Source organism: Gorilla gorilla, chromosome 2, assembly GCF_029281585.2.
Source record: "Gorilla gorilla gorilla isolate KB3781 chromosome 2, NHGRI_mGorGor1-v2.1_pri, whole genome shotgun sequence".
Classification (NCBI taxonomy): Eukaryota; Metazoa; Chordata; class Mammalia; order Primates; family Hominidae; genus Gorilla; species Gorilla gorilla.
The window spans coordinates 21,563,184-21,683,480 of NC_086017.1; the positions used below are offsets into that span (position 1 = coordinate 21,563,184).

The 120,297-nt window shown below is 44.2% G+C and overlaps 1 protein-coding gene across 3 annotated transcripts; it reads right to left on the reverse strand.

The window, feature by feature from the left end:
• Positions 1-516: 516 nt before the first annotated feature.
• Positions 517-111,164, reverse strand: TAMM41 (TAM41 mitochondrial translocator assembly and maintenance homolog). Of its 3 annotated transcripts, none has more exons than XM_055381010.2 (8): positions 110,751-111,160; positions 108,295-108,477; positions 103,497-103,589; positions 93,977-94,127; positions 81,022-81,167; positions 73,404-73,569; positions 71,727-71,789; positions 517-1,379 (listed from the first exon to the last, which is right to left on the reverse strand). In XM_055381010.2, exons 1-8 carry the CDS (start codon positions 110,883-110,885, stop codon positions 1,279-1,281), a joined length of 1,038 nt encoding a protein of 345 aa, XP_055236985.1. In that variant the 5' UTR covers positions 110,886-111,160; the 3' UTR covers positions 517-1,278. The 3 variants fall into 3 exon arrangements, with proteins under 3 accessions (XP_055236985.1, XP_018879164.1, XP_018879163.4); XM_019023619.3 differs by lacking the exon at positions 517-1,379 and adding an exon at positions 53,895-54,034 and having other exon boundaries at positions 110,751-111,164; XM_019023618.4 differs by lacking the exon at positions 517-1,379 and having other exon boundaries at positions 59,671-71,789; positions 110,751-111,163.
• Between the last annotated feature and the right edge of the window lie 9,133 nt (positions 111,165-120,297).

Genomic DNA, 120,297 nt, shown 5'->3' on the forward strand with positions numbered 1-120,297 from the left:
AAAAATTTTAAAATTCTTTTAAAAAGTACATATGGGCTGAGGCAGGCAGATCACTTGAGCTCAGGAGTTTGAGACCAGCCTGGGCAACATGACAAAACCCCATCCCTACAAAAAATACAAAAATTAGCCAGGTGTGGTGGCGGGCACCTATAGTCCCAGCTACTTGGGGGTGCTGAGGCGGGAGGATCACTTGAGCTTGGGAGGTGGAGACTGCAGTGAGCTGTGTTCATGTCACTGCACTCCAGCCTGGGTAACAAAGTGATACCTTATTTCAAAAAGGAAACAAAAAAGAAAGTAAATATGTAGTGAATCAGGTGCCCTAGAGAATAATGGAGAAAGTGCCTGGGAAGTCAAGGGTAGGATTAGTAGAAACAGAAAGACTTCTATAATAAGGCAACATTTGAGCAGGAAGGTGAAGGAAGTTGAGGGAGCACGTGTATATAATGAGGGAAGAATGTGATGTGCCAGGTGAGGGCGCAGCAGGTGCACAGGCCCAGAGGTAGGAGAGTACCCAGCATGTTTCCAAACCACGCAGGGGCCCAGCGTGGCTGCAGTGGGGTTGGAATGAGAGATTCAAATGGGGTTAGGGGTTGAGATCAGAGAGGCAGGGGGTGAATAGATCATGCAGTAGCCAAAGCAAAGGGGTTTTCTCCAACACCTTCATGTAACTGGAGAAGGGAGAAAAACAAACCTATTTCCTCGTGCAGAAATCTCTCCAAAGAGAGCAATGTACAATATCAGGAACTTCCTGTGTAGTTTCCAATGAAACACTTTCAAAGTGGAGGATTTGCAGCCCAAATAAGAAAGGGTAACCATCTCATAATGTGGAGTACAGAATACACAATCTCTCCTCGTGCAGCAGTTTTCTTCACAGTTAATTGCAGCCACATGTGCCCATGGAAAGGAAGCATTTTTAGCAAGTACTATCAGAGACCTGGGCAGGCGCTTCCCATCCCTCATGCTCAGAGCAAAACCAATCATGTGATTAGCTCAGGAGGATGGGAATGTAACAGTGCTATAATGATAAATACTCTGTTTTCTGAATTTCAATTCCAAAATCTGAGCAAGATGCCTTTTATTAGCTTGTTTTGATAAATGTCAGAAGCAGCAGGTTTAAATCAAGGAAGACACAGTTTCTCATGGTTTCTGTTAGGTTACCTTGGGCAGTTCCTCCTGATAGGCCCACTGTAGTGAGGGTCATGAAACAAAAATACCAAGGATGGCGTCTGGGTCTTTTATCGCTGCTCTTGATCACAGCGGGCCTCAGTGCACCCTGCTTCAGCAATTACCACAAACGCGTGGGCAGGACTTCAGAGTGGCTGCTCGCCAGTTTATCTCATTTAATGCTGGCATCCCTGGAACTGGTCCCATTTTCTGTTCTATACAAGAGGGTATAGAGTGAATATTGGTGTGGGTTTGGCTCCCAAGCGTCTGGCCACTCTTCCTATTTAGGGGAAATTCTTCTGTAGACTTGGTCTACAGAAGCCAAAGGGAGCTGGATAATCCCTCCCTGGGGCTAAGACACAGGCTCAGCCAACTGGATGCACCTGCCCAGGACCAGAACTCTTCAGGGGATGATTCGAAGGCTTGGTGGTGGCAACATCAAGAGTCCAGGAATGGCAGTGCCCAGGCGCAGTGCAGGGAGAGTCAGGAGTCCGTCTGCACCAGATGGCTCCCGGGGCAGCCCTGGCCACCTTCTCTAGCTCCTGACCACTTTCTCAGGCTGATTCTCCAGCCTTCCCATCTGTTCTTCAGCCACCCAACACCCAGCCAGTGGGCTCCGTTTCTGCTTACCTTAACCAGAGACCACTCCTGTTGTCTATAACCCAGAACCCTGGCTTAATCTTAAGTAATTTCCAGACACCCACCCCCACCTGCCCCCCGCATTAAAGAACAGAAATTCCTGTTGGCTTACATTATTATTATTATTATTATTATTATTATTATTATCATCATCATTATTATTTTGAGACAGAGTTTCACTCTTCTTGCCCAGGCTGGAGTGCAATGGCACGATCTCGGCTCACTGCATCCTCCGCCTCCCAGGTTCAAGCGATTCTCCTTCCTCAGCCTCCAGAGTAGCTGGGATTACAGGCACCCACCACCACGCCCAGCTAATTTTGTATTTTTAGTAGAGATGGGGTTTCTCCATGTTGGTCAGGTTGGTCTCGAACTCCTGACCTCAGGTGATCCGCCCGCCTCGGCCTCCCAAAGTGCTGGGATTACAGGTGTGAGCCACCATGCCCAGCCAGCTTACATTATTTTTGTTATCATGTAACTCAAATATGTATATCATCAAACTAAATATAAACTCCTTAGAGGCTTGTAGCTTTTAAGCAGCTATAAAACACAAACACATTTGCAGGCAAAACACAAGCAATACACAAGCAAAGTTGAAATTAACAATATTAACTTGACATGACAGATGATGCGATTTTGTGAAACTAAATAGCTGTTCCAAATGGAGATATGGAGCTGACTGGTCGCTGGGCTCCTGTGGTTTTCTTATTGCCATGGGCCATTTGACAACGTAACTCTTCCACTTTTCTTCTCCATTCAAACCACTGTGCACACTTCATTCACACCACACGTTACTCACAAATGAAAACTGCTGCTGCTCTTATGTCATTTAGCTAGGACAATTAAAATTGTTCCAGGTGGCCCCAATGCCACTGTAAACACAAAGGCAAAAGCAGAGCTTGAAATTAGATGAAAAGGTCGTTCAGATGAGCCACGACTTGAACATGTCCATTTTTAAAAGAACATCAAAAATATTAACTTTTTAAACATCTCATAGAAAACCATAAATTCCTAAGAGTACATTTGTAAACTCCAGTTTCAGAAATCATGAGAAAGTAATTAGGAGCATAAGCCATGGAGTTAAAAAAAGAAAATCCTGGTTTTGAATCCCAACTCAACCCCTTTGCTCGTCTTAGAACCTTGAACAAGTTATTGAGTATCTCTGAGCCTTAATTTTCTTACCTGTGAAATGGAACAATAATACCCATCTTTTAGGAAAGTTGTATTAAACAAGATGATGTGTGTAACTGGTCAATACGTGGTGCTAGTTATTGTTCCCGATGTCCTATTCAACTTTCAAATTGGCTAATGTTTTTGCCTGGTTCATACAGCCAGCTGGCCACAGAGACAGCGCTGGAACCAGAGCTCTAAGCCCTGGCCCTTAGGAGTACCCACCGACCTTTTAGGGCTGTGCTCAGAGGGAGTTGCTGTATCCGAGGGGTTTATACTCTGTAGAGAATCACTCCATTCCTGGGTAATTCTGTGGATGATCCTCCCCAAAAAATGAATCCCACTTTCCCCCTACTTGACAACTTCTGTCCATCCCCTATTCCTCATACCTGTGGTTCTCACAGTGGGGTTTCCTGACCAGCAGGAGACATGGCAGAAACGCAAATGCAGATTCTCAGGCCTCGTCCCACACATACTCAGTGGGTGGTGGCACCCAGCAGCCTGTGTTTCGGCAAGCCCCCGCTTGACCCTGACACAGGCTGAAGTTTGAGAATTACTGCATTCTAGGACCAAGTCCAAGTTCTTAGCACAGCATCCAATGCTGCCTGTTCTGGGCCCAGCCCACCTTTTGGCCCCTTCACCCATCACTCCTGAAAGCACCTTCCACTCCAGCGACATTAGACTCTACTCTCTCATGTCTCCAACATGACAAGCCCTTTTGTGCCTCTATGCTTTGGTGTATGCAGGGCAGTTCCCTCTACTGGGCATTTCTTCAAAAGGTCTCCTTCTCTTTGAACCCTTCCCTGATTGCTTAAGGCTGAATCTGTGGCTCTCCAACTTTTCTGTCACCTTCTATTACTACCACAGTTACCAGGCCGTACTGTCACCAGAGTTACATTCTTGCCTCCTCCCCTAGATGATAAGGTCCTTGTGTTTGCAGCAGCTAGTGACCAATCCATATCCACTCTCCCCTTGCCCTAATCAGAGAATCTGGATTTCCCAGCTCCCTTGCAGACAAGAGTAGTCAAATGACTAAGTTCTGGGCAATGAGATGTGAGCAGAAGCTGATGGCTCCAGCTCCCAGGGGCTGGCTCTTCCCTCCTGCCTCCTTACAGTGAGTGGACATGCCGTGGCCATCTTGCAACCATGCAGTGAACTTAAGGATAGAAGATGCGTTAAGGGCTGGGTGCGGTGGCTCACTCCTATAATCCCAGCTACTCGGGTGGCCGAGGAGGGAGAATTGCTTGGACCCGGGAGGTGGAGGTTGCAGTGAGCCAAGACAACACCACTGCACTACTGCACTCCAGCCTGGGCAACAGAACAAGACTCCATCTCAAAAAAAAAAAAAAAAGAGACATGTTAAGGATGGAGCAAAAAGATGAGTGAGGATACTGGATATTCAGGATGTTGTATGCTCACTGCACCAACTCTGGACCTTTATCCCCAGACTACAGGTTCCCACAGACTCAAACAAATTCCTTTCTTATTGGAGCCATTGTTTTTTTCCCCCAGCTTCTAACAATGCAGTCTCAGGGGCAAGACTGTGTTTTATTCACTGCAGAATCCAGTGCCTGGCACAGAGCCTGACTCACAGCAGATGCTTCACGCATGTTTTTGGAAGGAAGGAAAGAATGAACCCTTCCTTATTATTTCTGCCACAAGAGGAATCAGAGCTCATGTATTGGGCCTAAAATTACTTTCTTGGAGACTCTGGAAAACCACATAAGGCAAAAAACAAAACAAAACACCCCAGATCTTTTACATTTTATTTTAAACTAAAATGTCATAGTTTTAACTTAAACCAGAATAATATTATCCCACCATTGGACAGAAAATAGGTGTTAAGTGAAGACGCGTGTCATTACTGCTGCAAATCCCTCAATAGTTGCTCACAGCCCTTAAAATAAAGTCCCAAATCCCTAGTGTTTTCTGGCTTCTCACTGCTTTTTCTTTCTTTTTTTAAGTGGATATAATTGCAGATTCATAGGTGGTTATAACAGATGATACAGACGGGTCCCATGTATCCTCTGTACCATTTGCCCCAGTGGAAACATCTTGCACAACTCTGGTACAACATCACAAGCAGGATATTGCCATTGACATAATCCACCGATCTTGGTTTTCCCCAGTTTTACTTGAATTCATGTATGTGTATATGCATATTTGTGCATGTGTGTGTCCTAGTCCTTTTATGCTGCTATGACAAAATACCTTAGACTGGTAATTTCTTTTTCTTCTTCTTCTTTTTTGAGATGGAGTTTTGTTCTTGTTGCCCAGGCTAGAGTGCAATGGTGTGATCTTGGCTCACCGCAACCTCCGCCTCCTGGGTTCAAGCCTCCCGACTAGCTGGGATTAGGGGCGCCCACCACTGCGCCTGGCAAATTTTTGTATTTTTAGTAGAGACGGGGTTGCACCATGTTGGCCAGGCTGGTCTCGAACTCCTGACCTCAGGTGATCTGCCCGCCTTGGCCTTCCAAAGTGCTGGGATTACAGGCGTGAGCCACTGTGCCCAGCCTGACTGGTAATTTCTAAGGAACAGAAATTCATTTCTTACCGTTCTGGAGGCTGAAGTCAAATATCAGGGCTCCAGGCTGGGCGTGGTGGCTCACGCCTGTAATCCCAGCACTTTGGGAGGCTGAGGTGGATGGATCATGAGGTCAGGAGTTCGAGACCAACCTGGCCAACATGGTGAAACCCCGTCTCTACTAAAAATACAAAAATTAGCCAGGCGTGGTGGCACATGCCTATAATCTCAGCTACTCGGGAGGCTGAGGCAGGAGAATAGCTTGAACCTGGGAGGCAGAGGTTGCAGTGAGCCGAGATCACACCATTGCACTCCAGCCTGGGACAGAGCGAGACTCCGTCTCAAAAAAAAAAAAAAAAAAACAAAAAACCAGGGCTCTGGCACCGGTGTCTGGTGTGGGCTAGTTTCCAAGATGGTGCCCTGTTGCTCCGTCCCCACACAGCAGAAGGTGGAAGGACAAGAGAGCTGAATTCACTCCTTTAAGCACGACCACAAGGGCACTGAATCCCATTCGTGAAAGTGGACTCCTCATGACTCAGTCACCTCCTAAAGTCCCCACCTCTTAATACCATCACCTTGGGGACTAAGTTATCCCCTTATCCTCAGAGGATACATCCCAAGACCCCCAGAGGATGCCTGAAACCGTGGCGATCAGAACACATTTCTCTTCATGTCTTCCACCCACTAACTAAGCACTTATCATTCACTGTGGCCATAACTTTTGCGGTTTGAAGTGCAACAGCAAAACCAGCACAAATTTCTTTTTCCTTGTCCCCAATTTCATGGGGAGAAAATTTGTTTTTACCATAGATCTTGGCAACTTCAGCATATGATTTTTTTGTTCTTTCTTTCTTATGTTGGGAACTTTCACCTTGTCACTTAAGTGGCTTCTCTTTGGACTATCCCAATTGCCAGCATCACTACTCTGGTGCTTAAGGTCGTTATTAAGTAAAATAAGGGTTACTTGAACACAAGCACTGAGATACCTGACAGTCAATCTGATAACCCAGATGGCTACTAGATGACTAACGGGCAGGGAGCGTCTGCAGCATGGATATGCTGGACAAAGAGACTATTCACGTCCTGAGCAGAATGGCACAAAATTCCATCATGCTGCTCACAACAGCAATTGGTTTAAAGGGTATGGGATTTTCCATTTAACACTGACCTTGGCAAATAAATAAGGGGGTCTACCCATATGAATTTTAGAGGAACACACACATTTAGACCATAAGAGTGCATGTGTGTATTTAGTTCATGTGAGTAGGCCCATATGTCCAATTCCACAGTCAAGACTCAGAATGTTTCCATCACCACAAAAATCCCTTGGGGTGTTCCTTTGTAACCCCACTCCCCTCCCCTCCCACTGTGCCCTCTCTCCTCATCCCAGACCCCTGACGACCACCAATCTGTTTTCCATTCCTAAATCGTTGCCATTTCAAAATGTTATATGAGTGGAATCATACAGTATGCAACCTTATAGGACTGGCTTCTTTAGCTTGGCCTAATCCCAGTTGTTACAGGCATCAGTAGGCCTTTCCTTTTATCGCGGAGGAATCCTCCATGGGATGGAAGGACCACAGTTTGTTTAACCACTCACGTGCTCACAGACACCGGCACCATTTCCACTTGCTGGCTGCTGCAAATCAAGCTGCTATGAACATTTGCGTATAAGCTTCTATGTGAACATGCCCATTGCTTGCTTTTTTTTTTTTTTTTCCTGAGACAGGGTCTTGCCCTGTTATGCTGGAGGGCAGAGGCATGATCATAGTTCACTGCAGCCTTTAACTCCTGGACTGAAGCAATCATCCTACCTCAGCCTCCTGAATAGCGGGGACTACAGGTGTGCACCACCACACCTGGCTAATTAAAACAATTTTTTTTTTTTTGGTAGAGACAGGGGTCTCGCCATGTTGTCCAGGCTGGTCTCGAACTCCAGGACTCAAATGATCTTCCTGCCTTGGCCTCCCAAAGTGCTGGGATTGCAGGCATGAGTCACTGTGCTCAGCGACCCAGTGCTTTTTGAACCCCTTCCTATGACTGGGGAGCTCTCTCCCTTATAAATGCTGCCTACTAAAGACTAAAGCCAGAAAAACTCGTTTTCCCAACTTCCCTTACATCTGGGGAGTGTAGGCCCCCCCAACCAGACACAGCCACGCAAGATTTTACGCAGAAGTGAGCAGTGTGAGGAAGCAGGCACTCCAAAGAATCCATCTGAAGACAAGGATGAGAGCAGAGGCCACCAAAAACTTTTGGAGATCAGCAATAATGGAGGTTTGCGTGTCCATGTCGCTGAAGCCAGTGAGCTTCGGGGTCTATACCAGCAGAGTGGTGGCAGTGGAGTCTTTGCTGAAAGTCCTGTGGGGTGGTTTGGGCATTGTTTCTGGTCCCATGGTCCTCCAAACCCCATTCTCTGGCCCTTTCAGAGATGTAAACTACCTAATAATCTTTTTTTTTTTTTAAGAGGAAGTCTCGCTCTGTTGCCCAGGCTGGAGTGCAGTCGCACAATCTTAGCTCACTACAACCTCTGCCTCCAGGGTTCAAATGATTCTTGTGCCTCAGCCTCCCAATTAGCTGGGATTATAGGCACCCACCACCATGCCGGGTCAATTTTTGTATTTTTAGCAGAGACGGTGTTTCACCATGTTGGCCAGGCTGGTCTCGAACTCCTGACATCAAGTGATCCACCCGCCTCGACCTCTCAAAGTACTGGGATTACAGGTGTGAGCCACCCTGCCTGGCCCCTAATAATCTTCTGTAAATTTATTTTCTGCCTATATAAGCTGGAGTGGATTCTGTTGTTCACAACTGAGAGCTCTAACCAGCCTCCCTCCATCGCCTCACTTCTGGCCACTCTTACCCTCAGTGCTCCCACTATACAGCACCACTTTCAGTTTCCCGGAGGTACCTTAGGGCATCAGGTGCTTCCCGTGGCACAGTGGAGCCTCTTCACTTACCTGCCTCCCTCATGGAACTGCAGACCTAGTATCCCCAGCCTCTGTCACCCTTCCATTGCCCTCAGTATATGCTCAATCCATGCCCAAATGAACCAATCGCTCATCTTTATCACTGATGAGATAAGAACAAGCCAGTACAACCATAGCCAGTGCTATTATGGTTGCCTTCTCACTCTGCGCTACAGTCCCCTCATCTATAAATGGAGTAACACTTAAAATTTTTTATTTTTTATTTTTTGAGATGGAGTTTTTGCTCTATTGCCCAGGTTGGAGTGCAATGGTGCGATCTCGGCTCACTGCAACCTCCCCCTCCTGGGTTCAAGCGATTCTCCTGCTTCAGCCTCTCAAATAACTGGGATTATAGGTGCCCGCCACCATGCCCAGCTAATTTTTGTATTTTTAGTAGAGATGGGATTTCCCCATGTTGGCCAAGCTGGTCTCGAACTCCTGATCTCAGGTGATCCACCCATCTCGGCCTCCCAAAGAGCTAGGATTACGGGCATGAGCCACCATGCCCGGCCAAGAATAACACTTCCAAGAGAAGCACGGTTTAAAAGTTAGTGGCAGCCGGGCACAGTGGCTCACACCTGTAATCCCTGCACTTTGTGGGGGCCAAGGCTGGTGGATCACAGGATATCAGGACTTTGAGACCAGCCTGGCCAACATGGTGAAACCCCATTTCTACTAAAAAAAGAAAAATTAGCCAGGCATGGTGGCACGCACCTGTAACCGCAGCTACTCAGGAGGTTAAGGTATGAGATTCACTTGAACCCAGGAGGTGGAGGTTGCAGTGAGCTGAGATCCTGCCACTGCACTCCAGGCTAGGCGACAGAGCAAGACTTTGTCTCAGAAAGAAAAGAAAAGAAACAGAAATAAAAGGGAAACAGAAAATAGGTTGGGCATGGTGGCTCACGCCTGTAATCCCAACACTTCAGGAGGCCAAGGCAAGAGGATTCCTTGAGCCCAGAAGTTCAAGACCAGACTGAGCAACACTGCAAGACCTCATCTCTACAGGTAATTTTTTTTTTTGAGATGGAGTCTTGCTCTGTTGCCCAGGCTGGAGTATAGTGGTGCGATCTCGACTCACTGCAACCTCCACCTCCCAGGTTCAAGCGATTCTCCCGCCTCAGCCGCCTGAGTACCTGGGATTACAGGTGCCCACCACCACGCTCGGTTAATTTTGTATTTTTAGTAGAGACGGGGTTGCACCATGTTGGCCAGTCTGGTCTCCAACTCCTGAACTCAGGTGATCTGCCCGCCTCAGCCTGCCAAAGTGCTGGGATTACAGGCATGAGCCACCACACCCGGCCTACAAATAATTTTTTAAAATTAGCCAGGTGTGATGGTGCACACCTGTAGTCCCAGCTGGGGGAGGCTGAGGCTAGAGGATCACTTGAGCACAGGAGGTCTAGGGTGCAGTGAGCCGTGATCATGCCACTGCACTCCAACTTGGACAACAGAGTGAGACCCTGTCTCAAAAAATAAATCAATAAAAGGGGAACTCAAAGAGATATTAGTATATCCATGCTCATAGAAGCATTATTCACAATAGCCAAAAGGTGGAAGCAAAGCAAATGCGCATTGATAAATGAATGGATAAAAAAACTGATCTATGCATACCACGGAATATTATTCTATCTTAAAAAGGAAGTGAATTCTGACACATGCTACAACATGGATGAATTTTGAGGACATTATGCTAAGTGAAATAAACTAGTCACAAAAAAACCAAATATGGTATATTTCCACATCTATGAGGTACCTAGAGTAGTCAAATTCATAGAGACAGAAAGTAGAATAGCGGTTGCCAGGAGCTGTGGGAAGAGGAAATGGGAAGTTATCATTTAATGGGTACAGAGTTTCAGATGTGCAAGATGAAGAAAGATCTGTGGATACATGGTGGTGATACGGGCATAGCTGTGTGAATGTATTTAACGCCACTGAACTGTACACTGAAAAATGATCAAGATGCTAAATTTGAAGTTATACCTATTTTATCAGAATTTTTTAAACATTAGTGGTAAACTACACTTCATATTCACTGAAATGGCTAAAAGTAAAAAAGCCTGACAATACCAAGTGTTGACAAAGATCTGAAGAAACTGGAACTCTCATATACCGTTTGGCACTTTTTATAAACATTTAAAAATTTAGGCCGGGCGTGGTGGCTCACACCTGTAATCCCAGCACTTCGGGAGGCCAAGGCAGGTGGATCACGAGGTCAGGAGATCGAGACCATCCCGGCTAACACAGTGAAACCCCGTCTCTACTAAAAATACAAAAAAGTTAGTCGGGAGTGGTGGCGGGCGCCTGTAGTCCCAGCTACGCTGAAGGCTGAGGCAGGAGAATGGCGTGAACCCAGGAGGCGGAGCCGAGATCACACCACTGCACTCCAGCCTGGGCGACAGAGTGAGACTCTCTCTCAAAAAAAAAAAAAAAAAAAAAAAAAAAAGAATTTAAACATGCACTTACCATATGACGCCAGAAGTGTACAGTGAGCTGTTTACCCAAGAGAAATGTAATGTTACTAGAAGACTTGTGCACAAATGTCAGAGCGGCTTTACCAATAAGAGCCAGAAGCTGAAAATAAGTTAAATGTCCATCAACAGAGGGACATCAAGAGATAAACAAATTGGGGAATATTCCTACGATGAAATACTACTGAGCAATAAAAGAACTACTGATACACACAACATGGGGGAATCTCAGAAACACTATGCTGGGGAAAAAAAAACATATATCAGAGGCTATATATTCTAGGATTGCTCTTTATTTATTTATTTATTTTTAAGGCAGAGTCTCTCTCTATTGCCCATGTTGGAGTGCAGTGGTACAATCACAGCTCACTGCAGCCTCAAATGATCCTCCTGCCTCAGCCTCCCGAGTAGCTGGGACTACAGGTGCACACCACCATGCCCAGCTAATTTTTTGTATTTTTTGTAGAGACAGGGTCTCAGTATGTTGCCTAGGCTCCTCTCGAACCCCTGGGCTCAAGTGATCCTCCTGCCTCGACCTCCCAATGCACTGGGATTACAGGCATGAGCCACTGTGCCAGGCCCATGCTGTATGATTCCATCTATATCTAGAAATTCTAGAAAAGACAAATCTAATCTGTGGTGATAGATATTAGATCAGTGGTTACCTGGAATAGGGCTTAGGAGAGAAAGACTACAAAGACGTGTGGTAGAACTTTATTTATTTATAAGACGGAGCCTCCCTCTGTCGCCCAGGCTGGAGTGCGGTGGTGTAATCTCTGCTCACTGTAGCCTCTGCCTCTCAGGTCCCAGCAATTCTCCTGCCTCAGCCTCCCGAGTAGCTGGGACTACAGGCGCACGCCACCATGCCTGGCTAATTTTTGTATTTTTAGTAGAGACGGGGTTTCGCCATGTTGGCCAGCTGGTCTCCAACTCCTGAACTCAGATGGTCCACCCGCCTTGGCCTCCCAAAGTGCTGGGATTACAGGCATGAGCCACCATGCCCGGCCAGTGTGATGGAACTTTCTAGACTGGTAGAAATAATTTATATGTTGATTGGTGGTTACATAGGTATATGTGATTGTCAAAAGTCTTTGAACTGCACACTTAAAATATATCTAAATTATACTTCAAAGATGGGGCACGGTGACTCACACCTGTAATCCCAGAACTTCAGGAGGCCGAGGTGGGATGATCGCTTGAGCCCAGGAGTTCAAGACCCCTGGGCAATATAGCGAGACTCCATCCCTACAAAAAATTCCAAAAAACTAGCTGGGTATGGTGGTGTGCGCCTGTAGTCCCAGCTACTCAGGAGGCTGTGGGAGGACTGCCTGAGCCCAGGAGGTTGAGGCTGCAGTGTGCTATTATTGTGCCACTGTACTCCAGCCTAGGTGACAGAATGAGACCCTGTCTCAAAAAAATTAAAAAATAAAAAATAAGTTATACTTCAATAAAGTTGAAAAAATATTAGTGGGATGCAGATGAGAAGAGTCTATTCAAGTCTATTCAATATTTACTATTTATTTATTTATTTTTTGAGACAGGGTCTTGCTCTATCCCCTAGGCTGGGGTGCAGTGGTTCAATCTCAGCTCACTGCAACCTCTGCCTCCTGGCCTCAAGAGATCCTCCCACCTCAGCCTCCCGAGTAGCTGGGACTACAGGCGCACACCACTATGCCTGGCTAATTTTTGTATTTTTTGTAGAGATAAGGTTTCTCTATGTTGTCCAGGCTGGTCTCAAACTCCTGGACTCAAGCAATCCACCTGCCTTAGCCTCCCAAAGTGTTGGGATTACAGGCGGGAGCCACCACGCCCAGCCTCTATTCAGTATTTATGAATCAAACACGAGTATCTCCCTCTTCAGCCTCAAAGTAATTCACATGTCTCATATTAATGTTATTAATATTTTCTATACTCTTTTATTTATTTATTTATTTATTTTTTGAGATGGAGTCTCACTCTATCACCCAGGCTGGGGTGCAGTGGCGTGATCTCGGCTCACTGCAACCTCTGCCTCCCAGGTTCAAACAATTCTCATGCTTCAGCCTCCGAGTAGCTGGAACTACAGGCGGCTGCCACCACGTCTGGCTTTTTTTTTTTTTTTTTTTTTGTATTTTTAGTACAGTGCAGTGGTGTAATCCCTCCTACCTCACCCTCCCAAGTAGCTGGGACCACAGGCATACACCACCACGGCTGGCTCTTTTATTTTTAGTAGAGAGGGGGGGTTTCACCACGTTGCCCAGGCTGGTCTCAAATTCCTGACTTCAAGTGATCTGCCCCCCTCAGCCTCCCAAAGTGCTGGAATTACAGGCGTGAGCCACTGCACCTGGCCTGTTTTTTGTACTCTTAAATGCAGCAGTGAAATAACAGAGAAAGAAAAGGAACAGAAACTGACATTTTTGAGAGCTTTACTTTCTGTAGGCGCTATCAGAGGGGTCATGTGGATGGTGTGGTGGAGAATGTGAGATTTGTATCTGTGACAATGAGAGCCTGGAGGTCCCAGGGGGTCCTGCTTGGAACTTTCCCATGTGCTATCATTTAACCCTCAACACCCTAGGAAGTAGTTGGTTTTTTTTTTTTTTTTTTTTTGAGATGGAATCTCACTCTGTCACCCAGGCTGGAGTGCAGTGGTGCCATCTTGGCTCACTGCAACCTCTGCCTCCTGGGTTCAAGTGATTCTCCTGCCTCAGCCTCTCAAATAGCTGGGATTACAGGCATGCACCACCATGCCTGGCTAATTTTTGTATTTTTAGTAGAGATGGGGTTTTGCTATGTTGGCCAGGCTGGTCTCGAACTCCTGACCTCAAGTGATCTGCCCACCTTGGCCTACCAAAGTGCTGGGATTACAGGCATGAGCCACTGCGCCCTGCTAGAAATGGATTTTTATTGCACTCATGTTTACAGTTGAGCAAAGAGGCTCGGATTTGTTAAATTACTTCCTTGTCACATAGCCAGTAAGTGATGGAACCAGGACTTGAACCTGAAGGTGTCTCTAGAGTCCATAATCTTTTGACTACAAAACTGGACACTGGAATCTTGTATTCATAATCCTTGGGTCCTGGCCACCAAAGCCTGTTTCCTGTGCTTTACAGTGATCAGGGTCCCCAGGAGAGCCCCCGAATTCTGTGCAACGCCAACCTACATGAGTAAGACATGGGGAAGCCAGTCCATTGTTTAGTACTAGAGTTGCTCAGTCTCTGTTGACTGACCTTTCTTTCTGTTCTCTTTCTTTCCTTATTTATTTAGTTGTGTTCAACACAAATCAATTCCATACCATGAAGTTACCATGAATCAGAGCATAAATACACAAACACAACGTGCAATGAGAAACAGATGCAGGACACCCAGATATGAAGCGGAAGGGAGGGCTCATTCACACCCACAGTGCCTGGAGATCCGCTGGGTCTGCTTGTTCGCATGTTGGCTTCTAGGGATGGCAGAGCTGGCTTTGGTTAATGAGACCCACTGTGGCCATTTGGATACCGGAAATCTCTGCATGCATGTGTACTCATGTGAACCAAAGGCTTCATGGAGTGTCTATTTCTTTTTCTTTCTTTTTTTTTTTTTTTTTTGACGGAGTCTTGTTCTGTTGCCCAGGCTGGAGTGCAGTGGCACGATCTGGGCTCACTGCAAGCTCTGCCTCTCGGTTCATGCTATTCTCCTGCCTCAGCCTCCCGAGTAGCTGGGACTACAGGCGCCTGCCACCACGCCCGGCTAATTTTTTGTATTTTTAGTAGAGATGGGGTTTCACTGTGTTAGCCAGGATGGTCTCGATCTCCTGACCTCGTGATCCGCCTGCCTCGGCCTCCCCAAGTGCTGGGATTACAGGTGTGAGCCACTGCGCCCGGTCGGGAGTGTCTATTTCTAAGAAGGTTTCTCTGGACTGGGGCCACTGTGAGATTAACTTTACAGAATTGAGCCTACTTTAGGCTCAAGACTAACCCTCTACAGTAACCCTCAGGTTCTAACCATTGAGGGACAGGGCCTTACTCTGTTGCCAAGGCTGAAGTGCAATGGTGTGATCATGGCTCACTGACTGTAGCCTCGAACTCCTGGGCTTAAGGGATCCTCCTGCCTAAGCTTCTTGAGTAGCAGGGACTACAGGCGCATACCACCATGTGCGGCTAATTTTTACATTTTTTTTGTGGAGATAGGGCCTCACTATGTTGCCCAGGATGGTCTTGAATTCCTGGGCTCAAGCAATTCTCCTGCCTCAGCCTCCCCAAACTCTGGGATTACAGGTGTGAGCCACTGCGCCCAGCTTCCTCTGAAATATTGACTGCTACTGACAGATCTGGAGAATACTGACATCATTCTGGTGGCTGAAGTCTTGTGGCTTGGATTCACATCCTAGCTCAATAAAATCTGTATGAGAGCCTGGGTATCCACAAGCTAAAGTCCAGTCTATCCTCAACTCACCAGGTGCACAGGCTGACAACAGTTTTATTGGTCAGGACTCTTTTTCATTCATAAGGAGAATTTATTGATGCATGGAACTGGCGTGTTCAGAGGGAACCTGCTCTAGATGGGGCTCGCTCCTGTCCCCAGGCCTCCATCCCTCTCTCCTTCTCTCTCCCTTCTGGAGGGCTTTATCTGGCAGTGCCAGGCTGGATAATGTCTAGCCTGGACAATATGCCATCGTCCAGGGAGCACAATGTCAACCACAGGTCCAGGGTGCACACTCTCATCCCACAATGCCCGGAGGAAGAGGAAGAGTCCTTTCCAGAAGCTTACAGATGATACTTTTTTTTTTTTTTTTTTTTGACACAGAGTCTCACTCTATTGCCCAGGCTGGAGCGCAGTGGCGTGATCTCAAATCACTGCAACCTCCGCCTCCCGGGTTCAAGCAATTCTCCTGCCTCAGCCTCCTGAGTAGCTGGGATTACAGGCATGTGCCACCACACCTGGCTAATTTTTGTATTTTCAGTAGAGATCGGGTTTCACCATGTTGGCCAGTCTGCTCTCGAACTCCCGACCTCAAGTGATCTGCCCGCCTCGGCCTCCCAAAGAGCTGGGATTACAGGCATGAACCACCGCGCCTGGCCAAGACTTTTCCTTATGAGCCCAAGCAGCATCTTCTTGGACATCCTTAGCTCTGATTTGGCCCCACGAATAGCACTGAGCCAAATGCCTTGGGAGGTAACCCTGATGTTGTGTCCAGTCAGAGCCTGCCGTGCTGGGGCCAGGCCTACCGAACCTCATGGTTGAGAATGATAGAGAATGAATCTCTCTGAGGACAACCAGGGCACTGTTGGCAGAAGACGGGGCCAACCCTGGAGGGCCACCAGCGTATTTCCTCCAGAGCTGCATCCTCCTTACCTTGAACTGACTGGCTTACCCCCGAAGTGTGTCAAGTCTGGACATTGCTCAGGCCTTAGATTGTGAAACTCCCTGCTGCATTTGCCACTGCTGATCCTTCTTGAAATTCTCTACTTTAATGGTTCTTGACCCTGTCTGTCTTCTGACTACGTTAATGTGGAGAATTTTGCACTTATCGATAGCCAGGGGGTTCAGATATGATGGGTATGAGACTGGGGTAGGGTTCAGGTGTCTGTTTGCTTACAGAGAGTCCTGGGTGACTTTGATGCAAGTAGCTCCAACTAGGAACCACTAGGCTTCAGTGGCATCACCCTCTCCTGGTCCACTGTGCAGGTATTTACTGAGTATGTGAGGGACACTCAGGCAGGTGCTGAGCATCAGAGATGAACAAAACAAGGTCATTGTGTGTCCAGAGTTTGTTCCTTCCGGTGGGTGTGTGGTCTCGCAGACTTCAAGAATGAAGCTGCAGACCTTCGCGGTGAGTGTTACAGCTCTTAAAGGTGGTGTGTCCGGAGTTTCTTCCTTCCAGTAGGTTCGTGGTCTTGCTGACTTCAAGAATGAAGCCATGGACCTCCGCGGTGAGTGTTACAGCTCTCAAAGGTGACACGGGCCCAAAGAGTGAGCAGCAGCAAGATTTATTGTGAAGAGCGAAAGAACAAAGCTTCCACAGCATGGAAGGGGACTTGAGTGGGTTGCTGCTGCTGGTGGGGGGTGGCCAGCTTTTATTCCTTTATTTGTCCCTGCCCACATCCTGCTGGTTGGTCCATTTTACAGAATGCTGATTGGTCCATTTTACAAACCTCTAGCTAGCCACTGAGCACTGATTGGTGCGTTTTACAATCCTAGCTACAGAGTGCTGATTAGGGCATTTTACAATCCTCTTGTAAGACAGAAAAGTTCTCCAAGTCCCCACTCGACCCAGGAAGTCCAGCTGGCTTCACCTCTCAATTGTTCTTACAAATCTTTTTTTTTTTTTTGAGACAGGGTCTTGCTCTCTACCACCCAGGCTTCAGTGCAGCTGTGCAATCATAGCTCACTGCAGCCTCCAATTGCTGGGCTCAAGCGATCCTCCTGCCTGACCCTTCAGAGTAACTGGGACTACAGGTGCTATAGGCGCATGCCACCATGGCTGGTTAATTTTTATTTTTTAATTTTTTGTAGAGATAGGGTCTTGCTATGTTGCCAGGCTGGTCTTGAACTCCTGGGCTCTAGCGATCATCCTGCCTTAGCCTCCCAAACTGCTGAAATTGTAGGTGTTAGCCACCACGCCTGGCCCATATGAAGCTTATATCACAGTGGGGGATGTTGAGAGAGACAACTAAATAAGTACATGTCCGAAGGGGTTCAGATAGTGCTGTGAACTATCAGGATGAAGCTGATAGGAGGAATGAAGAAAGTCAATCAGGATGAAGTGATGGGGGAATGGAGAGCTGTCTTAGATAGGATGCTCAGCACTGGCTGCCCTGGCCAGCGCAGTGGCTCATACCTGCAATCCCAGCACTTTGGGAGTCAGAGGCGGGAGGATCACTTGAGCCCAGGAGTTCAAGACCAGCCTGGGCAACATGGTGAGACCCCCATCTCTACTAAAAATACAAAAAAAGAAAAAATAGTGGGGCATAGTGGTGTGGCCTTGTAGTCCCAGCTACTTGGGAGGCTGAGGTGGGAAGATCATTTGAGCCTGGGAGGCAAAGGATGCAGTGAGCCAAGAATGCACCACTGCACCCCAGCCTGAGTGACATAGCAAGACTGTATCCAAAAAATATAGGCCAGGCGCAGTGGCTCACGCCTGTAATCTCAGCACTTTGGGAGGCCGAGGCATGTGGATCACAAGGTCAGGAGATTGAGACCATCCTGGCTAACATGGTGAAACCCTATCTCTACTAAAAATAAAAATTAAAAAAAAAAAAAAAGTGGGCGTGGTGGCGGGCGCCTGTAGTCCCAGCTACTCGGGAGGCTGAGACAGGAGAATGGCATGGAGACAGGAGGCAGAGCTTGCAGTGAGCTGAGGTTGCGCCACTGCACTCCAGCCTGGGCGACAGAGCAAGACTCCGTCTCAAAAAAAAAATAAAATAAACTGGCTGTCTTGGGAGGTGATGAACTCCAGGAGGAGCAGACCTAAAACAGGAGTGTGCTTGGTGCACCCCAATAAAGAAGGAGGTTGTATGTCTGACGTGAAGAAGGAAGGGCAAGGGGCGAGGAGGCCGATGACAAGATAAAGGGGGCACGGCCAGATCCCACTGAGTGCTTCAGGATGCAGCAAGGAGACCAGATTCATTCTCAGTGCAAGGGGCGGCCTCGTGTTCTCCTCACATCCTTGTCCATCTCTGTTTTTTGCCAGCTGCTGTTTCTCACCTGCTCCTAAGTGCTGCTGTTCTCCCAGTTCCTCTCATTCTACCTGCAGGAATCTTGGTTACTTTCACATGGTAACCGAGACCCCCTGCTCCTCGGCTATGGACTCAGGTATCAAACACTGGCAGGACCCTCTGTCTGTATGTATATCCTGTGGGTTCCTCAAAACTTGCGCAAAGCCACCCAGCATCATCTGTCAATCTCCTCCACTCCCTGTGTCTCCAGCTCAGCTACCAACATGACCCACTACCCAGGCATCTAATCTAGAAACCCAAGTGTCACTATGACTTCCCCCACTCCTCACCAACTACTGCCAATGCATTACCAATTCTTTTTTTAAATTTTTTCTTCTTATTATTTTTTTAGTCAGGGTCTCGCTCTATAACCCAGGCTGGAGTGCAGTGGTGCAATCATGGCTTACTGCAGCCTTGACCTCCTGGATTAAAGTGATTCTCCCACCTCAGCCTCGGAGTAGCTGGTGCAGGCCATCATGTCTGGCTGATTTTTAAAAAAATTTTTTGTAGAGAAGGGGTCTCTTTATGTTGCCCAGGTTGGTTTTGAACTCCTGGGCTTAAGTGATCCTCCTGCCTTGAATTCCCAAAAATGCTGGGATTACAAACATGAGCCACTACATCCAACCACCAACTCTTTTTAACCTCTGCAACATTTCTCAGATCTCTCTTTTTTTTTTTTTTTTTTTTTTTGAGACAGAGTCTTGCTCTGTCACCCACACTGGAGCACAGTGGCATGATCTTCTGCCTCCCTGGCTCAAGTGATTCTCCTGCCTCAGCCTGCCGAGTAAGTGGGATCACAGGCATGAGCCACCATGCCCGACTAATTTTCTGTATTTTTAGTAGAGACAGGGTTTCACCATGTTGGCCAGGCTGGTCTCGAACTCCTGACCTCAGGTGATCCACCCTCCTCGGCCTCCCAAAGTGCTGGGATTACAGGCGTGAGTCACTGCACCTGGCCTCAGATCTCTCTTTTCCTCACTGTCCTTCCTTCTAGGATTCTGAACTGATGACCACAGCTCTTCCCTAGGGAGCTGCAGCAACCCCTAATCAGAGCCCCTGCCCTCAAATACAGGCCTCCCTCCTCCCCTCATCCTGCTCTTCCTGACTTTGGCAGACACCAAAGCCTGGATAACAAAGGGTGGACTCAGGGTAGAAGCAGAGAGGAGACTCGGCCTAACACACACAGGCTTTCTGCATCCAAGGCCACTATCTGGGCTTTGAGAAAAGTCTGTGACGTCTAGATGTCTCTCCCAGCCCCGCAGGCACTGGCATGGGGCCCTCTCACAAAGGACCCAGGAAGAAACTAAGAAGAGTCGGCTTGTGGGGAAGGAATGTGGAAGGACTGAAGGGATTGAGGAAGGCCTGTTGCAGGAGAGAAAGAAGAGGTGATCAAGGCCAGAGGCTTTGTTTCTGAGGGACCGTGGGAGGATGGTACGGGGCTCCAAGCACTGGAGTCAGAGAACACATTCCTGTTACGGAGCTGGGGAAAGGAATTCACACGAGGAGAACTGCTGCCGAGCACTCTGAACATTCTGTGTACTGTCGGGCGGGGATGTCCAGCTTGAACCGAAAAAGAAGGGCATTTCACGTGCCCTTGGTCGTGACCCACATGCACCGGATGGCCAGCACTAAGGCTGCCTGGCAACGTGTCCCTCCCTCCAAGCTCACAGTGCCACAAAGGCCCTATCAGGCTCTGCTCTCCTCCCACACACCTCTCCAGCCTCACCCTCTCACCACTCCCAGAACCGGCTCTTACACTCCTTAGGGTCCCCACATGCCATGCTGTTCTCACTGTCTGCAATGATTTCACCCCATGAAGCACTTCCTCCCTGAGCTTTCTCCTGCCTGCTGTCTGTTCGTCCCGACTGATGTTAGCATGGACGAGTATATATATATAATGGGGGGCAAAACATGTTTGGGCATCACACAGTCTTGGATTAGAATTCCAGCTTTCCTCTACACTCCCTGGATTAGAATTCCAGCTTTCCTCTGCACTCCCTGGATTCGAATTCCAGCTTTCCTCTGCACTCCCTTTAAGACCTTAGCAATCACTGTGTCCATCTTATCGTGAGTGAAATGGAGTTTCTTCCAGGACTATTTGTGGCTCAAATGACTTATATAAAGTGCTCTGCACATAGTAGGTGCTCAATAAATGTTAGCGCTCCTTCTCTGCCCTTGAGGCACTCGATTAATGCTTTTCAATTCTAGAGTCACTGAACAGCTACCATTTATTTGTTGGAAGCTACCAAGTGTCTGGTGGCACTGTCTTTTCTCCTTTTCCATGACCACTCTTACTTATCCTGAGCATGATTCTCTTTTCTCATGCATTGGAACTGATGTGCTGGCCATGCAGAGGAATAGGCAGGACCTATCATTTACTGGGGGTCCACTCTGTGCCTGACCTTCACGAGGTATTTTCCAGATAGTCTCTCAGTTAATATTCACAATGACTCTTTGAGGTTTGTTGTATTAATCACTATCTTTTATATGAGCAAATTGAGACTCTGGGAAGTTAAATAACCTTGCTGAGATTAAACAGCCAGGACTGATAGAGCCAAGATAGAAATCCGGTCTTCTGGGGCCAGGTGTGGTGGCTCATGCCTGTAATCTCAGCACTTTGGGAGGCCGAGGCAGGCAGATCACATGAGGTAGGGAGTTCGAGACCAGCCTGACCAACATGGAGAAATCCCGTCTCTACTAAACATACAAAATTAGCTGGGCGTGGTGGCACATGCCTGTAATCCCAGTTACCTGGGAGGCTGAGGCAGGAGAATTGCTTGAACCTGGGAGGCAGAGGTTGCGGTGAGCTGAGATTGCACCACTGCACTCCAGCCTGGGCAACAAGAGCGAAATTCCGTCTCAAAAAAAAAAAAAGAAAAAAGAAATCCAGTCTTCCAGATTCCAAAGCCCATGTTCTTTCAAATGGACTCCATTTCCTGTCACAAAGGATACTATATACTAGTAACAGTAATAAAAATAGTTAACACTTAGTGATTACATATGGACTGGGAACTATTCTAGCTGAGTACTTGTGTTAATTTAATTAACCTTTGCAAACATCCCATGCCATCGTTCCTATTATTATCCCATTGTACAGATAACTGAGGCACAGAGGGGTTAAACAACCTGCCCAGGTCACTGAGCTGAATCTGTGTGCATAGAAATTACAGTCTTCATTCTATTTTCTTCTTTCAAGCAGCACGGTAAGATCCATGTTCACATGAGAGAGAACAAGTGGAAACATTTTACACACTGTAAAGTGCTTGAGAGATGTTCACTGTTATGTTGAAAGTTGAGTGAGGGGAAATTCTGAGTGGACTCAGAGTTTGAAAACCAGGGAACAAGAGCACTGTTCTGCTGGAACTCTGAGAGTCCAGGGGCGGCCGTCTCCCCAGGAAAGCAGGGTAGAGTCCAAGAATCATGCAGCGGTCAGAGGAACTCAGAGACTGACATTTGTCACCTGTCCCTGGAGAGCTGCAGAACCATAAGCCTTACAAAGATGATTAGCAGCCCACGAGACCACAGACAGCTCTTCCAACCAGCAAACAGAGTTGGCACTCTTGCACAATCCCCTGGGAGTGCGTCACCATGATGTCACCTTGTTTATTCCTCGCGTGGATATTAGGCCCCAATGGGCCTGATGAACTGCCGGCCACAGACAGCAAAATGACAACGCTTTGTAACTTATCCTGGTGCTTTAATCTTTGCTCTGATTCTGCGATTTAGAAGCAATTCTGTGTCACTTCCCCTCAATCACTGGCCATGTCACCATAGCAGTGTAGGGTGACAATCATTCATACAGAAAACATGTAGGCGCTGAGAGCCTCTTTCTAATCCTGCTCCCTGAGCAGCTGCTCAGGAGGCGTTGGTGAATGAGAACAGCAGGGTCCTCGTTGTTTAGGAACTGAGTCCAGCAGGGTAGGGGGACACTGCAGAAACCAAGTTGTACTGGGAGTTTTTATAAAGGAGAGTTACAGAGAGCCATGGAAGTGTAAGTCTGGGGCCCCCATTCAGTCTTGGGAGGGCAGAGGATGCTTCCCAGAGGAACTGATGTCTAAGCTGAGCCAGCAGGTTAAGTAGGAGTCAGTCGGGTGAAAGAAGGAAAGAACAGCACAAGCGGTGGCAGCAGACGGCAAAGCCCCAGGAATGGAGACGATCCCAGTTGTCTGGAGGCTAGAGAGCCCACATCTCAAGGTGAGCGGGAGCTGCTAGGACACAATGCTGGAGGCCGAAGTGAGCTGTTAAGAGTTCTGGGACATTTTGTTTTTGAAGGGCAATGGAGACATTCCAGGATTTTAAGTTGGGAGCAACATGATCCGATCTGTGGGGTTTTTATTTTGTTTTGTTTTGTTTTTTTGAGACGGAGTCTTGCTCTGTTGCCCAGGTGCAGTGGCATGATCTTGGCTCACTGCAATTTCCGCCTCCCCAGTTCAAGCGATTCTCCTGCCTCAGCCTCCTGAGTAGCTGGGATTACAGGCATGTGCCACCATGCCCGGCTAATTTTTGTATTTTTAGTAGAGACAGGGTTTCACCATGTTGGTCAGGCTGTCTCAAATTCCTGATCTCAGGTGATCCACCCACCTTGGCCTCCCAAAGTGCTGGGATTACAGGCGTGAGCCACTGCACCCAGCCAGATCTGTGTATTTTTAGTTTTTAATTCTGTTTTTGTTTTTGAGATGGAATCTTGCTGTGTTGCCCAGGCTAGAGTGCAGTGGTACTATCTCAGCTCACTGCAACCCCCGCCTCCCAGGTTCAAGTGATTCTCCCGCCTCAGCCTCCTGAGTAACTGGGATTACAGCCATGCACCACCACGCCCGGCTAATTTTTGTATTTTTAGTAGAGATGGAGTTTCGCCATGCTGGCCAGGCTGGTCTTGAACTCCTGACCTCGTGATCCACCTGCCTTGGCCTCCCAAAGTGCTGGGATTATAGGCGTGAGCCACCTTGCCCAGCCTGAGAAATATAATTTACCATTATATTCTTTACTCTCCCCCAAATCCCATTAATTATTGCTCTTAAATAAAGAGCATTATATTCTTTAATCTCCCCAAGTCCCATTAATTATTTAAGAGCAATAATTTTTAAGAGCAATAATTAATGGGATTTGGGGGAGAGTAAAGAATATAATGGTAAAATATCAATTATTTTTCATCTTTGTCATTAAAAAAAAATTTGTCAGAGACCCACCTGCATGTGCTCGGCACTACTCAGCCCCACTCCGTACTGCTCACGTGGAGGGAGTGACCGCCATCTAAGAGCTTAGGGGGTGATCAACGGCACATCCATTCTTTCAGGAAACACCTAGATGCTCAATAGCAAGCATCTCTCATGTGCCAGGCACTGCACGAGGCCCTGTAAACGAGATGCCAACTCTGCTTGGAAGTGGTACGGTGGAAAGGGCATTGGGCCAGGCAGACATGGGCTCAAGCTCCTACCCCAGCACCTCCTGAGAGAACTCCTTCAACCTTTTAGGACCCTGATGTCCTCACGTGTAACACTGGAATAAAGACACCTGGCTTCCACAGCCCACGTATGGATGAATGGGAATGCACACGGAAAGCAATTGCTCAATACATACGAATTCCTCCCACCCTACCCCAGTTCCTCCACCTTCCAGGTTTTAGCATCTAGATGAAAACCAAATTCTATAAATCAGGTTTAAGAAAACATTCCTGGCTGGGCATGGTGGCTCACGCCTGTAATTCTAGCACTTTGGGAGGCTGAGGTGGGCAAACCACTTGAGGTCAGGAGTCCGAGACTAGCCTGGCCAACATGGTGAAACTCCATCTCTACTAAAAATATGAAAATTAGCTGGGCGTGGTGGCACGTGCCTGTAATCCCAGCTATTTGGGAGGCTGAGGCAGGAGAATCGCTTGAACCCAGGAGGCAGAGGTTGCAGTGAGCCGAGATCGCGCCATTGCACTCCAGCCTGGGGGACAAGAATGAAACTCCATCTCAAAAAAAAAAAAAAAAAAAGAAAAAGAAGAAGAAAACATTCCTGAGTAGAAAACCCACACAAAGTAGACAGACCTAATAATAATATTTCCAAAACACATCTATTGTCATCATTCTGGATGGGCAAGTAGCCGCCCTCTCAGGAAGCTTTTTTTCATTAAGGAAATATATTAGCTTACCTGTCAAACTTGTTTTCTTCCCTGTAATGCAAGCAATTGCCTATGCTTCCCAAAGCCTGGAGGCCAATCTACTGCCACTGCTGACATTGACCCAGCGGCCAGTTAGACTAATATTCAGGACTTGCCAAGGTGCTCTCTCCCTGGAGGCCTCCTAAAATCCTTAAAGCACTAACTCAACATTTCCTCTTGAGCTCTCTTCAAGCCGAATCAGTTGCTTCATTTTCACTTCTTCATAAACTTAGTTGTTAATACTTTTATTTTTCATTTTTAGCATTTGCTTGTTTTTCTAATTTCTTCCAATTTTAATTTTCTAATGTCTTGATCTTTTATAAAAGAAATGGATGATGATGCTATTCCTTCTTCTATCCCTTAGAGGACTGTAAGTACAATTTTTTGTTTTGTTTTGTTTTGTTTTTTTGAGATAGGGTCTTGCTCTGTTGCCCAGGCTGGAGTGCAGTGGTGCAATCTTGGCTCACTGCAACCTCCACCTCCTGGGCTTAAGCGATTCTCATGCCTCAGCCTCCTGAGAAGCTGGGACTATAGGGGCCCGCCACCATGCCTGGCTAGTTTTTGTATTTTTAGTAGGGATGGGGTTTCACCATGTTGGCCAGGCTGGTCTCGAACTCCTGGCCTCAAATGATCCACCCGCTTTGGCCTCCCAAAGTGCTGGGGTTACAGGTGTGAACTACCACGCTTGACCAAGTCATCTTAAAATCATCTTCAGGGCCAGGCGTGGTGGCTCACATCTGTAATCCCAGCACTTTGGGAGGCCGAGGTGGGCAGATCATGAGGTCAGGAGATCGAGACCATCCTGGCTAACACGGTGAAACCCCGTCTCTACTAAAAAAATACAAAAAATTAGCCGGGCATGGTGGCAGGCACCTGTAGTCCCAGCTACTCAGGAGGCTGAGGCAGGAGAATGGCGTGAACCTGGGAGGCAGAGCTTGCAGTGAGCCGAGATCGGGCCACTGCACTCCAGCTTGGGTGACAGAGCGAGACTCTGTCTCAAAAAAAAAAAAAAAAAACCATCTTCAGGTTGTTGTTTTATTTTCATTATATCTGGAATGAATTCATCTCTTCTTGATTGCTGATTTTGTTTGGTTCTGTATCTTATTATCATTGATTTTCCTAATAGACTTTGGGATTTTGGTTTGCTCAGTCTTCTTGAGGGCACTTTTCCCCTCTTGATCACCCCAGTTTCTCTGCTGCACTCCATCTTTCCTGTCTAGCAGTTTCTAGTTGCCTCTATCCAGCCCCTGTGGCTCCTAGTCCAGAATTGAGTCTCTGTTGGTGCCTGGGCTCTCCACTCATAGAGGGGAAATGCAGTTCCAGGGCCCAGGTCACTGCAAAGACTGGCCCAAGTCTTGGTTTCTCTGTCTCCTGAGAAACATAAGTTTATAAGCCATAGTTCCAAATAGCTGCCAACTGCAGATTTCTTAGCTTCCTTTCACAGATGCAAGGTATCTGTGCACGTGCATGTGCGTATTTGAATAAAGAGACCCTTCCCCTTCCAGGTGCGGTGGCTTACACCTGTAATCCCAGCACTTTGGGAGGCCAAGGCGGGTGGATCACCCGAGGTCAGGAGTTCAAGACCAGCCTGACCAAAATGGTGAAATCCTGTCTCTACTAAAAATACAAAAATTAGCCATGTGTGGTGGCGAGCACCTGTAATCCCAGCTGCTTGGGAGGCTGAGGCAGGGGAATCACTTGAACCCAGAAGGTGGAGGTTGCAGTGAGCCGAGATCACGCCATCGCACTCCAGCCTGGGCAACAGAGCAAGACTCTGTCTCAAAAAAAAAAAAAAGAAAAAAGAGACCCTTCCCCAGGCCCCAATTAGAAGCCGGAGGTCTGAGTTGTTCTTGCACTTTGCTTGGTGCCCTTGCCATGCCTGTCACTGAGTAAAAACCCAATTCCTGCTTCTCCACCCAGAGCCCTGCAGGCCCATTTGTCACTCATGTATCTTTGTTACTACTCCGCAGAGATATGTATTACATGTTTCAGTATAGTGGGTTTTTTTCTGTCTCTTTTTATCATTTATCTGTCTTTTCATATATTTGGAAAAGGGAAACCCTCAAAGCACAATCTTAAGAAATTATCTTGACCTGAGCTCCCACACTGCCTGCACAGACCTTTGCTAGTGCACTTATTACATGGAATTATAACTGTCTATGTTGCTGACGCCACCAGTTCCCCAAAGCCATGGGTCAAGTGGCAGAGCCAGGATTTGAACCTCAGTCTACTGACACCAAGTCCTCTTACCTAGAACGCCGATGGATGAATACAACCATTTACATCTTCCCATCCTTAGTGCCTTGCACAAGCTCTGGCATAAAATATGTGCTCAGTTATTATTTGTTGAGTAACTTAAACTTAGACTCCCACTACTGTCTTCCAGATTTATCATAATTCTCTTGTCCTTTTATTCCCCCTAAATCTAGCACAGTATCCCTCTATTTAGACATGCAAGGTAAGTGAACTCCTGACTCTCCCTATCCTGGCCTTCCTGTGCCCATAACAAACATCATGGCCAAAGAACTCTCTCTCTCATGGGTCTGACCCTTTCTGTACAACCTTTTAAGTAATTGATTGTGAGGCTGGGTACGTTGGCTCACTCCTGTAATCCCAGCACTTTGGGAGGCCAAGGCAGGTGGATCACCTGAGGTCAGGAGTTTGAGACCAGCCTGGCCAACATGGTGAAAACCCGTCTCTTCTAAAAATACAAAAAATTATCTGGGCAGTGGCGGATGCCTGGGGATGCAGGGGAATCACTTGAACCCGGAAGGCAGAGGTTGCAGTAAGCCAAGATGGCACCACTGCACTCTAGCTGGGGCAACAAGAGTGAAACTCCGTCTCAAAAAAAATAAATAAATAAAAGAAATTGATTTTGATAGTCATTTGCCCTCCCAGTGTAGACACAGATTTCTCTTTTGCCAATTGGAAATCCTAAAGCCATCCTCCACCTTTTTTTTTTTTTTTTTGAGACAGCGTCTACCTGTCACCCATGCTGGAGTGCAGTGGCCTGATCATGGCTCACTGCAGCCTTGACCCCTTGGGCTCAAGTGATCCTCTTGCTTCAGCCTACTGTGTGGCTGGTACTACAGGCATGTGCCACCATGCCCAGTTGATTTTTAAAAATTTATTTGTAGAGACGAGGTCTTACTATTTTGCCCAGGCTGGTCTTGAACTTCTGGGCTCAAGTGATCCTCCCACCTTGGCCTCCCAAAGTGCTGGGATTACAGGTGTGAGCCACCACACCCAGTCCCTTAAAGCTTTTGAAAGAAAAAAGATCGGAAAATTGATAAATTAAGCTCATGCAGTGGTCTGAAGGAGTGATCTGGAATTTTACTTCTCTCTTTAATTTTGGCCTAAAATGTGAAAAACAAACACATCTCGACATAATGCAATTCTGTGATCCTGGGTTATCTATAAGCAGCCTCCAACTAAGAAAATCACAGTAATTTCCCATAATATTACTTTATATTTCAATAACACTCATCTCAATTTCATACCAAACCAATTACGTGGTGTTATCGTTCATGTTTTAACACAAGATGAAACCGAAGCAGAGAGGTTAAGTGTCCTGGCGAAAGTCACACGATGGATAAAGGGCGGAGCCTGTACCCAAACCCAGATCTTTCTTTCCATTTCTAAGCCTTCTGTTGCCTAATACATCACTGCTATACACTAATTTTCAAGTGCCAGAAACATGAAGGTGACCTTCACAGTCATTTTTGTTTCAATATTATCTTTGAATAATATATAAAGCATTCGCAGGTCACTGACTTTTATTTATTACGTGTCTCTCTGTCTTTTTGTTTTGTTCCTTTTTTGGTTGTTGTTGAGACAGGGTCTAACTCTGTCGCCCAGGTTGGGGTGAAGTGGCATGATCTCAGCTCACTGAAGGCTCTATCTCCCAGGCTCAAGCGATCCTCCCACCTCAGCCTCCCGAGTAGCTTGGACTACAGGTGCACGCCACCATGCCCGGCTAATTTTTTTTAGAGACAGGGTCTCACTATGTTGCCTAGGCTGGTTTTGAAGTCCTGGGCTCAAGTGATCCTCCTGCTTCAGCCTCCCAAAGTGCTGGGATTACAGGTGTGAGCCATGGCGCCCAGAACTGTTCTATTCAATTTTATAGGTGCAATGCTGTGTGTGCCTGGGGTCAGGGACTGCTTTGCGTTCCCAGTGGCTTGTGAAGAGCCAGACCCTGACACATGTTTGCAGAGCTCCCAGACGTTTATCCCGAAGGCCACACAACCTGAAGGCCCAGGTTAACCAGCAAGGTCCCAATGTCACATAATCTTACTCTTTTTTTTTTTGAGATGGAGTCTTGCTCTGTCTCCCAGGCTGGAGTTCAGTGGCGCGATCTCGGCTCACTGCAAGCTCCACCTCCCAGGTTCGCGCCATTCTCCTGCCTCAGCCTCCTGAGCAGCTGGGACTACAGGTGCCCGCCACCACGCCTGGCTAATTTTTTGTATTTTTTAGTAGAGACGGGGTTTCACCGTGTTAGCCAGGATGGTCTCGATCTCCTGACCTTGTGATCCGCCTGCCTTGGCCTCCCAAAGTGCTGGGATTACAGGCTTGAGCCACCGCGCCTGGCCCATCTTACTCTTTTTCAATAAAGACAGCTAGGTAAATGTATAACCAAATTTGATGTAAGTTATAAACAAACCTTTTCATATATAAAATACCACAAGTCACACATATTTTTACAATTGTTTTTGAAACTCAGTTTTCCTGCTTTAGCCAGAAAAATAGTCATTATCAGATCATGATTTGTATAAAATGCTTTGTGACTCAGTCAACCACCAGCTGACCTCACGATACAAACCTTAGTTGGCCTCACCTTTCCTGTGGTTTTCCCACACTGTTTTTATAGCTTTCATTTAAAATAATATTCAGTTGAGCCTCCAATGAAACCAAGCCTTTGTTCTCTTCCTCCTGTTTTTCCTCCAAAAGAACTGACAATATAAGCCTTTTCTCTGGCTCTGGTTGAGTACAAACCCATGATCAAGTGGACCCAGGGACTTGCTGGGTTCCAGGCTCCTACTACCACCACCCTGACAGTCAACCACAAATACCCGTCACCGCCATCCTCGGTACTTCATCATCACAATCGCCACCACTAGCTGAGCTCTTACTATGAGGCAGGTACTTACTGAGCTTTCACATGAATCAGGAATTCATGTAACTTTAATTGCCACAACAACACTATGGAGTAAATACTACGATGTTCTTTTACTATATAATGAAATTGAGACTCAAATAAGTTAAGAAAACTTCTCCAAAGCCACAGAGCTACAAGCGGTAAAGACAGGATTCAACACCAGGTCATTTCCAGTTTCGAATCCTCAGAATACCCCATATTAAATATGCAGTCTGTACATATAACACACACATACAGACATATGAGACTTGAGTTGCAGCTATTTGATATAAGACCATATTTTAGAGACATTTAAACATTTGTTAATGATGTTATTATGGTTATCTTTTCATCTTCTGGAGTCAATTTTTTTTTTTTTTTTTTGAGATGGAGTCTCATTCTGTCGCCCAGGCTGGAGTGCAGTGGTGTGATCTCAGCTCACTGCAAGCTCTGCCTCCCAGGTTCAAGTGATTCTCCTGCTTCAGTCTCCCGAGTAGCTGGGATTACAGATGTGTACCACCACACCCGGCTAATTTTTCTATTTTTAGTACAGACTGGGTTTCGCCATGTTAGCCAGGCTGGTCTCGAACCCCTGGCCTCATGTGATCCACCCACCTCAGCCTTTAAAGTGCTGGGATTACAGGCGTGAGCAACCACACCCGGCCTGGAGTCAATAAAGATTTTTGCTCCATCCAAAACTTTGGTCAGCTCTTGAGAGACTCATAGAGTCCACAGGGTAGGCCTAGGATTCCTGACAAATAAAACAATGCCATCAAATAGCAACATCATTTAAAGAATACAGACATGCTACTGCTGGGAAATTCTTTTTTTGTTGTTGGTTTTTTTTGAGACAGGGTCTAACTATGTCACACAGGCTGGAGTGCAGAGTGAGGACCACGGCTCACTACAGCCTCAACCTCCCAGGCTCAGGTGATCCTCCCACCTCAGACTCCCAGGTAGCTGGGGCTACAGGCGTGCACCACCATGCTCGGTGAATTTTCTGTATTTTTTTGTAGAGACGGGGGTCTTGCTATGTTGCCCAGGCTGGTCTTGAACTTCTGGATTCAATCAATCAGCCCATCTTGGCCTCCCAAAGTGCTGGGAATACAGGTGTGAGCCACCGTGCCTAGCTGGGAAATTCTTATTTTGGAAGGAGAAGTACAGAAAAGAGGTAAAGTATGTTTTTATTTTTATTTATTTATTTTATTTTATTATTTTTTCAGGCCAGATGTTTATATTTTTATTTTTGAGACAGAGTTTCACTCTGTCACTCAGGCTGGAGTGTTGTGGGTACAAATGGCTCACTGCAGCCTTGACCTCCTGGGCTCAAGCAATTCTCCTGCCTCAGCCACCTCAGTGCCTGGGATTATAGGCGTGTGCCACCACACCTGGCCACTTTTTGAATTTTTAGTAGAGGTGGGGTTTCACCATGTTGGTCAGGCTGGCCTCGAACTCCTGACCTCGTGATCCGCCCGCCTCGGCCTCCCAAAGTGCTGGGATTACAGACGTGAGCCACCGCGCCTGGCCATCTGTCCTTTTGATTATAGATTTTGATTATAGATCAAAATGGGTGCAAATCAAAGCCACAGTAAGACACTACTTCACACCTGTGGGGGTGAATAGGTGTGAAGTGGCATCTTACTGTGGCTTTTATTTGCACTGCCCTGAAGGCTAATGATGTTGAACATCTTTTTATGTGCTTATTCGCCATTTGCATATCTTCTTTGGATGTAGGTGGAGAACTTTTTTGTTTTTTTTTTGAGATGGGGTTTCATTCTGTAGCCTGGCTGGAGTGTAGTGGCACGACCCCAGGTCACTGCAACCTCTGCCTCCAGGGCTCAAGCAATCCTCTCACCTCTGTCTCCTGAGTAGCTGGGACTACATGCATGTGCCAGCATACTAGGCTAATTTTAAAAATTATCTGTAGAGATGGGGTCTCCCTATGTTGCCCAGGCTGGTCTCGAACTCCTGGGTTCAAGTAATCCTCCTGCCTTAGCCTCCCAAAGTGTTTGGATTACAGGCGTGAGCAACTGCACCCAGCCAAATCCTTTTTAAAGTCTTGAATGTTCTTGATGACAAAGTGAATGTGATAAGGTATTTCCCACAATTTTATGTTAGAATAGAAGAAAAACATATGTTTTATGCAATTACATACTCACTCATTCATCTTCCAAGTACCTATGCTATTCCAGACACCAGGAAATTTAGAGAAGAAGGAGAAACCAGTTAGTTGATTATCAGAAATGGCATAGACAAGATGTTATAGTCCTCCTGGCACTTTTGTAACAGTCTGCTTCTGACTTATCCAAATGGTTCAGCTCCATTCCTGGCAGGGCAGAAAAGGCAATGAGACAAGGTTCCTGATTTCCAGTAGCTCACTATCTAGTGGGAGAGAGAAACACATAAATATGTCATTGCAGTCACAGATGGTTATCTACCCACAGAGCTTAGGAGCACAGTGGAGGAAGCAGGTAATTCTGCTAGGCACCTAGGAGGGGTGCAGGAGGAGGTGACATTTGAATTTGGTCTTAAGAGATATTCAGACATTTGACAGATGGTGAAAGGAGAAGGACATTCTAGCCATCAGGCACGGCCTGGTCAAGGGCATGGCTGAGGATGTGAGAGCCGAGGGTGAGCAGAGACAGAGGGTGGAGGGGAGGAGTGGAAGGGAGTGGACCACGTCATGAAGAGCCTCACTAAGGAGCATCCATCTACAGACAGTCTCACTCTGCGCCCAGGCTGGAGTGCTGTGGTGTGATCTTGGCTCACTGCAACCTCTACCTGCCGGGTTCAAGCGATTCTCCTGCGTCAGCCTCCTGAGTAGCTGGGATTACAGGTGTGTGCCACCACGCACAGCTAATTTTTGTATTTTTAGTAAAGATGGGGTTTCACCATGTTGGCCAGACTTGTCTTGAACTCCTAACCTCAAGTGATCCGTCTGCCTTGGCCTCCCAAGAGATTTTTTTTTTTTTTGTAAGCAGAAGAGTGGTGTGGTTCGATCTGAGGTTTAAGAGATCACTCACAGGCAGCCAGGTGGATGGATTAAGGGGTCAGCAGGCCAAAGGGTAAATATTTGTGGCCTTGTGGACCACACAGTCTTTGTCACAACTTCTCAACTCTGCTGCTGTAGTGTGAAAGCAGCCATAAGACAATACATTTAAGTATTTCATTTAAGTATTTCATTTAAGAAAGAACGCGGCTATGTTCTAATGCACATGTATTTACAAAGCCAGGAGGTATGGATCTGTCCTGAGGACCATCATTTACCAACTCCTATATTAGACTAAGGTGGGAATGAAGGCAAGGAGGCCACTGACTATGTGGAAGTTCTCTCATGAATGGAGAAAATCAGAATGGGGTGAGGGAAGTGCAACCAAGGCAGAGGGTATCTTTCAGCCTCAAGAGGAGTCAGGTCCTCTACCTCGGCTGTGCTGGAAAGTGTGACTACATGCCTCAGGGCCCAGCTCGCACTTCCTACAAAGCAGGCAGAGCACCTAGTTATGCAAAGAGCATCATTCACGCCCACTGCAGCCACCTGGGAGGTGTGGAGCTTCTACCTGTGACAAGCCTGCCAAGGAACTCACAGGCCCAGGCAAGGAGAAGCCTAGAAAACAAGGTAGAAAGTCTTGGAAAAGCCTCATTTGGTCTGTGATATAAGAAAACTTGATTCCAGTTAATTGAAGTAAAGAAGAATTGGTTCAATCTCATAGAATCCACAGGGGAGATGTGTGATTGGTCCCGCACTCTAAGAGCTGGAGAGTGAGAAGCAGGTGCCTCTTCTGGCCTCTGTGGGGCTGCACAGACTCTTTCTCCATCTCTCCTGCAAAATTGGCATCCATGTGTGGACTGCTCATCAGTCAGTGTGGGGTGGAGACACAGAGAAAGTTCAGGAGTACATAAGTGGCCCCATAAAAACACGCACCCTACCACTACCCTGGAGGGCAGCTGACCGGGAGTGTCTGGTCCAGCCTCTCTAACAACTCCTGCACCTCTCTGTCCAAGCCCCTTCCCCTTGCTGGGCAAAATAAAGTGGGCAGGTTCGATCACTGGTTCTCAAATTGGATTTCTCCCAAAGTAGTAATGAGGTCGACTTGTAAGCATTTTTGGCTTTCAAAAAGCCATTTAAAATGCTCTGCTTGCTGATGAAAGCTGTGGTTTCTTTGCTCTCAGCTACGATTCTGTCAACTCAGGGTAGTAACACTGCTGAGCGCGTGCTGATCCGAAGCTCTGATTGGCTGCTGGTGACATAATAGGAAGGTCAGGAACGATTGGCTGGCAGCTGAGACCGGCTGAGCCACATACCAGGAAGGTGTGTTGGGCGTGAACAGAGCACGCTTAGAGCAGGAACAGAAGTACAAGCGACAGCCTACCAACATCCTTCAAGCATGGGGGCAGGGAAGGCATGTGTTAAATAACAGAGTCTTCAAGATAGTGAAAACTATGCATCATTTCTAGGGTCCTCTTTTGTGTAGCTCCTGTCTCCCCCTAGTCCCAGGTGTCTCTCCCCAGAGGGCTGGAGGGCCAGGCCAGGTTCACAGACAAGTGGGTACATGTACCCCCTTCGCTCCCAGCTCCCTCCTCTCTGCCCAGACCTGCTCTCCGCAGGCCTGAGGCGGGCAGCTGGTCCACCCTTCTCCCCTGCAGCTCTCTCTAGGCTTAGGACCCAGGTCCCTCCCTGCTCTAGGTGGTCTCGATGTCAGCATCTCAAGCTGCGGCCTCAGGCAGCAACAGGCACGCCCTTTATGAATTATCTGAGCAGAGCACAGCCACAGTGGGAGGAATAAAAATAACAAGAAACACAAAAGGTGCCTCCTTGAACAGGAAGAGTCACTAGGGATGGGGGACTGGCTCACCTGGTGAGTCACCCTGCGTTCCCTCTTCTTGGCTGGCTATCAAAAGAGAAGAGAACACAGGCAATAACCTGTGGCCTCCAGGGACGGGGTTGGGCGTTTTAGAAAGGCCCTGGGTTTGCAGAAGAGAACAGCACGCATGGTGGGGAGGCTGCTGGAGGTTGGGATTCTACGTCTGGCTCATGGCAAACCTGATGGATGACTTTGGGCTCTTTTCAGTGTCTCTGTTGCCTCATTTGTTTGTTTTTGTTTTTGAGACGGATTATTTATTTATTTGAGTCGGAGTTTTGCTTTTTGTCGCCCAGGCTGGAGTACAGCGGCCAGATTTGTTTTTGAGATGGATTATTTATTTTTGAGACAGAGTTTAGCTCTTTGCTGCCCAGGCTGGAGTGCAGTGGTGTGATCTCTGCTCACTGCAACCTCCGCCTCCCAGGTTCAAGCGATTCTCCTGTCTCAGCCTCCCAAGTAGCTGGGATTACAGGCGCCCGCCACCACGCTCGGCTAATTTTTGTATTTTTAGTAGAGATGGGGTTTCACCATGTTTGCCAGGCTGGTATCAAACTCCTGACCTCAGGTGATCAACCCACCTCGGCCTCCCAAAGTGTTGGGATTACAGGCGTGAGCCACCACGCCCGGCCTGTTTGTTTATTTTTAATTTAAAAAAGTTTATATATTTAAGGGGTACAGGTTCATTTTTCTTACATGTGTATATTGTGTAGTGGTGTACCCATCATCACCCAAATAGTGAACACTGTACCCAACAGGTGATTTTCCAACCCTCACCCCCTCCCACTTTTTATAGTCTCCAGTGTCTGGTTTTTTTTTCTTTCTTTTTTTTTTGAGACGGAGTCTCTGTCTGTTGCCTAGACTGGAGTGCAGTTGTGCAATCTCAGCTCACTGTAAACTCCACCTCCCAGGTTCATGCCATTCTCCTGTCTCAGCCTCCGGACTAGCTGGGACTATAGGCGCCTGCCACCACAGCTGGCTAATTTTTTTTTTTTTTTTTTTTGTAGTTTTAGTAGAGACGGGCTTTCACCATGTTAGCCAGGATGGTCTTGATCTCCTGACCTCGTGATCCGCCCTCCTTGGCCTCCCAAAGTGCTGGGATTACAGGTGTGAGCCACCGTGCCCAGCCCAGTGTCTGTTTTTCTACTCTCTATGTTCATGTGTACCTATTGTTTAGCTGTCACAAGTGACAACAAGCGGTATCTAGCTGTTTCTGAGTTATTTCACTTAGGATAATGGCCTCCAGTTCCATGTTGCTGCAAAAGACGTGATTTCATTCTTTTTTTTAATGGCTGAGTATATCCATGGTGTGTGTATGTATCACATCTTCTTTATCTGATCCTTGGTTGATGGACAGTATATCTGTGCGATTGTGAACAGTGCTGTCATAAACACGAGTGCACGCATCTTTTCCCTTTGGGTAGATACCCAGTAAAGGGACTGGAGTCTAATGGTAGTTCTATTTTTAGTTCTTTGAGAAATCCCCATAATGTTTTTCATAGAGTTGTCCTGTCCTTTATTAAGCCTCCTATTCAGGGCGAGGCACTGTGCCAGGGGCTTTACATACATTGATGCTAATCTGGAGAATCATCCTGCCAAGTAGGGTCTTTATGGTCTCCATCTTAAAGAACAGGAGGCGGTTCCGAGAGATTAAGTAACCTGCCTGCTGTCACACAGTATACTCTTGATTCAAACTCAGGTCTTTCTTTCTCTCTCTTTTTTTGGAATGGAGTCTAGCTCTGTTGCCCAGGTTGGAGTGCAGTGGTGCGATCACAGCTCACTGCAACCTTCGCCTCCCGGGTTCAAGCAATTCTCCTGCTTCATCCTCCCGAGTAGCTGGGATTACAGGCACACACCACCATGTCCAGCTAATTTTTATATTTTTAGTAGAGTTGGGGTTTCACCATATGGGACAGGCTGGTCTCAAACTCCTAACCTCAAGTGATTCACCTGCCTCAGCTTCCCAAAGTGCTGGGATTACAGGTGTGAGCCACCATCCCTGGCCAAACCCAGGTCTTTTTGATTCCAAAGCCCCCAAGTATTGTTTATTTTATTTTTGATTTGCTTAAAAAAAAAAAAGCTAGTTAATGACTAGCACTTTGTGAACTATTTTTCTCCCAACATTTTTAATTTTTTATAAAATTTAAAAAATAGAGGAGGGGTCTCGCTATTTTGGCCAGGTTGGTCTTGAACTCCTGGCCTCAAACAGTCCTCTTGCCTTGGCTTCCAAAAGTGCTAGGATTACAGGCGTGAGCCACCATGCCCAGCCCCACCCCGACATTTTCTTTGATGACTACCTTCAAGTACTAGCAGAACATCCAGACCTGTTGGCAAACAAGCAGTAATGGAGACACTTGGAAACTTGACCCCGAGTAGCTCAACAGCTTGTTTTCTCCATGAGCCAGTAGGCTTCTAGCTGTGATTTCATTAATTTATAACAGTATGCACATTTAATTAAGCAGAATGTTTCTTGCCCAACCTAGATGCTAAATCCATCAATGTGTTATGAGCTAAATTGTGGTTCATACAATGAGAAATAGAAAAGTCAGTGTTGGGGGCTGGGTGCGGTGGCTCATGCCTGTAATCCCAGCACTTTGGGAAGCTGAGGTGAGTGGATCACCTGAGGTCAGGAGTTCAAGACCAGCCTGGCCAACATGGCGAAACCTCGTCTCTACTAAAAATACAAAAATTAGCAGGGCATGGTGGTGCATGCCTGTAATCCCAGTTACTTGGGAGGCTGAGGCAGGAGAATCACTTGAACCAGGAAGGAGAGGTTGCAGTGAGCCAAGATCATGCCACTGCACTCCAGCCTGGGAGACAGAGCAAGACTCTATCTCAAAAAAAACAAAACCAAAACAAACAAACAAAAAAGAAAAGTCAGTGTTTCATCATCTTATGCAAAGGAAGCTATAATTTCCAGGTGTTCTGCCACCTACAACAGGTTTGAGCACTCTTGTTCTCTGACTCTATGAACGCACACTTTGTGCACAGGAAAACTTCCTGGATAAAACAGAGCCAGGGAGAGCTCTCTCACCACTGTAGAATGAAAGTTGCTTTCTTTGCTTCCTTGGGAATCAGAAAGGTGCTCTGCCCCTTTCTATGTGCACCTGGGAAGTTCTCCATCAAACCAAGCTGACAGGGAGGCTCTCCAGCCTGCCAATTAGAGCAGTGACTGAGTGCCAGAGGGACTGTTACCTAGATGGCCAGGCTAGCCCAAGATGGACAGAAGAGGGAGCACTTTCCGTAAAACAGCCGCATGTCACAGGCCCCAGCTGCCGCCTGCACTCCTCTGGCTCCCAAGACTGCCCAGGGCCCTACTGCTCTCCCTGGGAGGTTTGTCTTGGTCTGTTTGGGTTGCTATAACAAAATGCCATAGACTGCGTGGCTTATACACAACAGAAATGTATTTCTCAGTCTGGAGGCTGGGAAGTCTGAGATCAAGGCACTGGCAGATTCAGTGTCTAGTGAGGGCTTTCTGGTTCATAGATGGCCACTTCTCATTGCAACTTCACATAGAAGAAGGAAGAAAGGATCTCCCTGGGTCTTGCTGATAGTGTCCTAATCTGCCCTCATGACCTAATAAACTCCCAAATCCTCATCTTCTAATACCATCACATTGAAAGCATTTTTTTTTTTTTTTTTTTGAGACGGAGTCTCGCTTTGTTACCCAGGCTGGAGTGCAGTGGTGCGATCTCGGCTTACCGCAATCTCCGCCCCCCAAGTTCAAGTGATTCTCCTGCCCTCAGCCTCCTGAGTAGCTGGGATTACAGGCGGCTGCCACCGCGCCCGGCTAATTTTTGTATTTTTAGTAGAGATGGGGTTTCACCATCTTGGCCAGGCTGGTTTGAACTCCTGACCTCGTGATCCACCCCCTCAGCCTCCCAAAGTGCTGGGATTACAGGCATGAGCCACCGCGCCTGGCCTTTTTTAATATTAAGATGCATTATTTTTGTACAGGAATTTTTTTTGGTTGGGGGACACACAAAATTCAGACCATAGCAAGGTTCCAGCCATAAGCCAGAATACTTTCCCTATAACTATCACTGAAGGACCACTGGTCAGCCCCCACGTTTGCCAGGCTTTGGGGCCCTAGTCCCCTCTTCCTGTCACATTCCCCGCCACCACCCTGGTGATTTCCGAAACCCATGTGAACAACTTACCCCTCGACTGTCTTTCAGGACGGTGTTACAATTTCACCAAGGTGGCCAGCACCTAGCCATTCTGCAGTCACATCTCCATCTCCAACACTTGTGTGCAAATGGTTATAGATTTAGAGAGATGTGTGTGCTGAGTTTAAATAAAGTCACACCACTGCACTGGTGGAAGTAACTTAACTCAGATTCAGATACAATAATTATTTCCTGAGCTCCTGATGTGAGCTAGGTGTGACCATCTCTGTCGTCCGATTTGATCCTAAAGATAACCGTTTGCGCAGCATTATTCACAATAGCCAAGATATGGAAACAACCTAAGCATCTGCTGACAGACGAACAGATCGAGAAAACGTGGGGTGTGTTTATGTACATATACAGCCATGCACTGCATGACGATGTTTCAGTGATGGACCACAGACACAACAGTGGTCCCATAAGATTATAATACCGTATTCTTACTGAACTGTTTCTTTTTTAAGAGAAGTGTGTGTGTGAGATCAGAATTTCAGTGTCCCCATGAACTCAGTACATTCTACACTTGTCTTCCACCTGTTTGCAAATGTTTTTCTTTTGGTTGGTAATTTTTTTAGAAATAGATCTTTTATTTTTTAATGAATTTATTTATTTTTTTTTTGAGATGGAGTCTCGCTCTGTTGCCCAGGCTAGAGTGCAGTGGCCTGATCTTGGCTCACTGCAAGCTCCACCTCCCAGGTTCACGCCATTCTCCTGCCTCAGCCTCCCGAGTAGCTGGGACTACAGGCGCCCGCCACCACGCCTGGCTAATTTTTTGTATTTTTTTTTTAGTAGAGATGGGGTTTCACCGTGTTAGCCAGGATGGTCTTGATCTCCTGACCTCATGATCCGCCCACCTCAGCCTCCCAAAGTGTTGGGATTATAGGTGTGAGCCACCGTGCTCGGCCATTTAAAATTTTTTTTTTAGAGACAGGGTCTCACCATGTTGCTCAGGCTGGCCTTGAATTCATGAACTGAAGCAATCCTTCTGCTTCGGCCTCCAAAGTAGGTGGGACTACAGATGTGGACCACTGTGCCTGACTTACTGTACCTTTGCTATGTGTGGACATGTCTAGACACACAGTGCTCACCACTGTGTTACAACTGCCTCGGTATTCAGCACAGTAACCTGCTGTACAGGTTTGTGGCCTTGGAGCAGTAGGCCATCCCATGTAGCCTAGGTGTGCAGTGGTAGGTTAAGCCATCTAGGTTTCTGTAAGTGCACTCTATGACGCTCACGAGAAGAAAATTGCCTGACAACGCATTTCTCAGAGGGTATCCCTGTCATTAGGTGACACATGACTGCACAGACAGACCATCCAGGACTTAACGCTCTTTCGACTTTACAATGAATTTATGGGGACGTAGCCCCATTGTAAGTCATAGAGCCTGCAAACATTATTTCACCATAAAAAAGAAAGAAATCTTGCCATTTGCGACAACATGGATGAAACATTGGAGACATTATGCTTAGTAAAATAAACCAGATATGGAACGACAAAGACTGTGTGATCTCACTTCTGTGTGGAATCTGAAAGTATCAAACTCATAAACACAGTAGAATCGTAGTTCCCAGGGGTCAGGTGGAATGGGAAGATTTTGGTGAAAGGGTACAAACATTCCGTTCTGAGGATCTAATCTACAGCATGGTGACTACATTTAAAAATAATGTATTGTCTACTTGAAATTTGCTAAGAGAGTAGCTCCTAAGTGTTCTCACCACACAGACAAAAATGGTAACTATGTGAGGATATGGGTATGCTAATTAACTTGATTGTGGTGATCTTTTCACAATGTATACATACATCAAATCATGAGATTGTATACCTTAAATACATATAATGTTTTTGTCAATTATACTTCAATAAAGCCGGAAGAGGAAAAAAAGGTAACTATTTGAGCTTTTCTTCTTCAGTTAGAGCTAATCTAGCTAAAAAAGGGTTTGGGCATTTCTAAAAAGGAGTTGAGGTACTACTAAATGACGTCAGGATTAATGTTTTAACCAACCAAGAAGCAGCACTGAAAAACTTTCTAACAGCTTCGTTGAGATATAATTTACATACCATAGAATTCAGCCATTTAAAGTGTACAGTTCAGCAGGCCGGGTGCGGTGGCTCACACCTGTAATCCCAACACTTTGGGAGGCCTAGGCAGATGGATCATTTGCGATCCAGAGTTCGAGACCAACCTGGCCAACATGGTGAAACTCTGTCTCTACTAAAAATACAAAAATTAGCCGGGTGTGGCAGTGTGCACCTATAATCCCAGCTACTCGGGAGGCTGAGGCAGGAGAATCGCTTGAACCCCGGAGGCGGAGGCTGAAGTGAGCCAAGATCCTGCCACTGCACTCCAGCCTGGGTGAGGGAACGAGACTCCATCTCAGAAAAGAAAAAAAAGTGTAAATTCAGCGTTTTTATTTATAGAGTTGTACCGCCATCATACAGTTTTAGAACATTCCCATTAACCTAAAAAGAAAACTTCCCAATTCTTAGCTTCACTCCCAAGCCCCCCATTACCCACTTCCGGCCCTCAGCAGCCACGAATCTAAATCCTGTCTCGGTACATCTGGCTATCCTGGCATTTCATGTAAGTGAAATCGTATAGTATGTGGTCTTTTGTGTGAGGCTTCTTCCACTTGGCATCATGTCTTCGAGGCTCATCCGTGTCATAGTCTGCATCAGTATTTCACTCTTTTTTATTGTCGGTTAACAGTCCATTGTCCAGTTTTTGTGTGGACATATATTTTCATTTCTCTTGGGTATATATACCTGGGAGTAGAATTTCTCGGTCATATGAGAACTCTGTTTTTTTTTCCTTTTTAGAGACAGGGTCTCGTTCTGTCACCCAGGCTGGAGTGCAGTGGTGCGATCACAGCTCACTGCAACCTCCAACTCCTAGGCTTGTCAAGTGATCCTCCCGCTTCAGCCTCTCAAGTAGCTGGGGCTACAGGCGCACACACCAAACCCAGATAATTTTTACATTTTTTGTAGACACAGGGTCTTGCTATGTTGCCCAGTCTCAAACTCCTGGGCTCAAGCAATGGCCCACCTCTGTGTCCCAGGAACTCTATATTTAACCACTTGAGGAACTGACAGTTTCCTCAGCAACTGCCCCACTTCACATTCCCATTAGCAGCACATGAGGGCTCCACTGTCTTCACGTCTTTGTAAAATAACACTTCCTTTTTTTGTCCTTTTTTTTTCTCCTTTAATCTCTTTTTTCGAAAAAACCTCGGAAAATGACTGTGTCTTTCTTATTTAGCCTTCCTAGTGGGTGTGAGGTGGTATCTCACTGTGATTTGATTTGCATTTCCCTGATGATGAGTGATGCTGAGCATCTTTTCGTGTTTATTGGCCATTCGTGTATCTTTTTTGGAGAAGTGTGTGTTCAGATCCTTTGCCTATTTTTAATAAGGTTGTCTTTATATCCTAGTTATAAGTACCTTATCAGATACATGATTTACAAATATTTTTTCCCATTCTTTAGGTTAGCCTTTCACTTTTTTGAGGGCGTCTGCTATGCTACGGTTTGGATGTCTGTCCCCTCCAAAGCTAATATTGAAATTTGATGCCCAACATTGGAAATGGGGCCTAATAGGAGGGGTCTGGGTCATGGCGGCAGGTCCCTAATGAATAGATTAATGCCCTCCCTCAGTGGTGAGTTCTTACTCTGTTAGTTCCTGTGAGAGCAGGTTGTTAAAAAGAGCCTGGTACCCGCCTTTTCCAGCTCTCTCTCGGGCCATGTGACCTCTACACACTGGTTCCCCTTCCCCATCTGCCATGAGTGGGGGCAGCGTGAGGCCCTCACCAGATGCAGATGCCCAATCTTGAACTTTCCAGCCATCAGAATCATGAGCCAAATAAACCTTTACTCTTTACAAATTAAAGGGAGAGCAAAGAGAGGAGGAGGAAGGTGCCAGGCTCCTTTTAATTGCCAGGTAATGCAGGAACTAAGAGTGAGAACTCACTCCAGTGAGAATGGTAAAGCTTTTCATGAGAGCCAGCCCCATGACCAACACACCTCTTACCAGGCCCTACCTCCAACACCGAGGATCCAAGTTCAACATGAGATTTGGAGGGGACAAATGTCTGAACTATACGGTCACCATCCATCTCCTGTGACTTGACCCCTGCTCTCCGTGTTCTCCTCTGATTACCTCTCAGGTTTGTTTGTTCTCTTCATGCTGGTGTTTGTTGTTGGTGTGCTCTTGGGTCTCTTCTCTTTGTACTCCACAGACTTCCTGAGAGATCCTCATTCACTCCCATGGTGTCTTTAATCACTATCTATTAGCTGCCAATTCTCACATTTCCATTTCCAGCTCCAGACCTGGGGAGCCAACTGTTTACTCAACATCTTCCACAGACATTCCAAATGCAGCATGTTCAGACCCGAATTCATCACCATCCTCCTGCTATCCCCAAATGTGCCCCTCCTCCTGGATCCCCAGCTGAGGAAACAGGCATACCATTCTCCCATTTGTGCCAGCGGGAGCCTTGGCAAGCCCTTCTCCATAGTCAGTCATCAAGTTGTACTGAGTCCACTTCCTAGACATCACTTCAATCTGTCCCTTTTGGTCCATTCTCAGTGATCCTGCCCTGGACCACCATCATCTCTCAACTAGATGACTACAGTCTTCCTCTTTCTAGTCTATTCTCCATAGTGCAGCCACACTGATGTTTGTAAAATGCAAATCCACTTTTGACACTCTCTAGCTCAAAAATCCCTGGCTGGCTCTCCATTGCTCTGGGGATAACAATGAACAGACTAACAAGAATCGTAAGACCTTTCACGATCTGGCCTCAGTCATTTCTCCAGCCTCACTCCTGCACAGTATACGTCTGGCACTTTATTAATCTTGAACTAACTTTAGTTCCCTCAACACACTGTGTTCTCTTCATTTAGGGCTTTTGAATATCCATAGTCCTATGTCTGGAATACTCTTCCTTCTCCTCTGGCTAACCCCTACTTGTTCTTAAAGTAACAGGCTAGACATCACTTGCTGCTTCCCTCCAGATTGGGAGAACACCAAGTGACTGAAAGACAGTTTAGTCAAGAGGTTAAGAGGGAGGGCTTTGGAACTTGATGGCCCGGTTGGGGATCCAGGCTGTCCTGTTAGTTTTCTGTGCCTCTGTTTCCTCATGCATGTAATAGGGAATAATAAGAGTGCCTGTTACATAAGGCTGTGGTGAGGATTAAATGAATAAATATATAGAAAGTGCTTAGAAGAGTGCCTGGCACACTGTAATGGCTCAACCAGTTTCCTGTCACTTTGAGGTATCTCTATAGCACCCTATAGTTACCCCTATAATTAAGTACTTATCAGAGAAATCTAATTCACAATTTACTTTACTTTTCTGCATTGTAAGATCCTTAGAATTGGGACAACTCTCCAGGGCTCCAGCTCTTGGTATGCAGAGGGCATTTATGAAATTTTTGTTAAATACTTGACTAAATCAGTGAATGAATGAACTTCTGTTCACAGCATTGATCGCTTCTCACCTTGCATTATGAGAGTGGATTTTATCTTCTCTATTTAATTTACTGTAAGCTTACTGAGGCAGGACCACAGCACCGTCATCTTGGCATATCCCATCTCCTCCAACCAACACTGTCTGGGAACATTTTATTCCTGTAATTCAACTAATACCAGTTGAGCTAAAGCCTCCTCTCTGGGAATAGGCTTTAGACTTCTCCTGCTTTTCATCTGCCACATCCTGTCATCCTCTTCTATGTAACCCACTGCAACCTGGAATTTTAGGGACTTTCTTGTATCTGTAGCTCAGTTGTCACAGTAGGATAGTCATACAAGGAGCTGGGGACAATGAAATTCAAGTTAGTTAGGAGCTAAATTTAGGCAGATGTCCTGCAGTGTTTGGAAAGAATGATGGGCTCAGACGTTTTGTTCTTCCTGATCTCAGAAATGCTACTGAAGCTCTTAGCCCTGTTATAATTTACCCATATGTGGGGTGGGTAGAACAGCATGCTGAAGCAAAAGGGGAATTAAGTAAAAAGTAAGAGACCCAGTCAGGCACGGTGGCTCACACCTGTAATCCCAGCACTTTGGGCGGCCAAGGCTGGTGGATCACCTGAGGTCAGGAGTTCGAGAGCAGCCTGGCCAACATGGCAAAACCCCATCTCTACTAAAAATACAAAAATTAGCCAAGCATGGTGGTGCGCATCTGGAATCCCAGCTACTCAGGAGGCTGAGGCAGGAGAATTGCTTAAACCTGGGAGGTGGAGGTTGCAGTGAGCCAAGATCATACCACTACACTCCAGCCTGGGCGACAAAGTAGGACTCCATCTCAAAATAATAATAATAATAATAATAATAATAATAATACAAATAAGAGACCCAGGTTTTTGTCCCAGTCGTCAACAAATTGGTGTGACCTCGGAAGTCACAGCCTGCCTGGGTTGACTCATCCCACCGGTAAGGTGAAGGAGTTTAGATGGTTTTAAAGTTTCCTATTAATTCTGACATATCATGCACGTATCATCTCTTCCGATGCAGCTCATTCTAGGAAGGAATTTTCTATGGTCCCACTTCATCTCAGAAGGAACAGAGAAAAGAAAGCAATGACACCAGGTGTCTTTAGCTGCATGGCCAGTGATGGCTGAAAATAATCATGGGTTGGATCACCTGGATACACATGGAGAGAACAACCCACATCCTGCAGGCATGGCCCAAAGATGGGGTGTGATACTGGAAAGTGAATGCATTTTTGAGTCATACAGAACTGAATTCAAATCCCACTATGGGGCTAAATTAACCTCTGTAATCCTGTTTTCTTGGTTGTAAAATTTTTTTTAAAAAGTTGGGCTGCATGTGGTGGCTCACACCTGTAGTCCTAGCACTTTAAGAGGCCAAGGTGGATGGATCACTTGAGCCCAGCAGTTCAAGACCAGCCTAGGCAACATGGTGAAACCCCATCTCTACTAAAAACACAAAAAATTAGCCAGGGGTGGTGGTGCGTGCCCATAGTCTCAGTTACTTGGGAGGCTAAGGTGGTAGCATGGCCTGAGCCCAGGTAGTCAGGGCTGCAGTAAGCTGAGATTGTGTCACTGCACTCCGGCCTGGGTGACAGAATGAGACCCTGTCTCAAAAAAAAAAAGAAAAAAAAAAAGAAAAAAAAAAGTGGGAACGTATCTACGTTGTAGGAGTAGGATAAGGATTAAGTGAGGCTGTTTACATGTTATACCTTCTATAAATCATAGGCCTTCCATAAACCTTAGGTTTTCTCCATTTTTATACAGTCTACTAGTTCAAAGTACTTTCACAGATAATGGCCTGTGCCTGTGAAACTTTAGTTTACTCCTTTACTCCTCCCCACATGGTTGGAGTTTGGGGCATGGACTTTTCTGTGGGTTCAAGAAGCTCAGTGATTTTTTGGTGGGACAGAGTGCCTGAGTCGATGAGCATCTTCCCTTAGTTTAATGCAGCATCTGATGAGATTCAGTCCTGTGTGTCCTCTAGCTCACTGAGGGTGTTTTGGAGGGACAGGGCTCAGGTAGGACTTGGGGCTTGAAGACTCAATGCAATGGAGAGCCTCAAAGGAGTAAGGATCCATGATTCAGCTGGAGCTGCAGACCAGGCCTCTGGCCATGGAGACCCTCAGCAACCCCGAGGGTGCTGGAGAAGAGCTTCTCCTTTCTAAAGTCCTGCTTATGTGCCAGAGTATAAAAGAATCTCACTGAGCACATGGTTATTTTGACTCTCATTTAGTGGTCACTTGGGCTCTGATATTATTGCGCTTGTGGGCAGAGGCAGCTCATCAGTGCTGGGCTCTCTTGCATTTATGGTTTTGCCAAACCACTTTTTCTCCAGTCTCCCAGGGACTGATGATTTTGGAGCACAGTGAGGAAGCTCAACCATCAGCTCCAAACATCACCTGCCTCAACCATAATGCCCAACATCACCTGGCTAATCTGTGACAGAGCTGACCTGGGGGGTATGACTAGCCACCTTTGGTCACCAAATCCAAAGCTTTTTCCAGGATCACCTGGCTAATAAAGGGAAATGTTATGATTAGAAGCCAGGGCAAGCAACCTGGAGACAAGCTCTCTTTTAGGAATCAGACTTTTCATGAGATAGTTGTAAATTCTGAAACAATGTTTTAAGGAATTCTAGCCACAAATCAGGACGATGTCATTTGCCAGGCATTGTTTAGTCAACTGGTTATTTTATAAGTGAGTATAAGATTCATAACTCCAAGAGACAGTTATCAAATGGCAGTAATATCAACAATAACAGCTACCATTTACTGGGCACCTATTGTGTGCTTAGCTGTGGTATGGTATAGGGAAACACCTGCCCATGATGACTGAGCAGTGGTCAAGAGCACTGAGACCGGATTCAGACCATTCAAACGTGGGCCTGAATCCTGGTTCTACCACTTAACTAGCTGTGTGACTTTAGGCAAGGTACTTAATCTCTTTGAGCCTGTTTCCTGATTTGTAAAGTTAGAATAATAGTACTTGCCTTATTGGGTTGTGTAAGGACGAATGAGTTAATACAAGAAACATTACTCCAAATAGTAAGCACTATCAAATTCTCATTACTCAAAATGTAAGATGTGGAACCATGTTCAATAAAAGTTAAAGACTACAACAACCCGATACAGACAGGACCCATAGAGACAGCTCTTCAGTAGTGGAGATTTGGGCCCCAACCACGTAAGGAACTCTGCCCAAATGAAGTACAGGCTGAGGGCAATAGGAACACAGAATGAGTAAAGGGAGAAAGATGCCGTATCTACTGTGATATCATAACCTTTTTAAAAAAATGATGTGGTGGCTCATGCCTGTAATTCTGGCACTTTGGGAGGCCAAGGAGGGCAGATCACTTGAGTTCAGGAGTTTGAGACTAGCCTGGTCAACATGGTGAAACCCTGTCTCTACTAACAATACAAAAAATTAGCCAGGTGTGGTGGTGTGAGCCTGTAATCCCAGCTACTCAGGAGGCCGAGGTGGGAGAATCACTTGAACCTGGGAGGTGGAGGCTGCAGTGAGCCAAGATCGTGCCACTGCACTCCAGCCTGGGCAACAGAGCAAGACTCTGTCTCAAAAAACAAAAGAAACCAAAACCAAAACCAAAACAAAAAAGGTAGGCATATTTCCTTCCTTGCGTGGTAATGTGTATATACATACTCACGGACAGGCACACGGGGATTTTTAACCCCTTCCCTTCAACTATTTTCTATAAGGAGAGTGGCTGGTGGTTAATGTTATAGGCTAGTTTCTAAATTATACAATATCCAGTTGGGATTCTAATTAAAAGAGGCATTAACATCACCCACAGATGAATACAGTAACTGTAGGGACTTTGTTTACTCTTTCCTGCCAGAAAAGTGAGAACACTTCTTTTCTTTTCTTTTTTTTTTTTTTTTTTTTTTTGAGGAGGAGGAGTCTCGCTCTGTCCCCCAGGGTGGAGTGCAGCGGCACAATCGTGGCTCACTGCAACTTCCGCCTCCCGGGTTCAAGTGATTCTCCAGCCTCGGCCTCCCAAGTAGTTGGGACTACAGGTGCCCGCCACCACCCCTGGCTAATTTGAGAGCATTTTCTTTTGTACAAAGGATAGCTGCATCACGTTGGGTGGAAACAGGAAGCTGCTCCTGGTGTATGGAAATTTACATATGATTGAAGGGTGGATCTGGATGCTCAGTCACCACAGGCAGGTGTTTCTCTGGTGAGCTCAGCCATTCCTCTGTACACCACTCTCCACTGCTGGGTAGGAGCCTGCAAACTATGTTGCCCAGGTTTCTTACCAGCTGGCTTTCTATTAGGTTTTGCTGATTGGAGACCGTGGTGTCAGATCAGAAGATAGGAGGAAGAGGAGTTCCTGGGTTTGACTCCAACTGCAGCAGCAGTTACTGGTGGTTGTCAAGTGGCATCTGGTTTTTGTTTTTGTTTTGTTTTGAGATGGAGTCTTGCTCTGTCACCAGGCTGGAGTGCAGTGGAGCAATCTTGGCTCACTGCAACCTCCACCTCCTGGTTTCAAGTGATTCTCCTGCCTCAGCCTCCTGAGTAGATGGGACTACAGGCACCCCCTACCATGCCCAGCTAAGTTTTGTATTTTTAATAGAGATGGGGTTTCACCATGTTGGCCAGGATGGCCTTGATCTCTTGACCTTGTCATCCACCTACCTCGGCCTCCCAAAATGCTGGGATTACAGGTGTGAGCCACCATGCCCAGCCTGTTTTTTTCAGTCAGAGTCTCGCTCTCTTGCCCAGGCTGGCGTGCAGCGCCACGATCTCCGCTCACTGCAGCCTTGACCTCCCGGGGTTCAGGTGATTCTGCCATCTCTGCCTCCCAAGCAGCTGGGACCACAGGTGCGCACCACTGCTCCCAGCTAATTTTTTGTTTACTTTTTGTAGAGATGAGGTCTCACTATGTTGCCCAGGCGGGCCTCAAACTCCTGAGCTCAAGCAATCCACCCACCTTGGCCTCCCAAAGTGCTGGGATTACAGGTGTTAGCCACCATGCCTGGCCCAAGTGGCATCTGGGCAGTGGTGGTGACTCTGGCAGCTCTAGCAGTGGCAAGGGCATAAGTTTTCAGAGGACTCATACACAGTATCTAATGCTGTGTACAAGTTTTCTGAACTGCGTACAAGTCTTCTGAAAACTTAATGAATTTTTAATCTTTTTGAGAGACGGAGTCTCACTCTGGTGCCCAGGCTGGTGTGGGCTTGTAGGTTCCAATACAGGGCTGTTAGCAGCTTCCTGATGTGCAGCTTCTCTGCACGTCATCCGTTCTTCCTTCTCCAGGGTACCCCTTCTTTTTTGTTTGCCAGCCCTCCCAACATCTTTGTAACAAAATCCCTATATTAAGTTCCATTTATTTATTTATTTATTTAATTTTATTATTATTATTATTATTTTTTGAGATGGAATCTTGCTCTGTCACTTAGGCCGGAGTGCAGTGGCACGATCTTGGCTCATTGCAACCTCCACCTCCCAGGTTCAAGCAATTCTCCTGCCTCAGCCTCCTGAGTAGCTGGGATTACAGGCATGAGCCACCACGCCTGGCTAATTTTTGTATTTTTAGTAGAGATGGGGTTTCACCATGTTGGCCAGGCTGGTTTCGAACTCCTGACCTCGTGATCCACCTGCCTCAGCCTCCCAAAGTGCTGGGATTACAGGCGTGAGCCACTGCAGCCAGCCCCTTCTATTTATTATACTTAGGGTTGTTTTCATTTTTCTTGACTAGATTGTGCAGTGGCACAATCACAGCTCACTGCAGCCTCAACCTTCTAGGCTCAAGCAATCCTCCCACCTCAACCTCCTGAGTAACCGGGGCTACAGGTGTGTGCTACCACATTTTAAAGTTTTTGTAGAGATGCGGAAGTCTCACTATGTTGCCTGGGCTGGTCTTGAACTCCTGGGCTCAAGCGATTTTCCCACCTCAGCCTCCCAAAGTGCTGGGATTACACGTGTGAGCCACCACGCCTGGACAACTCAATGACTTTAAATGACAATGATCATTTTCTTATTCTCCCTCACACTTCCAAAAGCTGACTGGGCTTTGCTAGGCAGGTCCTGCTTGGGCTCTCTTGTTCTGTCATAGTCACAGTGGCTGGGGCTAGAGTTAAAGGCTTGCTCACTCGTCTGGCAACTGATGTTGGACGTCAGCCAGAACACCTCCACGTGGCCTCTCCCAGTGGCCTGGGTGCCCTCACAACATGGCGGCTGGGTTCCAAGCCAAGTGTCCTGAGAGAGAGCCGGAAGGAAGTTGTGTCACCTTTTAAGACCTAGCCTTGGAAGTCATAGAGCATCTCATCTGTTATATTCTACCTGTTAGAAGCAAGTCACTAAGGCCCGCCAATATTCAAGGAGGGAAAATGAATGCTACTGCTAGGAGGTGGGCCAAAGAATTTGTGAACATATTTTGAAACCGCTACAGGGAGCATCTCCAGCAACACAGCAGCAGGTGTGGACTTGTAAGTTCCAGTCCACGGATGTTAGCAGCGTCCTCATGTGCAGATTCTCTGCACGTCATCCCTTCTTCCTCCTCCAGGATACCCCTTCTTTTTTGTTTCCCAGCCTCCCAACATCTTTCTAACAAATTCCCTATATTAAATTCCTTCTATTTGATATACTTAGGGTTGTTTCCATTTTCTTGACTAGACTGACTAATATATGAGGGACTATCCCATGCCATCTAAACTCACCATCTGAACTGGATAGCAGAGATACTATCATGATGTGTCAAGAACCACGTTAGGTAATTTATGTTATGTCATTTAATTCTAACACCAAACCTGACAAATGGGTATAAGAATACCTACATCATAGATATAGAAACTGAGGTTCAGAAGGGTTCAGCAACTTGACCAAAGGACACAGCTGTAAAGAGTTGAGAACCAACTCTAGGTGTGACACCAAAATACATTTATTTCTTGAGCCTTCTGGAATGAGAAGAGCTACTTACTCCCGAAGAGTTCCACTTCCCTCAGAGAAAGTCTTACCTCTCCTCCTTATATGCCTTTTTGATGAATCACCTTAGATTGAGGAAAAGGAAGAATACATCTGGGGCAGTGGAACACAAAGACACAAGTATTCATCATTTGTGAAAACTGCAGGCTGTGTAAGAAAAGGCACTACACCGGAGTCTGGAAGCCAGGGTTCAAGCCCCAGCAATGTTACTCACATATGTTAGGACCCCAGGCAGTCACTTCCTCCCCAGAGGCCTCAGATTCCATAGCTGGAGAGTGACCCTGGTGTTCTGTGCTCCAATGAGTATCTAGTTGGTAAAGTATCTACTTTGGGAATATAAAAAGCCCTATCAGATACAGAGGACAGAAGTTAAAGTAAACTAAAGCCAGATTATAGTGGGTCTTGAATAGGCTGAGGAAAAATTCGTATCGCATAAGCAGTGGAGAATCCATTTTGTCGCCCAGGCTGGAATACAGCAGCTGGAATACAATCACAGATCACTGCAGCCTTGACCTCCTGGGCTCAAGTGGTCCTCCCTCCCGAGTGGCTGGGACCACAGGCATGTGCCACCACATCTAGCTAATTTGAAAAAAACTTTTTGTAGTGATGTGCTCTCGCTGTGTTGCCCAGGCTGCTCTTGAACTCCTGGGCTCAAGCAACTCTCCAGCCTCAGCCTTCCAAAGTGCTGGGATTCCAAGCATGAGCCACCATGCCCAGTCTATTTTGGGTTCTTAAGGAAAAAACTAACACAAATAAACAAAAAGGCTTATAGAAAAAAATAATAGGCCAAGCACAGTGGCTCACGCCTGTAATCCCAGCACTTTGGGAGGCCGAGGCGGGTGGATCAGCTGAGGTCAGGAGTTCAAGACCAGCCTGGCCAACATGATGAAACCCTGTTTCTACTAAAAATAGAAAAAATTAGCTGGGCGTGGTGGCAGCCACCTGTAATCCCAGCTACTCGGGAGGCTGAAGCAGCAGAATTGCTTGAACCCAGGAGGTGGAGGTTGCAGTGAGCCAAGATCATGCCACTGCACTCCAGCCTGGGCAACAAGAGCGAAATTCCATCTCGAAAAAAAAAAAAAAAAGAAAAAAGAAAAAAAGAAAAAGAAAATAATAAAAAATCCAATAATACAAAGGAACCACAGCAGCAACAACCATTTGCTCAATGCTAGGCACAAGGCGCTACCCTAGGTGTTCTACAGGGGTGAGTGCACAGACCAGCACAACTCGAAGAGGTCTGTAATGTCATTTCCATCTCACAGACGGTGAAACTATTCAGAGGCTCGATAACTTGCCCAAAATCACATATCTGGTCAGTAGTGGGGATGAGATGTAACTCAGTTTGGCTGAATCTGAAGTCTGCACTCTTCACTATGCTATGGGTTAGAATGAGCTGAACCCAATAGTAAACAAAAAATAAGTAGATAAGGAATTGTTCAAATGTAGAAGAGAGCCTATGGGTCTGCACTAGAATACTTGGCAATGGAAATACGGAGTGTGAGGTGGGACAAAGACGATTTGCAGGAAAAAAAGACAAGCTGAGGTTCAATCAAATAGATTCATATGGCTTGTTAGGTGGATGAGGTGGGAGGAGGTGGTTGCTTCCCAACAGCCCTTCCTCCTCAATTCCCATTTAAGTGTCTACTCCTCTGAAGCCTGTGAGCCTGAGGGGAGGGAAATTACCTCTTGGGCTGGGGCTGGTGGCTCAGGCCTGAGCCTATCAGCTTAGTTCCATCCTTTGTCCATTTACTGGCTCTGGGATGGGCATGGCACCCAATCAGCGTCCGTGAAACCAGACAGAGGCTTGCTAGGGCTGTTGGGAAGGTTTCTTGCTTTTCTAAGAGGCCATCTGAAAGGAGTCTTCTCTGTGGCTCCCAGTTGTGATTTGGAAGCACACAGCCCTTGAAGCTGCTGCCAGCAGTCTCATGACAGAGCAAAGCCAGCCTCAGCACGATGCTAACACTGCAGAGGGCAGAGAGATGGAGAGAAACTGGGGTACTTGATTCTGTCCTTTGTTGTTCAAGGCACTCTGCAGTGGGTTTCCTGTTGCCCGAACACGTCCTAACTGTTACAATAAGGCAGGCTCTGCAAGGTGTCTGTTCCAGGCTCCTAACCCAAAAGTCACTGCCATACATTTTAGTGGAGAACAAAGAAACACACAAAAAGCCTAGATCCAGGGAAATGTTGATGTGACACTTGCGAGCCCCTGCTGGAAAAAAAACAAGTGAACAGGATGGAGACTAGAGACATAACAAGCCAGGCAGAGAAAGTCAAGCTTCCACACCCTGTAAGTTTCCTGGGCTACGTGTTCACAGCATACAAGAAATTTGTCACGTCTGACTCTCACGTACGTACAGAATGCAGGACAGGCAAAGCTATTCTGCAGGACCCACATGACTTTGTATATGGAGAGGGTTCTTTTCTTCTGATGCTAAGCCCTCTAATATATTTGGGTCCCAACTGGGTAAATGTCTGATGCATAAATTTAAAAAACCAAGTATTATGCAAACCAGGGTATCTTTGAATTCAAGCAATGGGTCAAAGTAACAAACACTGTTCTGTCAAAAAGGATCAAACACTTTATTCATCTACACATAACATATATAAAAGCAAGCAAAATCAGGATGTTTTCCTCAGCCACCCTTTCCACATTTTGTGCAGTTTTAGTGAACTATAAATCACTGACTTCTTCAGGCCTAAAAGAGAAAAGATGAGAAAGTAAGAAGATGGAGCCTTGTTGAGTGGATGCTCAGAGTTTCAGTGACATTCTGAGCAGAGACTTGTCTTTGGAGGAGGGCAGTGAGGGGCTGACCCGTGGCTCTAGGAGACCAGGGAGCTGAAGGTGATTAAAGGTCACTGTGATCAATGTAGGGGGAAATGATTCTGATTTCGGCATTTTCCGATTTAGGGCTATGGATGCCAACGGTTCCTAAGTTATTGGGATAAGTGATCCTTTTGAGGTATGAACATATTGGCAGCCTCTGAATTTAGCTCTTTTAAAAAGGTAGGACAAGGATAAGACTCTGTATGCCACTGGGTCCCCGTTCTCTCAGGCCTAAATTCCAACCCCACCTCACTGTCTCTATGTCACTGTGAAAGGCACCTGTCTGACTATGACAAATGCTGTTCCCATCACTTTCTGCCTCGTTGACTTGGAATCCCTGTTTGGATTTCTTCTCTAGGAAGTGCTTCCCTGGACCCACAGGGTGGCCCCACAGCATCTGTGCTCGCTCAACACACTGTGCAGTACGTGTGGGCCGATTCACCCATGCCTCTGCCTGGACTGGGAGCTTCCTGAGGACAGGGACCTTGTCCTGTTCACCTAGGTGGCCCTGTCACCTAGTATAGGACCCAGAACACAGCAGGTGCTCTGTAAAAGCTTTTGAAATGACATGACAAATGTGCCTCATTCGGACAGCTGGCCCCCTAGCACCCCCATCTACTTAGTCATGAGTGTGTGATGAAACTGCAGAAAGGCTCTCCGGGGGCTTAGGGGAAAGAAGAAAAATAGAATAAAATAAATGGGTGTTATTTGTCAGATCTAAGAGTATCCTATTTGTGGATGCTATTATGGACTCAACTTCCTTTGTGTTGAGGGTGGGATCATTCAGTTTGTGCTTCAGGGTGTGGCCCAAAGATATGAACAGTCTTTTTCACTGTGAGATACAAACTGTGATCTGTGCTATGAGTGTGAAGTGCACACCCCTGGCAGTGCACTTTGGTGAGCATGCCGACAAGGTAACAGGTTTCGCTCTGGACGTGCCTAGCACTGGGGTTTGAGTGATGGCTTGAAAATATCTGGCCCTGTTACCTGTAAACTGCTTAGTCCACTTAGAGCCTTGGAAAAGACCACTGCAGACAGTAGCAGGGGAGCAGTAAAATCATTAATGAATACTTCTAGACACTCTGGCTTCGTTTGTCTACCAGCTGACTACTTGCAAACCAACATAACCTAGTCAACAAACTCAGAGTTCCTTTCCCTGCCTCCACCCCTTTTAATTTTCTCCCTGGAGCAACCACTCTGGTAAACCCCACCCACTTCAGCACTGAGACTAGAAGCTTATCATATAAGGTGGTTTTTAAAATTCCAGCCAGAACCAACCAAAAGACCAAGCCGAATACAGGTAGTTATACATGGAAAGGTTCATATAGCAACCCCAGGGCACTGAGTCACAGCTAGAGGAGGATGCATGGGCCATGATAATTCCCAGCTCAACTTCAAAAAGCAGTTCCTTGGAGCTTAAACATTTCAGGTAAATACATAAAGTAGAAGAGTGTCACCATGTAGCCATTTTTTTTTTTTTTTTTTTTTGCTGCTAGTGGACAGAAATCTCCCTTGACTAAAACATTCTCCCTTTCATGGTTCTGCCAGTGAGACATTTTCAGAAAGACTGCAGCAGGGAAATCTGTTAGAAAGAGCACTAGAATCGGAGTCAAGAGACCTGGACTCTAGTCCCAGGTGGGCCACAAACTAACGGTGGCCTTTCCCTGGGCCTCAATTTCCTTATCTGTAAAATGACTGGGTTGGAATAGATGAGGGGTTCTCTACCAAGGGGTCCACAGATTAAGTCTGAGTGTCTGTGAACTCCCTAACACTGCAGGAAAATCTACTGTGTGTGTGCATAGGTGCATTTCTGTGCAGGGCGTCTCGAGTTCTAGTCAGATTTTCACAGGGATCCGGGACTTGCAAAAGGCTAAGAACCAACAGATCAGAATGAAGAGTCTTTTCTGCCTTAATGTTATAATTTCAACAGAGGTGGAGAACTTAAATTTCATGATTTTGGAATAGGCAAAAATTTTCTAAACAGGACACAAAAAACTGCTAAACATATAGAAGACAAAATGGATAAATTGGACTACATGAAATTATGAACTTCTTCTTTTCACCAAAAGACACCATTAAGAGAGTGCAATGACATGGCTTACAGCCATAATCCCAACACTTAGGGAGGCCGAGGCGGGCAGACCATGAGGTCAGGAGATCAAGACCAACCTGGCCAACATGGTGAAACCCCGTCTCTACTAAAAATACAAAAAATTAGCCGGGCGTGGTGGCATGTGCCTGTAGTCCCAGCTACTTGGGAGGCTGGGACAGGGGAATCGCTTGAGCCCGGGAAGCGGAGGTTGCAGTGAGCCGAGATCACGCCACTGCACTCCAGCCTGGCCACAGAGCAAGGCTCCATCTCAAAAAAAAAAAAAAAAAAAAAAAAAAGAGAGTGAAATGACAAGCCACGGAGTGGGGGATTTTGACATCACATGTATCCAACAATGGAGTTGTGCCCCGACTACAGAGAGAATTCAGTAAGCAAAACAGACAACTCAGTAGGAAAATGAGCAGAAGACTAGAATAGACGCTTCACAAAAGAGCATATCCAAATAAACAAATGAAAAATGCTCAACTTCCTCAGTCATGAGGAAAATGTAAATTAAAAGATCAATATGGTACCACTAATCACCCACTAGAGTGCCTAAAATGAAAAAGACCTATACAGGTATTCAGGGAGGTGCTGCAACAGAAGCTCTGCTAGTGCAAGTATAAATATGGACAACTGTTTAGCAGTTTCTACTAAAGCTGAACAGTCACATGCTTTATCATCCAGGAATTCTACCCCTCAGTACATACCTGACAGGAATGCATACACCCCCCCACCAAAAGACAGCTACAAAAATATTCACAGCAGCACTACTTGTAATAGTCCCAAACGGGAACAACCCAAGTACCCATCAATAGCGGAATGGATAAATTGCGGTATATTCACACAGCAGAATACTGCACTGGGCAGAAATGAACCACTGCTACTCCCAACACGATGAATCTCCCTATGTTATAAATGAACAGGGAGAGACACAAAAGAGGACATGCTTATACATGGTTAAAAAATGGGTAAAACAGAACCGTGGCACTGGGAGTCAGGCTGGAGCTTACTCTCGGAGAAGCAATGCCTGTGACGGGCATGAGGGGTACTGGGGACTGGAATGACTGTATTTCTTCACCTGGGCACTAGGTCTATGAGGTGTTCCCTTAGTGAAAATTCATCAGATTTATGATTTTTGCACTTTTCTATCTATATGGAGATATTTCCTACTACCAGAAAATTTAGAATCTGTCATTTATTTGGTCACACATAGAACAAATATTTATTGAGCACCTGTATAAGCAAGACACTGAACTAGTTGCTAGGGATACTGGTATAGACAACAGCTATGGTCTCTGCCCTCACAGAGTCCACAATCCGTAGACTTCTACTTGGTCTACACTAAGCTTACTTTCTTCAATTTTTTTTTTTTTTTTCACTCTGTCGCCCAGGTTGGAGTGCAGTGGCATAATCAAAGCTCACTGGAGCCTCGACCTTCTGGGCTCAAGAGATCCTCTCTCCTCATCTTCCTGAGTAGCTGGGGCTACAGGTACTTGCCACCACGCCCGGCTAATTTTATTTTATTTTTGTAGAGACGGGGTCTTGCTTTGTTGCCCAGGCTGGTCTTGAACCTTTGGCCTCAAGCCATCCTCCCACCTTAGCCTCCCAAAGTGCTAGGATTACAGGTGTGAGCCACTGTGCCCAGACTACATTAAGCTTACTCTTTCTACAGGAAAGGGTGATGATTTAGGAATTCTGCTCACTCCTTCCCCAGCGGATAAAAATGCAACATCTCTTTAGATGCATCCCCTGTAGAGAGATCCTTATTTATCTAAAGCTAGTCATTATGAATTCTGGTTAGAATCTAAAGTCAGGATTTTGTTTTAGAAGCATGCAGAAAGCTATGTCACTATATGGCTCCTTAGGTTTCTCTTCTGATTTCCAGCTTGTTTCACATGACCTACAGCGAAGTTAATACACACGTAAGACTATGAACTCCCCGTGTGATCTTAAAACAGATGGGTCTACTGATAGACAAACTCTCCAGGAAACAATGTGAGGTAGAAATATGGCTAGGCTGTGAAAGATCTCTACCTTTCCATAATCTTACATTTCAGACCTTTGATAAAATTAGTATCCCCAAAACATCCTTCCAGTTCATTTCCAACCATAAGCAGATACACCTACAAAGAAAATCTCTTCTGAGGCAAAAGTACAACTTATTTTAAGAACTCACAGGCTTAAGTGATAATCAAATCAGCAACAGAGCACCAGTGTTCTTCTAATTTAAATATATAGATACCAACAAATGGAAGAAATGCTTCAGTTTTAAGAAATCAGAAGCAGAGGATAATGACTAATCCATTCTACTGTGTTCCCGGAAAAGGCTGGTAAGGATCAACTGAGGCATGCCTTTTAGGAGCAAGACTGAACCTGTCTTGTTAATTTAGTTTAGTTGAATCTTTTGAAGCTAGAGAGGTAAACAGGTATTTGTCCCCAGAGTTAATTCTGATTGGCCACAAAGTCAGGTGGGAAAAAATAAGATTTAAAAATTAAACTCATCATCCTCGCCCAACCTCCCCCTCTGCTCAGGGAATGAATGGCTCTACTGCTTCCCAGGCCAAAAACCTGGGAGTTAGTTCTGACTCCTCCTTCATGTCCCATATCCCTTTAGTCACCAAGACCCAGTCGTTCCCTTCTAAACACGGCGAATCTTTCCTGTCTGAACTGCAATGACCTGAGTTCAGGCTGCTGTAACTCCTCAGCTGACTGGCTGTAGCCATATCTATTTGGTCTCCCTCGCAATAGTTTTACTGCCCTTCCATTTGATCTCTATACTCTTAACTACAGTAGTCTTTCGGCAGTCCTATGGTGACTTCCCTCTGCCCTCAAAAGAAACCCTGAACTCCTTAACATGGCTTTTAAAGTCTTTGTTTGGCCCCTGCTTATCTCTCCATCTGATCACTAAACTCCCCCATTTCTCATCTACCTATTCCCACACCAGAGTACTCAGACAGTTCCCCTTCTCTCCACTCGCGTTAGAAACTTTATATTTTCTTAATCCAGTCTATTATTGTTGGACATTTGGGTTGGTTCCAAGTCTTTGCTATTGTGAATAATGCCGCAATAAACATACGTGTGCATGTGTCTTTATAGCAGCATGATCGCAAGAACAAAAAACCAAACACTGCATATTCTCACTCATAGGTGGGAATTGAACAATGAGATCACATGGACACAGGAAGGGGAATATCACACTCTGGGGAATGTTGTGGGGTTGGGGAAGGGGGGAGGGATAGCATTGGGAGATATACCTAATGCTAGATGACAAGTTGGTGGGTGCAGTGCACCAGAATGGCACATGTATACATATGTAACTAACCTGCACAATGTGCACATGTACCCTAAAACTTAAAGTATAATTAAAAAAAAATGTAAAAAAAAAAAAAAAAAAAAAAAAAAAAAAAAAAAGAAACTTTATAAAAGGCTGCTGCTCGAATATGCAGTTGCTTAGCTGGTCTTTTGTTGCCAGTTTGAGATGTGAGGTCATCTGCTGCTACCATGAAAGGAAGAGCAGGCAAATTTTAGGAGGCTAAATAGTCTTTTGGTACTCCTAAGCCAGCTGGCTTCAGTTGCTGATCTGATGAGAATGATGTTATTCTACTAGCAGCACAGTCTAAGGGAAATTAAAACGATTTGCTTAATAATCAACTCCCAGGCTAAAGGAAAAGGAAAACAGTGTTTGGTTTTGGAAGCAATTCTCTAATCACATTTGAACATGAGTGTATGTGACGGTCAGGGAATTTCAAGGGAACTAATAAAGACAAAGCATCAGTGAGACTGCATTGAGGACATACTGCCATGTTATCCAACAGTGTTTACTAGGAAGGGCAGTCCTCCCAGCTGTTTATAGATGCCTGGCTTCCATCTTTTGTAGGAGTAGAGTGAAATTTAGATCTGCATTCATCTAAATTTATAAAGCACCTCTGGATAACACCCTGGACGCTCTCATGTAAGCCTCAGAACACCTTGTGAGTTGGGTATTAGTATTCCCACCATCTCACAGAAGAGAGAATAACATACCATAGTCATAGAGTGAAGAAATGAATAATTCAGAACCCCAAAACCCTATCCTCTGACCCCAAGCTTAGCTCCTTCACTAAGCGGATTCCCGGAATTTAACTGAATTTGACCTTTGTATTGGCTGGCTAAGGGGAAGACCAAATCTTCCTTTTTATCCCATTTATGAGTAGGAGGTTGCACAGGGGAGGAGGGGTAATGGCTACAAAAGAATAAAAAGTAAACCAAATATGCTAGGGTTTTCTCATCCTACAGATGACATACGAGCTGGCTGAAAAACTGAACAGAGGCAGAACTTGAGAAATTTTGGGGAGAAGGACCTAGAAAAAGTAAGGCAGAACAACAAGAGCTATGATGACAACAAAAGGACTCGTAAAGAGCAAGGTGGATCTCAGCTCAAAAGCTCCTTCAGCTGATAAACAACTTCAGTAAAGTCTCAGGATACAAAAATCAATGTGCAAAAATCACCAGCATTCCAATACACCAACAACAGTCAAGCCAAGAGCCAAATTAAGAACGCAACCCCATTCACAACTGCCATAAAAAGGAATACATCTAACCAGGGAGGTGAAAGATCTCTACAAGGAGAACTACAAAACACTGCTCAAAGAAATCAGAGATGACACAAACAAATGGAAAACTATTCCATGTTCATAGATAGAAAGAACCAATACTGTTAAAATGGTCATAGTGCCTAAAGCAATTTATATATTCAAGGCTATTCCTATTAAACTACCAATGACATTCTTCACAGAACTAGAAAAAAACTATTTTAAAATTCATATGGAACCAAAAGAGCCCGAACAGCCAAGGCAACACTAAGCAAAAAGAACAAAGCTGGAGGCCTCATGCTACTCGACTTCAAACTATAACTACAGGGCTACAGTAACCAAAACAGCATGGTGCTCGTACAAAAACAGACACATAGACCAATGGAACAGAACAGAGAACCCAGAAATAAGGCTGCACACCTACAACCATCTGATCTTTGACAAAGTAGGCAAAAACAAGCAATGGGGAAAGAACTCCCTATTCAATAAATGGTGCTGGGAAAACTGGTTAGCCATATGCTGAAGATCGAAACTGGACCCTTCCTCACACCATATACAAAAATTAAGTCAAGATGGATTAAAGACTTAAATGCAAAGCTATAAAAACCCTGGAAGACAACTTAGGCAATACCATTCTGGACGTAAGAATGGGCAAAGATTTCATGACAAAGATGCCAAAAGCAATTACAACAAAAGCAAAAATTTTAAATGGGATCTAATTAAACTAAAGAGCTTCTGCACAGCAAAATAACAAGACAGTGAAGAACAGAGTGAACAGACAACCTACGAAATGGGAGAAAATTTTGCAAACTAGGCATCTGACAAAGGCTTTATGTCCAGCATCTATAAAGAACCTAAACAAATTTACAAGAAAAAAAACAAACAGCCCCATTAAAAAGTGGGCAAAGGACATGAACAGACACTTTTCAAAGGAAGACATACATGCAGCCAACAATCAAAGGAAAAAAAGCTCAACATGACTGACTGATAATTAGAGGAATGCAAATCAAAATCACAATGAGATTCCATCTCACAGCAGTCAGAATGGTTGTCATTAAGTCAAGAAACAACAGAAGCTGGTGAGGTTGTGGAGAAAAAGGAACATTTATACACTGCTGGCAGGGGTGTAAATTAGTTCAACCATTGTGGAAGACAATGTGCCGATTCCTCAAAAACCTAAAAAGAGAACTGCCACTTGACCCAGCAAGCCTATTACTGGAGTACATACCCAAAGGAATATAATTCATTATATCACAAAGACACATGCATGTGTATACTCATTGCAGCATTATTCACAATAGCAAAGACACGGAATCAACCTAAATGCCCATCAATTGTAGACTGCATAAAGAAAACGTGGTACATATACACCATGGAATACTATGCAGCCATAATAAAAAAGAGACCATGTCCTTTGCAGGGATATAGATGGAGCTGGAGGCCATTATCCTCAGCAAACTAACACAGCAACAGAAAACCAAATGCTGCATATTCTCACTTACAAGTAGGAGTTAAATGATGAGAACACATAGGACACATAGAAGGGAACAACAGACACTGGGGCCTACTGATGGGTGAAGGATGGGAGGGGTGAGAGGATCAGGAAAAATAACTAATGGGTTCTAACTAGGCTTAATAAATAGGTGACAAAATAATCTGTATAACAAACCTCTATGGCACAAGTTTACCTGCATAACAAACTTGCACATGTACCCCAAACTTAAAATAAAAGTTAAAAAAAAAGAACAAGGTGGAGAAGGATAGAGGTTCTGAAACTTACTGTGAGGATGAGGAAAGAGAAACAGGCAAACCAGTCACTCGGTGCCTGTCACTGTTAGTTTACTCCAGCTGGAGACCTGGGCCAGGGGCTAACACTATTCGAATATAACATTGTAAAGAGGCTTGTTTCAAAGAGAGGTCAGGAAACTTTTAAGTAATGATACCAAAAGAAGAAAAACCAGACACAATGCTAGATGCCTTAATATATCTTAAAATATAATCTCCTGGCCAGGTGCAGTGGCTTAACCCTATAATTCCAGCACTTTGGGAGGCTGAGGTGGGAGGATCACTTGAGCCCAGGAGTTTGAGACAAGCCTGGGCAACATAGTGGGACTCCATCTCTACAAAAAACAAAAACAAAACAAAAAAACAGCCAGGTGTGGTATTGCACCCTTTAGACACAGGTACTTGGGAGGCTAAAGTGGGAGGATCACACCATTGTACTCTAGCCTGGGCTAGAACCTGTTTCCAAAAAAACAAAACAAAAACAAAAAAACAAACATAAAATACACCATTGCACTCTGGCCTGAGCTAGAACCTGTCTCCAAAAAAACAAAACCCAAAACAAACAAAAAACCAAACATAATCTTCACAACCTGGTGAGGCAGGCATAATTATTCCTATGAAGTTAAAACTCAGAAAAATTAAGTAACTTGCCCAAGTCACACTGGTTAGGTTGTAATTGGAGCTCTAGTCTCTGCGCCTCACAAACCTCTGCCCTCAGCACTATGCTAGGAAACCTTTGTCACAGCCCTTGGCCAAAATAAACAGAGAAGCCAGAGCATAAGGCCATTTAACCCACAGAATCTGAAGGGGTGCTCATCACTTTCCATGCTTTATGTCACCTCAGTGTGAGGTAACATACATTCTGTCACTCTGGACTTCCACAATGCAATGTGGCATCATTAGAAGTGAAGAAAAGGCTGAGCAGGAAGAGAGGTTAAAATGTTTAGAAACTTTTATTTAAGGAAATAATCAATGAAAGCTTCCCAAGTCTAGCAAGTGTGTCAGATATCCAGATACAAGAGACCCAATGACCCCCAGGTGAATACACTGCAAAAATGACTTCAACATAGCATACTATAATCAGAAGGTCTAAAGTGAAAGTAAAAGAAACAATTTTAAAATTAGCAAGAGAAAAGCATCTAGTCACCCATAAAGGAAACCTCATCAGACTAACAGTGGACTTTTCAGCAGAAACCTTAAAGGCCAGAAGAGAATGGGATAGCATTTTCAAAGTGCTGAAGGAAAAAAACCCTGTCAGCCAAGAATTTTATATCCTGCTAGAATAAGCTTCATAAATGAAAGAGACTAGTCTTTCCTAGACAAATACTAAGGGAATCTGTCACCACTAGACCAGCCCTATAGGAAATGCTCAAAGGAGTCTTAAACATGGAAATAAAACGCTGATATTCACCATCACAAAAATACCCAGAAATATAAAACTCACAGTTCTTATAAAACAATCTCACAAAAGAGGAACAGAAAGAAATCAAATTACAGAATTTCATCAAAACACAAGGACAAAAAGAGAAAAAGAAAGAAAACAAAGAATTTATAAAATAACTTGAAAATAACCATATGACAGAAACAAAACCTCACGTATCAATATTAACTTTAAATGTAAATGGATTAAATGCTTCATTTAAAAGATACAGACTGGCAGAACAGATTAAAAAAACATAATCCACCTATATGCTACCTACAAGAAACTCACCTTACCTGTGAAGACACAAATAGACTGAAAGTAAAGGGGTGGAAAAAGATATTCCATCCAAAAAGAAATCAAAAGGAGAACTATATATATGTCAAATAAAACAGACTCTAAATCAAAAACAGTTAAAAAAAAAAAAGACTAAGAAGGTCATTATATAATGATAAAGGGATCAGTTCACCAAGAGGGTATAGCAAATCCTAAATATATATGCACCCAACATAGGACCACCCAAATTCACAAAACAAATATTACTAGCTCTAAAGAAAGAGATAGATAGCAACACAATAACAGTGGGGGACTTCAACATCCTACTCACAGCACTATACAGACCATCGAGGCAAAAAATTAACAAAGAAACACTGGACTTTAGACCAAATAGACTTAATAGACATTTACAGAACATTCTTCCCAACATCTACAGAATACATGTTCTTTTCATCAGCACATAAAACATTCTTCAAGCATGGGCTACATAGGGAGACTTTGTCTCTACAAAAAATAAGATTAAAAATAAATGTAGCCAGGCATGGTGGTATGTGCCTGTGGTCCCAGCTACTCAGGAGGCTGAGGTGAGAGGACTGCTTAACCTTAGGAGGTTAAGGCTACAGTAAGCCATGATCACACCACTGCACTCCACCCTGGGCAACAGAGCAAGACCCTGTCTCAACAAAGAAAAAAAAAAAGAAAGGAAGAAGAAACATTCTTAAAGACAGATCACACATCACACATTAGGCTACAAAACAAATCTTAACAAATTTTAAAAAATCAAAATCAAGTATCTTCTCAGACAATAGTAGAATAAAGCTAGAAATCAACATAAGAGGAACTTCAGAAATGATACAAATACATGGAAATTAAACAGCATGCCCCTAAATAATCACTTAATCACTGGGTTAATGAAGATTTTTTTTCCCCTGAGACCCTGAGACAGGGTCTTACTGTGTCACCCAGGCTGTGGTGCAATCATGGCTCACTGTAGCCTCAAACTCCTTTAGCTCAAGTGAGACTCCTGCCTCAGCCTCCTGAGTAGCTGGGACTACAGGCACATACCACCATGCACAGCTGCACAGCTAATTTTTTGTAGAAATGGGGTTTTTCCATGTTGCCCAGGCTGGTTTCAAACTCCTAGGCTCAAGCAATCCACCCACCTCAGACTCCCAAAGTGCTGGGATTACAGGCATGAGCCACCATGCCTGACCTTAAAAATTTTTGGAAACAAATAAAAATGAAAACACAACATACCAAAGCCTGTGGGATGCAGCAAAAGCAGTGCTAAGAGGGCATTACTAATGTTTACAGCATTACATGTCTACATAAAAAAGTAGGAAGATCACAAATTAACAACCTAATGCCACACCTCAAGGAACAAGAAAAAAAATAACTAAACTCAAAGTTAGCAGAAGAAAAGAAATAACAAAGATCAGAGCAGAACTAAATAAAATGGAGACCAAAAAACAATACAAAGTATCAACAAAATGAAAAGTTGGGACCAGGTGCAGTGGCTCATGCCTGTAATCCCTGCACTTTGGGAGGCTGAGGCTGGCTGATTGAGATTCTAGAAGTTCAAGACCAGCCAGGGCAATGTGGCAAAATCTCACCTTGACAAAAAATACAAAAGTTAGCCAGGCATGGTAGTGTGCACTGTAGTCCTACCTACTCGAAAGGCTGAGGTGGGAGGATTGCTTAAGCCTGGGAGGCAAATATTCTAGTAAGCCATGATTGTGCCACTGCACTGTAGCCTGAGCGATAGAGCCAGACCCTGACTCAAAAAACAAAAAAGAAAAGTTGGTTCTTTGAAAGATACACAAAATTGATAAACCACTAGCTAAGACTAAGAAGACAAGACAGATACAAATAAACAAGATACAAGACAAGAAGAGATACAAATAAACACAATCAGAAATGAAAAAGACATTACAACTGATATCACAGACATACAGAAGATCATCAGAGACTATTATAAACAATTAGATGTCCACAAACTAGAAAACCCAGAGGAAACTGATAAATTCATGGAAACATAATCTTCAAGATTGAACCAGGAAGAAACAGAGTATCTGAAAAGATCAGTAATGTAGTAGCAAGACTGAATCACTAATAAAAATCTCCCAACAACAAAAAGAAGCCCAGGACCTGATTGATTCACAGCTGAACTCTACCAAACACAGAAAGAATGAATACCAATCCTTCTGAAACTATTCTAAAAAGATCAAGGAGGGAATTCTCCCTAACTCATTCTATGAGGCTGCTATCACCTTGGTACCAAACAGACAAGGACAAATGAGGCTGCTATCACCTTGGTACCAAACAGACAAGGACACAACACCACCAGAAAAGAAAATTATAGACCAATATCCCTGATGAACACAGACACAAAAATCCTCAACAAAATACTAGCAAATTAAATCCAACAGCACATCAAAAAGAGAATACATTATGATCAGGTGGGATTTATCCCAGGGATGCAAGGATGGTTCAATATATACAAATCAATAAATGTGATACATCACATAAACAGAATTAAGGACAAAAACTACATGATTGTCTAAATAGATGCAGAAAAAGCATTCAATAGCTTGGGCACAGTGACTCATACCTGTAATCCCAGCACTTTGGGAGGCCAAGGTGGGCAGATCACTTGAGATCAAGAGTTCAAGGCCAGCCTGGCCAACATGGTGAAACTCCGATTTTACTAAAAATACAAAAATTAGGCAGGCATGGTGATGCATGCCTGTAGTCCCAGCTACTTGGGAGGCTGAGGCAGTAGAATTGCTTGAACCCAGGAGGCAGAGGTTGCTGTGAGCTGAGATTGCACCACTGCACTCTAGCCTGGGTGATAGCGATTCCGTCTCCAGCTACTCAGGAGGCTGAGGGGGGGAATCGCTTGAAACCAGGAGGTGGGGGTTGCAGTGAGGTGAGATCGCGCCACTATACTCCAGCCTGAGCAACAGAGCGAGGCTGTTGCTCTGTCTCACAAAAAAACAAAAAACAAAAAACAGATGTTGGTGCAGATGTGGAGAAAAGGGAATGCTTATACACTGTTGAAGGGAATCTAAATTAGTATAGCCTTTATGTGAAACAGTATGGAGATTTCTTAAAGACCTAAAAATAGAATTAACCTTTGATCTAGCAATCCCATTACTATGTATACATCCAAAGGGAAAGAAATCATTATATCAAAAACAAAAACAAAAAGAAACCACTCGTATGTTTACTGCAGCACTAGTCACAATAGCAATGATATGGAATTAACCAAAGTGTCCATCAATGGAGAACTGGATAACAAAAATGTGTGTATATCTACATCTATATCTCACCTTGAATACTACTTAGCCATAACAAAGAATGAAATAATGTCTTTTGCAGCAAGATGGATAGAACTGGAGGCCACGTCTATAAGTGAAATAACTCAGAAACAGAAATTCAAGTATCACATGTTCTCACTTTAAGTGGGAGCTAAACAATGTGTATGCATGAGCATACAGAATAGAATGACACTGGTGACTATAGAAAGTGTGAGGGTGGGAGGAGGTGAGGGTTGGAAAATTACCTGTTGGGTACAATATTCACTATTTGGGTGATGATGGGTACACTAAAAGCCCAGACTTCACCATGTAAGAAAAATGCACTTGTATTCCTTAAACGTTTTAAAAATTAAAAAGAAGAAAAAGCGAAGGGGAAGCTAGCAGTAAGCACGCAGGGGAAGCAGCATCAGCACTCCAGGGCCACAAGGACAGCTGAGCTGTGGGTTCTGTGATCAACTGCCCTCTGCTGGTGAGTAGAAGTAATGAGTGGAAAGAGGACCAAAGGCTCATTTCAGGTTGAAGGTGTCAAGATCTTTTTCAGCCTTTTATTAGAGAAAAATTCAAACTTAAATAACAGACAGAAGAGTATAAAACAGCCCCATGCATCTTTACCTAGCTTTGACAATATATCAGCTCATGGCCAATCTTGTGTCATCTACCCATTACCCACTGCCCTCTGCCACGTTTTATTTTGAAGCAAATCCCAGACAACATATCGTTGCATCTGGAATTATTTTAGTATGCATCTCTAAAAGAAAGGGAATTTTTTAAAAAGCTCCATAACACCACCATTGTCACAACTGAAAAATAATTAACAATAATTCTAATAATTCCAATAATTCCTTATAGCATGGGATGCCAACAGCAAAACAAATCATTAAGCCTCACCCAAGGAGGATCATGGCAAGGGAAAGGCAATCATGCAAAATTCAGATTAACAGCATGAATCACCCAAACAAACAAAAGTACCTCATCTTCAGTCTTGCCAGAGTAAACTAGCAGGAACATAGATTAAATGAATATCTTAACTGGAAATGCAAAGCCATGCACCCAAATGGTAGGAAAATCTTTAGTTCAGCAGATGTGACACAAGTGCTACTAAGTCTTTGTTGAAACTTTTATACAATGTTTTTATTATTATAATTTTTTTTTTTTTTTTTGAGACAGGGTCTCACTCTGTCACCCAGACTGAAGTGCAGTGGTGCGTTCTTAGCTCAATGCCGCCTCGACTTCCTGGGCTCAGGACTACGGGCGCGCACCACCACGCCCAGCCCTTTTTTTTTTTTTTTTTTGAGACGAAGTCTCACTCTGTTGCCCAGGCCGGAGGCAGTGGCACAATCTTGGCTCACTGCAACTTCCGCCTCCCAGGTTCAAGCAATTCTCCTGCCTCAGCCGCTCAAAGGTGGGACTACAGGCATGTGCCACCACGCCCAGCTAATTTTTTGTATTTTAGTAGAGACGGGGTTTCACCATGTTGCCCAGGCTGGTCTCAAACCCCTGAGCTCAGGCAATCCGCCTGTCTCGGCCTCCCAAAGTACTAGGATTACAAGCATGAGTCACCACATCCAGCCTATTTTTTGTATTTGTTTAGAGACAGGGTTCCACCATGTTGCCCAGGCTGATCTCGAACTCCAGGACTCAAGTGATCCTCCTGCCTTGGCCTCCCAAAGTGCTGGGATTATAGGTGTGAGCCACCGCATCTGGCCTATTTTTGTTATTTTTAAAGAGACAGGGTCTTGCTGTGTTGCCCAGGCTGGTCTTGAACTCTTGAGCCCAAGCAATCCTCCCGCCCTGGCCTCCCAAAGTGCTGGGATTATAAGTGTGAGCCACCATGCCTGGCCTTGTTGAATCTTTCCAGTGATTCAGGAGGGCAACACGGTCCTTGAGGGCCAAATGCTCAGAGGAGTATCCAAGCAGCTGGGCTATGAAACACTGAGAGGTGTGACCACACCAGCTCCCCAGCAATCTCAAACCCAGGGATTAGAATTAGGTTGAAAGATTACTCCCCTTTTTGGGCTACCTCTGTGCTATTTCTCCCTCTCTTGCAAATTTCTGTTAGCATGTCTCTTTTCCCTTCTAAATTACACGCCTCTGGAAGTCAGTATAGCATTTGATATGGTTTGGCTCTGTGTTCCCACCCAAATCTCACCCTGAATTGTAATAATCCCCACGTCGTGGGAGGGACCCGGTGGGAGGTAATTGAATCACGGAGGCAGGTCTTTCCTGTGCTGTTTTCATAATAGTGAATAAGTGTTACGAGATCTGATGGTTCTATAAAAGGGAGCTCCCCTGCACATGCTCTCCTGCCTGCCGCCATGTAAGACATGATTTTGCTCCTCATTCACCTTCCGCCATGATTCTGAGACCTCCCCAGCCATGTGGAACTGCTAATCAATTAAACCTCTTTCCTTTATAAATTACCAGTCTGAGGTATGTCTTTATTAGCAGCATGAGAACAGACTAACGCAGCGTTGTGTTCACTTTTGTATCCCGAGCAGCTGGCACATGAGAGACGCTCAATGGATGCTTGCATAAAGAAAGCCTGAACTAGAAAAGTCAATCACTTGATGATGCCAAATGTTGGAAAAAATGGGAAGAAAAGAGTATTCTCCTACTCTGCTTGTGGGACGATGAACTGATACAGCCACTTTGTCCTCCAAAGAGATGTCAAATATTTAGGCCATAAAACAAGAATAGGATGCAAAAAACAGGAGCATTCAGAGAACAGCAAGGAAAGAGAGAGTTCCTGGAAATTATAAACACTCAACAGAAGGGTTGGAAGCTAAAGTTGAGAAATTCGAGAAAATCTTCCAAAGCAGAGCAAAAGAACAAACAGATAAAAAATAGAAGACAAAAGAAAGAAAACCAAAGACTAATCTAGGAGGTGCAATATCTGAATAAAAGGAGTTCCAGAAAGAGAACAGAGAAAACAGATGGGACAAAATTAAAGAAAAAATTTAAAACATTTTTCTTATATGATTATATTCTGAGTTTCCCAACAGAAAGGGCAATGAATTCCCGGTAAAACAGATAAAACAAATAAAAACAGACTCACATCAAAGCACATCACTGAGAGAATTCAGAGCACTGGGGAAAAATAAAGACCTAACATGCTTCCAGAAATAACATACACAAAGGATTAAGAATCAGATTGGCTTTAGACATAGATAACAATCCTAGAAGTAAAAGATAAATGCAGCAATGATCTCAAAATTTTAAAGGAAAGTGATTTCTAATCAAAACCCAGCCTAAGTATTAACTATGGGTGAAGACAGACAAAAAAGACTTTCAGACATACGTGGTCTCCAAATGTGCCTTCCATGTTCCCTTTCTCAGGAAATTACTGGAAAATGTGCTTCACCAAAATGAGTATGCACCAAGCAAGTGAAAGACATGAGATACAGGAAATGGGGGACCCCCTAGAGGGGACAGCAAAGACACTCTCCATGAGAGAAGAACATTATGCAGGGAAGGAAAGGTGTACTCTGTGGCTCACCATACCATCAAACTGAAAACTAATTAGCCAAAACCACCAGACAACTATATTAGGAGGACAGAGGGATGGGAGGGTGCGTACATTTGATGAGGGTGAGTGCCAGAGTTGAATTCTAACCTCCCATAGAGAGAAGTCAATAGATGATACCTAAAGTTGAAACGTAGAGAAGGAGCAACGAAAACTTACCATTTAGAGAAATGGCAGTAACAACAAAAATAACCCACTAAGACAGAAGGAAGCAGTTGTCTCAGAGAAGGGGAAGAGGAGAGGGAGCACAGGTGCTGCTGTTTTTGCAATCCTATGCATCTGTAACTTTGATAAATAAAACAACATGAGGGAAAAACCCTGCACACAGGAAGTGTCTCAGAAAATTCAGAAGGGCAGTAAAGCTTCCAACAGCACTGCCAATGGTCTGACATTGTTAGACTACCAGATTCTGCTGCTGTTATGCCTGTTTGTACCTTACTGCAATATCCCAGTTTATGGCCATCAAAGCTCAGCATTTCATAAGCACTTAAAAGATACAAAGCTTTACACTGTAACCAAGAATGTGGAAGCCATTCAGTCAGCAGGTATGTTATACACGGATTTCCAAAGCTCTTACCAGCAGTAAAAATGCCTTTCGTGCTCTGTCTTATACTAGACGGTCTCACGATTGCTGAAAGCCCTGTGAGAAAAAAACCAAAAAGGAGACCAAAAAAACCCAAAACAGATGTTAGTCATCTTAACAGTTCTAAAACTTGAAACTAAATATTCTTTCTAGTCAGCCAATCAAACCACCAAATCTATCTCTGTCCTGCTGTCACAGTGACAATGAAAAGGGCAGTGGGATTGAGGGCCAGAAGACCAGAGCAGCCAGCCGTGGCGCCACCCGGCTGTGTGAGTCCAAGCCGATGACCGAACAGCTCTGTGCCTCTTCCCCTTAAAACAAGGGGATGGGTTAGCTGACCCTCAAAGGGCATTTTATGACTTAAATCTGCTTGAGATTTCTGGTTCTCAATTCCATAACATGAAAAGATAAAAACCAAATGATTACATCTACGAGAAAAACTTTCATTCTGAAAACACACATACAGATTCCACAGTGAGGAACAAGTTTCACTCCCCTCAAAGAGACAGCCCAGATCACACTGTTGCCAGGATCACGTTCAAACAAACAACAGTGTGCCTCGTACAGAGCTATCTTCAGGATGGGGAGCTGGTGACCTAAACACACACTCTGCAAACCTAGGGCAGGCCCAGGAGGAGAGTGGGAGTGGAGCGCCTGCTGCAGTTCATCCACTGCAGTGTGATGGTCTTTGCAAAGCATTACTGGAAATTCTATCTGGCACCCGGAGGAGCTCAGTAAATATTTACTGAATGAAAACAGGAGAATGCACTCAATTGACAGAGGGACTCATTCTCAATTTCATAAATATTTCTTGATTGACTAATCTCATAAATTACCTTTAGCACCTTAAAGGGAAGTTAGTCTCTGAAGATAAGGTTCAGGCTCTTTTTTTTGTTTAAGAGATACAGGCTGCTCTATCACCCAGCCTGGAGTGTAGTGGTGCGATCCTAGCTCATTGCGGCCTCCAACTGCTCAAGCGGTCCTCCCACCTCAGACTCCCAAGTTAGCTGAGATTATAGGCATGTGCCACCATGCCCAGCTACTTTTTTTATTTTTGCAGAGACAGGGTCTTGCTCTGTTGCCCAAGCTGGTCTCAAACTCCTGGCCTCAAGTGATTCTCCCTCTTGGACTTCCTAAAGTGTTGGGAGTACAGGCGTGAGCCACTGCACCTGGCCTGGGTTCAGAGTTTTGGATAAACATCAGGGCAGTGCTGGGGAAAATGCTGTGGAACGTGGGCCATGTCTGAGGGAATGTACTGAACACTGTATGAGACACATCAAATGGAGTTGATTGAGGAAAGCTCTGTTCTTGATGTTATAAAAGCACAAAAAAATGCCACCAATCTCTTTTCTCAGACCAGCACAAAACACAGACACATCTTTTAAATAAATTCTAGAAGTTGTGCTCTAGGAACCAAAAGAAACATTGTTTCTCCCTTTGACAGTGATTTAGGATCCAGGAATTTAAAAACAGAAGTATTTTCACCATCTTACTTCAAACAAGTAAAAATTCAGATTTAGAAAACCCTCAAATTTTTAGTGCTTTCTTCTTCTGAGAGGCAATCTCTCTATCTTGCTAAACAAAAAGGAAGAAATAATACATTCCAATCACAAACAAAGTCTGCTTTTCCCCATGGCTGGCATTTCCTCAACATCAAATTCATAAACGTACCTAGTCGCACCACATCTCCACAGTCGGGATCATGAGCCACTTGGAATAAAGTTTCTTCCACATCTCTGTTTTTTCCAGGAGGGTCCATAATATGATTTATCTGTTGCTGTAAGGTTTTGGGCAACGTCATCAGCTGAGTGAACTGTCCTTCTGGGCTTTTATCTATCTGAAGGGAGGAAAAAAAAGACGATGTCTATGGAAGTGCTTTAAATCCTACAAATACTCAAAGACTCAGGGCTTCTCTTTAAAAATCACACAAACATATATGCACCCACACCCCTGGCGAGGCAGCAAGCTAAGGAAACTCTCTTTTTCTGAAACTGAATGGGTAAGTGTTCAGGAGTCTAAGTCCCTTCAAAAAGGATAATTCTTGTCCTATAATATTCCATTTCTACCTGAGAAAAGAATAGAAGCCACTCTCAAGGATCAATTTCTGACTTTTGGTTTTAAAATTTATATTTGTCTTAAATCCAGCAGTCAAAGGAAGTGGTGCTGCAGTTGACACTCATGGAGGCCGCGTCAAATCCAGGCACTGAGATGACCCCTCCCATTTCAAACACAGGGAGACTGGCGTGCCCTGATCACATCATCAATGAGAGTGAGTGGGATCTGAATTGTGTCTCCTGCCTGTAGGGCCTTTTAGTATGCTGTATTTCACAAACTGTAGGAATACACTGATGACAGAAACTAATCTTACTTACTTTTAATCCCTGGCACACAGTAGGTACTCAAAAAACAATAAGGAAATGAGTAACTGAATCAATACAACTTAGTTGTCCTAAAGCTACTATGCCAGCGGCTTCGGTTCCCAAAGTATTCTAAAACATATTAAGGTGCTGAAGATAAATGTATAAATAAAACATGTAAAACTATGTGTCAGACTTTACTCAGAAACCCTTGAATCAAAAGTTAGCCACAGAGCTGAGGCCAGACCTAGCTTTCCTAACTCCCAGTTTCATACACTGTGCCTCGTGGAATGAATTTTTAAAAATCTTGTAAACATTGATTTCCTGCCAAGTGCAGAACCAGTAACACTGCCCTCAACAGCTCATCATATTATTTCCCAAGGAAGAATCTGTCTTGTATCCTTTTAACAAATATTTAGGTTTTAACTTCAACTAAGAGAAGAGTAAGAAAAAATCAGATGAATGTATTACATTTTAGGCTTAGAGTTTACAGATAGGACCAACTTTCTTAATAATTAGAATCCACTCATTCTACCATTTTTTAAATTGAATAAATATTTATTAAGTATATACCAAATGGGCCAGGCGCACAGGTTCACACCTGTAATCCCAGCAGTTTGGGAGGCTGAGGCAGGAGAATTGCTTGATCCCAAAAATTCAACATCAGCCCTAGCAAAAGAGTGAGATATCCAGCTCTACGAAAAAAAAAAAAAAAAGCCAGACATGGTGGTGCAAGCCTACAGTTCTGTCTACTTGGGAGGCTGAGGTGGGAGGATCACTTGAGCCTGGGAAGTTGAGGCTACGATGAGTGGTGATTGTGCCACTGCACTACAGCCTGGGTGACAAGACCAAGATGGTATCAAAAAAAACAAAAAAGTATATACCAAATACCTGAATTTTCTAGTTTTGTCTATAAAATCTATGCAGAGAAGGAGAAAAATGGTATTATTTAATGGCTCCATAAAGGTAGAGGGGTAAATATTTAGGTTTTTATCTAAATATTTGACATTTATCACTAGGATGGTTCTAAATTCAGAGGCCCCATCCTCTACTTAGCTTTGGCTACAAAAATGACAACAAATTTGAGTATTTATGTAAAATAATCTTAGAAATGACATTTATGGACTTACGTTTTGAGGCCACATATTGGGATTAGTTAGAATAAAATTATATTTAAGTTATGCTTTACCTATGAAGCTTCCAATGGCTTGAGTGACATATAAAAAAATTAGAAAGTAGTATTTGCCACTGCTTTCTCTTGAGGAAAATAATGCACTGGAATTTTCACTTGAAAGCATGTGTGTAAAGATAAAATACCAGGTGACATGATTTAAAAATTTGGTAAATTCTCATTTTCCTTACACTAACTCTCACTAAAATAACGAAAGTGAAAGCATTAAGCTAAACTGTGAAAGTCAAATTGCATTTTAAAAGCAGACATGGATACAATTATTATATGTCAACTTAAGTAAAAGGCAGATATGGAAAAAACTTTATATGATTCCATTCATATGAACTGTCCAGAACAGACAAATCTACAGAGACAGAAGTGGATTAGTGGTTGCCTGGGTGAGGGGAGAGCTGGGGACTGCTAAAGGGTATGGAGTGACAGAAATATTCTAAAATTACTTTGTGGTGATGGCTGTGCAGCTCTGTGACTATACTATAAACACTAGCTTTTATGGTGTATGAGGTATTCATCAATAAAGCTAATATTTTGTTATTATTATTTTTGAGACAGAGTCTCGCTCTGTTGCCCAGGCTGGAGTGCAGTGGCGCGATCTCAGCTCGCTGCAACCTCCATCTCCTAGGCTCAAGTGATTCTCATGCCTCAGCCTCCCGAGTAGCTGGGATTACAGGCGCACGCCACCATGCCTGGCTAATTTTTGTATTTTTAGTAGAGATGGGGTTTCACCATGTTGGCCAGGCTAGTTTTGAACTCCTGGCCTCAAGTGATCCACCCACCTCAGCCTCCCAAAGTGCTGGGATTAAAGGCATGAAGCTGCCATTCTCTCCCCCTGGCCAAAAGAGTAAAGAAAAAATAAAACCATATCCCAGGACGAATGGCAGAGATGAGCACCACCTGTAGACCTAAAAGATGCAAGGGTAAGGCAGATAATTTTATATGTCAACTCAGAGCAGTGGCACAGCCTGAAGACACTGTCCTGCGAGGATGAGCTGTGCTATACATCCTGAATCAATCACCATTACACTGTACTATATTCCCAACTGGCAGAAGACATGGGCCTGGGGACCAAGGGTAGAAAGAGAAGTGACCTTGCTTATCATCATTCCCAGGGAACCACTTGGGAACACTTTGCTTCCTATCACTACAGCTCTAGATCTGTGGGTCTAGAGGTCCCAGTTCCCAGAGAAGGGATGCTTCTACCAGAGGACATAGTAAGCATCCCATTAAGTTACGACTGCCACCCAATCAATTTAGAATCCCATGCCGTAAGTCCAGCAGACAAGGCAATGAGTCACTACACTGGCAGAAGCAATCGGCCCTGGTCATCAGGAGCTGGCGTGCTGATACACATCTCTTAGAGTACCCCTTGCCCAATTTTGATGGTTAGTGGACAAGTGCGGTGGCCAGGGTCCTCCAGACTCCTCCGAGATGAGGGTCTGGGCCACCCTGTCTAGATAAGCAGAAGTGATAGATGAGGGTGAAGGGAATCTGGATGAGTAACAGAGGTGGGAGAAGATGAGTCTCAGTTGCAGCCTCAAGGCCAGATACAGCACTGGGAGCTGTAGCTCAGTCCCCCAGTCTTATTCTTGTAAGTTTCCCGGGAAAAGAAACTGATGCGAAACTAGATCATGCAGGCTTTTATAGGCCATAGGGAGGATTCTGGATACCTTTATCTTTATAGTTAGAGAAAATTCCTAGCCCTTTTCCCTTGCTCAGTTTCTAGAAAGTTGGTAGACAGACACATTATACTTCCCTGTCCTCTAGCCAGAGAATAGAAGATCTCTGGAGAAATTCTACAGACACTGATATTTGAGCTCCTCCAATAAAACAGCTAGGTCCTTGGCCAGGTGCAGTGGCTCACACCAGTAATCCCAGCACTTTGGGAGGCCGAAGCGGGCAGATCACTTGAGGTCAGGAGTTCAAGACTAGCTTGGTCAATATGGTGAAACCTCGTCTCTACTACAAAATTAGCTGGATGTGATGGTGCATGCCTGTAGTTCCAGTTATTTGGGAGGCTGAGGCACAAGAATCGCTTGAACTTGGGAGGCGGAGGTTGCAGTGAGCCGAGATTGCGCCACTGCACTCCAGCCTGGGCAACAAAGACAGACTCCATCTCAAAAAAACAAAACAAAACAAAATAGCTAGGTCTTTGCCTCATAATCCTATAGTCAAGCCCACCAGTTGACAAGCCTGATATATCACAAAGAACTTCCAGCCTGTATTTTAGTGCCTCATTCTTTAAAAACAGGCCAGAGCCAGGCACGGTGGCTCTTGCCTGTAATCCCAGTACTTTGGGAGGCCAAGGCGGGAGGATCGCTTGAGCCTAGGAGTTCGAGACCAGCCAGGGCAACAAAGTGGGACCCCGTCTCTACAAAAAAAAATTTAATGTCTCAGATCATATGGGTACAAATATATGTGTGTGTGTGTGTGTGTGTGTATGTATATATGTATATATATGTGTATATATGTGTGTGTATATATATGTGTGTATACATGTATATACGTATATATACATGTATACACACACACACCTGTGTACACACACACACACACACACACACACACACATACATAAAAAAATCAGCTGGGCATAGTGGCATGGGCCTGTAGTCGCAGCTCCTCAAGGGGCTGAGGTGAGAGGATCACTTGAGTGCAAGAGTTCAAGGCTGCAGTGAGCTATGATCATGCCACTATACTGTAGCCTAGGTGACAGAGTGAAATCCCCTCTCAAATTGGTTAATTCATTAATTAATTTAAAAAATCAGGCCAGGAAGGAAACTCAGACATTTGAAAAAAGCTTCTAACGTAACAGACTAGAGTAAAAACAGACAAGAGGAACTAAGAGAAAGAAAACAATGTGAGAGAACAAGACAAAATCTTCAAAAGTTATAATAAAGATCATTAAAGAGATTAGGAGAAAATAATGCATCCATAATACAAGAATAGGAAGCTATAAGAAAGAACATTTTGGGAAAATTAAACATTCAGTAGAAGTGTTAGAAAACCAATCAGAAATATTCTCCCATAAAGCTAAATTTAATAAACAAAGAGACGAGAGAGAGAGAGAAAGGAAAAAAGGTTAAACCAGGAGGTCTAGCAACCACCTAACAGGAATCCCAGGAAGAACAAACTAAGAAAATGGGTATGAAGAAATAATTACAGAAATAATAAAAAAAATTCCTTAGAATTGAAGCTTATAAAATTCCAGATAGAAAAGGCCCACTGAGGCTGGGCGCTGTGGCTCACACCAGTTAACCCAATATTTTGGAAGACCAAGGTGGGAGGATGGCTTGAGCCCAGGAGTTCGAGACCAGCCTGGGCAATATGGTGAAACTGTTTCTACTAAAAACACAAAAACCAGTCGGGCGTGGTGGCGCGTGCCTGTAGTCCCAGTTACTCAGGAGGTTGAGGTGGGAGAGTCACTTGAGCTTGGGAGTTTGAGGTCGCAGTGAGCTGGGATTACGCCACTGCACTCTAGCCAGGGCAACTGAGCAAGGCCCTGCCAAAAAAGAGAAAGAAAGAAAAGAAAGAAAGAAAGAAAGAAAGAGCCCACCAAGTGACTGAATAATGAATGGAAAACAGATATAAATAAAGAGGGAAAATTATCTCCACCCTAGAATTTGATATCTAGCCAATACTATCTATCAAAGGGAGGGTAGAATTTTCAGAGGTATATAGTCTCAAAAACTTGCCTCCCTCACACCCTTTAAGAAGGTAATAAAAGACAAACTTCACTAATATCAGAGTGTAAACCGTGGAAGAGGAAAATGCAAGACCCACAAAACCAAAAACTAGCACAGGGGAGGCAAAGGGAATTCTCAGGGTGATAATGAAGGGAAGGTGGAGGAGTGCGGCTGTGCAGTGAGCTAGAAAACAACCAGTTGAGAAAGGAACAGGGCAGGGGGCTCCAGGAAAAACATTCCTATGAAAAACAAGAAACAGAAAATACCCAATAAATCTGTCTATAATGGGAAGAGTTTTACGGATCTGTCAAGAGTTTGAGGATGACTGACCTAAGCAACTGAAAAAATAAGACAACTATTAACTCCAGGAGAAACAAAGTTGTACAGGAAAAGGAACTTCATAATGCCACAGCTCATCAATAAAGAAAAGGCTGTCACAATAAAATAAACATTGAATATTAAGCTAACCAAAAAATATGAAGTAACTTTATGTGAAGCATGAGGGCGTGAGGTAGAAGGGGAAGAGAATGTGTGTGCTAAGTGCGTGTGTGTGAGTGTGTATATTGGTATAAGAATTGATGGGGTAGTGTAAGACGGTGAAAAAATCCCCTTCTTCCAGGATGGCAAAAATAAAGTGTAAGATTGAAAAAAAATCAAGAAATAATAGTCGAAGCACATTATTTAGAACATGGAGGTGAATATCAGAAGAATCAGCTATAGAGACGAAAGCAGCTGCCTCTGGTAAGCAGGGCTGAGAATGTGGGAAGGTATGCAGCACGGAACTGCTCTTTTTGTTATAAACTTGAGGTATCATTTGGCTTTTAAATCATGTACATGCATAAAACAAAAAACCTCAACCTGAACCAAATGTGGCAAAATCTGTTAAACTGAGTGGTAGGTATTCTTGCATTTCATATGTCACTCTCTATTCTTTTCTTATTTTAAAACAATTCCTATTTTTTTAAATTCCCTTTTTAGCTCTAGAAATTCCATTAATCTATTACTCATTACAATGTTAGTTGCCCCTATTATGTGGATGGAGAAGAGCATAAATGAAGAAAAATACAGTGTTCTTTACATTAAAGGAAAAAAAAAAACCTGTGGCCCGGCCTGGTTTTTATTTTCAAACAAACACTTAATATTAATTGAAACAACACCTTGATAAGAAAGTTTTATTTGATATATCAAAAAGAAAAATTCCCAGACGTAATAAACATAACAAGTGGGGAAAGAAGAGAATTTTGAATATGTATGAGCCCATTAATGTATAACAAAACCAAACCTCTTCATATATGCATACAAACATATACAAAAGTACATGTGAAAAGATCTGGAAGAACAAACAGCAGGCTGGGTGCAGTGGCTCATCCCTATAATCCCAGTACTTTTGGACGCTGGGGCGGGCAGACTGCTTGAGCTCAAGAGTTTGAGATCAGCCTGTGCAACATGGCAAAACCCTGTCTCTACAAAAAAAATACAAAAATTGGCCAGGCGTGGTGGCATGCACCTGTAGTCCCAGCTACTCAGGAGGCTGAGGTGGGAGGATGGCTTGATCCCAGGCTGGGGGGTGTTGAGGCTGCAGTAAGCCGAGATTGTGCCACTGCACTCTAGCCTGGGCAACAGAGTCAGACCCTGTCCCCCCCAAAAAAGAAAAAAAAAAAAACAACAACCAGACACCAAACAGTCAGTACAGTTACCTCTGGGGAGCTAAATGGGTCTGGGGATGGAATGAGAGTGATCTAAAAGTTTATTTTCACTTGTTTTGATTGGTGATTGATAGACATGGTAATAATTTCCAATGGCAAAAAAGATATACATGGTCAAAACAAGTCCCTCTCCCACTTCTGCCCCTAGTTCCCTTCTCCAAAGGCAGCCTCTTATTACTAGTCTGTTACCTTTTAGCATTATTCCAGATACACAGAAGCCTATGTTTACATACAGTACTTACTTTTTAAACTATAAATGTTCTCACACCAGTCATGCTGTTCTACCCCTGACTTTCTTCCTGCAAATAGCCTTTGTCTTAGAAACAATACAAGCTATTTTCCACATACAGTTACCTCCAGCCAGCCTTGCTGGCTTTTATACACCACTTGAGGATTTTCCTGTAGTATGCTGCCATAGAGCTCTCGAAAGTGGGGTATATTGGGCTTCACAATATTCAACACTTTTGTTTTATCTTCTCCAACCACCATCCGAAAGTCACCTAGTTAAAACAAAGAGATAAACACATCTTCCATTAAGAATCCACACTCTGACCTACGAACGACACTCCCCACACTGATACTGCACGGGTTCACTCTGGCAGGATCCCTCATCAAAACACTTGTTCTTCCTCCTCAAAACGTGGACACTTTACCCCAAGAAATGTGAGCACTTGTTTGGAGGAAAAGAGGGTCTCTCAAATCACAAAGCCCTTTATGCCAGTTATAGTTACCTAGTTACACAAGGTAATCATAAGCGAGTAGCTAACTTGTTTTAGCTTTTCCAGTGCAGAAGCTTCTGTACCTACAAAGTCTTGTCTTATGGGCCAAATTCTGCCTGTGGCCAATGAAGGAGATAGGAGCTGTCCACCATCACTGTAGACTTGTCCTTGCCATTGCTTCCTCGTCGTTGACCTGTCTGTTTATGAGGGCTTTTGAGGCACTTGATGAATATAATCTTATCATATTTTACAAGGGCAAAATAAGGCTTAAAAGTTCTGTAAGAGGAGGTTTGCATTTAAGATGAAACTGAAAACAGATATAACTTTTTAAATTGCAAGTGATGAGAAATGAGGAATGTTACATTTGCCTATGGGATGAATTGAACTGAAAAACACCTAATTCTGAAAGACAAAAGCATTTCTGAAACAAATGAAAAGTGCCCTGCCAATGCCACTGACAACCATCGGCAAGATGGAGGAGAAAGGAATGGGAAAGTGGACACACTTAAGTGCATGCCTACTGGGCTAATGTGAAATCAGAAGAGGCTGGACACATGCAGAACCTTCTGAGTCAAGCGTGGTGAAAGCAATGTGGCTGAATCCTTCGTTGGAGAGACAGCAAGTTGTCAGAGGGAGTAGAGAGGCGGCAAGTGTAGGCAGATAACCCAGCTGCTGAGGAATCCCCTGGGGCTAGGATGACAATATAATTTATCATCCAAACTAGGTCACTTCTGAGGGTGAAGGGATGGCTATAAATAATTACACTAGGACAAGTATAAACTGAGCAAACCAGGACATATGGTTACCCTCGCCAATTTCTTTTTTCTGGAGAGGGGAAGGGATCATAGAGGTCATTATTTGCCACAATGGATTTTCCTAGTGCAAACTGTTGGCTTGTTTTAGAAAAAGTAAAAATACAGGGAAGACCAACAGTATGTACTTCATTGAGTAAGGAATAACATATGCTAGGTTTTAAGTTTCAAAGGACCAACTTACACTACAATTTGGTAGAATGCAACTGGGGACTGCAAGCTTAGAAAAACAGACTTCCAGGCTGGGCGCGGTGGCTCACGCCTGTAATCCCAGCACTTTGGGAAGCCGAGGCAGGCAGATCACGAGGTCAGGAGATCCAGACCATCCTGGCTAACACAGTGAAATCCCGTCTCTACTAAAAAATATGAAAAAATTAGCCAGACGCGGTGGCAGGCGCCTGTAGTCCCAGCTACCTGGGAGGCTGAGGCAGGAGAATGGCGTGAACCCAGGAGACAGAGCTTGCAGTGAGCCGAGATCGCGCCATTGCACTCCAGCCTGGGTGACGAAGCGAGACTCCGTCTCAAAAAAAAAAAAAAAAAGACTTCTAAAGAGCCTCTGGAACCTGATCTTGGTGTACAGGGGGTCTGACTGTTCAGGTGAGTGAGCAGAAGTGAGTCCCAGTCCTAAAAATCTGCTCAAATATGGATGAACTTGTTTTTTTCACTATTATTTTGAAGGGAAAGAGAGTTAGATAGTTAAAACCTGGGATCACTGCTAATGAGGAGGTTGAGAAATCAGTCCTTTCACATATTGCTGTTGACTGCATAAACTGCTAACATTCTTCTGGAAAGCACTGAAGCAAGAAATCCCATCTCTGGAGCAAGCTTAAAGAAATAAGCCAGAAACACAGAGTAAGACAGAAACACACAGGTAATGTTTACCGAGCATCTGGTAAATACCAGCCACTGTGCCAAGTGTGTTGTGGTATTGCTTCATTTAATACACACAGCTCTCCTCTCAGGTAGATAGGATTCTATCCCCATTCATACACAAGGGAACAAAGACAGTGATTAAGAAACTTGCGTAAGGTTTCCAGGAAGTAAAAATATACTACATATATAAAATTGCTCACTGAAGCACTACTTATAATATTGAAAGCATCCCAAATGTCCAACAACAGGGGAAAGAATGCACTATGATGGCATACAGTTACTATCACAGACAGTAATCACACACAACAAGATGGAAAGTGATCATTTAATATGCAGTAAGAAACAAAGAGATACAAAAGTATAACAGGCTGGGCATGGTGGCTCACATCTATAGTCCTAGCACTTTGTGAGGCCAAGGCCGGGGGAATGTTTGAGCTCAGGAGTTCGAGACCAGCCTGGGCAACATAGCGAGACTCTGTCTCTATGTAATTTTTTTTTTAAGCATACCAAAACAAAAAAAACTTCATAAAAAATGAGAAAAACAAGACAAAGAGACTATATAAAAATGCTTATTTTTGCTCTAATAAAATACATTTATTGTGGGTTTTTGCATGTGTGCTTTAATTTGCTATCTCATTTGGTCATGGCAAAGCTCCATAAAATAAGTACTATTATTCTTAATTTTACAGATGAGGAGATGGAGGTGCAAAGACAACATGCCCCAGGTCCAACTGCCTCTCGGTATTACGGTAGTGAAATTTTAGGTGATGATTTTACTCTATCATTTCCCTCCATTTCCCTCACTTCTATAATGCTGGCATATTACTTTCTAGCATTTTAAAACAAATTTATGGGATACACAGATGATGACTTGACAAATGTGAATGGAGTAGTGGCTGAGTTAACTTTCAACTGTGTAAATCCTTACACGTATAAAAATGGATTCCATTAATCTTTGAAGAGATGAAATGTCATCAAATTCTGACTCTAACAAGGCTGGCCCTGAAGTGAAAGATCAGTTTCTAAAACTGTTGAATTCTAAATATTTGTGTCATTCCTTCTTTCTGTACATTCCACAAACAAAAAGTTCCTCAATTTTAGACAGTCACTTTCTGAGAGAAGGATTTACCATTTTAAAATATCAAGGATTATGTTCTACAATCCAAATCTTCCCCCTAAAAGAACAATTGCATGCCATGATTAAAGGACCTAGAAAACACTCCAGGCTCTCAGAGAACAAGGACCGGGGCTTATTTATGTCTGCATCCTTAGCTCCTTGTGCACTGCCTGGCACAGGGAACACATACATCAATAAATGTGTGCAGAACTGAATTTCTCTCACTGGTGTGCAGCTGAACTAGCTCAACCACAGGGGATAGGAAGCAAATGGGCTTATGACTCATTTCTTCAGAACAAAATGAATAACATCATGGGCACAGCATGAACCAGCATCTGATCATAACAATCAATTTTTCTTACCTTCGGAGATTTGTTTTCAACAAAACAACAGCAATGGATTAAAACTAACTGCTGACTTTATTTTATGCCTCTAGAACTGCCAGTACAATAGGCATCCAAAAGGATTTCTCCTTGACCTTGAAATGATACAAACTCCAAGGCCTGTAAGCCACCTATAGGTGGCCTTCCCTGTGATTCAGGCATGCAGCCAGCAGTCAGGGACCTCATTACAAGTATGCAGATGTGAAGGGCTGCATAGTACAGCGGCAAGGCCCTGGCTTTCAAGTCTGGCAATGTCCCAGGGTGATTGAGGTCAAGTTACTTAAACCTTCTGAGTCCTTCACTGCAAAATGGCTTAATCACACTAACCTTACAAAGTTGCTTTCAGATTTAAGGAGTTAGGGCAACAGTCCCCAAACTTTCTGGCACCAGGAAGAGGTTTTGTGGAAGACAATTTTTCCATGGATGTGGGTCCAGGGAACAGTGGTTTCGGGATGATTCAAGCACATTACATTTATTGTGCACTTTATTTGTTATTATTACATTGTAATATATAATGAAAGAATTATACAACTCACCATAATGTAGAATCAGTGGGAGCCCTGAGATTATTTTCCTGCAACTAGACAGCCCCTCTGGGGGTGATGGGAGACAGTGACAGATCAGGCATTTGATTCTCATAAAAAGCCTGCAACCTAGATTCCTCATATATGCAGTTCAAATAGGTATTGCGCTCCTATAAGAATCCAACGCAGCTGCTGATCTGACAGGAGGCGGAGCTCAGGCAGTAATGCAAGTGATGGAGATTGGCTGTCAATACAAATGAAGCTCGCCCACCACTCACCTCCCGCTGTGCGTCCTGGTTCCTAACAGGGTTCCCAAGGGTTGGGGAACCCAGAGTTAAGGTATTAGAGAATGCTTTGTAAGTAGTAAAGCAGATACTACTTATGATATGTATATAGCATAGTCGAAGGATGGAGGGTAGAGGAAGTGCTGGGTCTTGGAGATAATAATTACCGGCTAACTTTTCTCCCTTTAAACGAATTGCAAGACTGCTGTCATTTCAGTTCAGTGAATATCTGAGTGGCTACAAAGTACCAGGAGCTGTGCTAGGCAATGGAGATCCAGGTTGGGCAACCCTAATCTGAACACCGAAAATGCAAAATACCCCCAAACCTGAAACCTTCTGAGCACTGGCAGGACACCACAAGTGGAAAATTCCACACCTGACCTCATGCAGTGAGTCGCACATATTATTAAAAATATCATATAAAATCACTTTCAGGCGATGTGTATGAGGCGTATATGAAACATAAATGAACTTCGTGTTTAGACCTGGGCCGTCCCCAAGATATCTCATTATATATGTGCAAACATACCAAAATCTGAAAAATTCCAAAATCTGAAATACTTCTGGCCCCAAGTATTTCAGATAAGGGATACTCAGCCTGTCCAGATATAGGCTCTACCTCAGGCAGCAAACGGTATGAAAAAAAGATCATTTCAGTGCAGTTTTTTATGTGGTAGTGTTTAAGGACTGCAGCCCAAACTGGATATTGATATGGCAAAATAATATTCATTTTCATGACTGTTTTTCAGATATAATTCACATACCATGTAATTCATCCATTTAAAGTAAATAATTCAGTATTTTTAATTCTGTTTACAGAGTTGTACAATCATCTCTCCAATCTAATACTAGAATATTCCAGCCTCCCTGCAAGAAACCCCATACTCCTAAGTGATCACTCCCCATCTCCCTTCATTCCCCATCCCCAGCCTGAATTGAAACATTGCTGTCATTTTGGTTCAGTGAATATTTGGCTGGCTACAAAGTACCAGGAGCTGTGCTAGACAATGGAGATCCAGGTTGGATCTAATCTACTTTCTTGCCATAGATTTGCCTATTCTGGACATTTTATACACACTGAATTATACACTATCTGGAGTTATTTTTACGACCTTAGCAAAATGTTTTCAAGGGTCATCACACTGTAGCATTTACCAGTACTTCACTCCTGCTTATGGTTAAATAATATTCCATCGTACAGATGCACCAATTTTATTTATCCATTTCTCAGTTGATGAACATTTGTGCTGTTTCCACTTTTGGGCGATTCATTATGAATAATGCTGCTACGTACGAGTGTTTGTGTGGACATATGTTTCATTTCTCATAGGTAGATATATAGGAGTAGAACTGCTGGGTCATATGGTAGCTACGTTTAACATTTGGAGGAACTGCCAAGCTTTTTTCCAAAGCAGCTGTACCACTTTACAATCTAATCAGCAATGTATGAGGGTCCCAATTTCTCCACATTCTCAACACTTGTTCTTGCCTTTCTTTTTTATCACAGCCATTGTAGCAGGTATAGAATGGCGTCTCTGTGATTTGTATTGATGTTTCCATTTCCCTAATACCTATGATGTTTAACAACTTTTCATGTGCTTACTGGCCATTTGAATACCTTTTCTGAAGAAATGGCTATTCAAATCCTTCTCTTGTTTTTAAACTGGATTGTCTTTTCATTGTTTTGTTGTTGTTGTTCTTTTGTTTTTTTTTGAGACAGAGTCCTGCTCTGTTGCCCAGGCTGGAGTACAGTGGCATGATCTTGGCTCACTGCAACCTCCGCCTCCTGGGGTCAAGCTATTCTCCTGCCTCAGCTTCCCAAGTAACTGGGATTACAGGTGCACACCACCACGCCCAACTAATTTTTTGTATTTTCAGTAGAGACAGGGTTTCACCATGTTGGCCAGACTGGTCTTGAACCCCTGACCTCAAGTGATCCACCAGCCTTGGACTCCCAAAGTGTTGGGATTACAGGCGTGAGCCACTGCGCCCGGCCTTTCCATTGTGTTTTAAAAATTCTTTATATATTCTGGATACTAGTCCCTTATCAGATGCATGATTTGTAAATATTTTCTTCCATTTTGTTAGCTGCCTTTTTACTTTTTTTTTTTTTTTAGACAGAGTCTCACTCTGTCACCCAGGCTAGAGTGCAGTGGCATGATCTCAGCTCACTGCAACCTCTGCTTCCTGGGTTCAAGCAATTCTCCTGCCTCAGCCTCCCTAGTAGCTGGGACTACAGGTCAGGTGTGTACCACCATGCCTGGCTTTTTTTTTTTTTTTTTTGAGACAGAGTCTTACTCTGTCGCCAGGCTGGAGTGCAGTGGCATGATCTTGGCTCACTGCAACCTCCGCCTCCTGGGGTCAAGCTAGTCTCCTGCCTCAGCTTCCCAAGTAACTGGGATTACAGGTGCACACCACCACACCCAACTAATTTTTTTGTATTTTCAATAGAGACAGGGTTTCACCATGTTGGCCAGACTGGTCTTGAACCCCTGACCTCAAGTGATCTACCAGCCTTGGCCTCCCAAAGTGTTGGGATTACAGGTGTGAGCCACTGCGCCCAGCCTTTCCACTGTGTTTTAAAAATTCTTTATATATTCTGGATACTAGTCCCTTATCAGATGCGTGATTTGTAAATATTTTCTTCCATTTTGTTAGCTGCCTTTTTACTTTTTTTTTTTTTTTTAAGACAGAGTCTCACTCTGTCACCCAGGCTAGAGTGCAGTGGCATGATCTCAGCTCACTGCAACCTCTGCTTCCTGGGTTCAAGCTATTCTCCTGCCTCAGCTTCCCAAGTAACTGGGATTACAGGTGCACACCACCACGCCCAACTAATTTTTTGTATTTTCAGTAGAGACAGGGTTTCACCATGTTGGCCAGACTGGTCTTGAACTCCTGACCTCAAGTGATCCACCAGCCTCAGCCTCCCAAAGTGTTGGGATTACAGGTGTGAGCCACTGCGCCCGGCCTATCCATTGTGTTTTAAAAATTCTTTATATATTCTGGATTCTGGATACTAGTCCCTCATCAGATACATGATTTGTAAATATTTTCTTCCATTTTGTTAGCTGCCTTTTCACTTTTTTTTTTAGACAGAGTCTCACTCTGTCACCCAGGCTAGAGTGCAACGGCATGATCTTAGCTCACTGCAACCTCTACTTCCTGGGTTCAAGCAATTCTCCTGCCTCAGCCTCCCTAGTAGCTGGGACTACAGGTGTGTGCCACCATGCACAGCTAATTTTTTTTTTTTTTTTTTTTTTTTGTGACAGAGTCTCGCTCTGTTGTCAGGCTGGAGTGCAGTGGCACCATCTCAGTTCACTGCAACCTTCGCCCACACGGCTAATTTCTGTATTTTTAGTAGAGATGGGGTTTCATCATGTTGGCCAGGTTGGTCTCGAACTCCTGACCTCGAGTGATCCATCCACCTCCACCTCCCAAAGTGCTGGGATTACAGGCGTAAGCCACCATGCCTGGTCTTCCTTTTCTATACATTAGAAAATACAAAAGTAGGAAGTAATAGGGAGGACTCAGGTTCACTATATTGGTTCAGGAAGGAAGCAGTATAAGCCACTCATCAAATATTTACTGAGCACCTAGTACATGTCACATACTATTGGAAGCATCCAAACAGAAGGAGCAAAACAAGACAACAATTCCTTCCCTCCACATCCTCAGTGGTGGAACAAAGACCAAAGATCAGCCAGCCAACCAACAATAAGATACAGTGTAGCCGACTGTGGAAAGTGCTATGGGGAAAACAAAAACAGGGAAAGACATAGGGAGTGGTGGAGTTGCAGTAGTGGTCAGGGAAGGCCTCCATGATAAGCCAGAACTGAGGCCCACTGGGGTGGGTGGGGGGAGGGGAGGTGTGACCCAGTGGGTCCTGGGGAAGGAGTGAGCCACGTGTGAACCAGGAGTGACGCCCACCACCAAAGACCTTTCATAGAACAGTAAAGTGTTAAGAGCAAGCATTCTAGGAAGAAGACTGCCTGGGTTCAAATGCTAGGTCGGCATTTACAAGCTATGTGACCAGGGCAAGCCACTTAACTTATCTGGGCATCAGTATCCTCAAATGAAAAAGGGGAGCAATAACTAGTTTGTAAATTTCAGGGACTGAATGAATGTTACAATACCTGACACACAGTACTAGTCTAAAAAGCTTGGGTATTGCTCATGCTTTCTATCCCTTCAGGAGTGCTGTGTTCTCAGAAATTAGCAAGTGACTACTGAGTACCCTGAGTTCCGGCTGAGGCACAGAGAAGCAGGCTTCCAAAGTCCTGAGGCAGTCAGCTCCCGTATGCTGATACAACCACACTGCTTGTAAGGTTTCAGATGGCTTCATCACCACAGAATAAATCTTACTAGCTTCCACTCCAGAGAAAACGTTTCTTTACTGGCTTCTACCAGAATCCAGAATCCACACTTTAGAGAGCTGGCACTGAATGCTAATTTTTTTCCCCAAGAATCACTCAACTGGCAACTTCCTCACTGCTTCGTCTTATTCCTAGAAGTAGCTGAGGCTGTGTTCACACAATCTGGCAATTAAAGAAACCCATTCTCTCTCTCACAGGAGAGTGCCCGAAGGTGTTTTTCATTCCATGAGGACCTTAACCAGCCAGATGAAATGGGGCTGTCATGTTTCAATCCATCTGATCTAAGTACTCAGCTAATTTTTTTTTTTTTTTAATTTAAGAAACAGGGTCTGGCTCTGTTGTCCAGGCTGGAGTGCAGTGGTGTGATCATAGTTCACTGCAGCCTGGAAGTTGGGATTACAGGTGTGAGCCACAGCACCCTGCAAATTTTGACAGGCATTATTTGTCAATGTGTAACAAGTTTTATAATTTTTATAGCTGACAACATAATTCCACTTTGGAGAACACATCCAAGGAAGTCAGTGCCTCCTTTGCCCCTTTCCCAATGACAGTAATCTGTACAAAGTGATTCACAGCAGTGTCGCTAATAAAACAGTGAGAAATGGAGCTAATATAAGTGTCCATCAATCACTGGATGATTGAGCAAATAACAGTTTCTCAACCTGAGGAAAACCCATGTGACCAACAATACATAAAAATAACAGCAATCATTTTCTGAACACTGACTATTAATGAGATAAGATGCTGGAGGCAGCCAGGCGCAGTGGCCCACACCTATAATCCCAGCACTCGGGGAGGCCGAGGCGGGAGGATCGTTTGAGCTCAGGAATTCGAGACCAGCAGAGGCACATAGCGAGCCCCTGTCGCTACACAAACGAAATTAGCCAGCCGTGGTGGCGTGTGCCTGTGGTCCCAGCTACTTGGGAGTCTGAGGTGGGAGGGGTGCTTGGGCCCGGGAGGTCGAGGCTGCAGTGAGCTATGATCTCACCACTGCACTCTAGCTTGGGTGACAGAGTGAGACCTTGTCTCTCAAAAAAAAAAAAAAAAAAAAAAAAGATGTTGGAAGCTATTATATGTATTATCTCATTGAAAATTTCTTTGTGAGATAGTTATTTGTTTTACAAATAAGGAAACTGGGGGCTCAGAAAGGTTCAAGCTTGTGTTTCAGGAAATAAAATAATGAAAAACAAATAAAACAACAACAAAAAAGAAAGGTTCAAATACCTTTAGAAAGCTGGTATTCAAACTAGTCCATCATGCACCAGATGAGTGACCTTAGACAGGGAACCATTCTGGGCCTCAGTTTTCTCATCTGTAAAATGGGGCAATGATACAGCACCCAAATCAAAAGGTTAATGTGAGGATTAAACTAGTTACCAAATTTAAAGTATTGAGAGTAGTCCTTGGCACCCAATAATAAAGGCTATTTTCCCTGCCATTAAGCCACAGACTTCAGTCACATCAATCTACTGCTTTCCTCCTAAACACATCATGTTCTTTCACACCCTTCTTGCCTTTTTCACACGTGTTGTTTTTCAAGTCTACCACTGACTCACTGTGACTGCATGTTATTAATGTGAAGCTCCTTAGAGCAGAAATTCCATCTGCAGTTCTTTAGGGTATGGAATGCTGATTTGCTTGATAAATATTAAACCAAGGACCATTGCCTAAAATTAGTCATTTTAATAGTTGTACTGACATAACAAAGTTCAAGGTGACTCTAAAATGCATTTGGTGCTCCTTTCCTGTTCATTTAAATGCTGACTTCTAAGAAAAACTAAAAGAGTTAGAAAGCTTGCTTTCTTTCTTTTCTTTTCTTTTCTTTTTTTTTTTTTTGAGACACAAGACACAGTCTCACTGTGTCATCCAGGCTGGAGTGCACTGGCATGATCTCGGCTCACTGCAACCTCCACCTCGCCGGTTCAAGTGATTCTCCTGCCTCAACCTCGCAAGTAGGTGGGATTACAGGCACGCACCACCACGCCTGACTAATTTTGTATTTTAGTAGAGATGGAGTTTTGCCATGTTGGCCAGGCTGGTCTTGAACTCCTGACCTCAAGTGATCTGCCTGCCTTGGCCTCTCAAATTGCTGGGATTACAGGGCCACCACAGCTGGCTGGGTTAGAAAGCTGTCTTAAAACAGAAAAGAGAAAAAAAAAAAAAAAAAAAGGAGGGGAGTGGAGGAAAAATAATAAAAATAAAAAATAAAAAAAGATAAAGCTTTCTCCTGCCCAGTTTGCAGCCTCTCATCCTCCACCTACTCTCTTCTCACCCATAATTTATAATAATACTGACCTCAGGGCAGTCAAAGTAATCCTAAAATACTATATAAAATGTAAAGGATTGTTATTGCTACAAATAATACCAATCTCGCCTCTGCCTAAGTAATTACTGGCAGGAACTTGTCCAACAACATGGACAGACATGGTTTTTCTGTTCCTTCTCCTGCCCACTCCCAGGAAAAATACTGAACTTCACAGATTAGGGACCATATATAATCTCACAACTGGAAAAAGATGGACAATGCAAAGTTATAAATAAAAATGAGATTAGTAGACAATATGAATTTTGGCATATTCTCAGGGCTTGGGAGATTTGGGTGGTTTGCCAAGGGATAGAAACCTATCAATTCTAGGACACTGGGTTCTCAGAAGCCTACAAAAGTCAGGAGGAAAATGTGCCTTTCAACACTTTGCCTGGGGTAGGTCTCATACCTATGAAAGAGATCTACCTACAGAGCCTATGTCATTTTCTACCTTCATTACTCTCTTCTAGTTCCAGCAAAAATCAGCTAAACTTGGTAGCAGCTTGAAGGCTAAATTAAAAGTCTTCAAAGAGGTGAAAGCAGCTATGTCATTTGGTAAATTTCCTTAGTAATATTCAGAATTTAGAAGGAACTCCCAGAATCCATCCAATGCTACGAAGATGTTGACTAGAAGGGAAGAAATGGAGGACTGGTAGTGGTAGGGGCAGAATAGAGATCAGTCCTGCATCTTCTCCCACCAAGTCAGCTTTCATAAAAGGCTTCCGTTCCATCATTTTTCACAGGGGAAAAGGTAATCACTCTAATAAAGTGACTTTCTTTGCTCACACAGTGTGCATGTGACCTGCTCATTCCAGCACAGGGCCACGCCACTCTTTGCCCCTATGTCTTTTGTTGGAAGGCAGGGAGGCTGCCAGGTGAAGCTGGAAGCACCCAGAGACCAAGGTTGCTTCAACGCCTTTCTCTACAGTGTTGCAAATACAGCCGTAGTTATGGTAGATGAATTTTGGGAAGGTGGAAGAACAAAACCTCTAAGGTCTCTTACAGCATTAAATTTCCATGAAATCTTCTTACCTGTCTGTACTGGGATTTAGAGACTAAGTAAACTGCTTTTCCAATGTTCTGAGCATAAAGTTCTTTGACTCATACTCAAAAATCGGGAAAGATGACTTTTTTTAAGATGGTGGTTTTCAAACTTTTTAAAAAGTGGCAGAGCACTTGTTTTGTAAATGAAATCTTAAATGGAACCTTACTATAGTAAACAGATAGATGGGGGCTCCTCTGGTTGCAGCGAGGGTGAGTGGCCAGGGGCTCTACCTTCTCAGTTGTCTCAGTTTGGGACATAATATGTGTGACCTACTCTCAAACAATTTAGAAAATAAATATATATATAGTATGTTTACACATACAGAGAAAACAGTGGTTCTCAAAGTGGGATCCCTGGAGGGGCATCAGCATCACTTGGGAACTTGTTTCTAAAAATAAAAATTATTGGGCCCTACCTCAAACCTATTAAATCAACTGTCTGGGGTAGGGCCTACGAGTCTGTGTTTTAACCTGAGACTTCCTAGTTGTTCAGACACAGGCTAAAGTTTGAAAACCACTGATACAGAAACAATGAGAAGACAAATATGGTGAAATGTTAAAATTGGTGAATCTGGGAAAAGGGCATAGGGAGTTTTCTGTATTATTCTTGAAACTTTTCTGTAAGTTTGAAATTACTTCAAAATAAAAGTTAACAAAAACAACAAAATTACCCTGGGACAATAAGCATGGAGATGTGGAGAGGGGACCCAGGAGGTAGGGAGGCAAATCACGAGGTTAGTGCAGGAACCACTCAAGAGTGACGTGATCTACAACTAAGACTGTAGCAGCTCCAGGGCCGAGTGAGAACAGGATATCCGCAGTCTTCAAATATAAATCTCTCCCTTGTAGAACATCTGGGCAGCAACCATACTAACCTGAATAGGAGAGACCGGCAATCTCTATGAAGAGGTCTTCTTCAGAAAAGCTTTCGGGGAGCATGAGGAAAGCAGCGGTCACTGCACTCTTCAGATTTCTATCGAGGGCTGATCTAAGAGTGATATCCTCGTTCATTGAGATAATTTTCACCTGAAAGAAGCAGAACATTGGGAAGAAAAATTCCAGAAGTGGAGTATTGCTCAAGCATGGGTTACACATGCACTGGAACTATCTCAAACTCTTCCCACTGAAGATCTTGGAATATTGGTTCAGGTGACACAAAATTGTTCCTCTAATAAGTAATCCCAGAATATCCTTGTTTTATGCCAAGGTCAAAGAAATCATGACACAGGAAAGGATCAAAATGCCAAAGAAAACAAATATTCTTCTTAAATGAGGAAATGCATCATAGGTTTAGAAAAAGAGCAAAAGTCCTTTGGAAACTTTAATATTTTTAAATTTTATAATCTCACTGTCGTCACTTAATTTTTTAGTTGACAGAGGCATTTTACCTCTTTATTTAGACCTCATCTGTAATCTTGGACCATATCTAACATAGGAAGTTCATGCTCTATTTCGCAATTTCTAGATACATCGATTTTGAACTTGACTAAAGAAAAATGAAAGAAAACTAGCTACAGTAGAAAAAGAATGGGTTTTAGAGATAGGTATGGGCTCAAGTCCAGGTACTTACTAGCTATGTGAGTTTGGGCAAATGATTTGCATCAAATCAAAGAATCGTCACAAAGATTGACTATAATAATAAATGTAAAGTGCCTAGAATACTAGCAACTGCTTCGCTCAGAAAGAATTTTTCTCCTCAATACAGAGTAGAAGCTTCCATCTGAGACTTTCTGCAAATCCATTAAAATACAAAGAGTGACTGGGTGTGGTGGCTCACATCTGTAATCTCACCACTTTGGGAGGCCAAAGCAGGGGGATCATGAGACCAGCCTGGGCAACATAGTGAGACCCCATCTCTATAAAACAAAAACAAAAAAAACAAACACCTAGCCAGGCATAGTGATGCACATGTGTGGTCCCAGATACTCAGGAGGTTGAGGTAGGAAGACAGCTTCAGTCCAGGTGGTTGAGGCTGCAGTGGGTTGCAGTGAGCCATGATCATGACACTACACTCCAGCCTGAAAGACACAGTGAGACCCTGTCTCAAAAAAAAAAAAAAAAAAAAAATACTAAGAGCTCCAGTCTGTTCTGAGATTCTTACTTTTAAAGATTACACTGCAGTTAAGAGATGTGTTCAAATCCCAACTCCATCTCTTACTAGCTCTGTGACTATGGGCATAATTCCTTATCAGTAAAATGGAGTAAATAACAGAATCAAGCTCATAAGGCTGCTAGAAAGATCAAGTGAGTTACTGCACACAAACCCTTCAGTGAAATGAGCTTCCTTGTGTGTGCTTCTCAGTGCACAAGGCAAGAGCTTCTCTGGGCCAGGGGTTCTCATCTTTAGCTAGCATTAGCTTCACCTGGAGAACTCGTTAAAACGTGTATTATCGGATGCAACTCCCAGAGTTCTGTTTCAGGAGGCCTCGGTGAGGGCTGAAAAATGTACATTTCTAACAAGTTCTTAAGCAATGCCCAGGGACCACATTTTGAGAATTACTGCTCTAAGGTGCATACTTACACTGTCAAATTGCTCTTCAGAGTGGTTATACCAATTTACACTCCTACCATGATCTTTTAAAAACATCATACTGTTTCTGATTGACTTTCTATACAAAGTAAAGGGTCTAGAAGTCCCTAACAAGGACTCCCATATGTCTAAAATATATCTACCATCTCTAAATCTTTTGGTACTATCGACACATTTTCTACCTATTCTAGAAAACAGGGCATAAGTTGCCTTTTATTTGTCAAATACAGATAATTTCTGACAAAATTAAGATAGCACATAAAAGACACACTATGAGAAACTCCAAAATAAATATTAGAAAGCAAGGAAAAAGGAGAATGCTGCAGTATTCCAAGGGATAGCTTCTTCTCTTCTAATTGTAAAAAACAGTATTATAAAACATATAACTACTATTTTATAAATCAGGCTTCAGAATCTAAATTCTTTTACCTTTTTTCCCTACTTTTTTCTAAGGGAGTATTTGTAACATACAAACATCATATATGGCAGGTAAGCCACTTGATTCAATAACACCCCCTCCTCCTCCCTTACAATTCTGAGGACTTAATGAACCTTAATTAAGCCTTTCAGCACTTAGGTGAGTTTAGTATTACTGCAATCATCTGCAGAGAGTAACCCATGACCAGCCAGGAACATGACTTGCCTACAGTTGCATAATGAGTTGACAACAAAAATCAGGATCACATCCTTTTACTTGGCAAATTCAGCTCTGAATATTCTGAATTATTCTCATGCATTCATTTAGGGTTATATTCTGGTTAACTTATCTTGAAAGATGATTAAAACAAATTTTAAGGTCCTATAAAAACACCTATGCTTATTCCTTGAATAACTTTCCTAAACCTTATAGAGTTGGCTCTTCGTATCTGTGGGTTCTGCACCCATGGGATTCAACCAATCACAGACGGGAAACATTCAGAAAAAAAAAAAAAAAATCCACAAAGTTCCAAAAAAGCAAATGTTGAATTTGCTGCCACATGCCAATTACTACGTTGAAGGCAGGCGAATGATGTGATGTGTAAGCACGGTATTAGGTATTAACAGTCATCCAGAGATGATCTAAAATATACAGGAGGATGTGCATAGGTTATATGCTAATACTAGGCCATTTTATATCAGAGACGTGAATTCTGAGGGTGGGTGCAGGTCCTAAAACCAATCCCCATGGACACCAAGGGATGACAGTATTCCATACTGAATGATTAATCTAGGAGGGCAACTGCTTCATCTTACTGACAGAAAACTTAGGCCTGGAGGGGTTAAAGGGGTTAAAAGATTTCTCCAAGAGAAGTAGTGGCGAACTGGACCGGGATCCAGTCCCAGGATTCACCCAGTGCTCTTTCCACAACTCTGTGATGTCTCTCTACTTCCACATTCCCGTTCTTCATCCCCACTCATCACAAATCCTTCTCAATAATTCTTCACCTCTCTGTTTTTGATGGCTTTTACAGAAGCCCAGTGAAATTAGAAGCTATTTTGAGATGCTAACAATTCAAGGATGCAAAGAAAAGACTAAGTTTTGGGAAATTTTCCCAGTTAACAAAATACCACTTGTTCTCCAAGGAAGTTGTTCTACATAGGCTGTACGAAAGCAGTCTGTTTGCTATTTAAGGTTAAGAGGATGAAAATAAAAGCATCCTTACTCAAAGGAAAAATGTCAGTTCGGAAGATTCTGCTACTGTGCTGATCTGGTTCTTCAATGAAAGGTGAACTAGGAACTTGTCTCGGCAGCACTGTTATTTGTTGTTCAGAGTGAAAAGCCAGTGAACTCTTGGGACACTGCCAGAGAGGCCTGGGAAAAAAAGAAAGTGCTCAGATTTGTGAATAGCTGTTTGTATCTTACTGGGAATGCCCCGACCTGAACTGCATAGATAACATTAGCACGACTGCCAGGGAGGAAAATCTTTACTGGAGAGAAAGGGGCATTGCTTAAAGGGACTTTCAAAGGAGATATTTGTGAGTACCTTTCAAGACAGGAAAAAAGAGAAAGTCACATGTGGGCTCCTCTAAAACTGTCACAAGGAGAGACTACTTGAATTGCAGAGTGAAATTTTAATCACAAAGACCACAGCCCTACCTACTGTTCAAATACTCAACCGCCCACCAGAACTTTTCCCTTCCAAACGACCAGGAGGTTTAACTCTTCTAAATAGTCACTGCCTAAGGATGAAGAAGAAACGCTGAACATTAGAGCTGAATGAAACCTTACTCAATATCTACCTGCTGGACTCTGGGCTCTTCGAGGACAAGCAACATGGTATCATTTTTAAAAATTCCTTTGGCATACACAGAGAAGAAACAGTTGTCTTTTGAATAAAGAAATGAATGACTCAATCTGTGCATTTCAAATGCTAGCGGCCCAAACATTTGCTTATAGTAGGGCACAGCCAAAACTAGTAAGCCAGGTTTTCCAACTCCCAGTTTAGGGATCTTTTATACCACTGGGGGTTTTTCTAACCACACAAAAAAGTAATCAACAAAGCTACAATACGGTGATGGTTGAACTCTGAATATAGTAAAAATCATTGAATTGTACTCTTTAAATGGTTGAGCTGTGTGGTATGCGAATTTTATCTCAATAAAGCTGTTATTAAAAAATAGGCCAGACATGGGGGCTCATGCCTGTAATCCTAGCACTTTGAGAGGTTGAGGCAGGTGGATCCCTTCAGCCCAGGAGTTCAAGACCAGTCTGGGCAACATGGCAAAACCCCATCTTCACAAAAAAATACAAAAATTAGCTGGGCATGGTGGCACGTGCCTATAGTTCCGGCTACTCAGGAGGCTGAGACGGGAGGATTGGTTGAGCCCGGGAGGTCGAGTAAATTGTGTTCATGCCACTCCACTTCAGCCTGGGTGACAAAGCAACACTCTGTCTCAAAAATAAAATTAAAATAAAATAAAGCTACATTACTAAAAGGCAAAATATATTGCAATGAATACATTAAATCAAAATCCTCTTAACAAGGTGGCAAAAAAACCACTGCATGTCAATATAAATGTCTTAAAAACTCAAGCACAATTATTTATACACTAAAAACAATGTAAAATACAAAAATCCAAAATTATGTTAACTAGGGAAATAACTATTAATTATTACTTTAGAGGTTTCTTGGCTTAAAAAAAGTTTGGTCACAATGCTATATTAAACACTTTAAATTCCATGGTTTTTTACTTGGGAAAATATTAGTAAACTCAGAAACTTAAGGTTGTACTGGAAATAAAAATAGGGTATTCCATCAATTATGAGATAAGTTAATGGTAAAGTATGATAAAAATTTAATTTACACTCAACTTTTCCCAGAAAGTCCATCTTTTTAAGCAAGATACTCAAATATATATATTTGGAGACATGGTCTTGCTCTGTCACCCAGCTTGGAGTGCAGTGGCATGATCTTGACTCACTGCAACCTCCACCTCCTGGGTTCAAGTGATTCTCCTGCCTCAGCCTCCCTAGTAGCTGGGATTACAGGTGTGCACCACCACGCCCAGCTAATTTTTGCATTTTTTAGTAGAGACGGGGTTTCACCATGTTGGCCAGGCTGGTCTCGAACTCCTGACCTCAGGTGATCCCCCTACCTCGGCCTCCCAAAGTGCTAGGATTATAGGCATGAGCCACCGCACTCGGCCTATATCCCTTTTAAAGACTTGAATTACTAGTGATTGAGAAATTCTATTTCAATTTGCAAGATGCAAGACAATTCTGGGGCTTTAGACAATGTAATTTAATGTGATTCCTTTTAAAACACATAAAGATAAAGAATTCATACTCATATTCTCATAATTCTTTCTTAAGATATTTACCCAACTTTCTTGTCCAAGATACTACCACCCTCTTTTCATTAGATTTGTTCAAGTCTGATTAATATTTGCTGCCACCTAGAGGTAAAGATAGTTTGTTTAAAAAATCATCATTCTGGTTAACAGTGATTTCCACATGTTGAAAATTGGGAGCAAGGTAGAAGAGAGAGTTAATTTGCCCATTTATCATTCTCAATTAAAAAAAATATGTTCATCACTTTCAAATGATTTTATGATGCCCTAATTTTCTTGTGCTAGAAGCATAAAAAGCCTTAGAAAATAATCATTGCTATCAGTAACATTTTCTTCTCCAAGTCAGCTGAGAAATGCAGAGTTTTGCATGAAATGAGCACGGGTGCTACTACTTGTCTTGAATTGCTGTTTTTGTTTTATAAGGATATAACAGTTAGATAAAACCTGAGGTCATTTCCAGTGCTTACATTCTGAGATTTCATGGCATTTCAGGTTTCTAAAGCCTTTTTTAAAATTTTGAAACATTCTAAGCATAAAGTATAATACAAAGAACAATACAACATTTTAACATTCAATTTCATTTCTATCTCAAAATAACTGAGATAAGCAAAGGCACAGAGAGAAGGCAAAGACCATTTTCTGAGTGTCTACTAAGTACCAGGCATTTCAGAACCCTCTGAGGTCAGCGCCATCAGACTCATCTACAGATGAAAACACCCCGAGGCTTAGGGAGACTGTCAGTGGTGCAGGGTCACAACATTAGGAAGCATCAGAGCTGGGATTCTAACCCTACATCTGTTGGATTCTGAAACACTGAGTTCTTCCCAGCAGTACTACTCTGCTTCCAATATTCCTTTTCCTTTTTTTTTTTTTTTTTTTTTTTGAGACTGGGTCTCGCTGTGTCACCTAGGCTGGAGTGCAGAGTGCAATGGCACGATCTTGGCTCACCTCTGCCTCCCAAGTTCCAGCGATTCTCCTGCCTCAGCCTCCCGAGTAGCTGGGATTACAGGTGCATGCCGCAACGCCCAATTAATTATTGTATTTTTAGTAGAGATGGGGTTTTGCCATGTTGTTCAGGCTGTTCTCGAACTCCTGGCCTCAAGTGATCTGTCTGCCTCAGCCTCCCAAAGTGCTGGGATTACAGGCATGAGTCACTGCACCCAGCCCTGCTTCCAATTTTCAATACCTTTGTGGACCTTTATTCTACAGATAACTGAAGTTCAGAAAGATAGAACAAGATGCCTAAGTTTATGTAACAGCTAATAGGTGGCAGGACTGAATATGACTCAAGGCTTCTAATTTCATGTCCACTATTCTTCCCATCAAGCTATATATTACGTTTTTGTTTGTTTGTTTTGAGACAGAGTCTCGCTTTGTCACCCAGGCTGGAGTGCAGTAGCGCAATCTCGGCTCACTGCAACCTCCACTTTCCGGGTTCAAGTGGTTCTCCTGCCTCAGCCTCCCGAATGGCTGGGATTACTGGCGTGTGCCACCATGCCTGGCTAATTTTTGTATTTTCAGAAGATCTGGGGTTTCACTATGATGGCCAGGCTGGTCTCGAACTCCTGACCTCAAGTGATCCACCCGCCTCAGCCTCCCAAAGTGCTGAGATTACAGGCGTGAGCCACCGTGCCTGGCCCATCTTTTGTATATTTAAAACAAACAAACAAAACAAAAAACAAAACCAAAAAACCCTTGGAAATAAAATATTTACAAATTTCCAACTGCTCAATTATGAGCTTTACTAGTCATCCAACTTAGAAATGAGAAATGTGTCTGTATAGACATGAAATTTCAGTAAGCCTATCATTTCTGGACTTTAAAAAATGTTTTTAATTAAAGTAAAAGTTACAGTGAAGTGCACACATCTTAAGGGTACAGTTTGATAAATTTGTCCATGTGTATACCTGTGTAACCCCTGCCCGGATCCAGTGTTTCTGGACATTTTAAGGAGCTACACTATGAAATTGTAAGCCCAGGTGCAAAGCAGGAGAATCCAGACAGCCCATGCACATCAGTAAAGAGATGTTTATGACACAAACCAGTGAGCTAAGGCTATGGAAATCTGTCATTTTTCCCATAGATAGCTACAGAAGCAGCACATCACTGTTGCGGGAGACACTTGAGAACAATCCATCGGCCTCTTGTGGAGCCTGGGACCCTCCACGCACAGTGAAAATCTTCCTTATAGTAGGAAGTGTGAGATTAGCAACTCTAACTATTTAACACAGTTCTCAAACTATGGAAAGACCCTTTCTCAGAGCACAGACTGATTATCTGAAGAAAAAAAAAAAAAAAGAAAAGTGACACTGCAAATACTTGTCAAAAGTTTAAGTTCTCTCCCACTTTTTTTTTTCCTGTTTTGTGTTTGTTTCCTGTTTCTACTAAAGCCCAGGGAGAAGCCGACTCCCCACAGCCTCCTCTAGCTGTGTCCCGAAAGAGCTAAGACAATAGAGAAAGCATCACCACTGGCCTGAGAAAGAGAATAAAAGGGATGGGAACACCAGTCCCTTGGAATGACTACTTGGTGCATTCATTTATTCAATGGTTACTGAAGGATCCCACGACTCAGGCACTGCCCTTGGGATGCATCAGTGGACAAACGGTGCCTCCGTGGTACATGTCCTAGCAGACAAGGTGACTGGGTGGTGCTAAGGGAGCCTCCACTGAGGCACCAGGCACCTCCTCTGCCACCCTTCCCAGCCCAAATGGGTCAACCTGGAGCCCGATCCAGTCACTGGAGAATCTTGAGGGGGAGGGCAGCAGGAGGGAGAGTGGACGGCGACCCGGCTTCTACTCCCAGCACTTCTGACACCACATGTGGGTGTCACACCAACCAATTCTCCAGCCCTCCAGACACCAACTGAGTGTCCTACAACTGAATTCGATTCTGACCCTAGCTACCTGGAGTCAGAGTCAGATCCCACAGGTTACGGGCTCAGTTCCACAAGCCTCCCCCACTTCAGACACCAATCACAAGTCCAGGCTGCCTGTATTCTGATCGTTCACTAGAAAGGGATGAGGGCTACTTCCCCTCTCCTCTGGTTTCATAATTTGCTAGAATGGCTCACAGAGCTCAGGAAGGCAGTTTTTTTTGTTTTTGTTTTTAAGACAGTCTCACTCTGTCGCCCAGGCTGGGGTGCAGTGGTGTGATCTCGGCTCATTGCAATTTCCATCTCCCAGGTTCACGTGATTCTCCTGCCTCAGCCTCCCCCAGTAGCTGGGATTGCAGGCATGTGCCACCACGCCCAGCTACCTTTTTTGTATTTTTAGTAGAGATGGGGTTTCACCACTTTGGCTAGGCTGGTCTTGAACTCCTGACCTCAAATGATCTGCCCACCTTGGCCTACCAAAGTCCTGGGATTACAGGTGTGAGCCACCACACCCAGCCGGGAAGGCACTTTTCTTGCATGTACTTGGTTATTATGAAGGACACAACTCAGGAACCGCCGAATGGAAGAAATGCTTGGCAAGATATGGGGTAGCAGAAGGGTGTGGAGCGCCACGACTTCTCCGGGCACGCCACCCTCCCAGCACCTTGATGTGCTTACCAACCCAGAAGTTCTCAGAACCCCCTTTTTTTATGGAGGTTCCACTGCCTATGCACAACTGATTAAATCATTGGCCATTGGTGACTGGCCCAATCTCCAGCCCTTTTCCCCTCTGTGAAGGTGGGAGTGGGGGGCCTGAAAGGTCCAGCCTCTTATCACACGGCTGGCTCCCTGGCAACCAGCCCTATCCTGAATCTATCTAGGGGCCCATCAAGAGTCACTTTATTAGTATAAACTCAGGTATGACTGAAAGGAACTTGTTATGAATAATAAAAGACCCTCTCATCCCTAACACTCAGATATTCCAAAGATTTTAGGACCTCTGAACCAGGAGCCCAAGGACAAAAACCAAATACATATTTCTTCTTATATCACAATAGAATATGTGGATATTATTTGGCAATAAATTTTATAGGGAATAGGAAGAGTCAGAAACTCATTTCTATTTCCAGAGTTCCATCTCATTGCAATCACAATGATCAAAGTAAGGTTAGGCTCAGAGACGAAAGGCATCCTTAACTGTGCAGCCTATAAAACACTCACCGGTTTTTGGAGTCGTCCAGCAATGTATAAGTTATTCCAGTTGAGGAGATCTTCAATCAGAACGTTAGTGCTAATAACTCCATATTTGATAAGCTGAAGGAAAAAAGAAATGACACAAAAAGGAGTAAAATACCATGTTATTGCTTATACAAGTATAAAATATAAGGAAACAGATAAAATTCTTGACCAGAGCAGTACCTTGATTCCAAAGCCACTCAAAACACCTGCCTTGTGAAAACACACATCTCCACCAAAACTTTTGAGAGGTTAAGTGTCCAAGACTGATTTAGCCCCTAGGGTATGTAAGGGGAGGTTGCAACTGTCTTCACAAGATTATAACAGAGAAGTCTAGCATGGCTGACTCCATCTTGCTGCCAGCCTCACAGGCTGGCTATCCAAGCTCATGCCTGGGCGTAGGTCAAGCCAATCAAGGGGGAGGAATATAGTTTATAGTTTAATTTTAAAGCAAGGATGATAATAGTCCCTCCCTAAAACTGTTCCCCTCCCCAGTCCAGAGCTGAAATCCCCTTTGTAAAACTAATGAAAGTCCACAAGATTAGGGTTACGGGAAGGGCCTGAATTCTGCTAAAATGTTGGAATAGTTTCTATGATGTCTTACTGCTCAGGAGACATGTGTCCAGAGGTCACAAGACTTGTGAGTTCTCCAATTAATCCTATAGATAACATCACTACTGTAGAACCTAAGATTGGTCTTTTGAGATGTTTTCAGACTTTTGCATTCCAGCAACTGACTGACCCCACCCAGAACCATGACTCAACACTCAATTGGTCCTGTTGCCCCTCCCTCAGCAAAAGGCCCACTCAGCCCATGAGGACTGTTTTCCACACCTGTATGATTGCATCCCCAACCAATCAGCAGCACCCATCCCCTAGTCCCCTGCTCACCAAACTATCCTTCAAAAACCCTAACTTCCGAGCTTTCAGGGAGAGTGATTTGAGTGACAACGCCAGTTCTCCTGTGTGCCCAGCCTCACGTTAATGTTAATTAAACTCTTTTTTTTTTTTTTTTTTTTTTGAGATGGAGTCTCACTCTGTCACCCAGGCTGGAGTGCAGTGGTGCAATCTCAGCTCACCACAACCTCCGCCTCCTGAGTTCAAGCCATTCTTGCACCTCAGCCTCCTGAGTAGCTGGGATTACAGGCACGCGGTACCACATCTGGCTAATTTTTTGCTATTTTTAGTAGAGACAGGATTTCATCCTGTTGGCCAGGCTGGTCTCAAACTCCTGACCTCAGGTGATCCATTCGCCTTGGCCTCCAAAAGTGTTGGGATTACAGGTGTGAGCCACCACGCCCGGCCTAATTAAACTCTTTACGGCAATACTGCAGTCACAGTGAACCGATTTTGTCCATGCGACAGGCAGGAAGAACCCACCAGGCAATTACAAGGTGACCACTATTTCAACTTAGGTCCATGTGATGTTAAAGGTGGAATGGCTCTTAGATGCTATCTAGTATTGGTCCTCAGTGGATTGGGAGTAAAAAAAACTTGTCCTTCCCCAAAGACAGTTTGAGAAGTGATAATTCAGTTCATGTTCCTCATTTGAGAAATAAAAAACCTAAAGCTCAGAGACAACAAATGACATGCTCAAGGTGGCACCAGTAGTAGCAGAGTCAAAACTAGGTCCCAGAATTTCAGACTGGTCTTCCAATGCTCTTTTCATTACAAAGTACAAGAAATTTTCCTTTAATTAGAAGTTTTCACTGACATGCTTTACAGAGTGAATTTCTCTTGTGCTATTGACTATTTCAAACACTTTTGTAATTACAAAGCAATATCCAAAAATAAAACTTCTTTATTCATGCTTAAAAAAGAAATTATAGTTCAGCCCATTTCTATTTTTTTTTTTTTTTGAGACAGAGTCTTACTCTGTTGCCCATGCTGGAGTGCAGTGGCATGGTTTTGGCTCCCCGCAGCCCTAACTCCCCGGGCTCCAGTGATCCTCCCACCTCAGTCTCCAGAGTAGCTGGAACCACAGGCATGCACCATCACACCTGACTAATTTTTGTTATTTTTTGTAGAGATAGGGTTTCACCATGTTGCCCAGGCTGGTCTTGAACTCCTGGGCTCAAGCAATCCATCCACCTTGGCCTCCCAAAGTGCTAGGATTACAGGCATGAGCTGCCGTGCCCAGACAGTTAAGCCTATTTCAATAATAATTTGTATACATCCTGTAGATTTCCCAGGTTATAAAGTCCCATTTGCATAAACAAGTATCTTCAGACCCACTTTGCTGAACTTCAGTATCCAAACAGCCTTCTCAGGCTGCAAATATATAAAAAGCAGTTAAAAATTATCAATTAAAAAGTAGTCTTTTGGCATATAATTATGCCCAAACATTTGGTTACTGGAACTTATAATATTGCTTGAAAATTACTAATTACAGGTAGGTTTGGCATAATATTAACTGTGGAGAAAGAACAAAGCTAAGTGTCCTGCATTACTCAGGTGGATGCAGAAGGCTGTGCTGAGTGTCAGCCTTTTTCCCCCAACTCCAGCAGCAGCACTGCAGAAAGCCCTTCTAGCTGCAGACAAGTAACCACTGGGAGGTAACAGAAACACCACGGGCCTGGAAGTCAGGGGACCTGTTGCAAACTAGCTGCACAACCTTATGGAAGTCATTTCCTCTCTCCGAACTTCAGTTTCCTCAACTGCAAAATCAGGTGAAGCAGGGTTGGATCTCAACCGGAAAAGCAAATATATGGCCCAAGGGGTATGCAGACGTCACCAGTCAATCACAACACTCACTCCTTAGCCAAGTTCAGACAGACCTTCAAATCCTTCTCAAGTCAGTACTCCAACCTCCTGCCCTTTAAAGCGTGGGCCTTTGACCAATGGCATCGGCATCACTTGGGAGCTTATAACAAATGCAGAATCACGCCTGTAATCCTAGCACTTTGGGAGGCCAAGACGGGTGGATCACCTGAGGTCAGGAGTTCGTGACCAGCCTGGCCAACATGGTGAAACCCCACTCTACTAAAAACACAAAAAATTAGCCGGACATGATTACAGTAGCGGGCTCTGTAATCCCAGCTACTCGGGAGGCTGAGGCAGGAGAATCGCTTGAACCCAGGAGGCGGAGGTTGCAGTGAGCAGAGATCGCGCCATTGCACTCCAGCCTGGGCAACAAGAACAAAACTCCATCTCAAAAAAAAAAAAAAAAGCAGAATCTTGGCGGGGCATAGTGGCTCACACCTGTAATCCCAGTACTTTGGGAGGATTGTTTGGGGTCAGGAGTTCAAGACCAGCCTGGGCAACATGGCAAAACCCTGTCTCTACAAAAAATACAACAATTAGCCAGGCATGGTGGTATGTGCCTGTAGCCCCAGCTACTTGGGAGGCTGAGACAGGTAGATGGCTTGAGCCCAGAAGGCAGAGATTGCAATGAGCGGAGATGGTGCCACTGCATTCCAGCCTGGGTGACAGAGCCAGACCCTGTTTCAAAAAAAGAAAAAGAAAAAAAAAAAGCAGAATCTCAGGTTCCATCTCAGACCAACTGAGTCAGGATCTGCCCTTAAATGGGATCTCCAGGTGGTTCGATGCCTGTCAAAGTTTGACTGCCTTTAACAATGAGTGGCAGAGCTGGCACAGCAAGTGAAACCCATATGTCATCCCTGGCCCAGGGAAGCTCTAGGAAGCATCTGATTTAGACCCCTACTGATCCTTGCAGGTTGGGGTTCTGCCTAGGTCTTGACAGCTCTCTTGGAGACTGCGATGCTTCAGCTGAAAGACAGTTCAGCAAAGTTCCTGCTGTCAGATGACCCACCAGCAGGAATCCATGCAACTTACCTGCTCTCCAACACCCCACTGTCAAATTCCACGCATCTCCTGGCACAAAGAGGTTCCCATCTATCACCTAACACACATGCTCTCAATCACCTGTGATATCCTCTTCACTTCCAACTTCTTCCTGGGGGTGTCTGCCCCTCCTTCTAGATAAAATCAATCTCCAACCTGACCCTAAATTGGCCTGCCTATTCCTCCCACTGACCAGACCAATGGTTCTAGACCAGCAGCTTCAGCACTGTTTGGAAGTGTGTTAAGAGATGCAAATCTACAATCCCTACCCCAGACCTAGTGATCAGAACTCTGGGGGTGGGGCCCAGCAATCTGTGTGTCCAACAGACACACAACCTAGGGGATTCTGATGCACACTAAAACTTGAGAACCACTTGGCCAAAGACAAAAAAATAAAGTCAGTCTGGCCGGGCTCAGTGGCTCACGCCTGTAATCCCAGCATTTTGGCAGGCTGAGGCGGGCAGATCACCTGAGGTCAGGAGTTCGAGACCAGCCTGGCCAACATGGTGAAACCCTGTCTCTACTAAAAGGTGGCACACGCCTGTAATCCCAGCTAACTGGGAGGCTGAGGCGGGAGAATCACTTGAACCCGGGAGGCGGAGGTTGCAGTAAGCCGCGATCACACCACTGCACTCCAGCCTGGGCAACAAGAGCAAAACTCTGTCCCAAAAAAATAAAAAAAATAAAATAAGTCAGTCACACCCAACCACCTCCTCACACTGCAATGACAGTTAATGGGACATGAGGAAGGACTCCAGTCCCTGCTCTGTCCCCAAGTTCAAGACGTTTGGCAGGAGTGTGAATGTTTCCCGACTATAAGAATATACATACTATAAAAACATACATATTTCCCGACTATAACAACGTCCAGCAGGAGTGTGAATGTTTCCTGACTACAAGAACATACTTATATAGCTGGCACTCTAATAACCCAGGTAAATAACCAGCCAAGTTAAGACGAAGGCCAGCAGTCACTTACCCTACCATTACACATGATCAATGAATTGTAGTAAACTCCAGCGCCATAGTTATTCTGGATGGACGTGATAATCTTGGGCCCTAAAACTTTTAGGAAAGAGTAGTGACTCCAATTTTTCTTCAGGTTCTTTGAATGCCATGCGACAGGGTCATCTACTGTGAACACAAAGTCCAGCATAGCATTCTGTGGAGTGAAGAAAAGAGAATAATTTCAGTATTAATTCCTAGAAAGGCAGCAAGAGAGCACGGAAAAGCTCTAACATACTACGCAATTATGATAAATAATCAGAAGGCCTGGTGCTGTCATCAGAAATGTAAGCGAGTCTCTGGAACAAATACGAGCTTTGTTTTCATCAATGTAATAATAGCAAACACTTCTTTAACATGTATTGTTGTGCCAGCATTCTTTAAACACTTTATGGGTAACATACGCAGTCACTCCATTTATCCTCAACACAACCCTACAAGGTAGCTACTGCTATTATCTCAATTTTATAAGAAACCAAGGCACAGGGGATGCTCTTTGCCCAAGGACACAGAGCTTGTGAGTGGCAGACCTAAGTGGTCTGGCTCCAAACTGTGTGTGCTGAACCACTGCACTACACTGCCTTTCACAAATGTAGCTAAATGTGCTCTGCTTTTCTTCCGGATCAAATTAGCACCACCTGGATAAACTCTATAAAATACTATATAAAAGGAAGTCAGTTATTTTATCTCTTACCCATTCACCAACCACTCATTGAGTACATAAGTAATGAACTCTGACAGGCCCTAGGGTAGAAGTATAGAGCTCAGAGTCTACTGGAGAGAATAAACAAATTATCACTACATTGACTTGATAGAGGAATGCAAAATGTACTAACTGCACTCAGAATAGGGATCAGATCAGGGGCACAGGAGGGAGAAATTCTCCTAGAGATGACAAATCTGAGTCTTGAAGGACACGTGAGTTAAACAGACTTGCTGGAAGCACGGGGAAGCACAGGGAAGGGTAGGGAGCCGTGTTGGAGGAAAGTGCTCTGTGGATATGGGAGCCAGCATGTTCTGGAAGCTGCCGTCAGATATGACTGAAATAGAACATTTATGCGGTGGGAGATGAGGTCAGAGAGGGAGGCTGTTTGCCATGCTAGAAAATTTTCCTGCAGAAGAGCTGACTGGAAAGAAGACGGACTAAGGGGGTGGGGGGAATTAGATATGAAGCCATGGCAAGATTCCAGGTGAGAAATGAAATTATATTAGCTAAGGCACTAAGGATGGGGACTGATGTGAGAAAGATGTAGGTGTTGGAATCTACAACTTGTTCACCTGAATGTAAGGAATCAAAAGTAAGGGAATGGGAAGGAAGGACCTTTTCTTGCAGGGAATTCCAGGTCTACTCAAAGGAAAACCTCCATGGAAGAATGAAGAGGTGGCCATCAGGAGGCTAACGCCTGCTCTGTAGAGTGTGACTCTACAGACCACTGGGGACACTTAAGATTTGGTGGCGAGGCAGGTATGGAATAAACATGTTTTTTAAAAATGTGTAATTATGTTAAGGCATATTCGGGAAAAATAACTAGCCTATAATAACCTATAATTTCTCATATGCTGCCAATTTAAAGAAAAATGTTAAATAGTAGTGTAAGTGGGAAACAGGAAATCCAAGCAACAGCATAGATGGCCTCACCAGGAAGTGAACAGGCAGGATGTTAATCAGAAGACAGACTACAGCCAGGTATCCAGACGCAGGGGACCCCATTAAAACCTGCACACTGAATTCTGCAAATTACAAGGAAAACTGTACCCTTACTGAGGCTGTGCTGAGCCAACTCTGAAAAGTAACAATGCCTAGTCTCAAACAGACCCTTGTTAAAAGTGCTGAGCGAGGGTAAATATACTGGTCACGCACTAACTTTTGATGTTAGTTACTTTCACTGCACCTGCCCTGGCCCTACAACCAGTCCGCCAACTTCCTGAAGTCAGAAGATCATTTTGCATTTTCTCCTACATTTATAGAGGTGACTCTCACCAAACTTGGCTACGCATTAGAATCACCTGGGACGTTTCTTAAATTCCTGAAGCCCAGGCCTCATCCCAAACCAATTAAATCAGAATCTCCATCGGCGGAACCCGAGCATTAGGATTTTCTTAAAAGCTCCCCAGAAAATTCCGATGTCCAGCCGACTGAAAACACTGAAAGAACCTTTTCCTTTCTTCCACTTGCCCCTGCAGCAGTTTTTCCTTCTGCCTAACTGCTTCTCCTGCTCTAGACCCACGTGGATTCCTAAGTATCCTTCAACACCGTCGCTTCAACTCGCGCTGTCGTTATACTAGGAACGCAGGCCTATGGTTCACTCGGCTAGTGGACACGTGGAGTGTGCAGAGCGGACAGGCAGCTCTCCGGCTCTGAAGGAATCGAGGGCAAAACGGGGCTCGTGAGAACAGACAGTTCCCCGTCGTGGGGCTGCCCGGGCTCACCTTCTGGTCTGAACTGGGCCCTGCCTGGCGGTACACCCCGGAGCCGTAGACGAAAGCCAGACTCAGCTCCTCGGGGAAGTGAGACAGGATCTTGCGGAAGGTCACCCACGAGCTCTGCAGCGTCTGCAGCGCCATGGGGTCGAGGCTAACAGGGGACACTCAGCGCAGCAGGGCGAGGACAACCGGGCGGGGAAGAGACACCGGGTAGGCGGCTTAGGGTGGGAAATGGAAGTCGGAGACTGGATCGAGGGACACAAGGCTGAGTGTGGGGTGGGACTGCAAGGACAGGCAAGGATTGGGGCGTTGGGCCACGAAAAGCAGCGGCGGCAAGACGCAGCCCAGATAGGCTCGGGTGGGCGGCGGTCGCACCGGCAGAGCTTCCGTCCCTTGCTACGCCCCACGCACGCACAGGCGCTTCCAAGACGCAAGAGGCGGTGCTCGCCTTAGTGTGGGGAACGCGAGGCTTTGCATTGTCCCCTCGTGGTCGGAGGAGTGCCCTACAGGCTGGCGGCTAGGTTGCGACTTGGACAAATCGGCGGAGGCGAGCGTCACCCGACTCCGCGGGCCCTGAGCCTTGATATCCTCTGTACTTCTCTCTTCAAACTGCGGTTTAAAGAATGACTATAAAATCGTGAGCGTATTGAAGGTTTTTAAGCGAGGCGACACTCACATAATATGGAACTAGCCGTTCTGAAATGGACAGTGTAGTAGCATTTAGTGCCTTCACAATACTGTGCCCCCATCATCGCTCTAGTTCCAAAATTGCAGGTTTCGAAGATTTGGAAAAACACAAAATTAAAATGATGCCCAATCCCGCCATGTAGAGAATACCACCGTCAAGATTTGACCGAGACTTCTTCACGTTAAAGCCCTTTTCAAATACAAGGGTGGATATGGGAGTGCGTGGTAAAGGACTGCACAGACGTTCTCTGATACTTGCATTTAATTTCAAGGGTGGATCATAGTTTTTGCCCCCTTGCCTTGTGGATTGGTCTCACAAAGGGTGCTTCAAATGCAGTTTCTGGAGGAAACAGGACCCTAGGAGTAGAAAAATCTTACAGCTCTCCTCTTTGTATGACTGGAGAAACTTGCTGAAGATTACCATTCAGGAGGTGGTTTGACTTCCAGGACAGAAACTTTTTCAACTACCCTCTCCTTCCTCCCCAAAATACACTACCTCTCAAAAATAATAGAAATAGTAATAGCTAACATTCAGGTAATGTTGACACATTTTCACATGCACTTCTCACTGGGCACCCTCTAGTGCCCTGTGGCAGGAGGGCCTTGGTTTTACTGATGGCCAAGCTAAGGCTTAGAGAGGTAAAGCCAGGTGATAGGATCACATCAGCCTGTGGCAAAACTAGAGCTAAACCCAGGTCTGGGTCCACCTCTGGGATTTTTTCGAAAATTCTGCTCTGTCCTTGAAGGGTTTTGAGCAAGGACTTATGTAATTCACATGTTAGCCTGAAATGGAGGGGGGAACTGATTAGACAGTTGTTATCATAGTTCCCCCATGAACTGGAAACGGCTAGGCCAAGGTCTTAGAAGCAGGGATGGGATTAAATCAATTGGAAAAATGATTACTCGCACTCACACTCTGGGCCTGCACTGAGATGAAGAGATCTGAGCTGCCTGCTGCCCTGAGGAGCTAGTGGTCTATAGAGGAGAGGAGACAGACCTGCAAATCAGAATAGAATTTGGGTAATGCAGCCAGGTACCCAGCGCAGTGCGGGAATGTAATGTCCCTCCAGTGGGAACGTCAGTCAGTTCTGGGTGTTGGGGAAAGGGACCAGAAGAGGTTTCACAATGATGGCATTTTGAGCCAGGCCTGGAAGCTGGGTAGGAGTTTATCAGGCAGAAGATAGATGGGAAAATTCAACCAAGAAAGAATTGAAAGGACTCGGTGACAATAATACTAATAATAGGTGTCATTATTAAGCACTTAGTATGCCCAGGCACTTTTTATACTTCTTTGGGGCTTTTCTGTTTTTGTTTTTTTTTGAGACCGAGTCTTGCTCTGTTGCCCAGGCTGGAGTGCAGTGGCACGATCTCAGCTCACTGTGACCTCTGCCTCCTGGGTTCAAGCAAGCATGCCTGGCTAATTGTTGTATTTTTAGTAGAGACGGGATTTCACTGTGTTGGCCAGGCTGGTCTCGAACTCCTGACCTCTAGTGATTTGCCCACCTCAGCCTCCCAAAGTGCTGGAATTACAGGCGTGAGCCACCGCACCCAGGCTTTTTATACTTGTTTCTTTTCATCACTCTGAAGATCCTATGAGGCAGGTTCTCTAAGATGATGATATTTTTCGTATGAGGAAACAGAGGTCCTAAAAGGAGCAGTAAATGTTCCAAAGTCACACAGGAAAGTGGTGAAGTCGGGGTTTGAACCTAGGGCTACCTACCTCTAAAGGCCAAGGTCTTTACCACCATGTTTAAGTGTCCTCTACGGTGGCTTGCAGGGTGAGAGAAGGAAATGGGAAGAAAGCAGGCACTCAGGCATCAGCCAAGGGTCAGGAGCAGCAGCAGTAGCCACAGCAACAAGCAGGAGACCAGGGCAAGGGAGCGGAGAGAGGCCGTTTGTCTGCGGCCCCTGGTGTGGGCATGGTCACTTCCGTTCATTTTTACTACATATCGCCCTTGCCCAGGGTGCCGGAATCAGAGTGCACTCACCGTGGAATTACACTGAAGCCTCTCACCCAAAGACAGTGAATAAATCTCATTACCAGCCGGTTCCTTTTTTATTTCCTTCCTTCCCTTGGGGAAATAATTCAACGTCATTGGATTTTTCCTGTTTGCAAAAGTAATCCATGTTGATAAAAATGTAAACATTATGAAATACATACATCATGCCCCAGAAATAGCCACGGTAATCTTTGGCACATATTCCTTCCAATATTTTTCTATGAATATATTAACATTAAAAACAATTTTAAGTGGATTCCTAGGATAGATACTATTTTGCAATTTGCTTTTTTTGCACTTAGCGTATCAGGGACAATGTTCTGTGTCAGAATATATAGATTTCCCTCATTCCATGTATTAGTAGCAAATTATTCTAAGATATGGATATGCCATAATTTTGTTTAAAATTTTTTGTTTAAAAGAAAGTGTTTAAACATTTTCTTTCTCTTTCTTTCTTTCTTCTTTTCTTTTCTTTTGTTTCTTTCTTTTTTTTTTTTTTTTTTTGAGAGCGAGTCTTGTTCTGTCACCCAGGCTGGAGTGCAGTGGCACAATCTAGGCTCCCTGCAACCTCCACCATCCGGGTTGAAGTGATTCTCCTGCCTCAGCCTCCTGAGTAGCTGGGATTACAGGTGCCTGCCACCACATCTGGCTAAGTTTTGTATTTTTCATAGAGACAGGGGTTTCACTATGTTGGCCAGGCTGGTCTCGAACTCCTGACCTCAAGTGATCCACCCGCCTCGGCCTCCCAAAGTGCTGGGGTTACAGGTGTCCTGGCCTGTTTAAACATTTTATTGTTGATGGATGTAGGGTATTTCTAGTTTTCACACCTGCAAACAATGCTATCATGGCATCCTTGTACATTTTTTGTGCATGAACAAGTATTGCTATAAGATAGATTCCTAGAAGGGGAATTGCTGGGTCAGAGTGTCAGCACACTGCTAAATTCCCCTCCAAAAGATGGTGCCAATTCACACACCCACCAGCAGAGTTCAGCCCTTGATAGAAATAAAGATGCTGCAATGTTTCTCCATTTGTCTCCCTTACAGGCGTTCACACCCAATTATCAGCAATTTTCATGTTCACAAACACTTTTCTTCCTGCAATGCAAAACCACCAGCTGGAAGGTTCCATCACATTCCTGTGTGCATTTTGCCTTTCCCCAGAAAGAGGCAGAAGCAACGTAGCCATGAACACATTTGTATTCTTCAGCAGAAATCTCCCTGCTCCTGGCCCTCCATCCACCCACTCTCTTTTAAATTACCATGGCTTGTGAAATTAGAGGCTATTAGGAAGACCCAGTGTTCTATATAATCGCTTTAGGGTTCTGTTGGAAAGCTTATACCAATGAAATAAACATGTTAGAGAGCCACTTACAAATATAGGTAAATGCCTGGTGACTCGAGTGAATATTGGGCCTCATTCTTCTGATTTATCTAGCAGTTGTCTTTGTATTCCTTAATAATGACCTTGTCAGGCTTTCACTAGGAGAAGGTTCATCTAATCCATGTAATCCATTTTTTTTAAAAGCCCTGTAAAAAAATATCTATGGCTTTAATGCTTTTTTTTTTCTTTCTAATCAGTGTTTAAGTACAGGAGAGAAAAATGTTTGGGGAAGAATAAAAATCCAGGCTCAGTGGTTCTTACAATTAGCCACATGTTCAATTGGTCTGCTGATGGAGGGGAAGGAGAGGGGTCTTGATCTCCATCTTGTCAGAGGTGGGTCACCCTGTCCCATTTGTCCATTCTCGGCTGATTGATGGTTAGAACTGGGACAGACTGGGAGCATTTTTTCGTTTTTTCTTTTCTTTTCTTTTCTTTTTTTTTTTTTTTGAGACAGGGTTTCACTCTGTCACCCAGGCTGGAGTGCAGTGGCACGATCTCGGCTCACTGTAACCTCTGCCTCCCAGGCTCGAGTGATCCTCCCACCTCAGCCTCCTGAGTAGCTGGGATTACAGGCATGTACTACCACACCTGGCTAATTTTTGTATTTTTGTAGAGAATGGGGTTTCACCATGTTGTCCAGGCTGGTCTTGAACCCTTGAGCTCGAACAATCCACCCACCTAGGCCTCCCAAAGTGCTGGAATTACAGGCGTGAGCCACTATGCCCAGCCAACTGAGAGCATCTTAATACATCTTTAGTGTCTGATCAGGGGCTTGAAGGTACCACCTGGGTTGGAATCCAGGCCCCAGGATTTAATAGCTGTGTGACCTTGGACAAGAAGACTTAGCCTCTCTGTGCTTTCCTTTCCTCATCTGCAGCCTGGGGAGAGTAATGACACCTCACTCACAGGGTTGTTGTGACAGCAAATGAAACAGTATGTAGAAAGTACATAGAATAGTGCCTGGAGTAAGCTTTCAATAAACGGAGAACATCCTCCCGAATTCTTAAGAGACAATGTACAAAAGGAATTAAGAAGCATAATTATACCTACGTCTTTATGGCGTTTAGCATTTTACACAAAGCGCTTTCCAGACATGATTTTATTTAGCTCTTAAAACAAATCCTGGGAAATTAGTGGCTATTATTTCAGTTTTACAGATGGATAAACTGAAGCTTAGAAACAAGAAGTGATGTGCCTGAAGTCACAGGGCTAATGGCAGCTGCTAATACAGCCTCCAAGTCCGATCCCTTTCCTCTTGCACGAGAAAAATAACACGGGGTGTTCATTTCACCAAGGGACCCATTCATTCATTGATTCATTCTCCCATTGAAACCTTCCTCATCCTTTAGTCCCAGCTCAGCTATCAAAGTGTTCTGTTCTCTGTGCCTTCCTAACCCTTTGCTTTTAGCTCTCTAGCTCTTGTCTTAAATATCAGATATGTCCATCAAGTACAGTTATAAAAGGCTTAGGGGCCCTTTGAGGTCAGGAACCATATCTTATTCATCTTTCCGTCCTTTAGTGCCTAGTACAGTGCCTGAAACAAAATTTCTGCATTTGCAAATGTTATAGTCTGGTGGCAAAAAATTCACATGCATGCAAAAAAAAAAATACACTATGGAGAGTATAAACCAGATCTATACCACCGCAATGGTAAGACAGCAGGGGTTACTTTTTCTTCAGGGTTTCTGGGAAAGCTTCTTAGAGGGATGACATTTGGATTAGACCTTGGAAGATGACCAGCAGTTCACCAGAGAGTACACCGTGAAAAAATTCTAAGGAGAAAGAATGGCCTCCATACTGGGTCTTAGAATCCTCCTTCTAGGAGGACACTGTGTTTTCCAGTGGAGTTCAGGAAGACCATGGACTTTTACAGTACCAAAGAAATGAATAAATAATGGTGGAATTCCAAAGAACAGAGCAGGTATCTCATCTGAGAGGCAGAATGTGGAATCTGGATTGAGACTGCTTGGTTTCAATTCTCAGCCACTGATGATCTGTGTGACCTGGTGCAAGTTGGCTCTGTGTCTCAGTTTCCACAAGTATAAAATGGAGATCATAAGAGCATCTACCTCCCAGAGTTGTCATGACAACTAAGCTGGTTAGATCAATCTCTGACATGTAGTGAGTACTACGTATGTGTTTACCCTTCTGATTCTCCACTATCCCTGAAATTCAAGCTAGTCAGCAGCTGCCCACTTTATCTCTCTGTAGAACTGGCCCTGAATTTTGGGAGAAACTGAATTGGCAAAGAACTGAGTTAGAAGAGAAAGAATTAGTTACCATATACCAAGTCTGTCTCTGGCATGAATGCCTGCGATCTGGGTTTGGTGTAAAGCAGCTTGTCCCAAGGAGGGTTATTTGATAAAAAATTCTGTCAGCTAAGTTTGGGAAATTCTGGATTAAACAGAGGCAAATCGAGATCTTTGATGTGGGATTCCTCAGAGCATTAATATATTAATAAGCATTGTGAATCTCCAAGAGAGAAGCAGAACATGTGGCATTTTCCAATCTCCCAGACTAGGTTTTCCTCCATCCTCTGCTCCCTCCACCTTCTCTCTCAGTGTCTTCTGGGATTCATATTCTGTGGCATAAATTTAGGAAGCGCTGGTGCCAAGCACTCCCTTGCTGTCCCAGAATCATCTCAGTGTCCCAAACCAATCAAGACTAATTTTCACGGACCTCTTTTGCCTGAAGGCACCAGGGGATCCTATAGCCTAAGAGAGAGATTGAGAAATTTCTCAACACATGAATTACGGTTATAACTTGTGGGTGTAAAAAGCCAAGAATTTCTATGCTTTGGACTCTGAGGATGTCTTTGTTCAGACCCAGAACTGACAAAACTCTAGGTACAATCTTCCTAGACTTACTTCCTACAAAGTGTTTAGAATGACACTTTCCAAACCTCCAGGGTCTGAATATGTAACCCTTGTGTGAAGTCCTAATTAGAGAAAAGGAGTTAGGCTGGTGGGAGCACGGGAAAGCAAAGAAAGAAAGCAGATAAGCTATAAGTCTGCCTTTCTTTGTGGTCCAGGACACGTAGCCCTCCTGTGCCCAACTTATCACCAGACACCTGTACAGCTCGCTGTAACCTTGGCGTTATCAATACTGCACAAAGCTCTTTTCCGTACACAGCAAAGAACCATCCTATAAAATCTCCAGCAAGCCTTTGTTTCCTTGCAGTCAGCTTCTCTCTTGCTGATTCTGCCTGTTGCTCCCTTGCAATGTACTTTCATACTTTCTCTACTAAATCTGCCTTTCTTTACCTACAACTGTCTTGGTAAAGCCTTCTTACCCGCACGCCACCAGCTCAGATAGTTGCCACTTACCAATGACACCTTTCACCTGGGTAAATTCCTCTCTTTTTGGGGTCCCAAAATATCTTGAGCTTCCTGGGCCTGTTAGGAAGTGATATTCTTTACTTACCACAGGTCGGGAACCTTGTAAAGAAACTGTGTAGACAAGGTACCAGGCAATCTTTTGTTTGTTTGTTTGTTTTGAGACAGGGCCTCCCTCTGTTACACAGGCTGAGTGCAGTGGTAATCATAGCTCACTGCAGCCTTGAACTCCTAGGCTCAAGCATTCCTCTGCCTCAATCTCTCAAGTAGGTGGGACTAAACATGTATGCCACCACTCCTGGCTTTTATTTATTTATTTTTTTGTAGAGACAAGGTCTTGCCATGTTGCCCAGGCTGGTCTTGAACACCTGGCCTCAAGTGATCCTACTCCTTCGGCCTTTCAAAGTGCTGGGATTACGGGGGTGAGTCGCCATGCCTAGCCTAGGCCAATCTCTTCAAGGGGCTTTTTATTAGCACTGTAAAGTCGATGTCAATTCCTCAACATAGTCTGGTCATATCTGAAAATAGGTCATTCCAGTCAAAGCCTTGGTAACATAACCAGTTTCTCTAATTGTGTCATGTTACAAAAGAAAACAGATTCTTACTGAACTTATGTAAATAACTATATTGTCATAAATTAAGAATACTCACAAATAGTTTCTAAATTCCAAATAAACCAGGTAAAGAGAAATATATCTGTTTTAAATTTTGCTGACAAAAGTATACTTTACCCAGTTTGTTATAAGCTACGAATAGCTGAAACAAAAAAGTTTTTTGACTCTGAAAACAAAACATTAAAAGGACTGGCAATGTTTTTTAAAAAAGAGGCTGTGAAAAAATCAGTTTAGTCTTTTATTAGTTTAGTTCAATGTAATTAACCTTGTTCTGCTTGATGTTGAGTTAGCTATCTTTATAAACACATCAGCCTTTTAGTTAGAGTCCTGGAAGTTCTTTCCTAGTCTAATGGTATGATAGCTAAAGTTATCAGAAACCTGTATTTAAAAGTCTGTGGCAGAGCCTTTTCTATGATTTTTTTTTAAAGAAGCAGATTTTGGGCTGTAGCTGATCATAAACCACTTTTTGAGAATAACCAAAGTAAAACAGTAATTGTCTGTGGTTAGGAAAGGCAATATTCATGGTTAAAGACACAATTGTCAAGGAAATTTGATTGTTTTTGTGGCATACTGCAATTAAGCATAATAATCAGAATTATTCCCGATGACAAATACTAAGACATATCAGAATTTTAGGAATCTTACACAATTTTGGAACATATATTAATAGCACACATATGTAAATATAACCCAGAGAAAGTTAAACAGCAGTTTTTTTTTGTTTTTTTTTTTTGTTTTTTTTTTTGAGACGGAGTCTTGCTCTGTCACCTAGGCTAGAGTGCAGTGGCGTGATCTTGGCTCACTGCAACCTCCACCTCCCAGGTGCAAGCAATTCTCCTGCCTCAGCCTCCCCCGTAGTTTGGATTACATGCCTGGGTAATTTTTGTATTTTTAGTAGAGATGGGGTTTCGGCATGTTCGTCAGGCTGGTCTCAAACTCCTGACCCCAAGTGATCCACCCACCTTGGCCTCCCAAAATGCTGGGATTACAGGCGTGAGCCACTACGCCTGGCCAGCATTTCTTATTTGATAATGTTTTTTGTCTGATTTTAACATACGAAATGAGCTTAATATGTCTCTCTTGGACTTCCAGGGACCCTAATATCCAAAAAGTTAGTTTGAGGTCAAAAAGACCAAATTTAGAATTCATTGCTGCAAGGGAGGTGGGGCTGGAGATTATGCTCTAATAAAACTCTTGAACAACAGATTTGATTAGCTTCTAGGTTGGTGAACACATCAAGGTGCTGGAAGGGTGGTGTGCCAGGTCAGGGCATGTAAGCCTCACCTTCCTTTCTCATACTTTGCACTGTGTACCTCTTCATCTTGCTGGTAAGTGTTGTTTCCTTGAGTTCTGTGAGCTGTTATTGCAAAATATTAAGCTGGAGGAGAGGGTCATGGGAACCCTCGATTTGTAGCCAAATTAGACAGAAGAGTGGATAACCTGGAGACCCACTGTTTGCAATTGGCATCTAAAGTTGGGGAGGTGCAGTTTTGTGAGACTGAGCCCTTAACCTGAGGGGTCTGTGCTAACTCCA

Coding starts and splice junctions, on each gene's coding strand:
- TAMM41 (XM_019023618.4), bottom strand. CDS start 110,885: ATGGCGCTGCAGACGCTGCAGAGCTCGTGGGTGACCTTCCGCAAGATC. Junction 103,590..108,294: donor TGATCATGTGTAATGGTAGG/GTAAGTGACTGC, acceptor TTTTTCCTTCAG/CTTATCAAATATGGAGTTAT. Junction 81,168..93,976: donor TGCCGGTCTCTCCTATTCAG/GTTAGTATGGTT, acceptor TGTTTTAACTAG/GTGACTTTCGGATGGTGGTT.